Genomic DNA, 144179 nt, shown 5'->3' on the forward strand with positions numbered 1-144179 from the left:
TTTCAGCCAATCAGGGCACAGGTAACAAAGACCCGTGCACCTGATTGGCTGAGGGGCGGTACGATGTTAGCAAAACAAATTCCTTTGGTTTGCTAACATACGGCTGAGTGACAAGGAACGCACAGCGTTGCAACCGCTTCTCACTTTTTTGGACACCTTTTAGAGCCTCTGGCTCTAATCAGGTGCTTCCAAAAAACACCCCCACAGTTGTAATTCAGGTGCCCGTGACCAAAAAGGTCTGGAGACATGAATAGGGGGTGTCAGCAGCGACCATAGATAGATTCATGCAATGCATGAATCTATCTATGGTGATTAGAGAGTGACAGGAGAGGGGGGAGGGGGGGCGGCGCTCCTGCACCCTTTGTGGACGCACCGCCACTGCAGGGAAGGTTATTTACTAAAGGTAAATCCACTTTGCTCTACAAGTGCACTTGGAAGTGCAGTCGATGTAAATCTGAGGGGTAGATCTGAAATGAGGGCAAGCTCTGCTGATTTTATCATCCAATGATGTGCAAGCTAAAATGCTGTTTTTTTTTTAACTTCCTTGCATGTCCCCCTCAGATCTACAGCGACTGAACTTCCAAGTGCACTTGTAGTGCAAAGTGGATTTGCCTTAGTAAATCAACCCCATAGTCCCGGGGTTCAGTAGTAAGTGATGCAAAGGTTCATGAATAATTTCAACAAAGTTCCCAGAAGCTCAACAGTAATTCCACAAACTGTCACCTGATTGTGGTTTTCTCAATCACAGTGAAATCCCTTTTTTTTTTTAGATTAGTAGTGGCAACCAAGCGAGTCCTCTTCCTCCAGATGGTGGACAGGGCTAGCAGGACTGTGATTGGCTTTAGCAGTGGCCAATGACAGTCCTCCTCCTCTTGGAAACAGGGACCCCCCCCCCCCCAGCAGAACTGCAACCAATCTCTTCCCCATCACAAAAGCCGACGATCGCAGCTACAGCAAAGTTAGAGAACTGAACAATGTTTCCAATCTTTTACAATGTGTGGGGGCACCGTGCCTCGCCCTCAGTGCGGCGTGGGGAATTCTGATGGGGAGAGAGTTGAATGCCGGCAAAAGAGGCTTTGAGTGCCACTTGTGGCACCAGTGCCCAGGGTTGCCTACCCCTGTTTTAGGTTGTAACATTTGAAGCTGTTAAAAACCTAAAAGAAAAAACATCTTTCAAAACAAAATCTGACATTGGAAACTGACAGGTAACAAAGCACAGACCATACAGGTGTAAGTTTTCCACCAAGGTAAGATATTTCTAAATATTAACGGAGCTCAGCAAAAGGTGTGGGAAATCTCCACCCCATGCATAATCAAAGTGCAATAAACAATACTTTCCGGAGCCCAACTGCCATCAGGGAATATCTTGCTTATTTATTCATCAGATACTGATGGACCACAACCCATTATGTTTTAGTATGTTGTACTCAATTTGTATAAATAACTAGAATAGTCCCTGAAGAGTAAAGAGGTCTGGAAAGCACTAAGGCACCTTATTGTCACCGCGCAGTGACATGATGGAAGAAATATTAGAATGAATGAGGGAATTATGTATGTTGCTACTGCTGACCTATTTCTAAAAATACTTGTTGTCTGGATGTCTCTGGTTTTGATTCACTTACTCGGGATAAGCCTGCAGCAAGCGAGGTCCTACCTGATGTATATATCTGTTCCCAGTAAGTGCGGAACCCGGACACAGGCAGGTAGCTAGCCCTTTCACAAGAAGAAGTTAAAGCGACACCAAGCAGTATACTTATTCTCAGAAAAATAATTCATAATCATAAAGTGCTTAAAAGGATAGTTCACCTTTACAAAAAACCTGCCTATGCAGGTAAGGGGTGTTTGTACATTAAAACAAACTGTGCAGCTCTGACTAAGGATGAATAAAACCCTTGTTACAAGTGTAGGCCATTTACATACCCTATGAAGCCTGACAGGAATACTCCCAGGACATTGCTAAGTACTCCCAGGACATTGCTAAGTACTTCCAGGACATTACTAAGTACTCCCAGGACATTGCTAAGTACTTCCAGGACATTACTAAGTACTCCCAGGACATTGCTAAGTACTTCCAGGACATTACTAAGTACTCCCAGGACATTGCTAAGTACTTCCAGGACATTACTAAGTACTCCCAGGACATTGCTAAGTACTTCCAGGACAATACTAAGTACTCCCAGGACATTGCTAAGTACTTCCAGGACATTACTAAGTACTCCCAGGACATTGCTAAGTACTTCCAGGACATTACTAAGTACTCCCAGAACATTGCTTAGTACTTCCAGGACATTACTAAGTACTCCCAGAACATTGCTTAGTACTTCCAGGACATTACTAAGTACTCCCAGAACATTGCTTAGTACTTCCAGGACATTACTAAGTACTCCCAGAACATTGCTTAGTACTTCCAGGACATTACTAAGTACTCCCAGAACATTGCTAAGTACTCCCAGGACATTGCTAAGTACTCCCAGGACATTGCTAAGTACTTCCAGGACATTACTAAGTACTCCCAGAACATTACTAAGTACTCCCAGGACATTGCTAAGTACTTCCAGGACATTACTAAATACTCCCAGAACATTGCTTAGTACTTCCAGGACATTACTAAGTACTCCCAGAACATTGCTTAGTACTTCCAGGACATTACTAAGTACTCCCAGAACATTGCTAAGTACTCCCAGGACATTGCTAAGTACTTCCAGGACATTACTAAGTACTCCCAAGACATTGCTAAGTACTCCCAGGACATTACTAAGTACTCCCAGGACATTGCTAAGCGAGGCCTAGTGGTCACTGCTCTCCTCCACCATCACAGGAGAAAGCTCTTTCAAACCCCCTCACATACTCTCTCTCCCCTGATGTAGTGGCTCTGATCTCAGCATTTGGGAGCTCACTCCTCTGATGGTGGAGGTGAGCAGTGATGACTAGGCCTGACTTAGCAATGTCCTGGGAGTATTCCAGTCAGGCTTCATAAGTAGGGTTGCCACCTGTCCGGGATTCACCTGGACAATTCGGGTTTGGAATGATGCGTCCGGGTTTCAGACCACCTGAAACCCAGACACATTATTCAGAGCGGACTATGGCTACCCAGCAGGGATGCTGGCTGCAGATGCGTAAGACAAGTGCGTGTGTTATACTCTCTTTCACACTGCCCAAAGCCAGCACTAACAATCCCCCCCCCCCCCCACACACACACACAGATGGGAGAGTAGAGAGGGCGAGATCTGCACCTCTTCCACCTGCCCCTACCCCTTTGTGTCTGCCCACTCACCAATCCCTGCTGCTGTGGCTCAGAAAAGGAAAGTGGAGGTGGGAAATAGTAGCCTAAGCGACATCTGGATGAGAAGTGCTGACTGCCAAGGGGTGAATGAGCTCACCATCCATCCCTGTCTGTGACTGAAGTCTTCCCGCCACTCTCTCCTGTCTCTGAGTACACTAAAGTAAATCAGAGATCCCCTTTACACCAGAGGCCACATTGTTCCCCCTTACACAGAGTACTCTCCGTGTTCTCAGTGTTTCCCCTGAAATCAGGGTTCCCAGAGCATCCCTTATGTTACAGTCGAAAAACAAGCTCTGGACTGCCGCGCTCTTCAGAAGACCACTTTCTTTTATTGGAAAATCACATCACAGCTCAACAAACACAGCGAACAAGGAAAAATTTCTGACGTTTTGCACTAGCTGTAGTGCTTATTCATAGCAAACAATCACAGCACAAAAAGTTTATTAAGTACCATCTCTAATTGAATAATTGAAATGATTGGTTAAGTGATTAAAATAATCAAAGATTTGAAATAATTGAAACCCCCATGATAACAAAATGAAGATTAAGTGATTGAATAACCACTTAAGGACCGCCGTATTGCCAATGTACGTCAACACAATGGCACAGGCAGGCACAAGCACGTACATGTACGTGCCTGCCTTCCAGCGGGTGGGGGGTCCGATCGGACCCCCTCCCGCTGGATACGGCGGTCCGTTTCCCTCCGGGAGCGTTCCGTGATGAGGGGATGGCCGTTGGTTTTCGGCCACCCCCTCTGGATCGCTCCTGGCCAATGAGAAGCTTCCTCCCACTGTGTATTGTTTACACAGGAAGGAGGAAGTGATGTCATTCTCCTTGGGGCGGTCTTTTTGACCGGACTACGAGGAGAAGACACAAAGTAAGTGTGCACCAACACTACACTGACATGTAGGTACACACAGGCACACAAACCCCAGGTTTTTATAGCGCTAGGTACCCCGATATACTACCCAATTATGGTTTTAACCCCCTGATTGCCGCTAGTTAACCCTTTCACCCCCTTTTGCCAGTGTCACTAAGCGATCATTTTTCTGATCGCTGCATCAGTGTCGCTAGTGTCGCTAGGTAGCTAGTTATTTTTTTAGGTTCACCGCCAGGTTTTTATAGCACTAGGTACCCCGATATACTACCCAATAATGGTTTTAACCCCCTGATTGCTGCTAGTTAACCCTTTCACCCCCTTTTGCCAGTGTCACTAAGCGATCATTTTTCTGATCGCTGCATTAGTGTCGCTAGTGTCGCTAGGTAGCTAGTTATTTTTTTAGGTTCACCGCCAGGTTTTTATAGCGCTAGGTACCCCGATATACTACCCAATTATGGTTTTAACCCCCTGATTGCCGCTAGTTAACCCTTTCACCCCCCTTTTGCCAGTGTCACTAAGGCTGCTTTCACACTGGGGCGGGAGCGGCGTCGGCGGTAAAGTGCCGCTATTTTTAGCGGCGCTTTACCGTCGTTTTAGCGGCGGTCTGCGGGCGCTAGCGGGGTGGTTTTAACCCCCGCTAGTGGCCGAAAAAGGGTTAAACCCGCCCGCAAAGCGCCGCTGCAGCGGCGCTTTGCCGGCGGTGTTGCCGCGGTGTCCCATTGATTTCAATGGGTAGGAGCGGTATAGGAGCGGTGAATACACCGCTCCTTCACCGCTCCAAAGATGCGGCTAGCAGGACTTTTTTCACTGTCCTGCCAGCGCATCGCTCCAGTGTGAAAGCCCTCCGGCTTTCACACTGGAGGGAAAGGGGCCGTTTTTTTTCAGGCGCTATTTTTAGCGCTGTAACGCCTGAATACCGCCCCAGTGTGAAAGCAGCCTAAGCGATCATTTTTCTGATCGCTGCATTAGTGTCGCTACTGACGCTAGGTAGCTAGTTATTTTTTTAGGTTCACTGCCAGGTTTTTATAGCGCTAGGTACCCCCATATACTACCCAATTGCCCCTAGTTAACCCTTTCACCAGCGATCACAGTATAAGTGTCACTGGTGACGCTGGTTAGCCAGTTAGTTATTTAGGTTCCCCGTCAGGTTTTTATATAGCGCCAGGGACCCCCATATACTACCTAATAAAAATTTGAACCCCCTGATTGCCCCTAGTTAACCCTTTCACCACTGATCACCGTATAAGTGTTACGGGTGACTCTGGTTAGTTTGATTTTTATAGCATCAGGGCACCCACCATTTATTACCCAATAAAGGTTTAACCCCCTGATCACCCGGCGGGTGATATCAATTAGGTTTTAGGGTCAGGGTCTGCGTCGCCCCAGGCAGCGCTAGGTTAGTGCCAGTACCGCTAACACCCACGCGCAAAGCATAAACCTCCCGTAGTGGTATAGAATCTGAACAGATCAATATCTGATCTGATCAGATCTATACTAGTGTCCCCAGCAGTTTAGGGTTCCAAAAAAACGCATTGTTAGCGGGATCAGCCCAGATACCTGCTAGCACCTGCGTTTTGCCCCTCTGCCCAGCCCACCCAAGTGCAGTATCGATCGATCACTGTCACTTACAAAACACTAAACACATAACTGCAGCGATCGCAGAGTCAGGCCTGATCCCTGCGATCGCTAACAGTTTTTTTGGTAGCATTTTATATTTAAATCCGGAAGGCAGTGCTTGATTTTCGGGGGCCCGTACGTGGCTAGGCTCCCAAAAAGTCCCCCACATGTGGTATCCCCGTACTCGGGAGAAGCAGCAGAATTTATTTTGAGGTGTAATTTGACTTATGCCCATAGCATGTGTGAGCAATATATCATTTAGTGACAACTTTGTGCAAAAAAAAAAAAGTTTGTAATATTCCCGCAACTTGTGGCAAAATATAAAATATTCCATGGACTCAACATGCCTCTCAGTAAATAGCTTGGGGTGTCTACTTTCCAAAATGGGGTCATTTTGGGGGGTTTTGTGCTATTTTGGCATTTTATGGCCTTCGAAACTGTGATAGGTAGTGAGGAATAAAATCAAAAATTTACACCCTGAAATCCTGAAGGTGGTGATTGGTTTTCGGGGTGCCGTGCGCGACTAGACTCCCAAAAAGTCCCACACATGTGGTATCCCCATACTCGGGAGAAGTAGCGGAATATATTTTGGGGGTGCAATTCCACATATAACCATGGCATGTGTGAGCAATATATCATTTAGTGACAACTTTTTGTAAAAAAAAAATTTTTTTTTGTCATTATTCAATCCCTTGGGACAAAAAAAAAATATTCAATGGTCTCAACATTTGGGGGGGTTTTGTGCCATCTTGGCATTTTATGGCCTTCAAAACTGTGATAGGTAGTGAGGAGTAAAATAAAAAAATTTATGCCCTTTGAAATCCTGAAGGCGGTGCTTGGATTTCGGGGTCCCGTACGCGGCTAGGCTCCCAAAAAGTCCCACACATGTGGTATCCCTGTACTCAGGAGAAGCAGCAGAATGTATTTTGGGGTGTCATTTCACATATGCCCATGGAATGTGTGAGCAATATATCATTTAGTGACAACTTTTTGTAAAAAAAATTTTTTTTCGTATTTTTTGTCATTATTCAATCCCTTGGGACAAAAAAAAAAAATATTCAATGGTCTCAACATGGCCCTCAGCAAATAGCTCGGGGTGTCTACTTTCCAAAATGGGGTCATTTGGGGGGGTTTTGTGCCATCTTGGCATTTTATGGCCTTCAAAACTGTGATAGGTAGTGAGGAGTAAAATAAAAAAATTTATGCCCTTAGAAATCCTGAAGGCGGTGCTTGGATTTCGGGGTCCCGTACGCGGCTAGGCTCCCAAAAAGTCCCACACATGTGGTATCCCTGTACTCAGGAGAAGCAGCAGAATGTATTTTGGGGTGTCATTTCACATATGCCCATGGCATGTGTGAGCAATATATCATTTAGTGACAACTTTTTGTAAATTTTTTTTTTTTTTTTTTTGTCATTATTCAATCCCTTAGGACAAAAAAAAAAATATTCAATGGGCTCAACATACCCATCAGCAATTTCCTTGGGGTGTCTACTTTTCAAAATGGGGTCATTTGGGGGGGGTTTGTACTGCCCTGCCATTTTAGCACCTCAAGAAATGAGATAGGCAGTCATAAATTAAAAGCTGTGTAAATTCCAGAAAATGTACTCTAGTTTGTAGACGCTATAACTTTTGCGCAAACCAAAAAATATACGCTTATTGACATTTTTTTTTACTAAAGACATGTGGCTGAATAAATTTTGCCCTCAATGTATGACTAAAATTTAGTTTATTCGATTTTTCTTATAACAAAAAGAAGAAAATATCTTTTTTTTTCAAAATTTTCGCTCTTTTTCCATTTATATCGCAAAAAATAAAAATCGCAGAGGCAATCAAATACCATCAAAAGAAAGCTCTATTTGTGGGAAGAAAAGGACGCAAATTTCGCTTGGGTGCAATATTGCATGACCGCGCAATTACCAGTTAAAGCAGCGCAGTGCGAAATTGGAAAAAGACCTCTGGTCCTTAGAGTATTTATTGGTCCGGGGCTGAAGTGGATAAACAACGTTTATAAGCCATTGGTGAATATCATTTTGAAACAAAAATGAAGAAGGTAATACTTGATGTCGATGATAGAAAAAACAACAGAAAGACTACCGACGCAAAAAGGAACTATCAATCTAAATTTTCGTTTGCTGCAACCTAATTTAAAAATGTCACTCTGTGAGCAAATTAAATTTCAAAATGTGTATAAAACGTGGGTTGCGCTATTTAAATTCCACAGTGTTTTACAAAACCCACATAGGGCCGTGCATATATCAATACTTCCTACAAAAATACTTTAAATGACTTAATGTTGCCAAATTACAATATGACACTCCCCCAGTGTGTGTCAAAGCCCACAGAATAGCATGATTGAATTGGCACCACTATAGAACTGCCTTATTGGCCCACATTATGGGTATGCCACCTCTACAGTAGTGTCAAATAGTATAAAGTGCAATACATAACTGTAAACAATGCCTAAAATTATGGAACAATTAATTTCAGTGCACAATGAATGTCCTAAGTAAGTGATCACTCTAGTGTCAAACAATTAATTTCAGTGCACAATGCGTATCCTAAGTGAGCGATCACTCCAATGCCGATCAATTCCTCCTAGTTTAAGGTGCTTCTTTAAAATAAAGTGCTTCTAATGCCGCGTACACACGAGCGGACTGTATGGCGTACTTAGTCCGTCATACAATCCGACGGACAGTCCGTCATACTTTCCACTGAACGGACTTGACCACACACGGATAAACGAACAGTCCCTCGAAAGCTTGCGCGATGACGTGTACAGCACGTACGACGGGACTAGAAATAGGAAGTCCAATACACAGCAAAGCACCCTTCCGCCGTGTAAATCCTTTCTGGGCATGCGCCATTCTTAGTCCGTCCAACTAGCACACTGACGACCGTATTGTCCGCTGAAACCAAAGTATGATGGACAGAATTACGGAAATTCCGAAATACTTAGTACGCCAGACTGCACCCTGAAAAAGTCAGCTGAAGCCCACACACGAGCGGACTGTCCGCTGAAATGTGTTTCGACGGACTAAGTACGCCATACAGTCCGCCCGTGTGTACGCGGCATTATGTTCACCAAACAAAGTGACTTCACCACCAGCTGCAATGGCCACTCACCAGATCAAATCTGTATATGCGCCTTTAGTTCATTTAGGATAACCACTCCTTTAAGGGATTTCACCAACTGCCTCTCCAAGCAGAAAATAGAAACCTCTCGTGCTAGTTTTTCTCACAAAAATATATAAATGGCCATCATAGTGTAGTATATAAAAAAAAAATGTTTTTTTCAAATTCTAAAATGACAAAATATACACTCACATGTGCTTGTGCCTAGACCGGCACCAAGCATGTCCAGCTGTGTACGTGGGGATGTAGGTTAGGTCTTTCTATAGTCTCAATCCCCTCTGGGTAGTGGGGTGCATCCCACGGTTTTCGAGTGCGTTCCAATCCTCCTTTTCGTACACCGGAAGCAGTAAACAGAGTTCCCAGCAGCCTCTACGCGTTTCGCAAGGTATATTGCACCATCAGCGTCCTGATGACGCAAGATACCTTGCGAAACACGTAGAGGCTGCTGGGAACTCTGTAGAGGTGGCTTACCCATAATGTGGGCCAATTAGGCAATTCTTTAGTGGTGCCAATTCAATCACGCTATTCTGTGGGCTTTGACACACACTGGGGAGTGTCATATTGTAATTTGGTAACATTAAGTCATTTTAAGTATTTTTGTAGGAAGTATTGATATATGTACGGCACTATGTGGGTTTTGTAAAACACTGTGGAATTTAAATAGCGCAACCCACGCTTTATACACAATACTCGATGATAGATAATAATGTGTCACAAAAAATGATGTAAATGTGTGGAAATACACGTGACCAGATGTGATTGTGTGAGAAATGAAACATGTAAAGATATATCAAAATATATGAAAAAAAGTCAATAAAGATATAAACAAACAAATTCTATAATGTAATAAATTATTGAAAAAAGACCAAAAGGGTGAATTTGTTAGCTTGGCTGAGTATAAAGAAAAAATTACATATAGTGATCAAGTGTCCATAAATGAGTGAATAGATAAATGGTGTAAATAATTAAATAAAGAAATATTAATATTACATGCATAAAATGCATATATTAAAGTCCCCAGAGTTCTCCCATACATCAGAGTCTGCAGAGTCAGGGGGCGTGGCCGAGACCGGCATGTGAGAGGACGTGCATCACGGAGCTCCCGCACTGATCCTGTAAAGATCCTCTTCCCAGCCAGCTAATACACCCGAAATCGGGCTGATCTCAGCACAGGGGATCCCATTGGTGTGCCTGAAACCGCGACCACGGTCCGTGGAGAGTATGATGACCCGAAAACACGCGGAGACCGGGATGCCAGATTCCCAACATGGCGCCGCAGCTCCTCTCTCACAGCATGCTCGTGGCAAGGAGAAGCACAAGGATCCCGGTAAGGCTCCTAAGACCCCTACAAGCACAGCGAAAGACACCCCGAGGGACATGTTATACTATGCCCAGAAAATAGTGCCCCAGACGGCCCAGGGGAGTGGGGAGGACATGTCTGCCACCCCTGCGGTGTTTCATACTCAGCAGGAGGAGGGGAGCGACGCACAGGGCCCTGTGGCGTCCCCCAGCCAGAGCCTTCCTACTATGGAGGAGGAGGATGAGGGAGAGGAAGCAGCTCAGCCATCCTTAGCAGACATACTGAGGGCAGTACAGCGATGCACAGCTTCAGTTCATACTCTGCAGGATCAGTTTGGTGGTTTGAAGGAAGAACTGGGGTTTATTAGGCATGACCTACAGAAAACGAGGGAGCGCACTACCGCGGCGGAAGGTCGCATCAGTGAGATAGAGGACAAGCTGACACCCCTGCTGAGAGACACACAAATTACAGCCAGGATTGCTAGAGGGAATGAACTGAAATCTGACGAAATTGAGAATCGTTTGAGACGGAATAATATCCGTATTGTGGGGCTCCCCGAGAAGACGGAGGGTAGGGACCCCACAGACTTTGTTGAACAATGGCTACTGGAGGTGTTTGGGAAAGAAGTGTTCACACCATTGTACTCGGGTTGAACTCGCGCACAGGGTACCGCCCAGGCCCCTTCCACCAGGGCACCCGCCCCGTACTATGATAGCCAGGTTACTTAACTTTAAAGATAAAGAAATAGTACTGCGCCAGGCAAGAGAGCGACGCAATGTCCAATATAACGGAGCACGCATCTCATTCTATCCTGACTACTCAGCGGAGATACAGAAGCGCAGAGCAAGATTTACTGATGTCAAAAAACGATTGCAAAGGCTTAGAGCGTCATACGCCATGTTGTTCCCGGCGAAACTGCGGATTACGGCGGGGGGCCAATCCCACTTTTTTGAGGCGGCTGCCGAGGCGTCCGCGTGGCTGGATGCTAATGAACACATTATCAGACAAGCGGGAAGAAATGCGGCAGACGGAGACTGACCAGACCTCCATTTCAGCATGATTGTATAGCGATTGCCATTACACCATTGGGCTGGGAAGCCATTACCTACTGATTTTCCACAAGCGACGTGAGCAAGTGAAGTTACCTTTAACACAGTTAAGCAACACTTTGGTTTGGAACATTCAGTAGTTTAATTGAAGAGCCATTTGGAGTTTTTGGGTATGTTCAACCCAAGTTTTTTTGTACACTTTTTTTCTCGGTATTCCCCCTCCTATTGAAGGTTGTTTATCCCCTATTTTGCCGCATGGAGGGTCCGCTCTCATTTTTTGGAGAGGGTTACCCTCTCTGCCCCTGCGGGGTCCGGGAGAATTTTTGTCTTACAGTTGTGATTCTTAATTTTTTGTTTTTGTCCTGTTGTTACCGCAGCTTCAGCTCGAGTAGGAACCGGCAGGCGTACAGGAGGGACTGTGTTCTATGCTGTTTCGCCTTCCATGCCATGGCAGACTCAGTTTATTGGGACTCAGGTATCAAGATTTTGTCACACTTGGCGCTCCACACATATGCACGCCCTAAAGCGCCTAGGGCACACACGATGCCTTACCCTGTTATGGGAGACTCCTGATCAATGAGGTGGTGGAAATTAAATCCAAATCACATGCTATCAGGGAACAGACAGAACGACTGGTTAGCCGACTGGAGGCAGACTACATTGCTGACCCCTCTGAGACAGCAAGGGCGGCGTGGCTAGCCACGCAGGAGGTGGTTACCCGGATCTCCAAGGAGGCGGCTGACAGGAAAAGATTTTTCCACAAGCAGGCCTTCTATAAGGGGGGGGGGGAGAGCAAACGGGCCGTCTTTTGGCCAAAATTGTTAAGGTCTCCCAGATGTCCCCATCTATTGGAGCGTTGCGCACTGAGGGAGGGAGGCTGGTAAACACCCAAACTCAGGTTATGACAGAATTGGTGAGGTTTTACTCAGATTTGTACAAATCCAGGGTGTCTTATTCGACCACTGGCTTAGGAGAATACCTGCAGGGAATTGATCTGCCTAAACTTTCTGACTCTCACAGAGCACTCCTGGGCTCTCCAATTAGCTTGGAGGAACTGCAAGGGGCTCTTAGCCTCTTCCCGAACTCTAAGGCCCCGGGGGACGACGGTCTCCCAATGGAGGTCTTTAAACAATATGGGGAGGCAATTCTGCCTCGCCTATTGAGAGTTCTTAATTACGCAAGGGAATGCCAAAGTCTGCCTGACTCCATGACCAGGGCTAATATTGTTCTCCTTCTAAAACCAGGTAAAGACCCCTTAGACCTGGGCTCATATAGACCGATATCCCTTCTGCAGAGCGATATCAAACTCCTGGCCAAGGTTTTGGCCTTGAGATTGAATGGGGTCATCTCCTCCATTATACACGTGGACCAGGCAGGGTTTATGCCCCAAAAGTCTACAGCCATTAATCTCCGAAGGCTCTACCTGAATCTTCAAACACAAGGAGAGAATGTGGGTGATCGGGCCTTGCTCTCGCTGGACGCCCACAAGGCGTTTGATAGCGTGGAGTGGGAATACTTATGGGCTGTCATGGGTAAGTTTGGCTTCGGCGAAGGGTTTCTGTCATGGGTGAAGCTATTATATTGCTCACCTTGGGCGACTATCAGAGAGGCGGGACATGTTTCCGCCCCATTCTCCCTGCACAGGGGCACTCGCCAAGGGTGCCCACTGTCGCCCCTCCTTTTTGCCGTGGCCATCGAACCCATGGCATCCTTGATTAGAGCAAATCAGAGTATACGAGGCTTCCAGTATAGGAAATTCCAGGAAAAAATCATGCTATACGCAGATGATACCATGCTGCTTCTGGGAGACACATCTGATTCCCTGTGGGAGGCTATAGAGACGATAGGAAAGTTTGGTGTGTATTCAGGACTAACTATAAACTGGACCAAATCCTCCCTGCTGCTGCTGGATGCTAATCCGGATGGTGACGGTCGGATGATACACGGCGTGCCTGTGTCCACGGGTCTGAAGTACCTGGGTATACAGGTCACGTCGGAACCTCTTGATTATGTTTCCCTTAACCTGATCCCACTTTTAAATAGAATTCGGAATAAAACTAAAATTTTGGCCCGTCTTAAGATGTCACTTGTCGGTAGAGTCAATTTGATAAAGATGGTCTTTATGCCCCAACTTTTATATATTTTGCACAATACCCCTATAGTAATCCCTCTGAAATTCTTTTGCAATATTAACTCCATTTTTAGAGCTTTTATTTGGTTAGATAGACCCCCCCGGATTAAACTGAAACAATTACAACGGTCCAAGGAGGCGGGGGGCCTCGCCCTCCCTAATCCTTGGGCCTACTACCTGGCAGCACAGGCACAACATATAGCAAGGGCTATGCAGGGGGGGACAGGGGGAGAGGAGGAGACCCTATGCTTGGACCCAGTTAAGGCACTGATGTGCCTGACCTCTGGCCATGGTGATGTACCCTCGGGAATGGAGGCCTTGGCCTACGCAAAATCAAATAAACGACTGCCCACTTATGCCCTTATGCAGAAAATTTGGAATAAACTACGACAAATGCAGAGGGTGGAGGGCTTCACTAAGTACAGCCCTATATGGGAGAATAAGCATTACGAGGAGTTGCTATTGCTGGATTGTGGTGCTCGGTGGAGGAGACACGGGGTCACGTACTTGGCTCAAATTTTTACAGCAGGTAGGCTGACTCCCTTCCCCGATTTGAGGGAGAGGTTTCACTTGCCGCAGTCTATGCTTTTCTACTACTTGCAACTGCAACATGCAGTGAAGGCTCAGAAGGGGGGGGGACGGGGGGGGGCCCGTGGACTCTTTCACCGACCCCGATCTTCCGCTCTATGGTTAATGTAACAAAGTTTCAGGGTTTTATCTCCAGAACTTATTCCATGGTCCTCGCTGCCTGCCTCGGGGGATTCCCGCAGACGGCACTGAGTAAATGGGAGAGGGATTGTGGTACATTCGAGGAGGAGCAATGGGAGGAGGCCCTACAGGCAGTACAATACTGCTCACTAAATGTGGCCCAGCGGCTATCTCAATTGTATATTGTGCTCAGAGTACACTACATGCCGGATAGGCTGTTTAGGATGGGGGTGCGACAGGACTCAGATTGCCCCAGGTGTGCTAGGGATCACGGGGATTTGATCCACCTGCTGTGGAGATGCCCCAAACGACACCTATTCTGGACAGGGGTACTGGACACTATTAACAGAGTGTTTCAGATTACCATACCCTCAGACCCAAAACCATGTCTCCTTGGGAACCTGGATGACGTTTCCATGGGGAACACTAGTGGACAGTCCGTGGCCAGGGCCCTGTTCCAAGCACGGAAGATGATTCTTCGGCACTGGAAGGCGCCCGAGCCCCCTACATTGGGGGAATGGATCGCCCAAATGGGATATACTGTTAGGATGGAAAAGTACATTTTTCAACATAGAGGGCGACCGGAAAACTTTGAGAAACTCTGGTTGGATACTCCTGGCCTTTCACCGGTTGATTTAGTTCTGGACAGAATGCTGAGATAAGGGCTAGGGGAGTGAAATTAGACTGAGAGGGGCAGTGACTGTTAGACACCCACTGAAAATACATGACTCGGTATGGGTGAATCAGGGGACAAGTGAACTTTAATGCGTCAATTTCTGTGGAGGCTGGGGCGCTGAGGCATGTGAGGTGGTGAAATAATTGTCTGTATATTTATTTTGTAAGGATGAACAAGTTTGTACACTGTGCCAAAGATTTGAATTTGAGATGTAAGCTGCAAGTTGTACTAAAATGTTTTGTTGTTACTCAATAAACTTTCTCTGATTTAAAAAAAAAGAGTCTGCAGAGTCTCTCCTTACAGTGTAAGGAAACTCTGCGAGTTCAGATATAAAAGGGGAACTCTGTGGACTCTGATATAAAGGGGGATTCTTGTGATTCATTTCATATGATTAGAAATGTTATTTAATTGCAAAATATATGTATAGTTTATGCTATAAAAAAATAGAAAAATAAAATTGCTGTGCACCGCTAAAGTGTTTGGGTTCGACTTGAAGAAAAGGTGGCAACCTATTCATAAGGTATGTAAATGGCCTACGCCTATATCATGGGTATTATTCATCTTTAGTCAGAGCTGCACAGTTTGTTTTGATCTACAGATGCCCCTTATCTGCAAAAGCAGTTTTGTGATAAAGGTGAACTATCCCTTTAACCACTTCCTGCCTGGCCTATCGCAGAATGACCGCCGGGAAGTCGTTCAGTTATCCTGACTGGGCATCAGTCTGACACACTGCATCTCTGATCTAGGTAAGGAGCCTTTGACGGAGGCTCTTTACTACATGATCAGCTGTGTCCATTCACAGCTGACCACAGTGTAAGCAGGAAAAGCCATGTATCGGCTGTTCCTCTACTCATATCTGTCAGCGCGAGTAGAGGAAAAGCCGATGCTCTCCTGAAAGGGGGGTCTGCACTGATTATCAGTAAAGCCCCCTCGAGGATGTCCACCCAGGACCACCAGGGATGCTCACCGATGGCCAGCAAAGATGACCACCCGTGGCCACCAGCCCACCCATGACCACCAGGTAAGCCCACTAGAGCCCACCAAGGATGGCAATCATTGCCCATTAGGCATGGCACTCTGTTCCCATCATTGGTGCCTGCCAGCACCTCTGATCAGTGCTGCCTATCAGTGCCATATATCAGTGATGCCTATCAGTGCCGCCTATCGCACCCTCCAGTGACACCATCAGTGCCACCTATCCGTGCCCATCAGTGCCACCTATCCGTGCCCATCAGTGCCACCTATCTGTGCCCATAAGCGCTGCCTATTAGTGCTCATCAGTGCCACCTATCCGTGCCCATCAGTGCCACCTATCCGGGCCCATAAACACTGCCTATGAGTGCCCTCCAGTGACACCATCAGTGCCACCTATCCGAGCCCATCAGTGCCACCTATCCGTGCCCATAAGCGCTGCCTATGAGTGCCCATCAGTGCCTATCAGTGCTGCTTATCAGTGCCAACTCATCAGAGCCACCTCATTAGTGCCAATCAGTACTACTTCATCAGTGCCCATCAGTGTAGCCTTGTCAGTGCCCATCAGTGAAGGAGAAAACGTACCTATTTGCAAAGTTTTGTAACAGAAACAAAGAAAGATATTTTTTTTAATTTTTGCTATTTTTTTATTTGTAGAGCAAAAATTAAAAACCCCAGAGGTAATCAGATACGACCAAAAGAAAGCTCTGTTTGTGGGGGGGAGGGGTTGGGGAATTATAAACATTTTGTTTAGGTACAGCATTGCATGACTGCGCATTTGTCATTCAAAATGTAAGAGGGCTGAAAGCTGAAAATTGGTCTGGGCAGGAAGGTGTATAAGCGCTCTGTAATTGAAGTGGTTAAAGACCTTGTAAACTGTACAGTGCCTTGCAAAAGTATTCATACCCCTTGAAATGTTCCACATTTTGTCATGTTACAAAGAAAAACATGAATTTATTTTATTTGGATTTTATGTGATAGACCAGTGATGGCGAACCTTGGCACCCCAGATGTTTTGGAACTACATTTCCCATGATGCTCCACTACACTGCAGAGTGCATGAGCATCATGGGAAATGTAGTTTCAAAACATCTGGAGTGCCAAGGTTCGCCATCACTGTGATAGACCAACACAAAGTGGCTCATAATAATTGTGAAAATGTAGGGAAAATTATAAATGGTTTTCCAAACCATTTTTACCTATGTGTGCCACCTTCTGTGTCTGTACCAAGGCCAAACATTTCAGGATATGTAAACTTTTTATCAGGGCCATTTGGGTGATTTCTGTTATCATTATGATATAAAAAGAATCCAAAAAACTATGTGATAATAAATGGCTTCATGTGATTGCTATCCTTAAAACAAAGACAGTTTTTTGGCATGATCAGTCATATTTTCAATATTAATGCCAAAATTTCACAATATCTGCCAGGGTATGCAAACTTTTGAACACAACTGTATATAAAGTGCAATTGGTGCTTGGTATGAAACAATCCTCGGTGAACAATAAGTCCTTGTAAATATAGTTGATGACAATATTCAAATGTCGATGTAATCGATATCGATGGCACTTGTAGGTGGCACTAATAGGTGACAATGATGGGCACTGATAGGCACTGGTAGGCGGCACTGATATGTGACACTGATGGGCACTGGTAGGCAGCACTGATAGATGACAGTGATGGGCACTGATAGGTGACACTGATGGGCACTGGCAGGCGGCACTGATAGGTGACACTGATGTGCACTGATAAGCAGCACTGATGGACACTGATAGGCACTGGTAGGCAGCACTGATAGGTGACACTGATAGGCATTGGTAGGTGGCACTGATAGGTGACACTGATGGGCACTGATAGGCGGCACTGATAGGTGACACTGATGGGCACTGGTAGGCAACACTGACAGGCACTGGTAGGCAGCACTGGTAGGTGGCACTGATAGGTGACACTGATGAGGAGGCATTGGTGGGCACAGATGGGAAGTACTGATGGGCACTGTTGGGACTGCACTGATAATCATTGCCCTGATTCAGTGTACATGTCCCTTTTACACAAGCCGGTTCTAAACTCTCCTCTCCTCATGTTGTCAGCATGAGGAAAGGAGTGCTGATAACTGGCTTCTGTTTACATTGTGATCAGTTGTAATTGGACACAGTTGATCCCGTGGTAAAAGGCTGCTGATTGGCTCTTTACCTCAATCTGTGATCAGCATTGTCTGCAGGACACTGCGATCACAGGGTGCGCAGCCCATGTGCCACAGCCTGTTTACCATTATCACCACTAAGATTGAAAGAAAAACCCAAATTTTGGGCTGTCACCGGAAAAGGAATAGAGGGCAAATCTTTCAATGGGGACACAATTTCTGGTAGAAACGAAGACTTTGCTTACTTTGGAGGGATTTCCTCTCGCTTCCTGTTTTGGTTAAGGGACAGGAAGTAAAGGGAAATCTCCACCATACATCCCAACTTTTTGAGATGGGAATGAGGAGCATCTATTAGCAGAAGTATCTAGGCATAGGACACACCCATTGTCACGCCCCCTTAAAGGAGAATGGTACAAAAAAAAAAGATTAGTTAACTCTTTTTTTACCACTACTATGACTTTATATTGGCTTTTTACAAATACAGTAATGTAGAATTTGCATGAAAAGTTTAGAACTGGGAAACACTTAAAAAAGAAATTGTATTTTATATACAACTATATATATAGATCAGACCAAAATGAGGACAGATGGACATTGTTCCAAATCAGGGACAGTTGGGAGGTATGGGTCACAGATGACAAAACTAGTGGCAGGGGTTATAACCCTCCCTTACTCTGTCCAGAAGGAAAAGGAAACGTTTTGGCTTTGGACAGACTCTGCATGCTCCTCTGATGAGATCTCTGATCTGTGATCAGTCATCACTGTCCTCACACAAGTCTCCCCATTTCTCCCACTGACTACAATCATCTCTCTCCAGACAAGTCCATTCTCAATGCTTCTTTGGGGGGGTCGCTTTATTCATTATTTCTTGCTCATATTACCCCACCCACACCAAAGCCTGCCTTTGTCTCTGAACACAAAGAGATTTATTTCTCAGAACTCCCCGTGCAATCCTCATTGTCTTCAGCAGTGTGTTTCCAATGGTTGCTCCCCCCCCCCCCGTGTGTAGCAGACATGGTGTGGTCCGGAGCGGATGACGTCACCTTCAGCTGTTCAGAAGAGAAGGGGCTCGGGTGAGTTTGAATGTGATCAGTGATAGGAGAGGGATGCGGCGGGGACACGGCGTATGGAGGTGACATCTGCATGAGATAGGAGGAGGGGGCTTGTCATTAGCGGCCGTCCTGGGATGTGGACGACTCTCATCATCCTATCAAGGGATATTGAAAACTTCCAGCAACCAACCAACGGCTCCCCCAACCATCCCCCTTCACCATCCACCCCAGCCAGAGGAAGTGACAACGTGCTGCCTGGAGGTCTTCTATCATCCCCAGCTGGCCTGGTGAGATCCCCCGATCATCATATCCTACTCACCTACTGTACTGACCTGTCTACTTACTGCTCCATATACTCATCCATGTCCTCCTACTGACCTGTCTACCTACTCCTCCACATACTCACCCCTCTACCTACCGATTTGTGTACTTACTGGTCCATATACTGACCCTCAATGTCCACATACTCACCCCTCTACCTACTGGTCCATGCACTTTACTCATACATGTACTTGCTGACCCCCACTCATTTCCTGGTCCTGACCCAAGTACTTATCAATCCTAAACAATGTATTGCTACTGTTAAATATACAAATTGATTCATGTACCTATGGATCCATGCAATTACTGATCCTGACCCATGTACTTGATCATGATCAAGTACATGATCACTGATCCATGTACTAACCATATTCTAATCCTGATCTATACTTGCTGATCCTGGCCTATGTTCCGAGCCATACTCTGATCTATGCACTCACCTATCCTAGTCCTGATCCACTCTGCATATACATTCCCAGCTGTAACACTGTTACCTCCTATCTGACCTGCCCCCCCCCCCCCCTTTCCATGGTGGAGCTGTGTGCTTGTTTTTATTGCATTAGCACAATGTTCTGTAGTGCAGGGGCTTTTCTACTAAACCCTATTAGAATAATGAGATTATGCTATTCCCTCCAGTGTAGACTGGTTCATTGACTCCCTGCTGGAAATGTGTTTGTAAACCCAAAGAACTATTTAGAGTCTATCTGTACATGACCCCAGGATGACTGGGGTATAGAATAGACTTCACTGGCCATGCACATGACCCCGGGGCGTAGAATAGACTACACTGGCCATGCACATGACCCCGGGGCGTAGAATAGACTACACTGGCCATGCACATGACCCCGGGGCGTAGAATAGACTACACTGGCCATGCACATGACCCCGGGGCGTAGAATAGACTACACTGGCCATGCACATGACCCCGGGGCGTAGAATAGACTACACTGGCCATGCACATGACCCCGGGGCGTAGAATAGACTACACTGGCCATGCACATGACCCCGGGGCGTAGAATAGACTACACTGGCCATGCACATGACCCCGGGGCGTAGAATAGACTACACTGGCCATGCACATGACCCCGGGGCGTAGAATAGACTACACTGGCCATGCACATGACCCCGGGGCGTAGAATAGACTTCACTGGCCATGCACATGACCCCGGGGCGTAGAATAGACTTCACTGGCCATGCACATGACCCCGGGGCGTAGAATAGACTTCACTGGCCATGCACATGACCCCGGGGTGACCGGGCTGTAGAATAGACTTCACTGGCCATGCACATGACCCCGGGGTGTAGAATAGACTTCACTGGCCATGCACATGACCCCGGGGTGTAGAATAGACTTCACTGGGCACGCACATGACCCCGGGGTGACCGGGCGGTAGAATAGACTACACTGGACTTGTACATGACCCAGGGATGACCGGGGCGTAGAATAGACTTCACTGGACATGTACATGACCCGGGGACTGGAATTTTTTTCGGAAAACTGGAACTGCTGACTTTTTTTTTTTTTTTTTTTTTGTCTTCTTTCTCCTGGAATATAATGTTTACATGTTCCACAATGCTCCTTCAGTTTTGGTGTGTGTGGGGGTGTTTTTTTAAATTTTATTTATGCTTAAGCCCCGGTTCGCGCTGCGGCAGCTTCAAAGTCGCGTGACATTGAAGCTGGACCCCAGCACAACTTTCAGCACGATTTGCATGAAACTTCTTAAAGAGAAGTCAATGCAAGTCGGACCAAAAGTAGTGCAGGAACCTTTATTGAAGTCGGAGCGTCTCAAGCTGCACCAATTACAACGGCTCCATTGCACTGAATGGGGTGCGACTTCTGATACAACAAGTGCTCCAAAGTCTGAGTGCTTGTCACATCAGTGTGAACCGGGCCTTATGCTTGGCACACAGGTTGAGATTATCGGATGAATGATAGTCTGGGTGTTGTGTATTTTGTTTTGTGTTTTGCATGCTGGTATTCAACTTGAAAATGAAGAGGTCCCTAAAGTACAAAAATTAAAAAGTAAGCTATTGTATTTTTGGATGAAAAGTGTACTGATCAATGAAAACTGCATGGTCTGGTATCGTACCAGAAATTTTCCTACTTGTCCCATCACACATGAATTGTGATCGGCTCTCGAAAGCTATCAGATAATTGTATTTTATATATATGTGTGTGTGTGTGTGTGTGTGTGTGTGTATGTGTATATTATAAAAAAAAATTTTTTTTTATCGTGTGCATGGGACTTTAGGCAGCATTTGCACAGGCGACATTACCACAGGTAATCAATAGCTTGGCAGACTGCCACAGATAGCTGCCGCCACCGGAGACCTGCCCTTGAAGTGTACAGGGCCTGGCATCCTCAGCTCGCTGGTCACGGGTGGCAGGAATCGGCAGATTCCAATCGCTGTCATTAGGAGTGTCTTTGTAGTCTGACAGCAGGAGACTTCCCAGCCGGTATAATAACCCTAATCATCACTGCAGGCTATAGTCTGCAGCGCTGATTGAGAAGAGAAAATCCGACAGGATGGTTACAGAAGACAGTCAGTAGATCGACTTCTGTTCAACCAGTGCCCACACGTGGATCGAAATTCAGCTGGTCTTTGCTGAATTGGCTGACTTTTAAATTGTACTGAAGAGGAATATCTGCCTGTTTTGTTGTTCCTTGAAGCACTACGCAATTGTTTCATTCGTTTGCTGTTTGCATGTATTTGTTTTACAAATGATCCCGGATGTTGGGGCTTGGTCCTGTACATACACTTTGCATTGTGTGTAATGTTGAGGATGAAGTGACAGGTAGAATAGAAAGGAGGAGGGAGTACAGGTGTTTGTTTTGTGATGGCGGCCATTCTTCTTCTGATTGCTAATCTCTGCTGAACACTATCATGGCATTCTGGTTCCCTGCCTGACTTTCTCTGTAACCAAACACCCTGGAGCTTCAGCTGTACAATGATCATTATAAATGATAGCACCAGCCAAAATATTTTACAGACCTCCATAGATACAGCTGTGACCGAGCAATGTGATTCATGTTGTGTAGTGTGCTTTTCCTTTGACCATAGGGTCCTTTTACACAGGCAGACCAATCAGACCCTCTAGTCTCCTCCTATGGAGTGGTGCGTGTTGAAGGACGTGTGTTTGTTGACACCCGCTGACATCCGTTCCGATCTTGTCCATTTAAAACGAGATGGATGGGGATCTGTTTCCCATCATTCTGGCGGATTGGATGGCAGTTGGGTGTAAACGGACAGGCGGAGTTGACATGGACCAGCCATCCGCCTGCTCAGGGGAATGATTCCCAGCTGAGCAGGCGGACTCCAACAGAGCCCGACCCATGTGTAAGGGGCCTTAAAGTGACATTAAAGGCCGATTTAAGAAAAAAATAATACTTGCCTGCTCTGTGCGTAACCGCTGCACAGAGCAGGCAAGTATGATATATATATATTTTTTTTTCATTCTTAAATCAGCCTTTAATAGCAATTTAATGCCCCTTACACATGGGCCGGGCTCTGTTGGAGTCTGCCTCCTCAGCCTCAACCCTCTTGTCTGGTCCCCCCCCCCCCCCCCAGTGCTCCTGGCTCTTCCTTTCTGAGTGCCCCTATAGCAAGCAGTTTGCTATGGGGGCAACCGAGCAGGCTCTCTCCCTAGCTGCTGCTCTGTATTCATTCACACACACTGAGCATGGCTTAGCCCCGCTCCAACTGGTTGTGATTGACAGTAGTAGGAGCCAATGGCTCTTGCTGCTGTCTCGGCCAATGAGGAGAAAGACCAGGGAGAGCTGCTGCTCTCATACACATTGCTGGATCAAATGCATGAAAGTAAAACCTTTTGTCTTTACAACTACTTTAACCACTTGCCGCCTGCCTACCGTCAAATGATGGCTGGGCAGTGCAGCTCTCATTCTGGGTGGCCGTCATGACTGCCTCCCAGAACGACTGTTCTTGCCTTCCCCGGGGGCACCCAGCACAGCGATCAAGCCGTGTTGCTAGGACATTGTGCGAACCCTGATCTGTGTAAAGAGCTGTGGCTCTTTAACCATGTGATCGACTGTGTCCAATCACAGCCGGTCACATGTAAACACGGAGATGCCGATAATCGGCGCTCCTCGCCTCACACTTAGAGTGTGAGGAGAGCCGATCAGCGACATTGCCTCACGGAGGACATCCAGGGATATAATCGGGGCACTGATTACAATCGAGTCCCAGTAATCAGTGCCGCCTGTCAGTGCCCACCAGTGCCCATAAGTGTGGCATATTCATGCCTCCTTATTAGTGGCCATCAGTGGAGGAGAAAAAATAACTTTATTTACAAAATTTACTGCCAGAAGCTAAAACTTTTTTTCACGATTTTTGGTCTTTAATTTTTTCCAAAAAAAACCCCAAAAAGCCAGGAGTGATTTAAATACCACCAAAAAAATCTCTTTGTGTGAAGAAAATTATAAAATTTCACATGGTTACAGTGTAGCATGACCGTGCAATTGTCATTCAAAGTGTGACAGTGCTGAAAAAAGGGTTTGGGCAGGAAGGGGGTGTATGTGCCCTGTATTGAGGTGGTTAATCCTCATTCAGATGGGTGCTGAGACCTGTAGATTGTGAATGGACCAGAGGCCCGTCCCCCTTTGCTAGCCATGTGGGTGAGTGGCCCCAAACAGTCTACGTTTTAAATTGGGATGAACAACTTTATCTGTGGAGCTTCTGTGTTCCCCAAATCATTTACATGGGTTTTCTGCATGCAGTACCTGGCATCTTGTGCTGCACAACTACATGGCCCTATTCATGGTATACATGCATCTGTGGCAAAGTGAATCAGGCCTAAAAGATAACATTAACCCAACCAGTACCCACACACGCATCGAAATTCATATTTCAACTTGGAGTGATATTGTTTAATTTCATTCACCAGATTCTTCTGCTAAGCAAGGCAGAAGTAGTTGGCTTCCCCACAGTGCTCTGTGTTTCCACTATCTACCACAAGGATAACAAGCGGCCATTCTATCACAGCTAGATTCCCTAATCTACATGATGGAAAGTCAGTCTGGGCATAATGACTCCATCATTTTGGGTTTGCAGTGGCTGCTATAGTTTGGTGGAACCGTCAATTTTGGTAGGGGTATCTCCACAAAGTCCCCGATGGATAGAAGTAGTGACTTGGCTTGCCAAGGACCACTTGGAATTGTAATGTCAGTTTTGGTCAGAGATTGCCTCTACAAAGAGGAGTCTGATCCTTTAGAAATAAACCGTCAGGTTCTAATTCACCTGACTTGAACTTTCAGTGCCTGTTTGAGCATCCCATTTCTGCTTATTCAGACTTCAGATATCACTGGGTTATCACACTTCATCCTTGTTAAAGTACAAATATAAGGTCTCATGTACACTGCTGCTGGTAAACGGACGTTTAGGAGCAGTTGGGCTTTTTTTTTTTTTCTTCCCCCAACTGCTCCTGAACTCTCCTGTTATCTTATCAGTACATGTACACTGGGCCTTTTATAGTCCTTTGTAGGTGGTTGAATTTAGAGGCCCGTTTTTATTTTTTATTTTTTGGAATCCAATACATTCAGAGGCTGTTTAGAGGCATTTCAATTGCTAAACGTATCAGGCGTGTGTTTTTTGTCTAGAAGTATATTTAAAGAAACATTTTATTTATTACTTTTGAGCCTGAAAAATGCTAAAAACACACCAAAAAACTCAGTTATCACTGCCTACGAGCTTGATATGATATTCCCCCTCATCCGCTAATTATGATGTACAATACATGACTTGCATTACTTGACGCTGACGTTGAGTCGCCAACAGATGTTCCTCTGGTGGAATGATTTTCTTCATATTGGTGTCCATGTGAACTAGATGGGGTCTAACCTTTTCCAAGAGAACGTCAAAGATGGCAATTGACATGCGTGTAACATTTTAAAACAATTCTCTGGGTAACTATGCAGCTAATCATAGATATTAGAAAGTATCCTGTGGACATGTGTTGAGCCATCAATGGATGTGTCCAGTAGTGACAAACTCTGGTCCTCTCTGAAATTGAATTTCATTAGATTCATTGACAGCACTGCAGTCTTCAAATATAGTTGTTTTACACATGCGTGCTTAGTTGAGTGATGACACCTTGATATCTGTTTTATAAAGCCGTGAATGACTTTCACCAGATACTCCCTGATGGAGAATCAATCGGTCATTTTAAACACATCAACTTAGGAGATTCACCTGCCGAAAATGTTTGCTGCATGTCAGATTCACTGCTTTATAATGCTACGTATACATGGGAAGTTCTTCGTTCAGTCCAGTGGGCTGGGGGGGGGGGAGACAAAAAAAAAAAGATTGCTGTACTAATACATCAGATGTTGGTGTGGCGATCTCCCCTTTGAACTATTGTTACCCCCCCGCCCCCCCCCCGCCAGAATGATCAGCACTTGCAGCCATTGGCTAGTTTTTCAGCATGCTTTTTCAACAGAAGCCAGTTGAGGGGCTGTGCCGCCCAGCCGAATGTTGGCTGGTAACTGCCGAGCAGACTGATGGGGGTTTGTTTTTTGCCGTTTGTACCTAAATCTGCCCTCCAGTGAAGTAGGACTATACGTACCCAGCCTTGAGGATTTTGCCCAGACATGTTTTCAGATATCCCAGAACACAGCAAGTGCAAATAACAGCAAATGAGGTCAGTTTAGTGTTTGATCTTTGTGGGTTGGTCAAGGGAGCGTTCACTAAAGTAAGCGTGATCTCCTGTTCAAGTGTATGTGTACATAATTTACGATATGCAGTCTGTACTATTAATACACTGCAGAGAATGTAGCACCAAACTGTATCTTGACATGCTTGGTTAAAGAGGACCTAGCATTTTAATAATTGCGTCGCATCAGAAATTCAAATTTATTATTTTGATTGAAAAATGTTCGTTTCACATTCCACAAAGCAAAAAAAAAATGCTGGTCACGTTGCTCAGGTTAATGATCACATGGATTATGGCTACTGTAGCATTATGGGTGCTTCATGTCATTAGAGATTGTAGAGAAACAGTTCTAAATCATACAAACCTGATCAAGAAGACTAAAGATAAAGCCTGTCGGAGAGATAAGGGGATCAGCAAGGCAGTGGAGCCTGCATGTTTAATGGGCAAATAAGCCTGTGTCCACAAATAATTACTGTCTTTACACAATCTATAAAACATTTACATTCACTAACGTTATTTGAATTGGACTCATCCCTATCCATGTGTATAGTAAAAACCTAATCGGGCCTCTTCACACAGCTCAGTCCTCGGCAGTGCTCCAAACAAATTGGCTGCCTAAAGCAGCCCATACACTGGTTGTATGTCTGTGGGTTTTTTTGTTTTGCTTTGTTTTTCTCATCCACACGTTTGAACTGGATGGGGAAATCCTTCCCACTGTGATGGTGCTTTCTGTCAAACTACAATGGTCAGGGTTCCTGGCTCTAGTCGGCGGTACTGATTTTTGTCCTGGAAAAGCCTAACAGGTAATCAATAAATTGACTTGCATATATTTAACTTGCCCATACATGGATAGAAGTCCCTGCTGAGCTGGCCAATCTTCAATCCATTCATTGTGGTGTGCTACGACAGTAGAAATGCTACACATCCATTCTGGTACATTGGCATCCATTTGAAACAGCACAAGAAAGTGTGAATGGGTCATCGGGGGAACTGGAGGCTGCCATTACTCACCTGAAAAGTGCTGTTTCCCTCATTGTTTCTGAATTCAATATTTTCAAGGGACTCGTGTGAGAATCATGAAGGCTGCCATTGCTGAACTCTCCTTTGAAGAATGCTAGTTCTCTGGCTGTCATACTAAAGCTATGCTTTGTGTTTCTGACCCGAGAAGTGTATATAGGAATTTTGACAGCCATTTGCAGCGTTTGAGTCAAATACCCAGAAGAACTTAGAGGAAGTGAACTCTCCCACTCTGATGCTGATTTTCATTTAGTCCATTATAATAAGTAATTATCAGACTATAGCCACTGCAATCCAGCCCAAATTGCATATTACTTACCGTTTAAAGAAACTTTAAAAAAAAACTTGTTTCCAGGGGTTATTATTGTTTTCTGAGTCCACAGTAGAGTGTATTTCCGCTCTTACATTGAGCACTTCCTGTACTGTTAACCAAGCCTCCTTCTCAACCCAACGTTTCTATGGCGACTCTGCTTCCCTGTTCATAGCTGACTTGTTTTATTTCATAGTATTTACTTGTGCTGATTATCTATCTAGTGTTTGCCTGTGTGAGTCCTATCAGCTTCAACTGATAAGACTGTAGTAATGCTGTCCCATGCCCTGCTTTACACTGCATGCGATGTCACATGGTGTGTAGGAGGAAGCTCTGAGTGATTATGCAGTCTCCTGGGATTTCAGTGTTGTGCAGTAGGAAGTCCTGATAACGGATAGATAAGCACATAGAGTGTGCTGTAAATCAGGGGAGATCTGGGCATGCTCAGTCATTCTAAAGAACAAAAAGGATTACAACAATACTAAGCAAGTAAGGAGATATCTACAGGCAGTGTTCATTAGGGTTTGTTTTTATGCTTATTTACATGAGACAAAGTTGTGGGGGAGGGTTTACAACCACTTTAAAGCTAAATTTTGGGTTTTGTGTTGTGGTGTTTTTTTTCATAGTTGCTGTAGTTCAAGCTGGACCAGTGTAGGTGTACATATTCCATACCTTCTTTTTGCTAATCCCTGTGGAAGCAGGGAATTACTGGAGTAGTCATCGTTGCTACAGTGATCCTTGCTGTCTTCTGGATCCTGGGCTTAAAGTGGTCCTAAAGCCTTCAGTGTGTGTGTGTGTGTGTGGTGTTTTTTTTTTTTGTTTGTTTTTTGTTTTTCTCTTTCGTTCATAGATGGACACAGCATCTTCATCTTGACCTTATGGTTATATCGCCCCTTTAGGAGAGGACTAGGCAGAACATGTTAAAAACAGCAAAACTGCACAGTACCACCCAGGGAGCGGTCCTACTGGCTATAACCCCTCACACTGAATCCAGCGGCTCAGTTTATTTATTTATTTTCTGCCTAGTGTAGAAGGACCTGGCTCCCGGTGGGACCATTGGTCCTGGGGATCCTCCTCCCCCCCCCCCCCCCCCCCAGCCCCCCCACCTGCATTTTTGATTCCTGTGATCTACAATCAACAGCCGGGCTGGGTGACAGGCTTGATAATATAGATCCTGGTAGTCTCCCCAGCCTGGCCATTGAGCATGAGCAGACCTTAGCTATGTGCTGGGTCAGCCACGACAGGTCCTGTCTGATCCAGGGGCGGCCAGTGAGCTATATGTTCTGGAGGAAAAACATATGACTGGGCTACTGCTGTCTGTGTCAGTGTGCCATGGTCAACAGCCACCCCGTACTACTCGGGTGATGGGTCCGTCCGTGGAATGCATCCAGCAGTCTCTGCAGGAGGGGAAAGTACGGTTCCACCTGTTTTGGCAGGATGGAGCAGCTGGGCATTCCCTGGGAGGTCAACTAGGGGGTCTCTCGTGTTTTGGTGTGTATGCCACGTGGGGAGGCTGCCGTGTGGACCGTGGCCATTTTTCTGTAGCCACAGACAGTTTTTACCTTTCGGACATTTTCTGGAAATTCTCCGGCCATTTTCCCGGTGCCCTCAGACGGCTGACAACCATTTTCTAGTAGCCTCAGCCTCTAGCGCTGGGTGCTCGTTTCCTTCTAGAACAGTGCGCTTTTTACACAGAACACCTCGTGGCTGACATAGGGGAGAGCGGACAGCAGCAGCACAGCGTGGCACCTGGGTCAGGGTGGCAGGTTCTGCAGGGGGGGGGGGGGCCCTCAGTCTGTGGCAGCCAGGAGGGTGGACATTTTTGTGTGACTTGCCTTAGGTCCCTAAGTGGTGACAGGCGTGTGTGGGTCAGCATGGTGTCAGAAGCTGGCGCTCCTTCCCCAGACGTCCCTGTTATGGCAGCCGGTCCCCCTGCACCTGCGGTGCCTATGAACGCTCTGAAGTCCTTTGTTGCCAGGGTGGAAGTGGCGTGCAGATGCAAGGGGGGTAAACCCCTGCCCCTTACCCCCCCCCCCCCACCGTCTTATGGGGAAAGCTCTGATTCAGACTCGGGTTCTGCTGTGGCAGGCAGCCCCAGTTCTGACATGTCAGAGGATGCGGACCAGGACCGCTCAGACAGTGAGAATGACTCTGACTCTGTGTCCAGGTCAGCGCAGGAAAAAGCGCTTGTAGGAGCACTTATCACAGCAGTGGAGGATATGGAGGTGGCATCTACAGAGGTGTCGGTCCCTTTGGGGTGTTTCCTTACCTAACTTATTTTGATAAGTTTTTATTTACAAGGAGTGGGGAAGCCTGCAGCGAGCCTCCTCCGATTGTTGACACCCCCCCCCCCCCCCCAGTATCCAGGTTAAATAAGGTAACCACAATTCCAGTGGAAGGGACCCCTGCTTTAATGGACCCTGCCAACAGGAGACCTGAGGCGGTTGCTTGGTCCATGTTTACGGTGGTGGGGTTAGCCACAGCCCTGGTGTCCCAGACGCTTACTGAATGGACTAAATTGTTGCACCGTGAGTTGGTGGAGCAACAGGCTTCCCCGGTCTGCGTGGAGCTGATGGACCAGTTGGTGCTGGGCCTTAAGTATGTCTGTGATACGGCCCCCTTGCTCTCTAGAGCCTCAGTATCTGCACTAGTGCTGTGTCGCCTGATTTGGCTGAAATGCTGGTCTGCGGACCAGGCATCTAAAGCACTGATGGATTTGCACTTCCAGGGAGAGAGGCTATTTGGAGCCACTCTGAATGACATTAAGAATGTTACTGGGGGTAAGAGTACGTTGCTCCCACAATCCGGCAAAGGTAAGGAGCCACGCTGTAGGCAAGGGCCCTCCTTTTCCGCTCAGAAGCGGATTTTTTTGTCCGCCCGGGTTGGCAGGTAAGCATTCCCAGTCCGACAAGGTGCCCGCTGAGGGGCAAAAGTGCCCTTGGTTTCGCAAGCCAAACAAACCTCCAAGGAAATCTATAATAAATAAAAAAAAATTATGTAGCGCTACCTGTTTACATAACAATAAATAAATAAGTAAATATTGCCTAAATTGATCAAAATACAACATAAATGGGGGGGGGGGGGGGGGGGGAATTTGTATTTTGATCAATTTAGGTGATATTTATTTACTTATTTATTGTTATGTAAACAGGTAGTGCTACATAATTTTTTTTTATTCATTTAACAGTTAATGTTGAGATCATTATTTACGTTGGCAGCTTACCGATGGTGGTGGGGGGGGGTGTTGTTTTTTTTTTTTTTTTTTTTTTTTTTATTAGTTTAGCTTGAGAGGGATAGTAATTTGGGGTTGTGCGCATTAGTACTTTTACTCCAAGGAAATCTGTTGCCGCATGAAGGTTTGCCCCTGCCCGACTCTTGGGTGGGAGTCTCCTTCGGGAGGTTGCAGCTCGGTGGACCTCCCTACTTTCCGACCAGTGGGTCTGTGAACTGGTTTCATCGGGATACAAGATAGCGTTTTCTTTCTTGTCCGCCAAACAATTATTTATTTATTTTTTCCCCTCCAACCTCCCGTCTTCTTCCGGCTCATCGGGAAGCCTGTTCGGGGCAGTACAGGACCTGCTGCTGCACTGGGTAATAGTGCCTGTACCGACGCTGGAAAGGTTTCAGGGATTCTACTCCAATCTGTTTGTAGTCCCAAAGAAGGAAGAGGTCTGTTCGGTCCTGGATCTCAAGGCCCTCAACAGCTTTGTGAAAGTACAAAGGTTCAGGATGGAATCAGTTCGCTCAGTGGTCACTACACTCCGGGGGGGGGATTTCCTAGCGTCCATGCACATCAAGGACGCATGCTTGCATGTTCCCATATGCATCAGAGGTTTCTGCGATTTGCAGTTGGGGTCGAGCACTACAAAGTTGTAGCTCTCCCTTATGGCCTTCAAGGTGCTAGCCCCATTTCTGGCTTTGCTTACGCAGTGAGGGATCGCAATTGTGGGTTACCTGGACGACCTCCTCTTGAGAGCAGTTTCCGCCTCAGAATTAAGGAAGAATGTGGCAATCGCCATGCAAACTTTTCGGGAGTTTGGGTACTAAACCTCCAGAAGTCGGTGTTGGTGCCGACTCAATGTCTGGAGTACCTTGCTTGCTTCTGGACTCCTCAGGGGCGAGAGTCTTTTTCTCCCTTCGGACAAGCTAGACTCTTCAAGCTGCAGTGAAGTTGTTGGTGTCCCACAAGTGGTCATCGCTGCGTTTTTTGCATGTGAGTCTTGGGTCTCATAGTAGCCACTTTTGAGGAGGTACCATATGCTCAATTCCACACTCTAGTCTTGCAAAAGGAGATCCTGTCCAAATGGGACAAATCTCCATTGTTCCTGGATTGATTCGGGCGAACCAGCTAATCAGGGATTCCCTGCTCCGATGGCACCGACCCTTTGTTCTGGGAAGTCGTTCCTTCGTCTTCATTGGACGGTGATCACAACAGACGCAAGCCTGAGCGGTTGGGGGCATAGAGTTGGCCCAGGGTCCCTGGACGGAGAATCCCGCCTGCCGATCAATGTGCTGGAGCTTCGGGCGATCCGGCAGTGCCTCTCCACATGGTCAGAGGCTGCAGGGGCGTCCGGTCAGGATCCAGTCAGACAACGCCACGGTGGTGGCGTATGTCAATCAAGGTGCTCGGCTTCAGCACTGGAGGTTGCTCATATCCTGCGGTGGGCAGAGTGGCACGTGTTGGCCGTGTACATTCCGGGCGTAGAAAACTGGCAAGCGGACTATCTAAGTCGTCAGATGCTGGATCAAGGGGAATGGTCGCTGCATCCAGATGTATTTTGGCTCCTCTGCACACCAAATGTGGATCTCCTGGCCACTCTACTCAATTGGAAGGTACAGACATGTTGGTGGCTCCCTGGGGGCATTATCAGCTGATTCATTGGTGAGTATGTTTTGTTCAAGGGGTTCAACATGTGGCCCCTCCGGTTTGACTACCGCTGCCTCCATGGAATTTGAATCTGGTGCTCTCTGTGCTTCAGAAATTGCCATTTGAAAACATTAGGGAGATTCCCTTATTGACACTCTCTCAAAGTAGTCTTTGTAGTGGCTATTACTTCTGCCAGGAGGGTTTCTAAGTTGGCAGCCTTGTCATGCAAGTCTCCGTACTTGGTCCTCCACAAGGCTAAGGCGGTGCTGCACCCGCAGCCTTCGTTTCTTCCAAAGGTTGTTTCGGCTTTTCGTCTAAATGAGGACAGTGCTTCCGTCACACCCCAAAGAGATTGCTTTTGCAGTCCTTGGACGTGGTCCGGGCTCTCCGGGTGTATCTGTCTGCTACGGCTCCTTTTCGGAGGTCAGACTCGCTGTTTATATCAGTGGCTGGTCCGAAGAAGGACCTGGCACTCTCGTCAGCCACTGTTTCTCGGTGGATCAGACAGATTGTGGTTCAGGCTTATGCCATAAGGGGGCGGGCTCCTCCCTTTCCTGTCACTGTACATTCTACCAGGGCAATCGGTGCCTCTTGGGCTTTCTGACATCAGGTGTCTGTTGCTCAGGTGTGTAAGGCAGCGACCTGATCGTCCGTTCACACTTACACTCACATCAACCTTGTAAAATTCTGTGAATCTTTGGATGCTTGCTGTGGCTGTTTCTAAGGTTGCAACTCCTCCATTGGAGAGCTCTGGTTATGGGTGGAGTTATTTTCTTGCTGTCCCCACCCCTCTGTGTGTGTTGTAAACCCCTCTGCAACTTGTACCTATAGGCAGGCTTAATTGTAGGTACTGTAAACCTCTCCTAAACGTGCACCGTTAAGGAGATGGTTACATTGTAGTGCTCTGATGTCATCGGTACATGCGCTGTTAAATGGCCATCCATGCCATTTAATTCACTAGCAAGTGCCATGACTGACAGCTCCCATGCGACTCCGGCCAGTTACAGAGTCGGAGTCCGTAGCCCCAGAAGAAAGATGGATGCGGGGACGTTTACGGGCTTAGTTTGCAGGTAAGTGCCACATAATGGGCTAGTATGTGATACATACTAGCCCATTATGCTTTTAACTTGTGGGGGGGGGGGGGGGGTAAAACCCATCAGGGTTTACTTCCCCTTTAATGCATAATAATTAGACTTTTAAAAATAAAATGCATGGAAATCGGCTTTAGTGTTTCCAAACTTTAAAAACAAAAAATGTCGTCATCTATTGGCGCTTGCCACTCCTTTTTTTAGATTTTGTGTGTGTGTGTGTGTGTGTGTGTGTGTGTTTGTTTTTTCCGTCTGCTTTTAATTTTTACATCTGATAATTCTGCAAATGGCACACTTCCCTTCTCTGCGTCGCCCCTCTACCCCATCTTTAGAGGAAGCCATGGTTACCACACTGGTTGGCTTTTAAACTTTTTTTTTTTTTTTTTTTGTTAATCTCTGTTACATGGAGGATGGAGCAATTCATAGTTTAGGAAGATGACTTTGTTTTTTATGCTTCCACGTTTGTCTCAGTGACAAGGACACTGAATTTCAGAAATAAAGATCAGTTGATCTTGCCAGAAAGTGTTCTTGGCTTGGGAACAAAAAAAACAAATGCAACTATATCTAGGGGCTGATAAGCTGCCATACTTAAAATTTTGTTTGTAGGTTTAGTTACTTTAAATCAGACAGTGGTGTCCAGATTTCCTTTAAGGCTAGATTCACATGTACTGCATGCAAGTCTGGTTTTGGTGTAGTTCGGTTCGGTTTCCATTCAGGTGCAAATTTGACCCTGAAAAACGCACAGGACCCTTTTAAAATTTGCTCCGCAACCGGCCCGCATACGTGAACTGACTCTATTGAAACTTGGTGTTCCATCAAAATAGCCAATTCATCAAGCTCTCAAATGACGTCACTTCTGGTTACTTTACGCCGTACAGTAATTGGAAAATTCAACAACTTGCTGTTTTGAGACAACGCCGGCAATCTTGCACACTCCGGTACTCTGTAATATGAGCAAATATTCTTAGTCCACTCCGATACTAACCAACAAAATGGCCACCTCTGTGACGGCAACAACTTTTTTTCCTTGTTACCCGCTGTTGTCAAAACCACAAAGTCTTTGTACCTTAGTGTACACACATGCTGGTGTTGTGTTAGAACGGCAACTTGTCAATCTCCAATTAATTAAGGTTTACAGTAACCAGAAGTGACGTAATTGGAGATCTTGATTAATTGGCTATTTTGACGGCACATCGGTTTGGTTCACATGTTATGCGAATCCCACATATGAGCCAAGCCTGACAGTGTCCATTTAGTTTGCTGACATTGGGGGGAGGGGGGGGTAGAGAAGAGAGAGAAAAGCATGCAGCAAGTGGAGTCAGATCTCTAAATCTGCATAATTGGTCCAGGTCAGTGACTTGGGAAAACCCTAAAGCCAGTGTCAGTAAAAGTCTTGGAATGAAGGTGTGGGAGTGTTTTTTTTTTTTTTTTTTTTTTTTTTTAATGTATTTATTTTTTGATCTACGGTAAAGGCCCCCTCTATCGCTTTCATAATGGGTTTTATGATGTCCATATCTTATTATTTTTTTTTTTTTTTTTTCTCTAAGCATTGTGCAAAACCATTTCCCAAAACAACCGATCGGTGGTTGGATATTTCTCTCAATGTTTAGTATTGGTTGTGGTTTTCTCTAGGTCTTTTTGGAATAGTTTTGTTGGGTGATCCATTTCATTTAGTAAGATTTTAAGTAAAATAGATTCATATTGCTGTAAAGAGACCCCAGCTCTGGGTGTTGTGGGCCAAGCTTAGTGTTAAAAAGTTGGATTAGTTGACGTCAACATTACAAAGAAGGGGCTGTTGAACGTCCCATTAATAAAGGGAAAGCTGGGGTTACTGACCTTTTATGACTCTCTGACCTTTTGCAGTCAGCCATGGTTTCTGACCATTTATACTTGGGAGGCTTGAAAACGGCAGCAGAACACTGCATAGACTGGGAATGCTGAGGTTAGTACATGTCATCTGAAGCTGGGCTTTCCTTGGTTGGAATATTGCGGTTCTTCTGTTTTTAGTTTGGTGTGATGGCGTCAGACACAGGACTTTGTCCCACCTGGCACAGAAGTGCTCTTCCCATATCACACTGGTAATTGTCTGGCCGTGGAATGAAGAATTGATGCCAGACTTGGGTTTTGGCTTCTCTGATCCGCATGTTAGCGTGGGAATGGCAGCAGCTGGTGAAGAGGTTTGGCATGCGGTAGTTGGCGTTGACATTACTCTTTCCTATACATGTCCATTCCACCCTGGATAGCAGACAGTTGTGGCTCTGCCCCAGCATTACTGACATACTTTCCAGTCATGACCCTTACACCCCTGACAGTTTTCACTTACAATGTCATCCTTTTGCTATATCGTGTGTGTGTGTGTGTGTGTGTGTTTTGTATTCATTCATCATCTTTTCCTGTTGAAAACTATTTTGCTATCCCCGCTTGCAATATTATTGGGCTCCTACTGTTCCTGCTCTGAATTCCATGCAGGCTTCCTCCTGGACCTTTTTCGTATTCGACCCTACAATTTTATGCTACGCAGACTAGTCCTAGTCCTCCTAAAGCTTCTATTTCTAAAGTGGAATTGTACAGTTTCCTTGTCCACAAATTGGACATGGTTCACCTACCTAGGTGAACCAGTATTTTGGTTTCTGTGATCATATCTACAATGTTCATTGACAGCACCACTTAAAGGGTGAACAAATTGAATATATTGTAGGCCTGCCAGTCCTTAGATGTGGTGGCTGTATTGTCACCTGGTAATTCTGGCAGTAACACCCTTCAAGTGATATTAAAGTCTTATTTTTTTATTTGCTTAAAAATGTTACTTGCTCTGTGCAGTTGGTTTTGCACAGAGCAGCCCAGATCCTCAATTTTTCAGTCCCCCCCCCCCCACTGATACTCCTGGCCCTTTCCTCCTGCTGGGTGCACCCTACAGCAAGCAGCTTGTAGTGGGGCCACCAAAGCAGGCGCGCTCCTGAGCCAAGGCTCCGTGTGTCTATTCACACACGGAGCTGTGGCTCAGCCCTGCCCCTCTGCCTCCTGATTGGCTCCTGCTGCTGCCAAAAGCCAATCAAGATTGTGAGTTCCTTGAGAGCCAAAGCTTTCCTGGACATCGCTGGATCGAGAGGGGCTAAGATAAGTTTGTTTTTTATTTTTTAGTTTTTTTGGGGGGGGGGGGGGGGCTACTGCACACAGGTTTTCTTTACCTAAAAAACCTTGTGCCTTTACAACCACGTTCAGTCTTGGGTTGACAACACTCACCCTTCTCTATCAGAACAACAAACAATTAAAAAGATAGAACTACACCCTCTTTTATTGTCCATCATAGTGGTGTGTTTTGCTATAGAGCTCAGAACAGTGTAAAGCTGGCCATACACCAGTAGAAACGTTTGTACAAACGCTCATTCATTAGTATGAAAATTCTTAGTACGTTCCATGATGTGGCACGCGAGCTGGGCAGGGCATGGTTAAAAATGATATGGTAATAAAAAAAAAAAAGGCACTTTTATTACTATTACAAGGAATGTAAACATCCCTTGTAATAGAAAAAAGCATGACAGGACCTCTTAAAATAAGAGATCTGGGGTCAAAAAGACCTTGGATCTCATATTTACACTTAAATGCAATAAAAAACTTTAAGATCAGTGGGCAGAAGTGACGTTTTGACTTTGCTTCCGCCCTGCATCGTCACGGAGACAGGTTGGGGCCATCTTACACCCCCCCCCCCCCCCTCACTCATCCCAGTTACCTCCGCCGCTGCCAACCGGATCCGGTAAGATCCCCTCTCCCACCGCTAAGTGATCTCGCAGCGAATCTGCCACAGAGACCACTCTTATCAGAAACCGGACCACCGGCCGAACACGAGGATACTGGGGTTATGGCAGCTAGCTGCTGCCATAACTATCTCCCCCCGTCAAAGTTAGGACATATATCGGCCTGCGGTGGGTCTGGAAGTGGTTAATCTACTTTCACAAATGAAAACCATATAGGCTGTTAGAAATTTGTTTGAGAAAAATGTTGATCCTGTTTTGCATATTCTTGTCACTGCAGTCAAAAACAAAACAATTTTACTGCACTAATAATTAGAAAATCGAACAAACCTTCTTAAAACAAAAAAAATAAAAAATAGAATTTAAATTCTAGCTTCTGATGGTGATCAGGGACTGGAGTGCAGTGGGTGAACGGACATCACCAGTGACATTTAATACAGTTATAACACTAGTCACTGTACTAACGACAATGGCTAGGAAGGGGTTAAATGAGTGCCTAATGGCGGGCATACACGATAAGAAAATCCGGCGAAAATTTCCATTCTCTGAGCAATCGACTTATTTTTCAACCTGATGCCCAGCAAGTAATGCCCGATATCGCTCTTGGGAATGAAAGACTGATTTTGAGAAAATTGAAAAATTGTGTAGTAGTATTTGTATGAATGATATTCTTTTTGTTTGGTGTTGGAGGTCTTCCGTAAAACATCTCTTGACCGTTATCACGCATGAGCGGAGTTGGAAGACGACCCCACTTGTACACTACGTATGAAATCGATTTTGCTCTCTTTAAAGATTTATTTATTTTGATTGGTTAATGTTGGCGATGCTTTCGACCAACAAATGCTGCTAATTAAGGGGGGCAGAAAAACACAGGTTCTGATTTTTGTTTAATTCTTCAATTTGTCAGGAGCCGAGCAAAAGGATCTGACCTCTAGGCACCCAGCAAACCTCAATTCTTCAGTGTGTACTGAACCAACTTGCACTTTGCAATTGGTGGGCAGGGTGATACGAATGGTGAGCTGAATGCTGTCTGCTTTGTAGTTTTCTATGACTCCTGCAGGGTAATCGAGCCACAACCCAAAAACACATTGCAGTGAATATTTTTTTTTTTTTTCTCCCTCCAGCAGAGATTGCATCCGATCCCCCTTTACTAAGACCCCTTTCACACCAAGGGTGTTTTGCAGGCGCTATAGCATTAGAAATCGTGCCTGCAATCCGCCCTAAAACAGCTGCACCATTGTGTGTAGTGTGAAAGCCTGAGGGCTTTCACACTGCAGCGGTGCACTGGCAGGACGTCAGGAAAAGTCCTGCCAGCAGCTTCATTGGAGCGGTATGTTTACCGCTGCTCCTCATTGAAATCAATGGGGCAGTGCTGTAATACCGCTGGCAAAACTGCGCTATTGCGGCGTATTGCCGGCGGTTTTAACCCTTTCTCGGCTGCTAGCGGGGTTAAAAGCACCCGCTAGCGGCCGAAATGCGCCACAAATCTGATGGTAAAACGCTGCTAAAAATGGCGGCGTTTTACCGCCGACGCTATGGGCGGCGTGGTATGAAAGGGGTCTTATTTGGGTTGCATTAACGTGTTATGCTTTTAAGTACTGCAGTGCCATTCAAAACCAATGGCAATACATTAATGTATATTACCATGCTGCACTTGTTTAACTGGACCCTAAAAAAAATTGAGAAACCTGCAATTAGAAATGGAGTGTGTCTCCTTCTCTTTTTTTTTATTTTTTTTTTATTTTTATTTTTTTAGCATAATGTGGAAGATTTTGTGTTGGGAGAATTGTGATCTTTTTATTTTAAGCAGAATCGTGCAGCTCTAATGTATGAGCAGGAAGGTTGTGCAGACTTAAATCTACCGATCAGCTTCTTCTGTACAACTCATCCTGTTGGATTTCCCTAGCTCGACCAGCACTGCAGGCCATGGCCAGCAACCCTAATCGGTGTCTTCTGGTGGCAAGGAAGTCTCCCCGCCGCCGCTGTCAGAATACAATGGCTCAATGGGGAAGATTTCCATGTGGATGGAGGACTCAAATCTTTACTCTTTGCTCGCTCTCTCTCTCTGTGCTTTTAAAGGCTTGCCGTAATTTTATTCAATCACCAGATTGCTGTATGTGATGGGTAAAGCTTCTTTAGCCATTGCTCTATTCTCTCCACAGTGTATATGGAATCGCTTAGATGTTGACAGTTCTAGTAAAATAAGTTTTATGGGCCCTGCTATTCAATGGCTGCCTTGTCTTGGCACTTCATGTTGATTTTCTTTGAAGTTTCCAGCTCTTGTAAAGGCTGATTAGCATGTCATTGTAAATAGTAGTGTCAAGTGACTTGGAACGTAGCAGCACTCTATCCAGGAAAGCTAACGGGGCCGTGTAACATGTACGAAACCACAGATTGTGCGTCTAACACGTTGAGGGAAACAGATGCTTCCAGTGGCCGGTTAAAGTTTGAAAGATGCGGGTTTTCAAATCCAACGACCTCACACTGTACTACTGAGATAATCTGTGCCTTAACCCTTATTAGTCCATTGAGTCTGCCTCAGTGCATGACTGTCCCCCAGAGTGCGCTTATGGATGTGAGATAGTTAACCGCCATCCCTACCAAGAGTCTTTCTGTTGAATAGCTAATTGATCTGCTGCCTTTGTCTGCACTCAACTGATATTCAGCTGGGGGCAGCAGGGCAAGGTACACTTGTAGGCGGGCAGGAGTAAAGGGTTTGGGTTCTGCATGGTCTTCGTAGAAAGGAATTAATGATGGCCGAGACACACAATTGCCACTCTTTGTGGAATGCCAGGGGTGAGCATGACAAAAGTATGAATAAACATCCCAATCTTCTCTCACGCTTTCACATGCCAGTTGGGCACAGTTTCTTGTTTATAATATTCTCCCCAGTAACGGCAATGAACCAAGTGGCGTGCCTTGCCTGCTATTAATGCAGATTAGTTGGGTTCCCTGCCCTCTCCTGAGTCTAATAAGTTGGGGTATTATATGGCTGTGAGCAGAGACTGTCTGTAGGCTTTTCAGCAGGGAGTGTCGTCAGTCTCCAGCAGTACAAATAGGTTTTATGTCTCTGCTGATGTTTCAAGGCTCAAATGTCTGGGGTTTGAGGCCGTTAATGGTTTGTCAGTATAGCAATGCTGCCTGATCACTTCAATTCATCATATCATATTTTATAACAAACTATTAAATGTGTTATATTTTTTATTTATTTTTTGCTAAAAAACAAAACAAACAAGTCCCAGCTGTGATTAAATGCTACCAAAAAGAAAGCTCTATTTGTGGGGAAAAAATGCAAAAAATTTCATTTTGAGTACAGTGTTGTATGATCGCGCCATTGTCGTTCAAAGTGCGTCAGAGCTGAAAGCTGAAAATTGGTCTGGGCAGGAGAGGGTTTAAGTCAAGTGGTTAAGGAGATATATGATCGCAGCACTTTAATTTTATAACAGCATTGTAATATAATACAAACAATAGGTTGTTTTGACAATCCAATATAGGATTGCTTGAAAAATCTTTGTGTTTTTGTGTTTGCTGGCCATCTCTTTCCATAACTTCTTGGATTCCCTGCATGCTTTGCAGTGTCTCCTTCCTTGTTTATTTTCAATTTCTAAGGACTACATGTCCCATGGTACATTGCCTGCAAGCAGTGATTCCTTTACTGACTGCCTCCTGAAACTTCTCATTTCTGCATCTCTGTAGTTCAGAAGGCAGGCTCTGTGAAATGTGGCATGGCAGTACCTACTCACAGGGCATAGTTTAATACCTGTGTCATAAAATTCATGAAGGGAAATGTGTGGGGATCCTTGCAAAATAAATCTGGCCATAGATGGGGGGGGGGGGGGGGGGGAGGTTCCCCACTGTGAAGATGACAGAGCCCTAGGAAACCTGTGGGCAACCAGGGGGGAATAATGAGTCCTATTATGCTGGGCTGAATGGTGCCTATTTGCTTTAAATACAGGGCACATGCCACGGTCCTTTTTTACCCACAAAATATGCATTAAAGCAGTATTAAACCCAAAAGCAAACCTTTTATTATATTGCAGCTTGCCCATTCTTAGATGTGACGGCTGCATTCGTTTTTATTGTTGATTTCTTTCCTATATTTACCAGGTAATCCCAGCCAGTAGGTCTGTTTTGGTTTTTAACAAACTCTCCTACAAATGGGTCAGTTGCAAGGGTTGAAACAAACCATTTATCACTGATGTAAAAGCTTTTTTTTTTTTTTTTCCCCCAAAATCCTATTAAAACAAAAAAATTGCTGTAGCTGCTTGTGTAACCACAGTGTAGGGTGGCGTTTGGCTTCAGTTTGTTAGTGTATCTAAATCTGCTAGTACATTTAACATTCCCCTCCTAGATTAACAATGTGGCTGTCCAGATGCCTCCTGTACTCCAAGTATGTTACTGGCCAGATCACCAGGTGGAAATGAGTAAAAAAAAAAAAGCCTGAATAACTAATGCAGATATTGTAAGCTGTATTGTATTACACTTCTTCCCCTTTTATTTTTTTTATTTTTTTTTTGTTTTGGGTTTAATTACTTTGCCATAAAAAAGGGTTTAACCACTTCAATACTGGGCACTTTCCCGCCCAGGACAATTTTCAGCTTTCAGTGCTGTCGCTGTTTGAATGACAATTGCGCGGCCATGCTACACTGTACCCAAACAGAATGTTTAGAATTTTGTTCCCACAAATAGAGCTTGCTTTTGGTGGTATTTGATCACCTCTGCTGTGTGTAAAGGCATAATGTGTAATACCCGAGATCAAAGCCCTCACTGCAGTGCCCGTACACTGCTCCGGCGGCCAACATCACTTCCAGGGGTTACTTTCAGGTATCGCGGCTCCGGCGTTGTGACTGGCCAGAGCCACGATGATGTCACTCCCACGCGTGATAAAGGCACACTCACTGAAGCGACGGCACCTACGTGCCATTGCTTCAGTTTGTGCCAGTACGCATGTGGCGATGACGTCGGCACATGCAAATACAGGGGATATCTCCTAAACAAGTTTGGGAAATGTCCTGGGTAGCTACTGGTAAACCTTACCTGTAGAACAAAGTGGTCTGTAAGGGTTTACAACCACTTTAACCGCTTCCCGACCACCTCACTTAGATATACGTCGGCAGAATCGCGTACCTGTACATTGCCCTTTTAAGAGGCGGCGTGGGTGCGCGCCTGCGGGAAACTCTGGGAGTCGGGTTGCGGTTCCCACGGACTCTATCGCCGCGGCGATACCCAAGATCGCCTCACGGAGAAGAACGGGGGAGATGCTAAAGTAAAAAAGCATCTCCCTGTTCTGCCTAGCAACAGTGACGCTGATCTCTGCTCCCTGTGATTGGCGCAGAGATCAGTGATGTGTAAAACACAGCCATGCCCCTAGTACACACTTCACCCCTCTACACTGCCACCTAGTGGTTAACCCCTTCACTGCCAGTGTCATTTACACAGGAATCGGTGCAATTGTATAGCACAGATTGCTGTATAAATGACAATGGTCCCAAAAATGTCCGATGTGTCCACCATAATGTCGCAATAAAAATTGCTGATCGCTGCCATTTAAAAAAAGAGAGATTTATTAACCACTTTCAGACCGGACCATTTTGCTGGTCAATGACCAGAGGTCTTTTTACAATTTGGCACTGCGCTGCTTTAACTGGTAATTGCGCGGTCATGCAATGTTGTACCCAAACAAAATTTGCGTCCTTTTCTTCCCACAAATAGAGCTTTCTTTTGATGGTATTTGATTGCCTCTGCGATTTTTATTTTTTGCGATATAAACGTAAAAAGACCACAAATTTTGAAAAAAAATGATATTTTCTACTTTTTGTTATTAGAAAAATCCAATAAACTCAATTTTAGTCATACATTTAGGCCAAAATGTATTCAGCCACATGTCTTTGGTAAAAAAAAAGTCAATAACTGTATATTTATTGGTTTGCGCAAAAGTTGTCACATCTACAAACTAAGGTACGTTTTCTAGAATTTACGCAGCTTTTAGTTTACGACTGCCTCTCATTTCTTGAGGTGCTAAAATGGCAGGGCAGTACAAAGCCCCCCCAAATGACCCCATTTTGGAAAGTAGACCCCCTAAGGAAATTGATAAGTGGCATGTTGAGCCCATTGAATATTTTATTTTTTTGCCTCAAGCGATTGAATGACAAAAAAAATTTTTTTTACACAAAGTTGTCACTAAATGATATATTGCTCACACATGCTATGGGCATATGTGAAATGACACCCCAAAATAAATTCTGCTGCTTCTCCTGAGTACGGGGATACCACATATGTGGGACTTTTTGGGAGCCTAGCCGCGTACGGGGCCCCAAAACCCAAGCACCGCCTTCAGGCTTTCTAAGGGCGTTACAGTTTTGAAGGCCATAAAATGCCAAGATGGCACAAACCCCCCCCCCCCCCCCAAATGACCCCATTTTGGAAAGTAGACACCCCTAAATTTAGGGGTACACTAGTGAGACTAGGTAATAAATGGCGGGTGCCCTGAAACTATAAAAAAATAACTAACCAACCAGCGTCACCTGTAACAGTTATATGGTGATCACTGGTGAAAGGGTTAACTAGGGGGCAATCAGGGGGCTTTATGCGGTAGTATATGGGGGTCCCTGGCGCTATAAAAAGTTGCGGCGAACCTAAATACCTACCTGCCTAACTAGCGTCACCTGTGACACTAATACAGCGATCAGAAAAATGATCGCTTATTAGGCTGGGTTCACACTGGAGCGATGCGGGAACGCCACGAATCCGCGGCGGGTTCCCGCATCGCATGCCTCCCGGCGGCAGTTCACACTGCCCTATGCGAACTGCTGGGAGTGTCAGTGAAATGTTAATGACACCCCACAGATCAGTTCGCATATCGCAGTGCGATCTGCAAACTCGGATCGCATGGTGTGAACACCCATGCGATCCGATTCTGCTGCGGACCAAAAAAAGGGTCCCGTGCGAATTTGCGGCGGGTGCGGCGCGAATTCAGCCATACTATCTGTATGGCTGAACTCGAATCGCACAGAGATCGGATGTGATTTGCACTGCAGTGCGGTGCGAATCACATTCGTTCTCATAAACCGCTGCAATGTGAACCCAGCCTTAGTGACACTGGCGACGGGGGGTGATCACGGGGTTAAACCTTTATTGGGGGGGTTAGGGGGGTACATTAGAACTAAAGGGGGCTAACCCTAACTGCCCTAACAGTTATTACAGTCACAAATGACACCAATGCAAAAAAAAAAAAAAAAAAATGCAATTGGTGTCACTGTGACTGGGGGGGCAGGGTTAATTGGGGGGGGGGGGTGATCGGGGGGTGAAGGGGGGGTGTGAGTGTGCCTGGCATGTTCTACTGTGTAGTGTCGTGTTGGTGCAACTCACCGATCCTCTCTCCTCGGTGCCGGAACGAAAAATACCGACACGGAGGAGAGATTACATCACTTCCTCTCCTGTGTTTACATTACAGGAGAGGAAGTGATGTCACGGAGCATTTCTATTCGTCGGGAGCGATCGCGAGGGGGTGGCCATGAATGAATGATCGGGCCCCCCACCCGTGGGAAGGCAGGGACGTATATATACGCCCATATGCCTGCCCGTGCCATTCTGTCGACGTATATCGTCGTGCGGCGGTCGGCAAGTGGTTAATAAACATGCCATTAAACTATCCCCTAGTTTGGTTTGAGCAAAAGTGATATAGATCTATAGAATGTGGGGATATTTATTATAGTAAAACATTTTTATTTTTTTTGTGTGTGGTGTGTGTTTTTTTTTTTTTTTTTTTAAATTGCCGCGATTTTTCTTTTTTTTGTTTATAGCGCGATGTCCATTTTATTTGGGGGCCACATCGCACGACCGCATTTGTCATTAAAGAGACGCAGTGCGGAATCGCAAAATGTGCTCTGGTCAGGAAGGGGGTAAATTTCTTCCGGGGCAGAAGTGGTTAAGCTTTTCTGCTGGCAGAAGAATGTTGGGAGTGTGGGATGTTTTTTCACCTTAATGCATTGAGGTGAAAATTTTTTATTCTATTTTTTTTTTTTTTTTTTTTTTTACCTTTGCAACCTCTTTTAATTGCCATCTGTGTCTTTGGAACATTTTTCCACTTATTGTGGGAATGCCCACCGATTTAGAAAATTCTGGTCGGGGGTCACGACCCTTAGCAGCTCCCCCACTCAGTTGCCTAACATTTGTTTGTAATCCCCTGAGATACCTGCTAGGATACATAGACGATGAAACTATATCTAAGAATTATCCTGTTTTATGCAAAGAAAACAATAACTATGCATTGGAAATCTCAATCCTCACCTACTATAGCCTTCTGGCTCACTATAGTCAATCAAGCTATACCCTTTATACAAATTGACACCTATAAGGCCAGAGGATGCCAAAAAACGTTTTCTTAAGATCTGGAATCCATGGGTTATTTCAGATTGCACTATACCACCTGTTCCCTGAGTTCTCCAAGAATGTTATTTGACGTCTAGTCATTATAGTGGAATTTAGAAGGTAACAATGTAACTCCTCACACATAATCTGTACTCACTGACTGGATACCATGTACCTGTACCTCATTGCTGAGTGAGCACTGTTTGCGCCTTTAATGCCAAATATGCATTTGTTTTTTTGTATGTACACAATAAAAAAAAAAGAAAAAAAAAGATGCCTTTTAAAAAAAACAGTCTTTAGGGATAATTACATGAACTTCCTGTCCAAAGGACCCAACAGGCAGAGAGTGTGTGCAAATCTCCTATTGGGTCCCTTTCACACTGCCACAACTTAAAGTGTAAGTAAACCCTCATATCGGTTTCAGCCAAGGAAGCTGCCATCTTTGCCTCTGTTTAATCTACAACTGCCATGATGCTACACATGTGATCAGTTATAACACCAGCCATTGGATGGTTTCTCAGTTTGGTTGAGGGCACAACCAATTGGAGTGTTACATTTCTGGCACGCGCCGGAAATGAAACTGTTTTATGGATGGGTTTACTTTGGCTTTAAGTTGTGTGATGCCTGTCTATGGACCTCAGCTCTCATGAAAGTCGGACCAAAGTAGTACAAGGACTACTTTGAAGTCGCACATAATCATATATGGATGTTTATCATTGCATTAACGTTGCAGGACAAGTCACTCAAGTGTGAAAGGGGCCTTAGTTGTCACTAGAACAGGTTTCTGAATTGCAAGATTGGCCTCCATCTCCTGCTTGGTGATGGCTCTGAGTTTTCCCTGGTCAAAGTGACAGTAATCACGAGGACAAATGGGGTAAATCTACACCAATGCAAACCTAATCGGAGGGTTAAAGAGGAGGTCCACCCTAAAATGGACCTTCCGCTCATCGGAATCCTCCCCGCCCTCCGGCGCCACAATTGGCACCTTTCAGGGGGGTGCAGTTACCTGGATAATCCAGGTAACTGCACCCACTTCCGGGATAGCTCTCTGCCTTTCCGCAAGTGCCCGCCCCCTTCCGCAAGTGCCCCGCTGCCTGCTGGGAAACACACAGATCCCAGAGGCAGCGGGGACCGTCCTTATTGCGCAGCGCTACTCGCGCATGCGCAGTAGGGAACCGGGCAATTAAGCCAAAAGGCTCCATTTCCTGATTCCCATACCCAAGATGGCGGCGGCAGCACCCGAGTACCGATCTAGAGATCGGCTTCGGGTGCCGACATCGCGGGCGCGCTGGACAGGTAAGTGTCACTATTTTAAAAGTCAGCAGCTGCAGTATTTGTAGCTGCTGGCTTTTAAAAAAAAAAAAAAAAAAAACGCGGAGTCCCGGCGGACTCCCGCTTTAAGCCATTCCTTACTATCTCCAAGTTCTGGGGGAATAAAATTAAATCTTTTGGCTTTAGGTGCATTTTAAGTGTCATCATAGTATTACATGAACTATGAAATGTGGGGTCCAAGCGATGAGTGACCCTTTATAGAACAGACTCCCCTCTACATGAACTGTGTAGAGTGAAATTCTCTCAAGTTGTATTGAAGAGAAATCTCTAGAAATCTGTTGTCTATAAGTTTATGTGGTGGAAACAGCCCCCAGGATGTGTGTTCAGGGCAGGTTATGGAGTCCTTGCTACAAAGAAGTGTATGAGGGAAGTACACAGCTGTTTCCACATTCTGCTCATTTGCAGCCTTTGTTTGCACATCCAGCAGCAGAGGTTTTGGATGAGAAAAGGATAGTTTCCATACAGAGCCCAGATAGACTTGTCACTTTTTCCACCCTCCGTATAATCAGATTTTCTCGTTTCCCTTGCTAACCATTTAACTGCCACAAATGTTCGCTACATCAAATCATGCAATCTGTATGGCTAGAAGATCGCCAGGCATTGAGTGATTTCAATAATAGTGAATTTTATAGGGGCTTGGACAAAAATGGTGCTTTCATTGAGTGTATATATTTTGAAATAATACATTATTTTTTTTTATTATTATTATTATTATTATAGTATTTTTTTTTTTTTTTTTTTTTTTTTTTTCTTACCCCACCCTGAAACACGTGCTTTTTTTCCTCTGTTGCAGATTGCTGGTCTGAACAATCCCTCACTAACCTCTGTAACTATTGACATTGGTGAGAACTTTTATCTTCAACGCTCACAACAGAGGCACTGAATCGCAGCTTCTTTACCCTTACTTTCCCTGGCAGGGTCTTGGCAGCCTGCCAGCCTTCTAGTGTAAAAACAAACAGCTGGCATTGTAAGCTGGTAGATATTGACTGAAATCAACTTCAGTGTGTTGTGATTTTATATTTTTTCAGGATGAAATACTTCACAGTATATGCAGCTAGAAGGGTTGGTGAGTAAGGGTCGACCACTATCAAGTGCCAATATTCTGTATATCACCTACCGCCCAGATGCTGTATGTCACTTGCCACCAGATGCAGAGTGTCGTTTCCACTGATGTCCTCTCTCGGTAGGAGAGGGAGAGCGTTCAGTTTTAGGGTAAATGCATCTATTCTCTCATTAGATGTGAGAATCCAAACGGGGTTCCCTCAATTAGCTGCAGGAGGCAGCTCTGTTTAAAGCAATGGGAGGCTACTAGATCCTGCAGCTAATCGCGACCACTCACACGTAATCTCTTAGGCAGCCATTACATATTGATCGCCCCTGGACACAGACAGCCTTGGCCATTCATTTTGGCATGGTTTTTGGCTGGAGTTCTGCTTTTAAATGTAAATTTTCCAAAGAGAAATTATAGTATAGCCATAGTGGAAAACCTTCCTGAAAATGATGGTTGCTTTGCCTGACTGTAATGCTGATCATCTGGCTCCAATACCGAACTGTAATGGGTAGGGATAAGCACAGGTTTGGCTTGAACTTGGGTTCAGGCCAAACAAGAAGCAAGCTGTGTTTCCTGCAATGTTGATGCCCAATCAGCCGTGGCCAGGCATGTGTCACCCCACAGCTGCACACAACAAAGGGGGGCTGATCTTTGAAATAAGATATCATAAGGGATGCACTTTTTTTTTTTTTAAATGGGTTGTCAGAGCCCCTAGACCAGTGATGGTGAACCCCAGATGTTTTGGAACTACATTTCCCATAATGCCCATCTACACTGCAGAGTGCATGAGCATCATGGGAAATGTAGTTCCAAAACATCTGGGGTGCCCAGGTTCACTATCCCTGCCCTAGATGGACATAATGAGACTGAGGAATAAAATGCAGCCATTGGGCACTTTGAGAACCTAAATATGTAACTAGCAAATATGGCTGCCCTATGTGTATATAGAATTCCAAACGTGTGTGTATCTATCTATCCTTCCTCCCCCCCTTATTATTATTATTATTATTATTATTATTATTATTATTATTATTATTATTATTATTATTATTATTATTATTATTATTATTATTATTATTATTATTATTATTATTATTATTATTATTATTATTATTATTATTATTATTATTATTATTATTATTATTATTATTATTATTATTATTATTATTATTATTATTATTATTATTATTATTATTATTATTATTATTATTATTATTATTATTATTATTATTATTATTATTATTATTATTATTATTATATATTTTTTTTTTTTTTTTTTTATATTGAAACCCACAACGGCGAACATAGATCATTACATCTATTTCGTAGGCTGATTAAAAAACGGCAGATAAAGAATTGACATATATCCCGAGATCGCCCTTACTAATTTTCCATTTGCAACAATCTAAAAGTGGAAATAAGGGACGAAAGAATAAAAAGTGGGAGAAGATGAGAGAATAAAGGGAGGCCAGAGATGAGGTGTGTGTGTGTGTGTGGGGGGTGGGATCCGAGTGGCATTTGCTCAGGACATCCTGGGTGTCTAATAGAGTACATGCGTTTTTTATATCATGCTTCAAGAAGGGTCGTTTCCCTCTGCAGAAAAGACAAATTTATTCCAAAGTCCCCAAGTTTTAGAGGGGGTGTGTGTGTGTGTGTGTGTGTGTGTTTTTTTTTTTTTTTTTTTTTTTTCTTGTTGGTGTTGTGCAGTAAGTACTAGATCCTCCATTCTATTAATATCTTCGACCTTACGAAACGTGGAGAATTTTTTATTTATTTTTTATTTTTTCTCCTCCGCTGTGTATCTTTTGTGTTCTATCTTGGCTGCCCTAATTGCACCCTTACATTTCTTGTTGTATTCTTTGTAAAGTTTGAATGCTGATAGTGATCACAGGTCAACACAAGGCTGAGGGATCATCGTTTCTTAAATTGCCTCGTATTTCCAAATCCGTGATCAGGTCTGTATTGTTGGTAATCAATAGGTCTAGTAACTGTTTTTCTAGTTGGTGCATCTACCGTCTAATCAATGAAATTGTCTTGCAAGACATTTAGAAACTGGCGAGCCTTAGACTAATACGCGGTTCCTTCCGCCTAGTCTGTCTGGATAATTTAAAATCCCCCCCCATGGTGATGACACTTGCCATCCTTCCCGCTAATCCAAATTGTGCTAGGAGGTCTGTTTCCCCCTCCTCCCTCAAATTAGGGGGCCTAAAGCATACTCCTAGTATTACTTTTCCCCTTGGTTTCATCCCTTTTTTGGAGCTCTACCCATAAGGCTTTTACCTCCTCCCTAGCTCCCTAAGTGATGTCATCTCTCACATTCTCCTATACATTATTCTTGCTATACAGGCATACCTCTCCCCCTTTTTTACCCTCTATTCCTGCACTAAAGGGAATAACCTTGAATGGTTGCCACTTGCCAGCCAATCATGAGAGCTGTTGTACCAAGTCTCTGAAATTCCCACAAGATCTAAAGCCTCCTCATTCAACAGTATCTCTAGTTCTCCCATTGTCTGCCAGGCTCCTGGCATTGAACATGCCACCTAGTTTAGACCAGTCACATACTGTCTTCTTATTGGGTGTTCTGTGGTTGCAAATAGGACTTGTTGCTAAAAGTGGATACACTTACATTCTGCTATAAAATGTATATCCAATAAAAAAAAATTGAATTTTTCTTAAATGCAGCCCAATATGTATTCTGCTACATACTTTTGGTAACCGCCACCCCCCAACCCCCCCCCCCCGCCCCCCAATACCGGATTTTTTTTTTTCAATGGTAATGGCAGTGATCGGCAACTTTTAAAGCAGGACTGCGATATTGTGGCTGACAGTCTGATGCTTTTGTGGGAACCAGTGAGATATATACAGTGATCAGTGCTAGAAATATGCACTTTCACTGTACTAATGACACTGGCTGGGAAGGGGGTTAAACATCTAGGGCGTTCAGTTATTGGGATAACGTTGGATAACCTCTCAGGGACCCAAAAAAAAATGTTGGGATTGGGGAGGAAACTATCCCTTTAAGACTCCTAATGTATGGAAAACCGATCAGCTATACCATCGGGAAAGAAAAACTTGACCTTGAAAGTGTGTCCAGAGAGCAGAAAACGGACTCGGCAAACTGGCATCTGCTGGTAAACAATCAAAGAAATTGAAGAGAGAACAGGAGGGAGAGTAAAAAGAAGGAATTAAATGACAATGAAGAGTAGGGGAAAAATAAGCCCCACCCCACGGAATCCAAGACCACCGGTAGGCTTGACAATTTCCTATCAGTCCAGAAAGTGGAAAGGTGCGCCAATCGCTAGAAACTGATCCAACCAAGGCTGCAATGTCTTAGAAACGTGTCCTTGGTGCCCGCGAGTATCGCTGTAAGCTTCTCAAGAGAAGGTGTTTTCCACGCCTTCGTAATACTTTAAGTAGCTGTTACAATGTTTAGCTAAGATGTGTTTTTATTTTTTTTTTTTTTTTTTTTTTTTTTTTTTTAACTCCCAGGATGGGTTTATGACCTAAAGCTTCCCATGGGTCCTTGTGTATATTAGAATGAAATGGTATATAATCTGGTAACTTTCTCCATGGCAAAAAATTAAAACGTAAGTCTCGCCTAACAACATTGTTTTAAACCTTGTAAGACTATCAATGCTAAAAATACAGTATACTAATAACTGACTTATTAGAATATCGCTTATAAAACTGAAAATCTTTATTTTATTTTTTTTCTCTGTTTTGGACAACTTTTTAGCTTCTTTCTTTCTTCTGGGGAAGGCGTGATGGCAGAAATTCACATATGCTTGCTTTGGATCTCTGGATTTCCGCTGTCTCCAGGGCATGGATTGTGTTTCAGGGCTGTTGCTGGATCTCACGTTTCATGCTGGGGGGAAGCCCACTGGTCCTCTGTGTTGTACACCAGATGTTGTGCTGGGAAGGGCTCAGTAGTACACGCATACAAGCTCTCACACACTAGAATGGTTGGGATTCCCAGCTGTTACCTTGTTCTCCTGTTTCATGGCTGGAACTCATATGGACCTCTTGAGTGCCGCCAGGGTGTGTATTCTGCTAATGGAGACGCTGATGTGGCCTTTAAGTTTTCAATGTTCTATTGAAGCACTGAGTGCGCTCACTTCTGGGGCTATTCAATGTAAAGAATGTAGGATATGTCTATCATCCCTGTCTTAACTGTCACATTTCTTACTATTTCCTAAAGAACTGCAGAAATCAAGAGCCATTTGGATCATATATCTATGACTTAGAGGTGCACAGGAATGGAAAATTTGGTGCCGAAACCAAAAATTGAGGATGCACTTGTCCGAAAATGACTGATGGTGTGTGTGTGTGTATGTATGTGTGTATATATGTATGTGTATATATATATATATATATATATATATATATATATATATATATATATATATATATATATATATATATATATATATATATATATATATATATAAATAATTTTTTTTTTATTTTTTTTGTGCCTTTTTAGCTCCCTTTAAATTATGTGTATGTCTTCACTCTAGTCCATTGCCCTCTGCGTTTAAAAAATAAATCTTGCTGCATTTTTGGTCAGTTAAACTGCACCAAAAAACACACCTCCCCCGTAAAAATGCATCAGTAATGCACCCATGTTGCATGGTGGGGGTTTTTTTTTTTTTTTTTTTTTTTTTGAGTCCCATAACCTATGAAGAACACACCATAAGCGCGCTAAAATTGTGTGCATTTCCATTTATTGGCAAAATGCAATATTTTCCGGCCACCAAAGTTTCTGGGCATCTCTAGTATGACTGCTCACTCATATCTGTAGCTAGCTTTATTTAAACTGGAAATCAAATGTTGTATATCTTTTTAATGGATGGGCAATTTCAGTGACTGCAGAATCTGCTTAGTCACAGAAGGTCTACTTTAGCTGCAATTTGTGATCCGGAAATGCTCTTACCGTCCTCATACAGAGAGTGGGGAGGGTCAGATTTATTTGGATTGGGTGAGAATGTCTCTTAGTATATGGCCACTCTTACCACCATACAGGGTACATACTAGTGATGGGTCATATTTGAGCACCGCTTGTGATAATTTGAGTTTGTGTAGGAGTGATAATATTTACTTTGCCTAAACAGGGGTTGATTTACTAAAACTGAAGAGTGCAAAATCTAGTGTAGCTCTCCATAGAAATCAGTTTCTAACATCAGCTTTAGAGCTGCACAATAAATCGTTAAAAAAATCGCAATCTCGATTTCAACCTCCCTGACTATCTCTATTGCAGAGTTTGCTGATTTTGTCCAGTGGAGAGACTTATCTGCTCACTCAGCTGTCAAAAGAAAACCTCTGGGCAGTCTGCCAAGTTTTTAACATGAAACATTGTAACAAACTCTTCCTTCTTGGGCCCCTTTCACACGTGCGGACAGCATGTCCGTGTTTCAGTTTTTCGGATGAAATAAGGACATGCATCCCTATATACCCGATATCATTCGTCCCCCCGCTATGGTCCGATTCTGCAGAGGAAAATCCTATTTTTCTATCCATCTGCAGAGCGGTCTGTGTTCATCCCCCTTCCTTCTTCCTTTTTTTTTTTTTTTTTGGATGAACATGGATTTTTCAGCTCCCCCGCTGAGCAAGCGGATGTTCACGGGCGGATCATCGCGGATCCGTACCACGTGAAAGGACCCTTAGGCACATTTCACATGTCAGGTGGCTCTGTATGGGCGCTCCATGCAGGTCTATGGAGCATCTGATGTCAGCAGAGACATGTCCGCTGACATTCGATCCACTCCGCAAAATACAGATGGGTGCAAACCCTATCTTTTTATCCGTTTGGCAGACTGGATGAAAACGGACAGGCAGATCGTAATCATCCGATTTCAGAGTGCAGAGGTGGACTTGTCATGCACCGGATCAGCGGGGATCAACAGAGCGATCCCCGCTGAGCAAGCGGAGGAGTAAAAACTGATCCGTAGGTCTGAAAGGGGCCTTAAATGAAAGGGAGACAATCCAGCGTAAATGCAGGAAGTTTAACCACTTAAAGTCTAAATCTTTTTCTGATACTTGTTAAAATTAAAATCGTTATTTTCTGCTAGAAAATGACTTGGAACCCCCAAACGTTTATGTATATATTTTAGCAGAGACCCTGGGGACTAAAATTGCAGTTGCTGCAATATTTTATGCCGCTGTATTTGCCGAACAGTCTTTCAAATGCAATTATTATTATTTATTTTTTTGGGGGGGGGGGGGGAATGCACTTCAACAAACAAACAAATAAAAAAAAAAAAAAAGTAAAGTTAGCCCAATTTTTATTTTAATGTGAAAGATGTTACACCACGAGAATTGTGATCTATCTTCTAGGCAAAAAAATTGTGATTCTCATTTTAGCCAAAATCGTTTAGCTCTAATCAGCTTGTTCAATTTTTAAGCTTTGATAAACCTGAAAGCTGACTGTTTTCTGCACAAAGCTGCACCCAATTTTGTACACTCCTGTTTTAGTAAACCAAACGCTAAATGTCTTGCTGTTTGCCAGCCATTTTCAGGTACTTCCTTTCTACATGCATTCACCCCAGCATCAACTGAAGATCATTACTCAGGACTAGCATCCACCGCAATAAAAAAATATTTATATCTAATATACTTTTTTTTTATTTTTTTCCCCACTTATTCTTAGTATGGCCTCCCGTTGCCGTTCTTGTCTTCGCTCCCATAATTTCCTGGGATATCTCCGTCACACATCCCAGGAGACATGTCACTGAGGGCTGGCTGCAACAACCTAGGAGATGGGCAGGCTTCTGCTGACATCAGCGGGGAAAAAAATGGTGGCATGGGACTCTAGCTCCAGCATCTAAGTAGCGGATCACAGCAGAACAATGCTGGGTTCGCTGGACATGTGGGCAAAAAGGACAAAAAACATGGTGGGATTGGACATATTATGCAGTTAACATGCGCAAGTCAAGCTTTATTGTCAGTCTACTACAAGTGAGGACATATGGTAGAACAAAATGTCATATCTCACAAACATAATTTATAAATATACAAAGAATAAAACGCATGCTTTAGACGTGACATTCCATTCGGACCTCCTTCTTCCCCTTTTTTTTTTTATTTTTTTTTATTTTTTTAAGAATTGGCTTTGTTCTAGTTTATTGTTACTACAAAGAACTATTTATAATGTATTTTCTCCCACTTCTTCTTTTTTTTTTTAGGCTTATTAATGGATGCTTTCACCTAAACTCGTGGCCTACATAGAACTATGGCGTTGGATTCGTCATCTTTTGTAATACCAAGCGGTTTTCAGCACTTCAACAATCAAAATGTAGACACTGGGCAAGAAGACCCTTTTGAAGATTTATGTAGCCTGGAAAACAATCGGCATTATGATGTGGTTCCCACAGTGGTTAGCTCAATATGCTGCCTCTTTGGCCTTGTATATACCTTTTTTGGTAAGTGGCAAAAAAAAAAAATATATATAAATATATATAATCTCTTTAAAAAAAAATGGTGAAATGGTGTATTACGTGCTGTTCATATTCAGTCACTATGAGATTACTATTCTGCAAAATACCTGAATGATCCTGCTGTTCTCTGATTTCCCCTTTATGTCCAAGTCCCAAATTCAGCTAGGGATTTTGCAGAACATTGTTGGCAGCTCTGCACGTGTTCAGTTTTCAGTGAGCTTCTATGCTGAGTCATACATGTGGGCGTATACACAGTGGTAAATGACAGCCAACTCCCTCCCTTTTCCATTCCCACTCACCAGCTTAAAGATGGGGGGGGGGGGGGGGGGGGGGGCTGGATATCGCATGTAGATTGATGAAGGTTTCACCTCCCTTTTTATTCTAAGACACACCGGCTGGAGGAGCTTGACACAGCTCGTGGCTGGCAGAAATCCGGCCACACCATGTTGTTGCCAAAAACTAATAGATTTGACTTCAAAATATCTATTTGGATGACAATTGAAAACCGTTTTGATATTTATTTCTTCACTCTGTATTCCAAAGGCTATTTTTTATTTGAGTAAAATAATCAGTGGCATCTTCCATATAAAGAAGGGACAACGTAAATTTTTAATTTGTGTGTGTGTTTAGTATCACTTAAGTTGTATTAGTTGCTTTGCTGTTTACCAGCCGACGCTGGTTAGTTACCAGCTAACATTAGTTAGTGTGCATACCTTGGTTCCTCAGAAAACAATTTCTTCTTGGGTAGAACTTTGGCTATCTCCCTGGTCCCTCCGTAGGACTATGTGGGGAGCTTGCAGGTCATTGACATAAGTAGCTTATTTTATCTAGGTGTTCACAGATCATCTGTTGTCATTCCTACAGCATACGCTGCCCTACTGCCTGAAATATAGTACGTATGGTTATGGTTATTAGCCAATGAGTTTTTTTTATTTTTATTATTTAACTTTCACACTTTTTTTTTTTTTCTCCCCCACAGGTTATCGGTGCTTCAAAGCCATTATGTTTTTATCGGGACTGTTGGCTGGATCAGCAGTCATCTTTTTGCTTTGTTATAAAGAGAGAATCCTGGACACACAGCTGAGCCTGGAGCTAAGTGCAGGCATTGCCCTGGGCATCGGCCTTCTTTGTGGACTAGTCACCATGCTTGTGCACAGTGTTGGCCTGTTTATGACTGGTCTGCTTTTTGGACTTTTGCTGGCCATAGCCTGCCTGGTGGGCTTGGAGCAGTTCTATCATCCTCCCACAGCCTGGGTTCCAGTAGGAATAATGATGGGTTCTGCCATGCTGTTTGCTGTGTTGACTCTGCAGTGGCAGAAGCTCTTCACTGTGGTTTCCACTGCAACATTTGGAGCAGCTATCCTGGCTGTATGTACAGACTATTTCGTTGAGATGATGCTGCTGGTGCAGTATGTGTATGACAGACTCCGTTTAGAAGTCTCTTTCCCCCTCTGCTGGTTCAGCTGGGTGGTGCTGGGCATGTGGCCATTTTTAAGTGTACTGGGAATTGTAGTTCAGTGGAAGCTGACAGCTGAAGGCTTTTCTCATACTGATGGTAAGTACAGCTTTTTCATTAAATCCCTGTTAGTCTATGCACAACAACATCTTCTCATTTTCCTATTGACTCTTATATAGCCATGACTATATTTATGCTGCTATGCTGAGTTTGGAAACCCATTTCCCCCAAGCCTCCTAGAAAAATGTAGTAAAATTAGGATGTGTGTTTTTTTATTTTTATTTATTTTTTAAAATAAGGGAACACATTTTACATGTACCAATTAACCTGGCTATCAGACGCCAACATCCCAGGAATTGATAATTCTTGGAAGCAACAACAGAATGGATTTTAAAAGTGTCAGAACACATCAATTTTATTATAAAACAATATTAAAATGTACGTGTAAATGCATATTAAAGTCAAACGAAATATCATATACAGATTTTTAGGTTTTTGACAAGTGCTCTTCGCTCGACATGGTTTTTACTATCGGCTTCTTCAGGAGCAAGCAAAATGTTGTGTGTATTGTCACAACATGGATATTCCAAAGAGTGATTAGCAATTCAAATTTGAAATGATTGTTCAAAGTTTAAAAATGCAAGGAGCCAAACCCCGTTGGTATTAATAAGCCATAGGGGAACAAAATGAACACCAGAGGGATCCCACCAAGCATTTGAGGATCCCAAGAGGTATTTATAGTGCATCCAGAAAGTATTCACAGCACTTCACTACTTCCACATTTTTATGTTGCAGCCTTATTCCAAAATGGATTAAATACATTTTCATCAAATTCTACAAACCATACCCCATAATGACAATGTGAAAGAAGTTTGTTTTAATAAATTTTGAAAAAGATTTCAAATTAACGAAAAAAATCACATGTACCCAAGTATTCACAGCCTTTGGCATGACACTCAAAATTGAGCTTGGGTACATCATGTTTTCACTGATCATCCTCGATGTTTCTACAACTTAGAGTCCACCTGTGGTAAATTTGGTTGATTGGACATAATTTGGAAAAGCACACACCTGTCTACATGGGGTCCCACAGTTAACAGTTCATGTCAGAGCACAAACCAAGCCATGAAGTCCAAGGAATTGTCTGGAGACCACTGAGACTGTATTGTATTGAGGCTCAGATGTGGGCAGGGGGTACAGAAAATTTTCTGCAGCATTGAAGGTCCCAGTAAGCTCAGTGGCCTCCATAGTCTGTAAATGGAAGAAGTTTGGAACCACCAGGAGTCTTCCCAGAGCTGGCTGGCCAAACTGAGCCATTGGGGAAGAAGGGCCTTAGTCAGGGAGGTGACCAAGAACCCGATGGTCACTGACAAAGCTCCAGTGTTTGATCTCTTGTACAAAGACCCCAAATATACAATGGTAAAGCTTTATAGCTCTCTATAGCAGACTGTTGGACAATTTCAAAAGTTCAGAAAGCCTAGTTACATCCTTACAGATCTCTGTCCATCTACTACTATGTGAATGGCCTGGTGGATCTCAAAGATGTCTTTTCTCTATCCATATGCAAGCATCTGTTTGGCCCCCTTAGTGCATCAAGGAGATCATAGGTGTAGGAGTACTCTCCCCCCCCCCCCCCCCCCCCCCAAAGTAAAATGCTTGTGCCTCTTCCAGTAGGTCTTTTACTCCTGAGGTTGGGGAGGGTTTATAAAGATTATTTTGTTTATGATAATTTGGTTTTATATGGTGCCAACAGTTTTCACATCGATTTACATTATAAACAGACCGTACTATTATAATACCAGAGGGTTAAGGCTTCATGCACACGAGACGCAGATGCAAACGCTGCTGGACACATGTTGAAACCGGCGTTTAGAAACGCGCGTTTTGCCGCGATTTTTACCGCGATTTAGCGGCGTTTTACCGCGTTTGCGTCTAGAAGCGTTTAGTTAAGCTAACATCATAGACCCTGCCCAGCTCAAAAATTAACTATTTCAGCAATTTTGTGAGACCAGAGTGAGTAGCAGCAGCTGTGAGAGCTGCAGTGTACTTGTATTTAGCGTGTCACTTGCCACGGCACCTGCCACAAGTTGTGGATTGTCCACTTGCCACGTGACTTGCCACATCACCTGCCACGTCACTTGCCATGTCATCTGCCACAAGTTGTGGATTGTCCAACTGCCACGTCACCTGCCACAAGTTGTGGATTGTCCACTTGCCACGTGACTTGCCACATCACCTGCCACGTCACTTGCCACGTCACCTGCCACAAGTTTTGGATTGTCCACTTGCCACGTCACTTGCCACAAGTTGGGGATTGTCCACTTGCCACATCACCTGCCACAAGTTGTGGATTGTCCACTTGCCACGTGACTTGCCACATCACCTGCCACGTCACTTGCCACGAGATGTGGATTGTCCACTTTCCACGTCATCTGCCATGCCACCTGCCACAAGCTGTGGATTGTCCACTTGCCATGTCACCAGCCACATCACCTGCCACAAGTTGTGGATTGTTCACTTGCCACGTGACTTGCCACATCACCTGCCACGTCACTTGCCACATCACCTGCCACAAGTTGTGGATTGTCTACTTGCCACGTCACTTGCCACATCACCTGCCACGTCACTTGCCACGTCACCTGCCACAAGTTGTGGATTGTCCACTTGCCACGTGACTTGCCACATCACCTGCCACGTCACTTGCCACGTCACCTGCCACAAGTTTTGGATTGTCCACTTGCCACGTCACTTGCCACGTCACTTGCCACAAGTTGGGGATTGTCCACTTGCCACATCACCTGCCACAAGTTGTGGATTGCCCACTTGCCACGTCACTTGCCACGTCACCTGCCACGTCACTTGCCACGAGATGTGGATTGTCCACTTTCCACGTCATCTGCCATGCCACCTGCCACAAGCTGTGGATTGTCCACTTGCCACGTCACCAGCCACATCACCTGCCACAAGTTGTGGATTGTCCACTTGCCACGTGACTTGCCACATCACCTGCCACGTCACTTGCCACATCACCTGCCACAAGTTGTGGATTGTCTACTTGCCACGTCACTTGCCACATCACCTGCCACGTCACTTGCCACGTCACCTGCCACAAGTTGTGGATTGTCCACTTGCCACGTCACCTGCCACGTCACCTGCCACAAGTTGTGGATTTCCACTTGCCACGTCACTTGCCACGTCACCTGCCACAAGTTGGGGATTGTCCACATCACCTGCCACGTCACTTGCCACATCACCTGCCACAAGTTGTGGATTGTCCACTTGCCACGTCACTTGCCACATCACCTGCCACGTCACTTGCCACAAGATGTGGATTGTCCACTTTCCATGTCACCTGCCATGCCACCTGCCACAAGTTGTGGATTGTCCACTTGCCACGTGACTTGCCACATCACCTGCCACGTCACTTGCCACATCACCTGCCACAAGTTGTGGATTGTCTACTTGCCACGTTACTTGCCACATCACCTGCCACGTCACTTGCCACGTCACCTGCCACAAGTTGTGGATTGTCCACTTGCCACGTCACCTGCCACGTCACCTGCCACAAGTTGTGGATTGTCCACTTGCCACGTCACCTGCCACAAGTTGGGGATTGTCCACATCACCTGCCACGTCACTTGCCACATCACCTGCCACAAGTTGTGGATTGTCCACTTGCCACGTCACTTGCCACATCACCTGTCATGTCACCTGCCACAAGTTGTGGATTGTCCACTTGCCACGTCACCAGCCACATCACCTGCAACAAGTTGTGGATTTCCACTTGCCACGTGACTTGCCACATCACCTGCCACATCACTTGCCACGTCACCTGTCACAAGTTGTGGATTGTCCACTTTCCACATCACTTGCCACCTGCCATGTCACTTGCCACAAGCTGTGGATTGTCCACTTGCCACGTCACTTGCCACGTCACCTGTCACGTCACTTGCCACGTCACCTGCCACAAGTTTTGGATTGTCCACTTGCCACGTCACTTGCCACGTCAGCTGCCACGTAACTTGCCACAAGATGTGGATTGTCCACTTGTCACATCACCTGCCACATCCCTTGCCACATCACCTGCCACGTCACCTGCCACAAGTTGTGAATTGTCCACTTGCCACGTCACTTGCCACATCACCTGCCACGTCACTTGCCACGAGATGTGGATTGTCCACTTGCCACGTCACCTGCCACGTCACCTGCCACAAGTTGTGGATTGTCCACTTGCCACGTCCCTTGCCACGTCCCCTGCCACGTCACCTGCCACAAGTGGATTGTCCACTTGCCACATCACTTGCCACATCACCTGCCACAAGTTGTGGATTGTCCACTTGCCACGTCCCCTGCCACGTCACTTGCCACGTCACCTGCCACGTCACCTGCCACAAGTTGTGGATTGTCCACTTGCCACGTCACTTGCCACGTCACCTGCCACAAGTTAGGGATTGTCCACATCACCTGCCACGTCACTTGCCACATCACCTGCCACAAGTTGTGGATTGTCCACTTGCCACGTCACTTGCCACATTACTTGCCACAAGATGTGGATTGTCCACTTTCCATGTCACCAGCCACATCACCTGCCACAAGTTGTGGATTTCCACTTGCCACGTGACTTGCCACATCACCTGCCACATCACTTGCCACGTCACCTGTCACAAGTTGTGGATTGTCCACTTTCCACATCACTTGCCACCTGCCATGTCACTTGCCACAAGCTGTGGATTGTCCACTTGCCACGTCACCTGCCACAAGTTTTGGATTGTCCACTTGCCACGTCAGCTGCCACGTCACTTGCCACAAGATGTGAATTGTCCACTTGTCACATCACCTGCCACATCACTTGCCACATCACCTGCCACGTCACCTGCCACAAGTTGTGGATTGTCCACTTGCCACGTCACTTGCCACATCACCTGCCACATCACTTGCCACATCACCTGCCACGTCACCTGCCACAAGTTGTGGATTGTCCACTTGCCACGTCACTTGCCACATCACCTGCCACGTCACTTGCCACGAGATGTGGATTGTCCACTTGCCACGTCACTTGCCACGTCACCTGCCACGTCACTTGCCACGTCACCTGCCACAAGTTTTGGATTGTCCACTTGCCACGTCACTTGCCACGTCAGCTGCCACGTCACTTGCCACAAGATGTGAATTGTCCACTTGTCACATCACCTGCCACATCACTTGCCACATCACCTGCCACGTCACCTGCCACAAGTTGTGGATTGTCCACTTGCCACATCACCTGCCACGTCACTTGCCACGAGATGTGGATTGTCCACTTTCCACGTCACTTGCCTCGTCACCTGCCACGTCACTTGCCACGTCACCTGCCACAAGTTTTGGATTGTCCACTTGCCACATCACTTGTCACGTCAGCTGCCACGTCACTTGCCACAAGATGTGAATTGTCCACTTGTCACATCACCTGCCACATCACTTGCCACATCACCTGCCACGTCACCTGCCACAAGTTGTGGATTGTCCACTTGCCACGTCACTTGCCACGAGATGTGGATTGTCCACTTGCCACGTCACTTGCCACGTCACCTGACACAAGTTTTGGATTGTCCACTTGCCACGTCACTTGCCACGTCAGCTGCCACGTCACTTGCCACAAGATGTGAAATGTCCACTTGTCACATCACCTGCCACATCACTTGCCACATCACCTGCCACGTCACCTGCCACAAGTTGTGGATTGTCCACTTGCCACGTCACTTGCCACATCACCTGCCACGTCACTTGCCACGAGATGTGGATTGTCCACCTGCCACGTCACTTGCCTCGTCACCTGCCACGTCACTTGCCACGTCACCTGCCACAAGTTTTGGATTGTCCACTTGCCACATCACTTGCCACGTCAGCTGCCATGTCACTTGCCACAAGATGTGGATTGTCCACTTGTCACATCACCTGCCACATCACTTGCCACATCACCTGCCACGTCACCTGCCACAAGTTGTGGATTGTCCACTTGCCACGTCCCTTGCCACGTCCCCTGCCACGTCACCTGCCACAAGTGGATTGTCCACTTGCCACATCACTTGCCACATCACCTGCCACAAGTTGTGGATTGTCCACTTGCCACGTCCCTTGCCACGTCCCCTGCCACAAGTGGATTGTCCACTTGCCACATCACTTGCCACATCACCTGCCACAAGTTGTGGATTGTCCACTTGCCACGTCACCTGACACAAGTTGTGGATTGTCCACTCGCCACGTCACTTGCCACATCCCCTGCCACAAGTGGATTGTCCACTTGCCACGTCACTTGCCACGTCCCCTGCCACAAGTGGATTGTCCACTTGCCACGTCACTTGCCACGTCACCTGCCACAAGTTATGGATTGTCCACTTGCCACGTCACATGCCAGTCACCTGCCACAAGTTGTTGATTTTCCACTTGCCACGTCACCTGCCAGGTCACTTGCCGCGTCACCTGCCAGGTCACTTGCCACGTCACCTGCCACAAGTTGTGGATTGTCCACTTTCCACGTCACTTGCCACTTCACCTGCCACCTGCCATGTCACTTGCCACAAGTTGTGGATTGTCCACTTGCCACATCACTTGCCACCTGCCATGTCACTTGCCACAAGTTGTGGATTGTCCACTTGCAATTGCAATTGTTTAAAATATTTTTCTAATGGTTTTTCATCATTTGCAATCATTTTTGAGATTTTTAATGTAAAAAAAAAGGTCACCTTTAAAAACGCATATAAACGCAAACGCGGCTAAACGCGGTAGCGGCGTTTTGCCGCGTTTTGCGTCTGAAACGTGGAAATTTTTGTTTCTGAACGCATTTTTTTGCTTCTGGAAAAACGAGACTAAACGCAACTGCATAAAAACGGAAAAAAACGAGACTGTGTGCATGGACACATAGGATAACATTGAATGAGTTCAGGGGCAGTTGAAAAAACTGTCCAACTGCATCTGAACGCGCGTTTAACTGCGTCTCGTGTGCATGAGGCCTTAGAGTCCTGCTTTATAAGGGCTTACAATCTAATTATGCGTAGCAAGTGGTACAAAAGGTAATAACTGCGAGGGATGAGCTTAAAGAATTAAAGTTCAGTTATAGGTGGAGGTGGGATGGGCTTTTTTTATTTTTTTTTTATTCATTTCTTTTGACACGCGATTGGTAATGTAGCTTGGGGCAGAGTCGTGAATGGATTGCATATTGTAGTTAGTATTTTAAACTTTATTCATTGGACAATCAAAAGCCAGTGGAGATAATGGGGGGGGGCAGACTCTGAGCAGTTAGTAAGGTGGATAAGACCCCTTTTCGAATTGGGGCGGCGGTCCGTTAGCTGTAAAGTCCCTCTAGCTGTAACGGCGCTTTAACACTGTCATAGCGGTGCTTTGTGGCCAATAGTGGGGTGCTTTTAACCCCTGCTAGCGGGCCGAGGAAGGGGTTAATGGTGCCTGTTTTGCAGCGCTACCATAGCGCTTTGCAGCCACTTCTGCAGCACTGCCCATTCATTTCAATGGGCAGAGGTGGTGGAGGAGCAGTGTATACACTGCCTCAAAGATTCTGCTTGCAGGACTCTCCAAGATACTCATTCACTCCCTTGTTAAAGTGGCAAATTTTAGAGCTGTTATAAGAGGTGAATATGAATAAATGTATAAGTGGTGCACACGCGAAACTATGAGGTATCTCCAAAAACAAAATTTCAAGTATAAAGTGCAAAGTGTGTGCGCAATATACAAACAAGTCCAAAAACAATGAATACATTCAATAGTCCATATTCATTGGAAAAAGTGCAAAAAAAGAGCGATCTGCAGATAATGCATAATGACTTCAATGTCCAATGACGAATGTGCAAAAATAAAGTACAGTATTTCAAAAGTGGTAAAAGGTGAACTTCAATAAGTAATGTGTGGTTAACGCCACTAGCGTGCGTGATCCACCGCAGGGTTGCCCCAGCCTCTCGCCTCAAAGAAAGACCCAGATGGGTCTAATGACGCTTCAGGTCACTGTAGACCATTAAGAAATCCTCTCCTTGCATTATCTCGTAAGTTATAGGAAAATGGCAATGGATGAAGATGCAATATATTCCTTCTGGATAAATTCTCCTTGGGCTTCTCCAAACACTCATAAGAGAGGAAACAAGATTTCCTCCATAGTGGTAGTAATTCAAATAAAACGCATTTAATCATAAGTAGTCACTCGCACAAAATTTCAGTGGTCAGCATCAATCTATGCATGAACTTCCGGTCTAAGGCCACGACCAAAAATAGTACGTCGCCCAGCTCCTTTCCAAGGAAGGGAATGAGCCAGGAAAGAATATATTGTATCTCCTTCCATTGCCATTTTCCTTTACCGGCCACCTGCGGTGGATCACTGATGCTGGTGGAGATGTTAATTACACATTACTTATTGAAGTTCACCTTTTTTACTGCTTTTGAAATTCTGCACTTTATTTTTGCACGTTCGTCATTTGACATTGAAGTCATTTTGCATTATCTGCACAAAGCGCTTTTTTTTTTTTTTTTTTTTTTTCGTCTCTTCAGTGAATATGGACTATTTTTTAATGTTTTCATTTTTATTGGACTTGTTTGTATATTGCACATACTCTTTGCACTTTATACTTGAAATTTTTTGTTTTTGAAGTTTCCTCCATATTTGTTTTGAGTGTGTGTGCCCCTTATACACAATCAATATAGTGGGGACGCACATTTTTAAGTTGACTGCCACTTAATTGATTTGTTTATCGGGCTACTCCTATTCAGTTATAAGTGAATGTTATAAGCGTTTTGACAGTGATTTGATTTGTCAGGACAGGTTAGAATCTAGGATTGCAACTATTACAACTATTACCCTGACATGAGGGGAGGGATGATGGTTGTATTATTGATCTTGAAGGAAAAGTCAGGGAGGAGGACGTGGGGGGGAATATTACAAGCTCGCTTTTAGAGTTAGAGCAGAGCCTTGGAGGACCCATACAGAAAGAGGAAATGGAGAGGAGGAGACAGAATTGTAGGTAACGCTGAAGGTGTGTGGTGATAGGAGAACTAGGGAAGAGCATAATTATGGCAGCTAAGGCATAGAGTTTACTGAGGAGGAATGGGTGGTCAGCAGTATTTAAGGCCACGGCTCTCATATATGTATAGAGTAGTGGTAATTTTGGTTTTAGCAGTTGGTAAATCATTTGAGTTTATTTCAGTAGGGTAGTTTCTTGGTAGGGTTACATTTCTGTTTTCTATCCTGTTTCAGAAACCTCTCTTTCTCTCTCTTTCTCTCTCTTTCTCTCTCTTTCTCTCTCTTTCTCTCTCTTTCTCTCTCTTCTCTCTCTTTTCTCTCTCTTTCTCTCTCTTTCTCTCTCTTTCTCTCTCTTTCTCTCTCTTTCTCTCTCTTTCTCTCTCTTTCTCTCTCTTTCTCTCTCTTTCTCTCTCTTTCTCTCTCTTTCTCTCTCTTTCTCTCTCTTTCTCTCTCTTTCTCTCTCTCCAACCATGTGATGCTCATCTGTGCGCATTGAGGTTAACAAGGGTTAGAGGCTAATAACTGAGGTTGAGGATATAGTGACTTCCTGCTCTTGGGTTACTTTGGGCTGAAGACTGCACAAGCTCTAGACCTGTCTTGCTTTTAAATGACCTATGAAAAAGCAGGAGAATATGCTTTTAACAGTTGTCTGCTCACTGAAGCTTTGACCCTGCTTGTTGAAGATGTATGTTTTTTTTTTTATTTTTTTATTTTTTTTATTTTTTATTTAGTTTTTTCTCTGTGTAATTGTCTTACTGTTCAAATATCTGTGGCTTTTTATAACCAGATGTAGAATGGTTTCATGTACACCTGTGTATCTTCTAATAGACATATCAGATGTAAGCTGACGTGGTCACCTTGTTTGCAGTAGAAAAGATCCGAGTGGTGAAGCAAAATGTTGTCATGTTGTCTGAATGGTTTTCCATTCCCCCCCCCCCCCCCCCCTTTTTTTTTTTTTTTTTTTTTTTTTTTTTTTCTTGCCAAACCATTAAAGAAAAATTTTTATTTCTGCAAGTTTCTTCTCGGAATCCCATTATTTAGCTTCAAGCTTCTCTTGCATGTCGTTTTTGAGAAAAATTGGATTCATATTTGGTGTTTCTAGTAGTCCTCACTGGTTTGTTACTTGATTTTGACAGTGATCATAAGCAGACGCCAGAAACGCCTCCAGCTCTTACGAATTCGTCAGAAAGAGGCCAAGAAGAAACAGAATGTTGCTTCTCAAGATGGGACTTACAGGCGGAAGGCCAACCCTATTAAAAGATACACTGGGGACATCCTCGCACCAGTAAGAATATATGTATTTATTTATTTTTTTCAAATTTATTTATAATCCTTATATTCCAAAAAAGGGTGGGAATATGATAATACAGATAATGACAGTGACAGTAGTGCAATATTAATCCAAGATTAAAATGAGACGAGATAATTATAGGCAGTCCCCGAGTTACGAAAACACCCGCGTTGCGAACGATTCCTACTTGCGAATGGCCTCAATGCTGACTGCTTGTACCCCACACTGGTCCTGGATACCTCCAAGCAGCTATCTTGCAGCGACGGACACATCCCACATTGCAGTACTGCATGGCCATAAGAGCCTCAGATAACATAACTGCATGCCCAGAAGTGCCCTGCACAGGCGAAGTTGCACTTAAAAATGCACTGTTTCGACTTGCACACAAATTCCTACCTAAGAACAAACCTACAGTGCCAATTGTGTTCATAACTCAGGGACTGCCTGTACTTATTTCACTGCAATAGTTATACACTATGTGGACAAAAGTATGAGGATACCTTGCCAAAGTATTGAGTTTGGGACAGTGTTATTGCTATATTGTAACTATTGTACTCCTCCAACCTTGTGGCAACTTTTCTGTTCCCGCAGGGCTGTCCCCCCCCTATGCACAAAACCAGGTTGGCCTGTTTGGTGTAGATAAACTTTAGGCTAAACTCGGCCTTCTGAAACTTTTTTATTTATTTTTTTGGGATGAATTTGCAAGCTAGGTCTTATCCTACACCGATACTGGATTCCCCACAAATGCTCTTGGTGAAATGGGCACAAATTCTCGCAGGCACACATTGTAAAATCTTATGTAAAGCCTTACTTAAGAAGCTAAAGCTATTGTTGCAAAGGAAAGAGCCAACTCTATAATAATGGCCATGGCTTTATAGAGGAATGTCCTAAAAGCTCATATAGAAGTGAAGGCCTGTCATATAGATGCGATGCTCAGGTAACGTCAAACCTTTGACTATAAAGTGTACTGTATATAAAGCTTTCTAGAAAGATGTTTTCAGTGAAATATAGACATGTAATTCCCATGTGAGGGTTTACGCGTGCAGGATTGAAAAAAAAATCCTAAAATAAAACGCACAAACATAATTACAGCAATAGTCAAAAGGGTGCTATGGTAGCTTTACAAAAGCTATAGGACAATCCTAATACACATCTGTTCTTGCCTCCTAATTCTCTTTATTGGCAACTTATTTTGATGGGTGACCTTATTGGCCAATAAAAAGGCTCAAAACATTGAAAAACCCAGAGCAAGCTTAAATCATAACTATAAACTCCACATCTCAACTGTTTCTCGGAAAAAATGTTCAATGACAAAATTTAAAGTTACAAAAAACTTTGTTGCCACATATTGGCGATTTTCACTGATTTTGTTTGGTAGCACTACGAGTGACAGGTGACTTCCTATCTGCTGCTAGAACAAAATAGAGTCGCGCTGAGTACTTCTCAGCTATTCAGGAGAAGATTCACGTTTCATCAATGAATGCAAGGCTTCTTCTAATTGACTGAAGTGGATCGTAGCATCGTGCACCCGCCTCACCACCTCAGCCAGTCGGAGGAAACCTTGTATCAATCGATACTAAGGGCTCATAGAGATGAGTGATTTTATTTATTTTTTTTCTTGAATGCAAGAAAAAAATAACAGAAGCATGGACAGCAGTGGTAAGACGTACACAATTCCAAAGCACAAACATCCTGGTAGCACCTGGGTGGAAGATGCAGTAAACAATCCCAAGCTTAGGCCTAAACAAAACATGTAAACGCTCCTGGACAGGGGGGCTAGATTACACTCTAAGACCTCCAATACCAGTCAGACAATTTATACCAACCCAGATGAGCAGTAATTATCGCATGACCATACATTGCAGTGATGCACCCAATTTTTGTTTTAGAAAGGGGGAAAGGGAGGGAGATGAGCGATAGGCCGGGCCCCTGGCGATCAGGGCTTACATTATCAAGGACAAGTAATTTCCGGGGAGGCCCGCCACCCAACCACATCCTCCATAGACTAACCGGCAGTGTCTGATAGCGAAAGAACCACCAGAGAAAATGAAAAATAGGGGGGAAGGGGGGTATTTGAAAAGGGGATTACAAGGGTGGACAAGGGGAAGGGGGGCCGAGAAGAGAGGAGTGATTTTTAAAGTGGTTATAAAGCTTAAACATTTTTTACCTTCATGCATTCCTTGTTTTTTTTAATATAAAAAAAATGTGTATACACACACACACACACACACACACACACACACACACACACACACACTTACTTACCTGAGTCCTCATTTGATCCAGTGCTGTGCACATCTGCAGCTCTTCTCTCTCCCCACTTCTGGTCTCACTGATTTTGCTGAGTCCATTAGCTCCCGCTGCTGTCAGTGACCTGCGGGCTGGGTCAATGGGCGCAGCAGCAGGGCTCGGGAGCAAGCATGCAGTTGTGCCCTTATGGGAAGCTGCTTCCCCTGGGGGCACTGGACAGAGAATGGGCCTGAAGCATTGGGGGTGGTTTTGTGTCTCTTGTACCTGATCTGTGCAATGGAGCCTCTTAGGTGAGTATAGAGATTGTGTGTGTGCGTTTTATTTTTTTCCCTTTTTATAATCGCTTTAAGCCCATCCTCTGTGCAGAGCCGCTGGTGGATGCATGATGCAACAGCCCATAGAAGTGAATGCACACACAGCAGCTGCACGGAGACACTTGTATGTCAAGTTTGAAATGTGGGCAGGAGCGGGTGCTAGGATCCGACCACACACAATCACGTGCCAGTGGTTTTGCACAGACGGGGCTTAATCGCCTGCCTTTAATATGGCCTCTAAAGTGACAGGGGGTCTGGACTAGTTGAACAACCATGATTATTTTGTGGATTGGTCTTTCAGAGGCCATGAGCAGCCTGTCGTTTTTACTGTTCAATGATGTAAAATGTCAGCATCATCTGAATTACTTTTTATTTTTTTATTTTTATTTATTTATTTTTTAGAGTTACCTTCAAACCCTGAGAGAACGTCAGTCTGGTAGCGGCACATCCATGAGCAGCCTTAGCACAAATATGCAAACCGTTGTGGACATGGACTATGATTGTGGCTCCACTGTACCCCTTACAGCCACTACGCCTGTCACCCAAGCCTGAGGTGTTCCTGGTATCCAGCTGCACTTTCTATGTGGTCAGACATAGCAGCTTCTCGGTGCCTTACATGTTTCTTTTCATCACGTCTTGCCATTTTTCATTTGCCAGTGCCACGTGTCTTGCCTTCCAGAGTATGCAAATTTGTGGAAAAAGTATTCCAAGACCATTTGTAACGAATGGACCAGTATAATTGTTTTGTTACATACTGCTAGTTCCAGACAGGCTCGTATAGAAAGATGCTTTTTAAATGAACATGTATGCAATACTGTACATTTTTGATCAGGGTTTTATGCAACTATAAAAGGGAAGATGCACCTAAAATAAAACTGTGCGCTTTTAAAAATGTATTGTAACATGTACTGTATGTATGCACATATTGCTCAAACGTCTTTTGAACCAATCTCAAGTTCTCTCCACCAAATTGTTTAGTGATGCAATTAACACAGCACCTCTCTGTTTTCTGATTGGATGCAATTGCTTCTCAGATGAGAGAGACCACTAAAAAGGAGGAGCTCTGGGTGTAATGGAAACGGATAACAAGCAAAACGTGCATGTGTTTCAAAGGACAAATTCGCTATAAACAAAATCTCTGGGTAGGGAGATGAGTAGACATCAAGGCTGGAGACACGCATTTTTGCTTGATGTCTTTTCCTCCTAAAATCGATAGAAATGTATGTCAATACCGGTTTTGAGATGCATGCCAATGCGTTAGCAAATGTGTTGAGGTGTGTTTATGATGCATTGATTTAAAGGGCAACTAACCTAACATGTTCTATTAATTAAAATGAAAAATGCATCAAGGAGGAAAAACATTTTAGGTGTGGCTCTGCCTTTAACACTTCAGCAGGTTTTTTATTTTTTTATTTTTTTTTATTTTTTTTGTGCATAGGACTCATCAAGAACCCAAATCTTGTTCACAAAGTGCTTCATTTTGTAACCTCTCAAATACCACCTACTAGTAAGATTAAAAGGGCCAATATAGTTCATGCATTTTTTTTTTTTTTTTACCGTCTCGACAGCAAAAGTCTGCATAATGAATAACAAGTGGCCGGTGCTAATATTGTAATTTTTTGAGTCTTTATATTTGTATTTTTTGCAGACAGAATACAACCGTAAAGTGATAGAAGAAATTGGTAGAGGCTTATATATTTTTATTTTTTTCTTAGACTAGCTGAAAGTTGTCATGGATTTTATGAAGGACTATTTACCCCAGAGAAAAATAAAATTTTATATAAAGATGTGTGTGTATATATATTTTGGTTAGAGGAAAAATAGTTACAGTCCTGCATCATAATACAGCACGCTGATCTATAAAATACTGTCATTTTTGGATGCATAAAAATGACATTTATTGCACTTTAATAAATACCAATGTTCATTTATCTATAAGGGCAACAGCAAAGCAAATGGGGCTAGCATCTGGTCCTGCTTGGTCACCTACAAATCTCTCACTCTGCCGCACAAAACCTCTTCATGCTCTTCCTAGCTATGCCTTTCTATAACAAATAGGATTTATCTATGAAAAGCATTCTAGGACTGTCACGTAGGTATACCCCAAAACCACTATTTCAGTTTCTGCTGCCTACAGCCTAGTTAAAGGATTTTTTGGGATAGATGTAGTCTAGGTGCCATTTTTATCTTTTTTTGGTTTAATGAGCCAGTGACAAAACTATTTTTGAACCAGTTGAACAGGTTCGTTTAAAAAAAAAATCTGCATGTCTGATCACCGTCTTAATCTGTGAGGGATTATATGTTAAGATCCAAGCACAAGAACTCCCACCCCTGCCTTGCGGAGGGTTTTTGTTTTGTTTGTTGTTTTTTGTTACTTTTTTTTTTTTTTTTTTTTCCTTCTAAAAGAGAAAAAAAACTGTCCTCCAAACTGAGGTTGTAACTTCGGTTTTGTTTGCACCTAGAGCAGTGATTCTCAACCAGGGTTCCTCCAGAGGTTCCTTCAGCATTGGGCAATTTCAGCCTCTGAGATAAGTTCCCACTGACACCATTGATCTTTCTAACTATCTGTAAGGAGGTAATTCTACCCAATGACCACAAGTGTAAGGACCATTCTTCCCACTGACCATCACACTAATGTATCATGAGTTGTAGATTTCTCATTTTTAGCAGGGGTTCCCTGAGACTGGAGAACTATTTCAAGGGTTCCTCTGTGTTGAGATAGGCTGACCTAGAGCATAAACTGACTGTATCCTCCATTTGCTGTCAATGAATATTCATTTTAAACACACAGGAGGTTTTGCTAAAATGTAATTTGACAGCCAAATATAAATGGATCTAATGAGGCTTACTTATCAATTCCACCCCTTCCCCCAGAGTATTATTGCAATGCTCCTCTTCTGTTTCCTTTAGAGCAGTCTTTTGCAACCTTTTTAAAATAATAATGCCCCTTACATTGATGTCAGTTGGAAGAATATTCCCTTTTACAGTGGTGGCCTTACAGACAGGGGGTCATAGGCATCTAAACTGTGCAGGCACCATCAAAGGGAATTTAATTGGCCACTGCTCAAGGCAACACCTCAACTTCTAGAGGAACCCTGGTTAAAAATGTCTGGTTTAAATCGGATAATGCTTTTTAAGGAAAGAAACTTTCCGTGGCACTTTAAGGGCATCTGGCAGGCTGGAAAAATAAGCACTGTAATATAGTAAACACGTGTTGTAATTCCCTGAGGTGGTGAGTGGTTGGTGCCCTGGCTTGTAGTGTCCGAATAGGTAAAAGAATCTCAAACTTCTGCAATTAATGCCCTTATTAATCCTGGTGTAGTACAAAATACAGGGATAAAAATAAGAGCTGTCTTTGACTTTTTGTAAACTGTAAAATCTGGGGTTGTCATTCTAATTCATAAACCAATGGCTTGGCCCAAGCATGTAACCCAGTAGACCACTCATATGCACATACATGTTCTGAGCCAAGGGGGGGCATTTATCAATCCTGTCACAAGGCAAAGCAATTCTAAGCTGGAGTAGTGGGACAGATTTTATTACAAATCAAATTCCTCTTTTTTGGCTGCTCTAATGTCTACATGTGTGACTGCGTTTAAACCTGACCCTGACCACTACCTATTTACGTTATGTGTCTGTATAGAGGAGAAATCTTTCTTGTCTCTAGTAATCTTATTGAATTGTGCAAACTGTCACACTTGGCTGCCCAGGAATATACAGATACATGGGTCTATAAACCTGTAGCGGAGACACAGCCTGATTTGTAACTAATCCTTTTGCTAATTTGCTCGATAAAATGTCCCCCGTTGTATTGTAAGGTAGTGCAAGAAGGGTCAGGATGACAGTACACTTCAAAAAAAGTCAGCCCATAGCAGCTATATTTTAATTCTGACAGACTCCTTTCATTTAAATGTACAAGGTGATGGGCTGAGAGAAAGCACAGTGCTGATGGCCCTTTCTGTGTGTTCTATAATAACATTTACAAATGTAAGGAAATAGGACATACCATTTTATTGAATGGGTGTGTGTATTTAATGTTATGCAGAATTAAATTTAATAGTGCAAAATGTTTTACACCATTTTTGATACTCCTTGTATGGGTGGCTCTGATCAACAGCATTGTGAAAAATGTGTGCTGCTACCACCATAATCGGCTCACATGCTGCCACCTAGTGTTCAAGTAGGGAAAGAGCCATATATTTCTGGAAGGTCTAGGTTTGTGGAGGTAAATTGACATTTCTTTAATGTTAGGAGAAAAAAAAAAAAGGCAAAGAGGGACCCCAAGAGAAAAATGGCCAGGTACATGACAGCTGGAGCCTAACCTCTTCTGTTTTCATTGGGATCACATACTAGTTTGCTTTTTAAACATCCTTCTGGTTTCCAGGTCAGACTGACTGGCTCCTAATAGCAAATACTTAGTCTTTCATGCAATTAGAGATTTGAAACAATGTTTGCCAATCTTCTTTTTTTATTTTTATTTTTTTCATATATAAAAAGTCCTTTTTGTTTTAGGTTTATTAAAAGAGGCCAAGCCAAATTCTGGAGCCACATTGTTGGCCATCTGAGTATTGACACCTATTGCTAGGGTTAAATGCTTGTTTAGGTGTGGGGAACAAAAAACTATTTTTTACTTGCCTGATTCCCCCCTGCTTTCCCCAGGCTATAGGATCAGTTACTGAAGCCCCTTCTGTCCTACACTCAACAGTTGCAGATCCTCTGATGTCATCAAGTCCAATACAGAGCTCGTGGTCTGGAATGGGATATGAGGATGGCAAGGCACAGTAGGGGAGAGCACTGGCTGCTCAAGACCTAAATAAGCTCTTAACGTTTGCAGTTCAAGGACAGCCTTACTGCAACAGTATTTTTTCTGTTCTTTGGGGATGGGCTTTAAGTTATCCCATTTGGTATGCAGTATTCTACAGTCATAATATCCTGTTTTTTTTCCCCGGGATCTGCCTGCGCTCCTGTGACCTACATCACCAGTAATAGGAAGGCCTTGTTCTGTACAGAGTTTTTATATAAGTAGGGTATCCCTTTTTAAGGGGTCATGCACACAGGATGTTTTTACAGCTGCTGTTGGGGGCGTCTGACTCCCCCCCCGCCTCTAAACTCCCCTCCATGTTGGCCTATGTATCCATGCACACAAACTTTCAAAGGCATAAGCAAAAAGAGAAAAAAACAGCTTGTGTGTTCAAGAACAGAGGCTGTTGAGCTGTAAAACCAAAAAAAATGCAAAAAAACCCTGTAACAAGCTTTTAGTAAAGAAAAAGCCAACAAATACTAGAACGCTATTCAAAAACACGGCTAAAAGCGCGTCTCTAACGCAGCTTTTTCCTGGCAGCAGCGCTGGCATTTTTTTAAACGCCCGGTGTGCATGAGGCCTAAATACAGTTTGTTTTTTGCAGACATGTATTTATGTTAATAAAACAAATGCTTTTTGTTTAAAATGTATACTGGGCAATTACTATGCTTTGCTTCGTTTTGAACAACCTTTCTATTAACAGAATCCTGGATCCTCACCCTTTTTTGTATGTTTTACCCACAGGCACATCCTTGTAAGGACCACTTTTACTACAAATATTTATGTCAGTTGAACTGTTAGCAATGTTTTTTCTAAAAAAATAAAAATAAAGAATAAAATGGGGCCTTATTGCTCTATAGCCTGAATAATATTAGAAATGTCTCATGAAAGCTATTGTGAAATAAAATGTACAGAAGGTTTATTTGTGATTCTGGTCATTTTGCAGTTTCCATGTGTGGGTTAACTACATTTAGCCCAAGCCAATTCTGGAATTCTTCTCCTTCATGTAAAAATCATAATTTTTTTTTTTTTTGCTTACAAATTGCTCAGAACCCCCAAACATACACGTGTGTGGTTGTGTATATAAAAATATTTCTCTTTTTAGCAGAGACCCTAGGGAATAAAATGGAGGTTGTTGCAATTTTTTTATGCTATTTGTGCAGCAAATATTAATCAAACAAACAAAAAAAAAAGTTAATAAATTAATACAAAACACCTAAGTTAGCCCAATTATTTATTTTTTTGGATAATGTAAAAGATGATGTTGTGCCAGGTAAATGGATACCTAACATTGTGAGTACCGGTGGAATGGTACCAAACTTGGGTACTTTAAAAATCTCCATAATGCTTTTAAAAATGCTTATAGGTTACCAGTTTAGAGTTACAGAGGAGATCTTGCAGTAGAATTATTGCTCTCGCTCTAACGTTCATGTTGATACCTCAAGTGTGGTTTGAGCGCTGTTTACATATGTGGGAGCAACGTCCGGGGCTGGCGGCACTTTAAAAAAAAAATATATATAAATATATATTCAGGTCTTCTTTACAGAGAGTTTAGTTTGCACAGCAGCTAAATAATTGCATGCACAGCAATTTGTTTCCACAGTGGCATTTTGCACAGCAGCTAAATAATTGCATGGACAGTGAATAATTTATTTATGTAGTTTGCACAGCAGCTAAATAAATGCATGCACAGCAGCAATTTGCATTATGATTCACCAATAGTATTGATATAATTATTGATTTATTGCACTTTATCTATGAAGTAAAATACATATCAAACAAGGATTTTCCATCTTTGTAGTAATATTTGGTATATAGTTTGCGCTGGTATACACTTTAGGTCTAGCAGCAATCTAACAGACATGCCACATTCAGATATTTTTCACTCTGATAGCGCGAGGGAACCCCATTTTTCTATAAGTAAAAATGACTGCCCAAACAAACCTGAAACCTTAAAATAAGTGAATAAATTGTATCATACTGTATGTATCAAATCTATATTGATTTTTATTTTTTGTAAGATCGAAACCATCTGGTACAGAACGTTGGAACAGTTTGCTTGGTTGTTGTGGGCGCATTGGTTGGTTCACAAGATTGGATGCTTTGATTATCACAAGATTTAGTTCTCAAGTGGGACTTGCACCACTGTTTGCATTTTGTGCCTAGATATATTTATTAAAAGTACTTGTATAGTGTTGTCAGTTTGCATATATATTATACATTCACATCAGTCCATGCCCTCAAGGAGCTTTTGAAACAAATGTACCTAACTCCCATTCATACATTCACATACTAGGGCCAATTTAGACAGGAGCCTAATAACCTACCAGCATGTCTTTGGTGGGAAACCAGAGTGCCTGGAGGAAACCCAAGCAGGGACAAGGAGAATATGCAAATGCAGTCCAAGTAGTGCTGTGGATTTATGTCTGGACTTTGGCCCTTTCCAAAATGGGGTCATTTGGGGGGGGGGGGGGGGGTTTGTGTTATTTTGGCATTTTATGGCCTTCGAAACTGTGATGGGTAGTGAGGAGTGAAATGAAAAATTTGCACCCTTAGAAACCCTGAAGGCAGTGATTGGTTTTCGGGGTGCCGTACCACATATGTGGTATCCTCGTACTCAGGAGAAGCAGCAGAATATATTTTGGGGTGCAATTCCACATATTACTATGGCATGTGTGAGCAATATATCATTTAGTGACAACTTTTTGTAAACTTTTTTTTTTTTTTTTTTTTTTGTGTCATTATTCAATCACTTGGGACAAAAAAAAAAAAATTCAATGGGCTCAACATGCCTCTCCACAACTTCCTTGGGGTGTCTACTTTCCAAAATGGGGTCATTTGGGGGGGGGGGTTTGTACTGCCCTGCCATTTTGGCACCTCAAGAAATGAGATAGGCAGTCGTAAATTAAAAGCTGTGTAAATTCCAGAAAATGTACTCTAGTTTGTAGACGCTATAACTTTTGCGCAAACCAATAAATATACGCTTATTGACATATTTTTTTTTTTACTAAAGACATGTGGCTGAATAAATTTTGCCCTAAATGTTTGACTAAAATTGAGTTTATTCGATTTTTCTTATAACAAAAAGTAGAAAATATAATCTTTTTTTTTCTCCAAATTTTCGGTCTTTTTCCATTTATATTGCAAAAAATAAAAATCGCAGAGGCAATCAAATACCATCAAAAGAAAGCTCTATTTGTGGGAAGAAAAGGACGCAAATTTCGTTTGGGTACAACATTGCATGACCGCGCAATTACCAGTTAAAGCAGTGCAGTGCGAAATTGTAAAAATACCTCTGGTCCTTAGGGTGTTTATTGGTCCGGGGCTGAAGTAGTTAATAGTAACCAATCGGGTTCTGTTCAACTTTTTTTTTATTAAGCTGTGATAACAAAAAAAAAAAAAACCACATATAAGCAGGCTGGTTGCTATGCACAGCTGCCCTGAATTCTGTGTGCATAATTTTTATTAAATCGTGCCCATAATCCCCTGTATTTGCAACCTATGATGCACCTACACCATACATAGAGATTGCGGTTCAGGGCAAGTAATTAGGGGGGTGCTGGGGCGGCTGCTACACACAGAAGGTTTTATTATCTTAATGCATACAATGCATTAAGATAAAAAATAAATAAAACCTTTTTGCTTTTACAACTCCTTTCAGTAGCCCTATCTCTGTTAAATGCTATTATTGCCAGCATAGCAATTCCTATCTTCCCAAAATCCATGACAATGCCAACAGAATATAACAGCACCCCCAATGACAGATGTGTCGTGCATGGCAACGATATATGATGGGTTTCAGTTGGAGGATTCCCAAAGGTCGAAAATTTGTTACATCATTTCCGCTGATCGTATAATCAATCGAATACAAATGTACTGTTTATGTTGTTATCGATCGATAATATGTAGAATATTGGGTGGCATCTATTGATACAATGATGACGTTCTCGCATGCACGTTCGACAGATTTTTCAAATTACAAATGTTTTTTTCGAACGATTTTCTAACTGTGTATGGCCAGCATTATACGGAGATGAAATTACACACAGGTGGACTCTGTTTACTAATTAGGTGACTTCTGAAGGCAAACGGTTCCACTAGATTTTAGCTAGGGGTATTAGGCTGGGTTCACACAAATGCAAATTGGATGTGGGTTTCTTCGCATGAAAGGAGAGCGTGTGACTGGCTCTCAATGGAGCCGGTTCACACATTTCTGGGGCGGCCATGGAGCGCACAGCATAAGGGTCCTGTGTGTCTTTGGCTCTGTTTCAGGTCCTAATTCAGACAATTTTTTTTTACTTAATTTGGACCCGAAACGGCAAATGGGGGGGGATGCACCGGACACCCTGCTGTGCCCTGTGCCACCAGGGCCGCTGATAAGCCAGTACAATTGGCCCTGTTGTACCGGGCCCAGCCAGCAGGGGGGGCCCGGGCAATCTGAGCAGAGAATGATAGAAAAAAAAATATATATATTTCTCCAGCCAGCACGAGATGAGTCTGACCACCGGAGAGGTGAGGAGGGGCAGGCACCACTCAGAGGCTGGAGAGGAGGAGGAGAACACTTTCCAGACAGTAAGTAAACTGAAAGCAGGGGTTGCCTTCAGTTTAACAGCATCGACGGCAGGTAGCCTGCATGTGTGACTTGCTCACATTCCACTCACATCTCTGCTCATGTCCCTTGTGTCAGTGAGGAGAACAGCACCATGGAAGCCTCTCCTACACTGCTATCTACAGATTTCTGCCTCCCAGCAGGATGTCAAACCAATTGGTCTGCTGCTCTGTCACTCAGAGCTGCACCGCCTCCTCCTAACCTCCAGACTGTGCAGGAAATACAATGTGCAGCCTGGAGATTTAAATGTCTGCTGAAGCAAGAGTGGTAAGAGCCAGTGGTCTCACTTGTTACAGCTGTACACTCAACCCTGTTTACCATCAATGGTGTACTGTGATGGAACATGTGAGCAGAGGGGTGCACTGAGGGAAAACGTGTGTAGCGATGACACATATGTACATAAGGAGAAAGCAATGGAACATGTGTACAGTGATAGAACATGTGTGCAGAGGTGTACAGTGATAGAACATGTGTGCAGAGGTGTACAGTGACAGCACATGTGTGAAGAGGTGTACAGTGACAGCACATGTGTGAAGAGGTGTACAGTGACAGCACATGTATGAAGAGGTGTACAGTGACAGCACATGTGTGAAGAGGTGTACAGTGATAGAACATGTGTGCAGAGGTGTACAGTGACAGCACATGTGTGCAGAGGTGTACAGTGATAGAACATGTGTGAAGAGGTGTACAGTGACAGCACATGTGTGAAGAGGTGTACAGTGACAGCACATGTGTGAAGAGGTGTACAGTGACAGCACATGTGTGAAGAGGTGTACAGTGACAGAACATGTGTGCAGAGGTGTACAGTGACAGAACATGTGTGCAGAGGTGTACAGTGATAGAACATGTGTGCAGAGGTGTACAGTGACAGCACATGTGTGCAGAGGTGTACAGTGATAGAACATGTGTGAAGAGGTGTACAGTGACAGCACATGTGTGAAGAGGTGTACAGTGACAGCACATGTGTGAAGAGGTGTACAGTGACAGCACATGTGTGAAGAGGTGTACAGTGACAGAACATGTGTGCAGAGGTGTACAGTGATAGAACATGTGTGCAGAGGTGTACAGTGATAGAACATGTGTGAAGAGGTGTACAGTGACAGCACATGTGTGAAGAGGTGTACAGTGACAGCACATGTGTGAAGAGGTGTACAGTGACAGCACATGTGTGAAGAGGTGTACAGTGACAGCACATGTATGAAGAGGTGTACAGTGACAGCACATGTGTGAAGAGGTGTACTGTACTTCATATAATGGGGGCCCCCTGTGTGTCCTGAGAACAGTGTACTCATAATGGGCGACCCCCTGTCATGTCATGTGGATGGGGGAGATTTAAAGCGGGAGTCCGCCGGGACTCCGCATTTTTGTTTTTTTTTTAAAAGCCAGCAGCTACAAATACTGCAGCTGCTGACTTTTAAAATAGTGACACTTACCTGTCCAGCGCGCCCGCGATGTCGGCAACCGAAGCCGATCTCTCGATCGTCTCTCGGGTGCTGCCGCCGCCATCTTGGGTATGGGAATCAGGAAGTGGAGCCTTTCGGCTTCACTTCCCGGTTCCCTATTGCGCATGCGCGAGTCGCGCTGCGCAATGAAGATGGACCCGCTGTCTCTGGGGTCTGTGTGTTTCCCAGCAGGCAACGGGGGACTTTTGGAAAGGGGCGTAATCTACGCCCCTTTCCGCAGAGAGCTATCCCAGATGTGGGTGCAGATACCTGTACTGTACAGGTACCTGCACCCCCCTCCCCCCTGAAAGGTGCCAATTGTGGCGCCGGAGGGGGGGGGGTTCCAATGAGCGGAAGGTCCACTTTAGGGTGGACCTCCGCTTTAACTCTTTATATTGAGAGACCCCTGTGTGTCTTAACTCACTGGGAAGCAGCCAGGGTTGGGGCTGAAGGAGGGACCAGGGGCAGGACCAGGGGTGGGGCTGAAGGAGGGACCAGGGGTGGGGCTGAAGGAGGGACCAGTGATGGGGCTGAAGGGGGCCCCGTCAGGTGGGCTGTAGGGGGCCCAATGATTTCTATCAGCGGCCCTGTGTGCCACACATAGTGTGAACCCAACCTCAGAGTAAAGGGGCCTGTATACAAATGCACCCCAGAATTTTCAGATATTTATTTGTAAAAAAATTTAAAAGCATTTATCATTTTTCCTCCACTTCACAATTACGTGCCACTTTGTGTTGGTCCATCACATAAAATCCCAATACGTTTTTGGTTGTAACATGACAAAATGTGGAAAATTTAAAGGGGTATGAATACTTTTTTCAAGGCACTGTATCTGTTACTCATGACCACAACCCAGGGCCCGAATTCAGAATGGAGTTGTTTCCTGCAGGACCAAAACACAAGCAATAGTGTATCCTGATTGCACACCTTACAGTAAACGCATCCTTGGACTGTAGCACGTGCTTAAGTGACTTGACAGATGGTGCTGTCATTGAGCCGGAGAAATAACATGCATGCAAGCAGAAAACCTTCATTCTTCCTTAAAGGAAACTACGTTGGTTTTGGGTCACTTTAAAGAAATCACTTTTAATTAAAAAAAATTAGCCAGATGTTTTACATCTGTTTTTAATTACATGTTCACATTATTTATTTTACAAATAAAAATTACATGATAAAGGATTCCTAGAGTATTATGGGTAATCTAAACTACACAGAAGTACTTGCCTGCCTTGAGGCTGTCTCTCTCTGAATTAAACCTTTTACTGAGTCGTCCAATAAGAGGAGAGTCATTCCACTGACTCCTTCCCTTGTGTAAAAATGTTTCAGCTTGAGCTATTGAGATCTGTAAGAAACCGGCTATTTTTAAGAACTGATGCTAAGGAACAACTTACAAATGTGAATAGGATGTTTGTGAAGAATATACAGATTCAGCAGAAAGCTTACAATTGTACTATGTCTTCTAATGATGGGTTCATATGGAGGAATTATAGGAAAATAAGTATAGCTTATTCATCTCTTTAGCTATCCAATAAAAATGCTGCAGTGCAGGCTTATCTCTCACTGCAGTGTCATAAAGGAGGTGGGGGGGGGGGGGGAGTCTAAAAGACAAATGCTTCCTTCCAGCCCAGCCCTCTTAACTAGAAGGAAAACAATAGGTTTATGGGTATAAGATATACCCACAATCCCATGTTTTTCTCACACAGTTAGGAGGGGGATTGAGAATATGCTGCCTGCTGAAAAGGTAAATTAGTAAATGACCCTAAAAACAATATAGAATAATTATTTGTATATTACTTACTTATCGTAATTAACCACTTGCCACCCAGGCCAATTCTGGCATGTCTCATATTTTTTTTTTTTTTGCTAGAAAAGTACTCAGAACTCCCAAACATTATATATATATATATATATATATATATATATATATATATATATATTATTTTAGCAGACACCCTAGGGCAGTGATGGCGAACCTTGGCACCCCTGATGTTTTGGAACTACATTTCCCATGATGCTCATGCACTCTGCAGTGTAGTTGAGCATCATGGGAAATGTAGTTCCAAAACATCTGGGGTGCCAAGGTTCGCCATCACTGCCCTAGGGAATAAAATGGTGGTCATTGAAACTTTTTATGTTATGCCGCGTACACACGGGCGGACTGTATGGCGTACTTAGTTCGTCATACAATCCGACGGACAGTCCGTCATACTTTCGACTGAACGGACTTGACCACACACGGATGCACAAACAGTCCGTCGAAAGCTTGCGCGATGATGTGTACAGCACGTACGACGGGACTAGAAATAGGAAGTCCAATACACAGCAAAGCACCCTTCCGCCGTGTAAATCCTTTCTGGGCATGCGCCATTCTTAGTCTGTCGAACTAGCATACTGACGAGCGGATTGTCCGCTGAAACCAAAGTACGACGGACAGAATTTCGAAAAATCCGAAATTCTTAGTACGCCGGACTGCACGCTGAAAAAGTCCGCTGAAGCCCACACACGAGCGGACTGTCCGCTGAAATGTGTTTCGACGGACTAAGTACGCCATACAGTCTGCCCGTGTGTACGCGGCATTAGACAGTATTTGTGCAGCAGTTTTTCAAATGGATTTTTTGGAAAGAAACTGTTTCATGAATAAAAATATCAAAAAAAAAAACACTAAAGTTAGTCTGATTTTTTTTTTTTTGTATAATGTGAAAGATGATGTTACAGCAAGTAAATAGATACCTAACATGTCACGCTTTAAAATTGAGCACACTTGTGGAATGGCGCCAAACTTCAGTACTTAACAATCTCCATAGGTGACGTTTTAACATTTTTTACAGGTTACATGTTTAGAGTTACAGAGGAGATCTAATGCTTAGAATTATTGCTCTCGCTCTAGCGTCTGCGGAGTATGTAACCTGTGTGTATCTGGCTCTGATACTAGGCAGCGCCTCACCAGCCACTGACCTCACCACCCATCCCTGCTATACATGGCAGAACAGCAATCAGCACCAAGGCATGTCTTGCATGGCACATTTTTTTTCAGCACTTTGAAATTTGCCTCCACCATGAAAAATCCTTTTGGTTGTATTTGCCACCTCCGAGGTCAATATTCTCAGTCCTTCCCTGATGCTATATACAAATATGTATATTTGATTTTTGATTATTGATTATATAAGATTTTTTTCTTATAGGCTGCAAAATACTGTACATTTGCTCTTATTTTCATGGGAAATCATAGTTACATAGTAAGGTTGAATAAAGACACCAGTCCATCCTGAGTGAGTGTCTACAATTGTCCCTATCCCTGTACATTGCACACTCACATCAGTCTCTACCCTCAATGAGCCCACAATCCAAGGTCCCCACTCATACCAGGGTAAATTTTGGACAGAAGCCAATTAACCTACCTGTGTGTCTTTGGAGTGTGGCAGGAAACTGGGGTGAACCCATGCAGGCACAGGGAGAACATGCAAGCTCCAGGCGGGTAGTGTTGTGGTGTGGTTGGGATTTGAACCAGTGACCCTTTTTACTGCTAGGTGAGGGTGCTACCCACTACACCACTGTGCTGCCAAATTGTGGTGATCCTTCCAGCTACTAGGACTTTCTCAATCCCGATGGCAACATTTTTTTTGACTGATCCTTCCTCTCCGATGCTGCCACCTATCTGCACAGACAAATGATGCAAGACAAATGATGCTCGGTGCCTTATGCCCGCTCATGGGTTGAACTGTACAGGGAGTCTAGCAGGAAGCATCCAGCTGGGTGATTGATGGCCCAGGGCAGAATATAGTGGTACATACGGAGCTTGAATTACTAATACTGGTGAGTGCAAAACATGGTGCAGCTCTGCATAGAAACCAATCAGCTTCTGGTTTTTTTTGGTTGTTTTTTTGGAAAAGTTTAATTGAGCAAGCTGAAGTTAGAAGCTGGTTGGCTACCATGCAAAGCTGCACCAGATTTTGAACTCTCCAGTTATAGTAAATCGACCCCAGTACCAATGTCAGTAAAGGCACATGATACGCTGTGCTTTTAGCCCCTCCCACAGATTGGGCTTGCTTTGCAGTGCAGAGAACAAGGAGAGATCACGTGACCAGACTAAAATAGATGTAAAAATTATATTTCAAATAATTGGATTGCTGCAATATATGGATGAGTTGTTCAGTGTGATTTTTCCATAACCCATATGAGTAAAGCGGAAGGGTTTATATACAAATCAGTATTTTTTTTTTTCATTTCTTGATGGACACTGAACTAAATGATGCGTATGGAAAACATATTTTTCTTGTAAAAATGAATTAGGGGAAAATTAAATTATATACTTGATACAGAAACACATTTAAAAAAGAAAAACCAAAAATTGTACAAAACGTTTTATTGCTTGGAGTTAAAATTCATCACCTGCCAGCAGGTGGCACTGCAGAGTCTTAAATTTTCATAGCAGGTTCATGAATTAGCCTTTTAAATCCAGATGCATACAGTTTATATATAATCCACTGCTATTATCCCACATACATGCTGCATGGCTACATCATATGTCACAACAGAATGCAGTCCAAAAATATTGGATGTAAAGTTCATATTTATCTTGATGTATGACTAATCTAGGTTACCTTATTATACCCACTAGTATAGAAGTACTCTTAGCTTTATCAGGTCTTTTTAAGTGCTAAATTATATAAAGATCATATTTTTGGTCCCTGTTTTAGATTTTTTTTTTTTTTTTTTTAACAAAGCCTATATAAGAAATAGATTTTACTGTGTTATTTGCTATCTTAATAACAATATAGTGAACATGAGTACAGCAATACCCCAGATCTAGCTTTATAAACATGCAGAACTGTTGGAATCGATATTTCATAGGCAAAAAGAGCAGTAGGTTAATTTAACTCTTCTATAAAAAAATGCCCCTGTCTTTGGATCATTACAAAAGAGGAAGAATGATTTTTTTTTTGGGGGGTGGCATAGTGCAGTACATATATTCAGCTGTAGGTGGTGCTGTTTGGGTAGAAATATCTGTAGTTTTGTAGGCCAGGATTGTGCAAATTTTATTATATAAAAAATGCTATCAAGGCATGGCAGTTGAACTTTATATATATATATATATATATATATATATATATATATAATTTTTTTTTTTTTTTTTTGGGCATGAAGTACACATATTGAGACAGCAGTTGCACAGAGCAATACTGAAATATGCGAATCTGTCATTGCCTTCCTTTTCAGATTTTGTGCATCCATCCAAAGATATCAGCAATAAATAATGGCAAAGTAGTTCTGCTGAATGTTGTTCCTGGCAGGTGAGCACACCTCAGAATGCAGCAGTGGTCAGTCTACAGAGAAAGTTTGTACCAAGTGATCTTCAGTCCATTATTGGTATATCTACCAGTGCTCCAGTAGGGTAAATGTAAAACAGTGTCATCAGTCTAGATGGATGCACTGCATCCAGCGTTCTGCCTTGCTCAGCGGGTATCCGCGATCCACACGTAACTGCTTGTTCACCCGCCAGTACTTGTCTCCTTTAAAGAAATAGATCTTGCCGTTCTTCCAGGTAAGAGCTGCATCCAGTTTTCCAGGAAGTCCAGTGAACAGACTGGATATTTTCTTGGGCTGTAACATACTCCAGGCCAGCTCATCCCATTGCCAGTAATCGTCACCCTGAAAAATAACATCACCATAAGGCCAGACCATTCATTTCAACAAAAATCTTCTCATAAAATGATATGTGAATTTAACATATTTTATATGCGTTATATACCTGTAAAAGCTTGCGTTGTGTAGACATCCAAAAGCCCTGAGGCTGCTGCTGGGGACCGGCATCTTGGATGTGATGTCAGCAGCCCCCGCAGACTCAGAACTAAACTACTATACCAATACTCTATAGCGGGAGTCCCCAAACTTTCTAAACAAAGGGCCACTTTACTGTCATTCAGACCTTAAGGGGGCCAGACTGTGGCCAGTGGGAGTAGAAAATGTCCCAGCACCAGTGGGAGGAATAGTGCCCCATGGTTAATATTAGGGGAGGAGTAGTGTCCCATCATTTGTATCATTGGGAGGGATAGTGCCCCATGTTTGATATTAGGGGAGTAGTGTCTCTTTATTGGGAGACATTCAGACCTTAGGGGGGCCAGACTGTGGCCAGTGGGAGTAGAAAATGTCCCAGCACCAGTGAGAGGAATAGTGCCCCATGTTTAGTATTAGGGAAGGAACAGTGTCCCATCATTGATATCAGTGGGAGGAACAGTGCCCCATTATTGTATCAGTGGGAGGAATAGTGCCCCATTATTGTATCGGTGGGAGGAATAGTGCCCCATTATTGGTATCAGTAGGAGGAATTATGTCCCATTATTGATATCAGTGGGAGGAGTAGTGCCCATTATTGGTATCAGTGAGAAGAACCATGCCCCATTATTGGTATCAGTGGGAGGAACAGTGCCCCATTATTGGTATCAGTGGGGGGAACAGTGCCCCATTATTGGTATCAGTGGGGGGAACAGTGCCCCATTATTGGTATCAGTGGGAGGAATATTGCCCCAAGGGCTGGATAAAGGGAAGCAAAGGACCACATCTGGCCTCTGGGCCGCAGCTTGGAGATCACTGCTCTATAGTATTCCCCTTCACTTCCTCCCCTGCAACATAAAATGGGAGGAGTGGAGGCAATTCCATTTGGTCGGAACTCTGTCGGGAAGACCGTCTGACCTTTTCTGCCAGAAAGTCCGGTCGTGTGTACGCGGCATTAAAGTAAGCAAAACTTTTTTTAGTTTTAAATAAAGTGGAGGGGGTTATAATATCTGTCATGGTTTCATTGATGTTTGTGTCCCTGAGGTTCACCCTCTCTATTTGAAGAGAAGATTAGTTCTGGTGACCTTAGTGACTACCAAGGATTTCCTAACTTTGGTTAGTTGCAGAACAAAAAAAAAAAAGCTTGATTCCCTCATCAACACAGTCAGTGTTGATGGAGGAATCCCTCCGGCAGAGCTATTGTGTTCTCCTGGTGGGGGACCACGGGGAGCCATCCCTGCAGGGAGAACACAGTGATTACTGCTAGTAGTTATAGCCACTGGTAATAATCCCATTCTAGAAATCCAACAAGCTGGTTGTACCCAAGTCTATCGATGGATTGATATGGGTACTATCAGCCTGCTCATAGATGGATTGAGTCTCATCCGGTCATTGCTGAACCAGCCAAGATTCGAACCATCTATGGCCGGCTTAAAAAAAAAAAAAAAAAAGATTTGCATTTAGTTCTACTTAAAGTGGAGTTCCACCCAATTTTGAGAGGTGGTCTTGAACGAAAGACCACCTCTCCACCCCACGCTTTTGGATATTTCATTTTTTTTTTTTTTACTTTCTAACTTACCTTTTTTGGAAGTACTAAGAGTAGTTCCAATCCAGCTGGGCCGCGGCCGAGGAAGTCACATCCTCTTCTGCAGTGAGCCCTCCATTTTCTTCTGGGACTAGTGTGTGTCCCAGAAGACAAGCTGCCCATTCACAAAGCACCGCGGAACTCATGAATGCGCAGTTGGAAAGCGGCAGTGAAGCTGCAAGGCTCCACTGCCGGTTTCCCTTAGTTGGAATGGCGGTGCCTGCACCCGATCCGATGGACGGATCAACTTCGGGGGGACAACATCGTGGGCTCCCTGGACAGGTAAATGTCCTTATTAAAAGTTAGCAGCTATAGTGTTTGCAGTTGCTGACTTTTAAAAAAAAATAATTTTGGCTGGAACACCGCTTTAATGACAAACTATGTTGCTATTACACAACGACTTCTTGTTTAGTTCACTTCACAGAAATGTCCCCGTAGCAGTGCTACGTATAGTGCGTATATTTCCCATAAAGTCAACATGTGTCATGTCTTTCTTCTGCAGGACTTGGCCAGCTTTAGACAGCAACCCATTGCTTTAGAACACCAACATAAAACTTAAAGCAGGTTTGGCTGAACTATTCTGACGTTACACTGAATTATCTTCCTCACTTGTGTGCCATGTGCCAATGGTTCTCATAGGTAATGAGCCACGTGTTGGCAATATGGTGTTTGTTATTCTGACATGTCCCAGAGAAGAGACTATAGCAGTGGTATTAATCCAGCTCATTCATATACAGGGGGCAATGAGCCACACTCATTGTGAGAATATAGCACTCTCCCATCTTTGTGATTACTAATGATAAACATTTAAAAGAAACTATTTAAAAAACAAGCTCTGCTGAAGCCCCATACACACTATCAGATTTTCTGCTGAGTTTTTCCTTCAGCTTTACCAAAACCATATAATATGAGGTCAAACCTTAGGAGTTTCAATTTGTATGCAATCAGGCAGGCCCTTCCACTACATGGTTTTGGTAAACCCGAAGGAAAAACTCAGCAGAAAAACCGATAGTGTGTATGGGTTTACTTCCTCTTTGATTCCCTGCAAAGGTAAAGCATAATGGACTACTCTGCATCGCATAGTAGTCCATTATGTGTCACTTACCTGACACAGGAGCCAGCGATGTCATCGCTGTCCCCTGTAGTCCGGCGCATCCATCTTCTCGGTGGGTCTCGCTGCTCCGCCGCTGTCATTCGACAAAGCCGCGATGATGTCACTCCCGTGCATGCGCACGGGAGCCGCCACTCGCGGCATATCGCCGTTGACAGCGGCGCGCTCACTGCACCTGCACGCCGCTGTCTACAGCGCATGTACCGTAGACAGCGGTGCCTGTGTTTTGGCAAATATCTCCTAAACCGTGTAGGTTTAGGAGATATTTCTTGGACCTACAGGTAAGCCTTAATCTAGGCTTACCTGTAGGTCAAACTGGTTTATAAGGGTTTACAACCACTTTAAGTGTCATGATTCTGGGAATGCAGCAAGTTCTGAGACAGAAAGAGACCAGCCAGCAGCCAGAGCAAAATGAGAGGGAAATGAGAACCTCTTGGAGCTTCAAAGACGTTGGATTTTCTTGAATGGTGTATTAACCATTTGCCTACTGTGCACTTTCACCACCTTCCTACCCAGGCCAATTTTTCAGCTTTCAGCACTATCTCAATTAGAATGATAATTGCGCGGTCATGCTACACTGTACCCAAACAAAATGTTATCATATTTTTAAGACAGATAGTGGTGGTATTTATTCACTTTTTTTTGCTAAACAGATGGAAAATGACTGAAAATTTTGAAATAAAAAAGGTTTTCTTAGTTTCTGTTATAAAACTAAATAAGTAATTTTTCTCCTTCGTGGTTGTACGCTGATGATGCTGCTCTGATAGCCTGCAGTGATGGGCACTGATTGGGTGGCACTGATGGGAACTGATAGGCCGCACTCATACAGTAGGTGGCATTAATAGGCATCACTAATGGACACTGACAGGCAGCACTGATTGGCAGCACTGATGATCACAGATTGGCAGCAATTGTAGGCACTGTTAGAGCTGCACTGATGATAAGTGTCCTGATAATCAGTGTAAATGTCCCCTGTGTGGATTTGACGGTTATTGGCTCTCCTCTTCTCCCACGCTGAGAGTGAGGAGAGGATTGCCAATAACCGGCAAATACTGTTTACACTGTGATCAGCTGTGATTTCCTATAGAGCGCTGCTTGTATTTTTGTATATCTTGTTTTCCATTTTCCAGTGGTTGGCAGCTGCACTGGGTGTCAATTTTATTCCTATACACACCCCATTCATGTTCAATTTGAGCACTTCAGGAACTTGTTGTTTGAGCTATGATTGGACACACAGATGGTCACATGGTAAAGAGCTGCTGTGATTGGCTCTTTACCCCGATCTGTGATCAGCTGCATCCCAAGGACACAGCAATCACAGATCCATGCCGATGCTTGCTGCAGGGGGCGTGCGGGAAGCATGATCAAGGGAGGCCATCCATTGACGCTCTCCTGGCAATGTAAGCCCGGGCTATAGCTGTCTTTCGGCTATAACGTGGAGGGAAAGTGGTTAAAGGCTAAGTTCACCTCTATGAAAAAAATTGTACATGCACATATTTTTGCAGGAAAAAAATGTGCATTTGTTTTTTTTCCACAATAGCCTGGGGGAGAGAAAAACCCCCACACGCTGTCACGGAGGATGGGAGGGATGAGGCGAGTGCTTAGTAATATGTTACACCCTATAAACAATTTATATATACCCTATATAAAGGTGAATTTAGAGGGAGATTTACTAAAGCTGGATCATGCAAAATCTGGTGCAGCTCTAACTTTTGCACAAACTAAATAATATACACTTAATGTTTTTTTTGTTTTGTTTTTTTGTTTTTACCAAAGACATGTAGCAGAATACATTTGGGCCTAAATGTTTGAAGAAATTAAATTTTTCTCTTTTTACTTTTTATTGGATATGTTTTATTACATAAAGTAGAAAATATTGTTTTTTCCTTCAAATTTTCAGTCTTTTTTGTTTAATTAATATATATATATATATATATATATATATATATATATATATATATATATATATATATATATATAAGTGGTGATCAAATACTGCCAAAAGAAAGCTCTATTTGTTTGAAAAAAAAATTATATAAATGTCATTTGTATACAGTGTTGTATGACTGCGCAATTGCCAGTTAAAGTAGCACACTGCTGAATAGCAAAAAATGGTCTGTTCATGAAGGAGGAAATAACCTCCTGGAGGTCAAGTGATTAAGTACCCCTCTATAATGTCAAAAGCTCCTGTAAATGAAAAATCATTACAAGCTGGGTTTCAGTGAATAGCTTGGAACCATTGTTTACCTTAAGCAGGAATATCTTCTGGTTTCCTTCCCAGAATAAGGCTGCACTAATATTCGGGGGTATCCGAGTTAACACTTTAGGGTATCCATAGTTCAGTTTAAAATCTGTGTATCTCCAAAATTTGTCACCTGAAAAAGATCATATACAACCGAGTGTTAAGTCCTGACATGAACTAGTATTAAAGGTGAATCATTTCTAAACTATCACAGAAGAAAAGCGTAGCATACTATTCAGATTTTTACTGAGGTAATACCACTCATGGTACCACTCGTGGTATGGCCTGTACTCTGTGGACTCCTGAAGACAGCAGGGTGCCTTGAGGTTTCTTTAGGGGTGCCTTGGCAAAATGCCTACAAACTGCCCTAGCATTCTATACAAGCTGGTGTGTGGATGAAACCTGCCTTTTTGTTACACAAAGCCACAAGGTTTTATTGTACACCATTACAACCTTCTAGCTGCCAAACTCCTAACGATCAATAACATCATCAGTTGATAAGGAGGATGTCAGTTGCCTGTATATCCTCCTTGTTTGACTCTCCCTTGTCTCTCTCCACCCTGGTTCACATTGATGCTACTTTGAAATCACGCCGTGCAGGAACTACTTTTTGCAAATCGTCACGAAGTCAGCGTCGTACCAATTGTAACAATGCCCTTGCCGGCAATAGGCTGTGACTTGTCATGCAATTTGATCTCTCAAATTGCATTACAAATCGCTCGAATGTGAACCTAGGCTAAATCAGCTTTGGGGTCTCATTAGCTAAGTGATGGAGAAAAACTGAGGGAGAAGAGAAACGTGGGAATACTAGCCACTGCCAGTACCTGTCTGCAAAAGTGTATTTGCTTTGGAAGAATATATTACCTTTAACATTGGGTGTCCTACCTTTATTGATGTTGCTGCATTATGTAAAACTATTAGAATAGTTTTTATTTTATTTTAGAATGAGGCGCCTCGAGACTGTCCATAATTTTAAAGGGTGCCTTGACTAAAAAAAGGTTGAGAAACACTGCACTGTGGCCTGCATTTTATTTAATAATTGGCCATAAAATGCACGCTACAAGGTGGACCAACACTAGCATAGTGTAAATCGCATTATCTGTTCTCCATTATTACGTTTACTCTACTTACTAAGCATGCGGTTTGATAAGTGACTGTATATATTACACTAGCAGCTATGTCTTACCAGAGCTGCAAGGGAATAAACCTTCTATCATATTGTTAAATGTATCTGTATTCATCTAAATCTAAAAAAAATTCTCTAGGAACAGAGAGCAGAAGGTTAAGAGTTTTTCCAGCGTGTTGGTTAGGCTTTAACTATTCTAAATAGGAGGCCTCATTAGCAAACTGACAGCAGACAGGGAAAATATATAATACCTTATAGTGTCTGGTTTTAAACTGGCCAAAGGTAATTTGTTTTTTTTCATTCAGCCAGCCGGTTGAACAAAAAAGTCTGAGTGCTTACAAATCCGTAGATCCAAGGCACTAGAGCAGGGGTAGGGAACCTTGGCTCTTTAACTGTTTTGAAACTACAAATCCCATCATGCCTCTGCCTCTAGGAGTCATGCCTGTGATTGTTAGGGTTTGGAATGTCTCATGAGACTTGTAGTTTCAAAACAACTGGAGAGCCAGGCCAGGTGAAAGGTGGATAACACTCTCAGCCTCTAATCTGCATTGGCTGAAAGAAGAGGAGGCAGCAAGGGTCATTTTAGACCCCCGCTCCCTCTATGAAGAGCACATCACTGCCAGTGTCAGTCTTATATATAGGCATATCAGTTCCCCTATAAAACAAATAAAGTTCACTTAAAGCGTTTGTTAACCCCCCAAAAAAATAGAGTGCTTGTGCTGTGTCATCTGGCCCCCTGTATACCCTAATAAACCTAGCTGATTCTGCATGGCTATTACATCCAAAGGAGCCAAGCCCTTGGCTCTATGATCCTGTTGAATGGCATACACAATCAATGCCACAATCTTCCTAGATGAGGCACGCTTTCTCTGTACTTTTTGGCAAAAGAATGAACAGGCATTCTGAAGCCTGAAGGAAGCTGTAGCTTGTAGATTTGGCTTCACAATATCTGGGGGATTCCTAAAACTGAAGGAGGGCCCTGCTGGGAGTCAACTCAGGATTCCCTGTTTACTAGACATGTACTGTAACCAACTAAGCCACAGCGCACCCTCTCCCACGTCTAAAGGACGCAAGTTAGAATTCTAAAGGTTGGCAGAACAATTTGTTGGCTCCCATGAAAGACTGATGCACCCTTGGGAATTGAGTCAAGCATAGGTAACAGCACCGCTCGACTGGAAAGAACATAAGAAAAGTTCTCTACAACCACTGAATCAATCTCTGAGGCTTTTTATGCCGACTAGATAGCCAGGAAAAAGGCAAACTTGATAGAGAGGCCTTTAACCGAGACAGCCCTAGAACAGTCTGCTCCGATTCCCAAGAGGGAGTTGAGAACAAGATGGAAAATCCATTTTGAAAACCTCTGTTTACTCTGAGGTCTGAGCCTAGCTGCTTCCTTGAAGAATTGTTAGACAGAAAAGGATGCCTAGACCGGAATACACCAGTGAAGGCTGAAAAGCTGACACTTGAACTCTGAGGGTGCTTACCGATAGAGCCAGATCTAAATTCGACTGGAGAAAGCCTAGAATATTTAGAACTTCTAGATCACAACATGATCTATTAGCAGCAGACATGTATTGAACACACTTTGAACAGATTCTCCAGTAAACTTTGTTTACGTACATTCTAGTATTTAAGAGAGCAGAGATGACTCTGGAGGAGCAGCCGAGGCGCTCCAGTCTCGAGAACCAGACCTTCAGGCGCAACCGTGCTGGACAAGGATGTAGAATTGCAACCAGTGACAGAAGGTCTGGCCTGGGGAACAGGTGCACTGAGTTCCGAACGCTGAACTGCGCTAGCAAGGGGAACCATGGCCTAATTGGCCAATAAAGGCAACACCATGGGCGTCCGCAGGTAGGGGCAAGGGGGGTCAAGTGCCCCCCCCCTGGAATCAGGGATGAGATCTTAAATTCAACACAGTTCCATCCCTATCGGGGTGCGGGCAGCCCACACCCATGTGCAACCCGCCAGTGGGGTGACACCATCAAGGTTCTGCCAAGCCCCCCTATCAGTGTAGCGTGACTGCGGGCTCTTTTCTGTGCTCAGTCCAGCAGAGAACTCGGCAGCGGTGCTATCAGGTTTCCCCCGGTCACCCCCCCCCCCTTTCTCCTGTCAGGGAGAAGAGACGATGGCTCTCACCAGGTTCCTCGCCCAGCTTCCTGCCCGCTCCGTTCCTTCCCTATTGGCCGTAACTGTTCCTGCCCACTCTGTTCCTTCCCTATTTGCCATAACTGAGGGCCAATCAAAAGAGACTAGGAGAGGAGAGAATCATAGGACATGTAGTCCCAAAGATTGGTGGCCCCATTTTCCACAGGGAGGAGGATACAGCTCGATCGAGAGATTGAGAGACTGTAGCCTGGGAAAACAGCTGAGGGAGAGAGTGCTACAGGAAAAAGAACAAGGATTGTGCTGGGCAGAAGCCAGAGAGAGAGAGCCACGCTGCCCAATGCCACCAGAGAGAGAACTACACTGCCCCACGCCACCAGAGAAAGCCATGCTGTCCAGCACCACCAGAGAGAGCCATGCTGCCCAGCACCACCAGAGAGAGAAAGTCTGAGTCACTGCCAGGGTACATACATGCTACCCTACTGACCAGAGTCGCCCCCGGCGCGCGTGAGCGATCGTCCAGCCGGAGGGATCACTGGTGTTGTTTTACTGGGTCTGGTAAGAGGGCCTGTTGGCCATTATCCATTACCTATTCTAGGGATTGTACTAAGTCTGCAGTCTCTGACCATGATAATCTGATAATGACATTGTTGAAAAGGGGCAGCGCATGGGTGACCCTAAAATTATGCCCCCCCTTGAAAAAAGTTCTGCGGACGCCCATGGGCAACACTGCACATCCTCCACAACCTCTGTTTGGAGTCTTCATAGAAAACTCTTGGTTGACCAGGACCTGAAGAAATACACTGCATTTCCAATGATCCATCAGGGCATCTGCGCCTGAAAACCGTCACATGTAGAGACCATTTGTTGTTGTCCAACTGATCTCAGGAGGCATAAGCTGCTAAGATGTAGGCTTGATTCTTCTGAGCCCAAGACTGCTTCCTGTATTAGAGAACAGGCTGTGAGTCCCCCTTTGTCTTTTAACTTAGGAGAACACCATAGTGTTGACTAACCATGTTGACTAACCTAGCACTGATGCTCCCTTTGTTATATGGTGAAAGGCCTGTAGGGTGCAAAAGGCTTATAATAGCCTCAGAATATTCAACACAATCTTGTGAAATTGACAGCCCCGCCTAGCTTGAGCTATCCCCGACAGGCAGCAAGTCCCCTCATTCCATATTGGGCTCCAGCAGCTGCCCTCTGTTTTGGGACAGTAGGAGAAGGACATCCATGAAACATATATGCAGGCGTATGCTCCTTGTTTTGATAAAGATCATAACAACTAATAAGACCCTAAAAACACACAGGATGATGTTGAAAGCCCAAATTGTCTCAGGTGCACAAGGTCTAAAACCGGCCACTGCAAGCTGTTTCTCTTCATGACCTTAAAGAGGCGCAAATACCTGCCCTGAAATCTCTCGCATTCAGAGACTGGCACGACAGCTATTTGCAACACCAGTGACTTTACGTATAGAGTATATGCAAAGTCCATTGAAATCTGAGATGAGGAGAACTACTGATGGGCCATGCATGTCCCGAAAGACCACTTTGATGTCCCAATAGTCTGAGGCCCAAACTCAGTAGCTTTTTGGATACCCTAGTTCAAGCCTTTTAGCATACTTCTGAGGGGATATCTGGTCTCCTCGCCAGTTCTTCCTAAAGACCTGACCTAGTCCGCAAAAACCTGGGACCCTCGCACGCTCTGAACTTTGTTCTCTAGACTGTCATGTTCCGACCCATCTTGCCAACTCCAGTTGGGGGTTGGCCCCAGGACCCCAACTTTCCAACTGTGGCCCGGATTATGGTGCTATCCAGCTGCCAAAAGATGAAGCTCCCTCAAAAGGAATGCTATATTACGCCCGTTAGAGGTGGGATCAGCAAGCCCAGGCCCCAGCCATAGTACTCACTTGCCGTAACTGACGAGAGCATAACCCGCGACACTATGCGGATGATGTCAACTGGAGCCTCACCATGGAAACCGACACCAGCTCCGGCTCCTTAACTACAGAGTTTCTAAAAATGCTCTTGAATACTGCGTACACATTCTCCACCCACATTTTCATCCTTTTCAGCATGACCACAAGAGCCCAGGCTGACTATTGGGCTATTGAAATCAATGGGCTGTGACTCGTCCTGCGACCCTATGCACACTAGAGGAAAACAGAGAAAAAGGTGCTTACAGAACTTCCTCTTGCTTTGCAGGAGACTCTACAGATTCTATTCACAAGGGTAAAGAGACTCATCTTCCTCTGCCTCATTGTCTGAGGTCTTCATAGATGGATGGCTTGGATGGGACAGTTCCAGTTCTTCCTGTTCATCCTAGTGGGAGAACACTCCGCAGTGTCTTGTTGAACTTTCCGTGTGGCTTGTATCCCACTCTTTAAGTGATTCTTGCAGCACGTGCCTCACCAGAGATTCCATTTGCTGGAAATCACCATCCCCTTTTCCAACCGCATGGGCTTAGCATAGTTCATACTGAGACTTGCCCTCTGGGACCGGAGTCCCCCATCCCCAGCAGGCTACTTTCTTGGAGCAGCTGACATAGCAGTGGGTGTGTAAAGGAGGATTCAGAGCTTCTGCTATGAAGGCTGGACCTTGAAGGTGACCTATGACAAATACATCTGGAAGAAGAGTGTTGCTGTGACCCAATGAGGTCTTTACCATCCCGTGCCCTGTATTGTCAATCTGACCTAGGAGGACTCACAAAAGCAAAATAGGATAGAAAGGAAATGGTGCACATACATACACAGCCACTGATTATGTTACTCATATTTTTCTTTTCCATGCACATCAGAGGTGAAAGAATTGAGATATACATAAAAATTCAGGGGTCCTTAGTAAAGAGGTGCTTCACCCTGTTTGAAAAACATTAAAAGTCAGCAGCTATGAATACCCTAGCTAATGACTTTTAATTCAAGGACACTTAACTGTCCACGGATCCAGCGGCGTCCTCATCTGAGCCATTTTTTTGCCAGTCTTCAGATCCCCAGCTGTGACTCCTTGTGACTTTACAGCCAGCCTCCCACTGTACATGCGCAAGCTGTGCTGCGCTTTATAAATGGTCCCGCAGCCTTTTGGGACCTATTCCCAGTGGAATTGCTTAAGTAAAATAAATTTTAAAATTGGTCCAACAGACAACAGGTTAATGAATCAACCTCAAGGATTATTGGACAGAAATATATCCCTCTATCGGCCCTGATCTGTGCTGTCAGTTAAACTTTAACATTGGGACGATCATTAGCTGAATTAATTGGCTCAGATCCTTCTAGCTGGCAGAGAGCATGCTTTATCTTAGAGCCACTAGGGACTAGGATGTATGTTTAAAAAAAGAGCAATCTAGAATGAAGCTATATATTTAAGATTTCAAGAGAAATCCAATAACAAGAAAACTTTAGCTAAAGCCTTTACATCTTACCTTTAAAGAAATATGTCCGTTTGGTACGTTTGGAGTGCACAGCGGCATCCAGATTTCCTGGAAGTCCTTTCCACATGGACTGGATCCTGGTAAGAGGCCCAATGCCGTAGTCTGTGATAGTCCACACGTAATCTCCTTTAAAAGCATACGTTTTCCCATAGGGTCCTGTAGGGATAAAAGGATCAGAGGATTGGCCTTATAGGATAAGGCTTTTGAATTGTTGAATAACCATTTTATGTTTCAGAGTGATTGATCACCATTTAGAAGTTGTATGCTTTGGGTAGCCATTGTGTTGAGCTGGACCTGCCTGTAAGCCAGGAATCTCATCCCTTGATATAAAACTTTACCTCTTAACGAAAAGGTATGTGTGATGTTATTTACTTGTATTCTCTTCCAGACTAAGGCAGATAACTGGCACTTTGTCTGGGTAGCTAAGGAGGGTAAACAAAGTCATGCTATCTTCATAGCAGGTTATATTGAGTAACAGTTACAAGCACTTATATCAGGCAGGAGAAAGGATGACCTTGCAACCTGATGCTCCGCCTGACTGCTGACAGGTTCTCTCTAAGCAGTAGCAGGTTGCTCTTTCAGCTATCAAGAAATTTTTCAAGCAATCTTTTACTGGTAAACATGTTAAATGCTGAATCACAAGAAAATAGAATCCCTCAAAGAATTATTGCAATATAAACTCTCAAGCCTCCTTGGTAAGCCTGCGTGGCCCACTATGGACATATCTAAAGTTCTAAGGTTATATTCATTTTAAGATACTTGCAATTCAATCACCTCTGCATCTACAGTAGGTACAAGAAATGTGCTGGTTTATTGTGCAAGATTATTTGATTATTTTAAGGTGGACAAAGTTCACGTGCAAAAAAGATATTTAGTCTAATGGAAAAGAGGCACAAAATGCCAGACTTCACAGATTTTCTGGTGAGGATTGCCTAACAAAAACTTCTCATATGAGTATTCTTAGAAACTTTACTAGAGAAATAAAGTATATATATACTGTGTTGGTCTCATGCACAAAATTAACCCCCTTAAATGCAAAGAACAATCAGGCAATTGATGCCCAAAGGACATTTGCTATGAAACGTAACAATTACTTTTGTATAGAAGAATGTTCTCAATATAAGTCTGTGAATGGGACCATACTAGAAAGAGGGCACAGTGACTACCACCGAAACAGACTATATGTATGTCATGTGTGGTCTCATGCACAAAATTTACATTTCTTAGCAAAAGTCCCTTGGGCAGCAATTGTCTGGTTGTGACTCAAAATCTTTACACCACTGTCTAATGTCTATGGGTATTATTTTTAAGATTCTCTTGGAGGCACATCAACGGGAAGGCTTTATGGTTGAAAATAAAGTCTCACATTGTGTAGTGTTGGCTACTTACCTAATATTATGGCATCAAGGTTATCATGGCATGGATCAGGCACTGGGCTTGTAGGGGTTGGAACAGCCGGTGCTAATGTTGTGACAGGCTTTTTCTCTTCTTCATATTTTTCATTTTTACCTTAAAAAAAATAACTATGAGTCTTCTATCACTGTTAGTGTAAAAGATACAATCCATCAAAAATAAACAGTTTACAAACTTTGTGCACTTTGTGCTAATGCCATGTACACACGACCAGACTTTTCGTCAGCAAAGGTCAGACGGAACGAATCCGCTGGACAATTTGACCATGTGTGGTCCTGGACCTTTGCTGTCTAAAAATCAGACGGACTTAAGATTTAAAACATGCTTCAAATCTTTCCGACAGACTCGAGTCCGGTCAAAAAATCCGTTCATCTGTATGCTAGTCCGACGGACGAAAACCGATGCTAGGGCAGCTATGGGCTACTGGATTTGAACTTCCTTATTCTAGTTCGGTCGTACGTCATCACGTTCTAATCCGTCGGACTTTGGTGTGATTGTGTGTGGCCAAGTCCGTTCGTTCGGAAAGTCTGTTGGAACTCCGCTGAAAAGTCCACCAGAAGACCGTCGGACCTAGTCTGCTGGAAAGTCTGTCGTGTGTATGCGGCATAAGACATCAGGAGTGAAGACATCTCCTTGCCAGAATATGCTTTAAGGTATAAAGAGGAGAGAGTGGAAGGCTTGTTGATTTTACCGTTTGTCAGAATCAGGTGCTACTGAGAACAGTGTGATCAACTGAACAGCACAAGTCACTTGCTACATGGCAGAATCGGGATGATTACCACAGTACAATAATTAAACTTAAAAAAAAGCCATGAATAGTGATCACTTTACTTTGATACTTTACATACACATGCCTTTACTTTGTAATGCATGGTTTGGACACAGAGGCCCTTTGACAGGAACACGATAAAAACACATTGATTCTAACCCCCCATGGTCTATCCACATCTCCATAAGCCCTTGTACACACGGTCAGAAATTCCGACCAAAAAAATCTGTCTGATTTTTTCCGACGGATTTTGTCCGAAACTGGTGTTGCATACACACGGTCGGACAAAGTTGTCCGAAAATCCGATTGTTCGGAACGTGATGGCGTTCGTTACGACTGGACTACATGGTGGCTAGTAGCCAATAGCTTTGGTCTCATAATTTGATCTGAGCATGAGTGGCACTTTGTCCGATCGGAATTCTCTACAAATGATTGGACAAAGTCTGATCGGATCATGTTGTTGGAAAATTTTATCTCAAACTTTGTTGGTCGGACATTCCGACGGAAAAAGTCAGATGGAGCCCACACACGGTCGGATTTTCCGACAAAATGGTCCGATCGGACATTTTCCATTCCCTGTTTAATGCTATGGTTTTTGTTTTTTTTAAATTAGTTTACGGTTAATACCTCATTTTCTGTAATTAGGATTTCTATGCTGGTATCTTTTTTTTCCACAGCAACCTTAAAGTGTATTTCCACTTTTGCAGCCAAATTGGAATAAAACCTACCTTATATTTCTTACATGGTTTCATTGACATAGTACAACATTTTTTAAAAATAAGCCGGTTACCCTTTTAAGGGTTTTTTTACGTGCTTAAAATCTCTGCATGCTCTCCTTGCTTTGTAATATTTAAGGGCCCTGTGGCGTAATATTTAACATAATCAAACTTCTCTGTACTGTGTTAGCAATTCTTCATTATTCTTCATTATCAGCTGTAGACTAGAACACTACGGGGGTTATTTACTAAAGGAAAATCCTATTTGCACTGCAAGTGCACATGGAAGTAAAGTCGCTGTAGATCCGAGGGGGACACACAAGGAAAATAAAAAACAGCATTTTATCTTGCACATGATCGGATGATAAAATCAGCAGATCTTCCCCTCATTTCAGATCTACTCCTTAGATTTGCAGTGCAAAGTGTATTTGCCTTTCGTAAATAACCCCCTATCTCTCCTAAAAACAGGGTTAAACATTTAGAAACCACTGTCCTGCATTGAATGTTAATTAGGTCTGTGTATGGAAAATGGCCCTATGAAAGTCTCCAGAAATTCATAGAATCAGCCGTTTCTCCTTAGAAATATCTAAAAGACAATTCATGTTTTAAAATTGTATTAGGTATGCTGTGTGAATGGGAATGCATAAACCTATAGTGGGTGTATTCATTCTGAGGGGCATCCCTAACCAATGAACCTGTGTTGCAGTGCACTGACACACAAAGCAATGCAACTCTAAGCCCTTGTACACACGGCCAGACATTCTGACGGAAAATGTCTGATCGGACTGTGTTATCGGATAATCCGACCGTGTGTGGGCTCCATCGGACTGTTTCCGTTGGAATATCTGACCGACAAAGTTTTAGAGCTGGGCTATAAACTTTTCCGACAACATGATCCGATCGGACAAAGTCCTAGACCAAAGCTATTGGCTACTAGTCTGAACGTAGTCCTGTTGTAACAAAATAACGCAATCGCGTTTCGAACGATCTGATTTTCCGACAACTTTGTCTGACCAGTTTCAGACAAAATCGCGGACAAATTTTGTTGTCGGAAGTCCGACTGTGTGTACAAGGGCTAATGCAATGATCTGCATTTGTCTGCATAAGAACAATGCAGACCACAACTAGGGCACAGCGAAAACAATTGTCTACTATGTGCTATCTTTACATTACAACAAAGCACAAAAGTGTAGAACATCTAGGTGTGAAAAAATCGGGCATTTCAGAGCTCACCTTAAAAAAAACGATTCTTACCATACAAAGCTTGCATCCCCTTCACATCGTCATCATGGAGACGGAAATTGGGTCTATATCCAGAATAGACAGGAGCCATCAGGGCATTTCTATAGTGAGAGTGACCCAGACCCAGTGCATGCCCCAGCTCATGTGCTGCAATGATTTGCAGGTTGACACCAAAAAACGATCCCTCAGTCCACTCTTCATCCTCATCAAAATGCACTGTGCCCAACTCAGGAATATCAGCATGCGCCAGAACTTTCCCTGCAATTGAAACAGTGAAATCAAGTGAAACCTTGAGAATTTGGTGACATGATTCTTATCAAACACACTGACACAATGCAGAGTAAGGAAATGGTCTTATACTATACATAGACATGATGATCTGCACTAAGACCCCTTTCACACTGAGCTAACCCTCCGCTAGTGGCCGAAAAGGGGTTAAATGCGCCAGCAAAATGCCACTGCAGCGGCGCTTTGCCGATGGTATCACGACGCTGCCCCATTGTTTTCAATGGGCAGGAGCGGTGGAGGAATGGTGTATTCACCGCTCCTCCACCACTGTAAAGAAGCTGCTGACAGGACTTTTTGTGATGCCTCGCCAAGGCAGCACCCCAGTGTGAAAGCACTCTGGCTTTCACACTGGGTTTGCAGCTGAGGCTTTTTTCAGGTGCTTTACAGGCATTATTTTTGGCGCTGTAGCACCTGAAAAACGCCTCAGTGTGAAAGGGATCTTAGTATAACAGACAAGTTACAATTAAACTACCCTCTAGTTTTCATAGTGATCCACCCATAAGATCTTGACCTACTTTGCCCTGGAAACCATTCGTTTAGATTATTTTAAAGCATAATCACCCTGGAAATCTCCTGCAATCAAACAGTAAAGAAGTTCGGGGTCAAAATAATGTTGCCTAAAGCCTAGTACACACAGGTCAGATGTCGGGCGACATCGGCTGGGTTCAATAGAAACTGGCTGGCATTTGGCCCGTGTACAACAGCAGGCTTCTGTCAATGGGACGTGACCAAAAAAGGTCTGCTGATCGTCTCCCGATCAGTGCTCTTAGCCAATGGCTGAGAGCGCTGACCGGAGTGTTCTGGCGGGGGCCATCCCCCTGTCAGAACACAATAGCACAGAAGGGGAGATCGTTTTACTAACATTGGATAGTTAGTACAGAAGCTCCTCCTGAGCTGTCAATTTTTTTTCATTCAGCCCTGCTGGGTTGAACAAACAAATAAACTACTAATGTGTACTAGGCTTAGTTGGGTCTTGAAAGGGGAAATTGAGTTTATTTGCATTGGATTATACACCAATCAGCCATAACTTTTTTGACAACTGATAGGTTAAGTGAATAACATTCATTATCTTGTTACAATGGCCTCTGAAAGTTGGTGGGATATATTAGGCAGCATGTAAACATGTTCTCCATAAACTTGTATTAAAGGTCTGCAATTCACAAAAAGCCTGGTGGGAAGGGACCCGGCCAGGAACACTCACAGGCTGTAACAGCGATGTATAGTAGAGCAGGTCTCGAATATCCTGTCTTGGGGAGCAGAATGCTGCCTGGCTGGTCTGTACCCAAATAGGGAGGTCTCCAGGAAGGATGGAGTGTCCCTATCCTTTCCCTCCTCATCTGGGAACTCTCCCTACCACTAATCACTGTCCCTGACAGACGGATGCCTGTCCCTACACTACCCGCACGTGAAATGAGTGCCAAGCCCGGGAGCCAGGGTCTTAAATAGACTCTGCCTGACCCAAGATGGCTGCAATCAAACAGCTTCCCCAGTGACCCAGGAAACCACAGAGGATCCATGTTCCACTTGACTTCCTCTAGCTCTGCAATGCTACTGCAGTTGAGTGCCACCTGCAGTGGAGAAAGTAGACTGCACCTGCCAACAAGCAGGTCATTATAAGTCATTATGTTAACCCATGTCCACAGACAAAATGTATGTAGCGCTTTACATATACTGTATGTTTACATCAGTCTCTGCCCTCAAGAAGCTTATAATCTAAGGTCCCTAAAACAAACACTAGGAACAGTTTAAAAAGGTGCCAATTAACCTACCGGCATGTCTTTGGACTGTGGGAAGAATCTGGAGTACCCGGTGGAAACCCAGGCAGAACATACAAGCTCTAGGCAGGTAATGTCATGGTTGGGATTCGAACCAACAACCCTAGTGCTGCTAGGCGAAAGTGCTAACTTTAGCCGCTGTAAAACTTGTCTGAACTTCCAGTAAGCTGGGGGGGGGGGGGGCTAAATTTACACTCAGTGAGGAGAGCAGAGAGCTGATTGGAGGGAAGGGATACACCCCCCTCACACAGCAAACAGGAACAAAGCTAAGGCTGTCAATCAGGAGTGAGTCAAAGTGACTCAGGCAGATAGCACAGAAATGGGGCAGCAGAGAAAAATTGCACTTTGTGCTCTTTAAATGAGACAAGTATACACTGTTGACGGATATGCCTTCTTCATATTTGAGGTCAGAGGTTTACAATCACTTTAAGAGCTAATTCACACCAACTGGTGTGTTACAATGCAGCAGCCGGTGTGCAGTGTGGTTTGGCGAGATCGCCACAGTGCCAATCTTGGCACATTACACTGTTCACTTTTTTTTTAATGAACTTAATTGAAATGTCACAGAGACATTTCATTCGGTCTAATTGCCAGCTGGTGGTGCTGGTATTGGATTGCCTCACACAGTGCTGTGTCAGAGAAGGGTATTGCATGCAGTGGTGTGAAATGGGCACACATGGGACAAGGAATTTTGCCTTGTCATGTGACAGGACTGTGCTGGAATAGCTGCCCAACACAGTCTTACCGCATCTCGTGAGAATGATAAGGTAGAAATTGTTTTTAATAAAGTAATGCCTACCAGGCCCATCAAATGGTCGTGAACAGCCGACTCCGCGCTGATGGAAAGATATCCGTATGTCTGCTCTTCCATAGTCGATCTCCCTGAATTTTAGTGGGGTAATGTCACTCCAGTATTTAAAAGCTGCTTTAATGGCCTCCCTCACTTTTTCTTTTGGCATGTCTGGTGTGTAATTGTATATACGATAGGTCAGGTTCTTCTTTCTCCATCGACCTGTTCAACAAAAAGACAAGGAAACATCCTGAAAACCATCATTACACTTTAGCTTACAGAAATACTGTCGGCAGTGTTACCTAGCTACTTATGTATCAATTATCTATCTATCTATCTATCTATCTATCTATCTATCTATCTATCTATCTATCTATCTAATCTTCCAATATCCTATATTTGAATCTCTTATCTATAATCAAGTCTGTCTATCTATCTATTTATCTATCTATCTATCTATCTATCTTCTATAATCGTATATTTTATTCATCTATAATCCTTCATTATTACCTAATGGTCATTTGAAACCCCCCCAATCTTGGTTGGCAGTACTGGATGACAACAAGGATTTAACACTTTAAAAAAAAATGAGTGTAGATTACTGATATAGAATTATAAATGGCATGCCTTTCTGAAAACATAGAATGCAAAGTGTAACACCAGCCAAAGGTAGAACATCTGATGCGTGTAAAGTAAAAATGGGAAGGGGTTAGAACCTCTTTCAGGGTTTTCTTGTTTGGGAGATTTCTATTCAATTCCTGTCACAGTGCTAACATTGTCAATGGGATGCAATAACTTTCCCACTCTGCTAACCAATAAAAATATTGGCAACATTTACACTTTAAATGTGTGCATATAAAGAATAATCCATGCTCTTGTGAGCCTAATCATGTTTTAATGGATATTGCTAAGATACAATTAATTATTAATCATCAGTGTTGAGTTTAGTGGGGACCCAGTAAACACAATTGCTGGCTGACTATTCCTTGATTTTCCTGGCAGGACAGTTTGAACTTATGGTTTCATTTAATAAAGATCTGGATTATTTCCAGGGACAGCTTGAAAAGACAGAGAAACAAAAATTCTGCAGTTGTTATGTGGTCTATATAATACTGGAGAGTTCCAGGGAATTTTGTTTGGAATGTCTGCGTGGTCAAGCTTGTTCTACACCCTCTGCCTGCAAAGACCAATAAACATATTTATTCCCTTATGTCCAGGCCTGCATTTAGGGGACTGTATTTAAGGGCTGAGGTTCAGAAGAAGGTGCAGGATGCACTTGAGACCCATTTCACACTGGGGCGGTTTTCAGGCGTTTTAGCGCTGGAAATATCCTCTGCTAAGCTCCTAAAAACCGCTTCCCATTCATTCAAGTGTGACTTTTCACACTGGGGCGGTGTGCTTGTAGGATGTTCCGAAAAGCCCTGCAAGTAGCATCTTTGAGGCGGTTTGGGAGCGCTGTTTTTAGCACACCCAAAACGCCCTGCCCTTTGGAATGAATGGGCAGCACTTTCAAAGTGCCTTAGGCATTCAGGAGGCTATACAGTCAATGTTTTTTTTGTGGCAGCTAAACGCCCTTTTTCAATTTGAGTACTGTGCTGAAACTGTAAAGCCTAATGCTTGCCTAACTTCAATGAGTTACATTTGGCGGCAATACATTTTAGGATGGGGTGGGGTGCAAAAACAACCACGTAGTTTATCTGCCCACCCAACTGCAAGTGTAAACTAATGCCCCGTACACATGTTCGGGTTTTTCGACAACAAAACCGTGGATTTTTTTCCAAAGGATGTTGGCTCAAACTTGTCTTGCATACGCAAGGTCACACAAATGTTGTCGGAAATTCCGAACGTCAAGAACACGGTGACGTACAATGCGTACGATGAGCCGAGAAAAAGGAAGTTCAATAACCAGTGCAGCTTTTCTGCTTGATTCCGAGCATGCGTGAACTTTTGTGTGACAGACTTATGTACACACGATTGGAGTTTCCGACAACAAGTTTTGTTGTCGGAAAATTTGAGAGCCTGCTCTCAAACATTTGGTTGCAGAAATTCAGACAGCAAATGTTCGATGGAGCATACACACAGTCGAACTTTCCGACAGCAAGCTCACATCGAACATTTCCCGTCAGAAATTCCAATCGTGTGTACGTGGCATAAGCCTTATCCTGTGGTGGTTAGTTTTATAATCCAAAACCTAACAGCAAACGTGATGACTTGTATGACTCCAACAAACTAAACAAGCCAATAGTGTGAATCAATGTCTAAAGATCTGTCTTACCTAAGAGGAGATAACGGAGGGTAACTTGATTAAATGGGTCTTCTAACCCACATCGTGGCTGCCTCATCCTCTCCAGAGTGGCATTGTCCAGTAACCCTGTTTCAGGCAGCTGAGAAGCAAGCTGGAAAGCTCTATATGGAATAAAAATAATAAAATATGCAACATGCTTAAAGCCCGGCTCAAGGCATAGCTATTTTTATTTTCTATATATATTAATTAATATTTTTCACATTATCACTCTTACCTGGGAACTACTTTTTTACATTCTTCTGAAAACTGATTTGTACAGCAAGAGCTGCACTTTCAACTCCCAACTCAGTTCTGGGGTTGTGCTACAGCCCCCTTACTTACGTATTACTTCAGTAGCTCTCTTAGCTCCACTGAGAGCTGCTAATACGTACAGCACTTCCGCATTGAATGAGGTTGTGGCCATTTAGTAGCCTGCCGAGCACCACAGTGGGGATAAATTTTGTCACACCATGATGCATAGCATCCTTAGTGGTGTACATATGCCATGCCACATGACATTAAGGGAGTGTAGATGGTGGGCAATAAAAAAACACTGCCCCCCCCCATAATCGCTAGTGGAAGGCCTGTTTCACGTGGACTTCAGCTAGCTTTTATGAAACTTTCAGCAAACATTTGCAAAGTTTTTGACAAGCTTTGAGCAGCTTTCTCTAAGCCTTGGAAGCGCCCTTCAGCTGCTGTTTGGAAGTGTTGAACACAGATCCTAATGGGAGTGCTGATTGTCACTTTAAACCACGGGTTGAAGTCAGTGTGATAAAGACCTAAGAGCAGGAAAGTGCCATAGACCCTTCACACCCCACCGGATCATCACTCTAAACGACAACTTACTGTATAGCTTTTTGCACCTCTTCTGAACTGAAGTCTTCACTGTCACTTTCAAGTGGTTTTTGTAAATATCCAAACTGCTTGAGATATGCCTATTAATAAAAAAAACACACTGAAATTAGAGGTAGACATTTTTATGTTGAATAAAATTACCTAAAAGACTAGTTAGATATGATCATAGCTACCTCTGATTATATACAGATTTTAAAGGTTTAGTTTACTCTTACCAAAAAAAACTGCCCATGCAGGTATGGGGTGCCTGTAGATAAAAGCAAACTGTTTAGCTGTGACCAAAGTTAAATAACACCCCTGCCTAAAGGTGTAGGCCATTTATGTACCTCCCAATGCCTGGCTGAAAAATTAGATGAACTCATCCCATTCTGCCTTGTTGCTTGGGTGATTCTGGGATTTACCCCGTAACAGTAGATTGAGGAGATGGTGGACCAAAATGTACGGGGGTTCTCCTGTGATGGTGGAGCTGAACAGTAATGGCTGGGAGTGTCTTAGCAACACCCTAGCAGCAAGGCAGGACAGAATGATGCCGTCTCAGAGATTTTCAGCCAGGCCTCAAGAGGTTTGTAAATGGCCTACATCTATTGTAAGAACATTATGCAACCTTGTTGAAAGCTGCACATTTTGTTTTTTATATACACCTTTACCTGCATAGGCAGTTTTTTGGTAAAGGTGAATTAACCCTTTAAAAATATACTTTTTCTTTTACTTTTCTGTCTTCAAAGGAATCACACAAACTTGTGATTAACAAGGAAAATTCCTAGGCAATTTTAATTACAGGTTCATAAGAGGAAATTATCAGTAATGGCAGACTTATTTTATTACACCCTGAAGCACAACATTTCTTCCACAGATTAGGCAGTGAGACATTTATTGCTGCTTTACCAGCATCCATGGGAAGTTTGTTGGTTTGCACTGGGACTATCTGTAGTGGTGTTCTACAAAGGTCATATTCCTACAAACATTCCAAAATATGTCATATTTAATAGTAACCACAAACATTAGCTAGTGGGGATGAGATAATCTAATGGCTATCAATTATCAGTCACATGACTGAATGCAGTAATGGCTGCCATCAATTATGGGTCACATATGCTGTTCTATAAATAAAATGTACTGGTAAACAGCTTTTGCAATAGAAAAAGTGATTATATACATACATCAGATTATGTGCATTTTCTGGAAAGAAGAAAAATCAAGGAAATTCCTAAGGCTCCGTTCACGCTGCCTCCACTTAGGATCCAACTTGTGAGACCCCCAAGTCACGTGACATGTGAAATCCCATTTTAGTCAATGACAGCTGTCTTAATTAGCACTACTAAAGTTGCTCCAACCTTAGAAAAGGTTCCTGTACTAGTTCAGCGTGACTTCTACCGACTTGTGCCCATAGACTTTAATGGAAGTTGCCTCCAAGTTGGATCCTTATCTTAATTGATGTGATTTGGATCCAACATTACAGGAAGATTACACAGGCATTCCCTAAAGTTGCTTCAAAGCCACGCCGAAGTCTTGTCAAGTCACCTGGCAAAGTCGCACTGTAAGTCGCATGACTTTCAATTTTTTGGGGGCGCAAACAAGTTCTAAAAAAAAAAACCATCAATCGCAGCCACTGTGCCCATCAAACACAGCCACTGTGCCCATAAAATGCAGCCACTGTGCCCATCATTTGCCGCCACTGTGCCCATGAAACGCAGCCACTGTGCCCATGAAACGCAGCCACTCTGCCATATCAAATGCTTCCACTGTGCCATCAAATGCTGTCACTGTGCCATCAAATACAGCTGCTGTGCCAATCTTATGCAGCCACTGTGCCCATCTTATGCAGCCACTGTGCCCATCAAATGCAGTCTCACTGTGCCCCATCAAATGCAGTCTCACTGTGCCCCATCAAATGCAGCCTGTGTCCCATCAAATGCAGCTTGTGTCCCATCAAATGCAGCTTGTGTCCCATCAAATGCAGCTTGTGTCCCATCAAATGCAGCCTCACTGTTCCATCAAATGCAGCCTGTGTCCCATCAAATGCAGCCTGTGTCCCATCAATGCAGCCTGTGCCCCATCAAATGCAGCCTGTGCCCCATCAAATGCAGCCTGTGCCCCATCAAATGCAGCCTGTGCCCCATCAAATGCAGCCTGTGTCCCATCAAATGCAGCTTGTGTCCCATCAAATGCAGCTTGTGTCCCATCAAATGCAGCTTGTGTCCCATCAAATGCAGCTTCTGTCCCATCAAATGCAGCCTCACTGTTCCATCAAATGCAGCCTGTGTCCCATCAAATGCAGCCTGTGCCCCATCAATGCAGCCTGTGCCCCATCAATGCAGCCTGTGCCCCATCAAATGCAGCCTGTGCCCCATCAAATGCAGCCTGTGCCCCATCAAATGCAATCTTTGTCCCATCAAATGCAACCTGTGTCCCATCAAATGCAGCTTGTGTCCCATCAAAACCCCCTCCCTTCTCCACGGGAGGTCCGGACCAGCACAGCGGCACTTACCTTGCTGTGGTGTCCTCTCCTGCAGTGTCTCCTTCAGACCAGCACTGGCAATTGCAATAGAGGATTCCGCTCCTCATACTTCCGGTTTTCTCTCTGGGAGAGAGAAAACAGGAAGTGACATCTACCTTGGATGTCAATCAAACCAAACGTAGATACTACGGGCACCGAGCGCACACGTGCGCACATTGGCGCCAGTCCGCCTATTTAAACCTGCCAGTGACATGCACACTTTGCTGAGTGGTCTTTTCTGCTAGTGCCTGTTTACCTGCTCTGTACCAGTTTCCTGTATCCCAACCCAGCTTGCCTGAACCTTCCCTTTGACCTCTGCCTGCCTACTTGTGACCCCGGCTTGTGCTTGACTCTGCTTCTGCCTGATGTTCCTGCGTTTCATTGCCCGACTGTGTACCGAAACTGGCCTATGTCCCGTCTCTGCCTCTGTCTCACGTCTTGGTACCTGCTCTGTCAGTCTGTTGATGACCCCCTGCCTTACGTCCCGGCTACGATTCCAGCTGCAGATTCAGCAACACGGAGCTCCTGTTCCCAGTTCCGGCCCAGCACTCTCCAGCCACCTGGTTCCTGTCAAGACCCAGCCTGAGCCATCTGCTACATCGGCCCTCGTGCCACTCTGTGTCCTCCACTCCCTGTCATTACTACCAAGGGTATTGGACAGGAGGTGCAAGAGATGCCCCTTCTGCAGCTCGATCTCCACCAGGTATGTGACAGGTAAGGACGTGGAATTCCACAAACAGTGGTATCAGCAGGGAGTGTCGAAAGTAAAAAAAAACTGTTAGACGGGCACCTCAATGACCACAACATACAGGGGTATACGATGTACTAGACTGATGCCCTTTTTCAACCTGACCTAACTATGTAAAGATCTGCTTTCTTCTCATTAGTTGAATACTGGATGTACTATATCAATCTGTTGTGTTCATCTATATTAGTGCTCACCAAAATGGTCAATACTGCCTCCTAGAGGTGGATGGAACTATACAAGGTGTCAATAAAACCATCAAAAGAGGGTCAGTAAGTGCTGGGTCAATACTTGGTTGAGGTTTTTGTAGCGCTCCATGAGTGTTAGAGCACGGTAAATACACTTGGTAAATCCCCCTGACTTCATGTAATGGTAGAGCCATTTTTACTTGCTTTCTTAGTTTCTACTTAGCCGGAGGAACAGACTAAACCTCAAAGAGTCTGGTGACTTATGAATAAAACACACCAATCTACAACCAAATATCAGCGCCTTTGTTGACACTCTTTAGTTACATCTGCCCCATTAATGGTAGCAACAGTTTCAGTAAATAAAAAAATAAAAAAATGTTAAATATTATATGTATATGTTTGAAATATTACCTATTTTTATGAAGTCATTGTTATCAATTATTAGTGTTATTATTTGTTGTATTAATATTTAAAAGAGTATTTACTAATTAAATTTCATATAACAGATGTTTGTGAGTTTATGAACAATCTAAAAATTCACAAAGCAATCAATGAGCTGAAGAGTTTGGGAACCCTTGGTCTACGTGGTAACATTTCAACATGTTATTTATCTTATTCATTGAAAAATTGTTTAAAAAATTTGCAAAAAGTTAAATGGGATGAAGAAAAGTTGTGTTTTGTTTTTCAATGGAGCATTATTTTCCTTTTGACTTATATTAACGGCATTATTTAATTACTGCTTCAGCCACAAATACCTTCCCAATACAATGGAGAACAATGAAATATTCTCTCACAGGTAGCAAGCCATGTAAGTACAGCAATTTTTGCTTTACAGGGTTAGATAGATTAGGCTTAGAATGTGGCAGAGAGCAGGTTTAGAGTTAGTTAGTTCTTACCTGAATTTACACATTAAGCAAGCACTTTACATAAGTTTACCAGGCTAATCTTATTTAAACTTCTCCCCCCCCAAAAAAAAAAAATAATAATTATTATATATATTGGTGTCACTTACAAGGCTGTGTGGTGTGGCAGGACTGTATAATTCACTTACCTGGTTAAATTACAAGTATTGCAGAAGTGTAAAAAAATGTTGTATTCATATTTGAGTTCTGCTTTACATAGTCCTTTACAAATGACTTGTGTCACCATGGTAGGTATTTAGACAGCAGACCCCACAAAACTAGGGATTGATTTAAATAGTTACATGCCTAAGTGGTTATAAGAATGCCTTCAAAAATAAACATTCCCAGGAACAAATCTTCAAAAAGATGTCCTTAGGAAGGTGAGACACAAATATGGGTCAGCTTTCATTGAAAATACAGTATCTGCTCTTACTATTTTTCCATCTGCAATGCTATTAAAATCAAGGAAAACACTTCTATTTGCACAGAAGGGTTAAACAATTACTCACTTGGTGGTATAAAACAGCAACAGTATTTAGGATTCATCCACTTCTGATTGACTATTTTACCCTACTAAACACTGAGAGTGATTGATTGACTAAAGTAGGCCATACTTTTTTCAGCCTACTAGCTGAATCTAGCTAAACAGCGCTAATGGAGGAATCTCTTCTGCCGGCTTATGTATTCTAATAGTCAGCTCCAGCGGTTGCCAGAATACCTGAACAGTGCCTCCAACTGATTTGATGCAGGCACTATTCATTTGACAATTTTCCACCTGGCTTATTCAACAAAAGTCAATTGTTCAATTGACTTTTGCTGAGCTGTCTGGTGTCGACAGGGGCGCCCACGGCTTGAATTTCAGCATGAATTGGCAAAAATTTGAGTCATGTATTGCAGCCTTAAAGCACTGAAGTGTATGAAAAACACTAAATCAGTTTTCAGTATGTTTGGCATCATGTCCCACCATATAGAGTTTTCATAAGCAAATGTTTTTTTCTGGATCTGTTGCTCAGTGTCTTACCTGAAGATCATGCCAGTAAATGCACTTCCCGCTTCAGGCTGACAACACTAATTGCCTTGTAATTACCAGTAGCTCCCTAAGTTGGCCATTGGGCTACCTGTCTAATAGACCAAATATGGCAGCCCAACACCCAACTGGAAGGTGCATACACATCAGGCTGACATCGATGCTCGCCTCCAGGACTTTTCCAGAGTCTCTCCAATCCTATGTAACTCCTTACCCCAATCTGTCCAATTATCTCCTACTCTATTAGCTTTTAGACGATCCCTGAAAACCCTTCTCTTCAGAGAAGCCTATCCTACCCACACCTAACAACTGTATTTTCCTGCCAGTAAATGCACTTCCCGCTTCAGGCTGACAACACTAATTGCCTTGTAATTACCAGTAGTTCCCTAAGTTGGCCATTGGGCTGTCTAATAGACCAAATATGGCAGCCCAACACCCACTGTAAGGTGCATACACATCAGGCTGACATCGATGCTTGCCTCCAGGACTTTTCCAGAGTCTCTCCAATCCTATGTAACTCCTTACCCCAATCTGTCCATTTATCTCCTACTCTATTAGCTTTTAGACGATCCCTGAAAACCCTTCTCTTCAGAGAAGCCTATCCTACCCACACCTAACAACTGTATTTTAATTTTCTCCATCTGATCATCCCCCACAGTTATTACCTTTTGTTCCACTTGACCCTCCCTTCTTGATTGTAAGCTCTAATGAACAGGGCCCTCTAATCCCTCTTGTATTGATTTGCATTGTAACTGTACTGTCTGCCCCCATGTTGTAAAGCACTGCGCAAACAGTTATCTCAATATCTCTCTCTATAAATCCTGTATAATATTAAGAATTGCAAGGTAGTAGCTTAGCGCTGTCAGCCTGCAACAGGACCTGCATCTTCTAGAGGGTCTTCAGGTCAGAAATTTTGCAACAAATAAAAGTGTTTAAAAAACAGTATACAGTGTGCAAATATGAGAATTCGATTTTGAGTTGACATACACTTTAGTCTTCTCAATATTATTCAATAGAATTTGTTGGTCTAAAGGTTGCGTTATAAATATTTTGTCCATTAGATCACAGCAAAACGAGATGCAGAAGATACTTTTGCAGAAATAAAATATATAAACAGGAAATGTGCTAAAAGAAGAGCAAACCTACCAGCATTTTATTCGTGATTTTCATCAATCTGGGCTACCTTTTAATGAGACTGTTCACTATTAAATATGTATCATATATACAGATGTTCTGCTCACATTCCTGTTGTTTGCTACAGTTTCTGCAGTCCATCATATAAGATTATTTGGTAAGAAGCAGCGAGACTCACCATGGCCTCCTCTTCAGCGTTGGGGTCCATTAAGGTTTTTGCATAAACGGAAAGGGCAAGAGCCCCCAGGAGAGGAAAAAGCAGCATCCTAAAGTTTAGCTCTTGTCAGATGTGTCACTGGCGTTGTTTCTTGGCTCTGTGTTGTGGGTTCCCCTTGTAAGACTTTAAGAAGACTGCCAGTATGACTCAAACTCTCCCCTCTCCCTCCTCCTCCCTCTTGAGAAATGACCATGGAATGCTGTTAACCCATGCCTGCAGACTCAGCAGGGTTTTTTTTTTGTTTTTTTTTTAATAAAAATTTCAGCTTGTATTCATTGAAGATGTTCCTCTATTCTCTAGTTACTAATTGTTGACAGCTTGTATACGAGTATGGAATGAGTCACTGTACAAGACACGCATCCGGAGGGCATCTGATCAACGGACATCTCTACAGTCATAACATTGAAATCTCAAGTGACTTTAGGATTTGGGTTTCTCCGTAAAATTTCAATATATTTTATTTAAAAGTAGGTGAGTATTACATATCAAGGCAGTTTGGGGAGAGACGTGTGTGACTAAGGCACAAAATATATAACAGAAAAACAAAAGAAAGAAAAAACTTTTAAAGTCCGATTAACCACTTGCTTGCTGGGCACTTAAACCCCCCTCCTGCCCAGACCAATTTTCAGCTTTCAGCGCTGGCGCACTTTGAATGACAGTTGCACGGTCATACAACACCCGGTCATACCCAAATTAAATTTTTATCATCTTTTTCACACAAATAGAGCTTTCTTTTGGTGGTATTTAATCACAGCTGGGGTTTTTATTTTTTGCAAAACAAAATAAAAAAAATTTAAAATCATGTTTCATAGTTTGTTATAAAGGTAATTTTTCTCCTTCTTTTATATATGCGCTGATGAGGCGACACTGGTGGGCACTGATAGGCTGCACTGATGGGCACTGATAGGCACAAATAAGGCGGCACTGATGGGGACAGATAAGGTGGTACTGATGGACACAGATAAGGCGGCACTGATGGCCACTGAAAAGATGGCACTAATGGTCCCTGATGGGGGGCACTGATAGGTACCACTGATAGATGGCACTGATAGGTAGGTGACACTGATGTGCAGCACTGTTGATGAGGCACTGTGGGCACTGATGGGTGGCACTGTGGGCACTGGTAGGTGGCGCTGGTGGGCACTGGTAGGAGGCACTGTTTTACACTGCTAGGTGGCACTGGCAGGTGGCACAGGTGGGTCTTTGATCAGGACCGATGTCCCTCTGAGAGCCGCCAGTGATGGGCTTTTTTTTTTTCTCCTCACGCTGTCAGCGCAAGGAGAAAAAAATTGCCGATTACCAGCTCTGTTTAATCACATGATCAGCTGTCATTGGCTGACAACTGATTGCGTGATAAGGGGTCGGGATCAACCCCTTACTCCGATCTGTGATCAGCGACATCTCATAGACTTGCTGAACACAGAATGCACCACGCGCGCTCTGCAAGGCATGAGGGAACGTTTATTGATGCCCTCCTGGCAAAGTAGGTCCGCACTGTAGCCGTCATTCAGCTATTTCAATTGCCAACCATGCCTGCCCTTTCCACTCCCCTCCTCCATTCATAGAAGCTGTACTATCCCACAATAAAAAGAACTCTGTGAATGGAGGACAGGCAGGTAAATGCAATGTCCATCTCCTCCATTCATAGAGCACTTTCTGTTGTTAAAATACATGGTATCACGGAGAATTCTCAATAAAAGTCATACGTTTATCTCATAAGGATCAGGGGAGATGCAAACATCTGACATTCTTTAATAACTTACTCATATGGAGATTGGGCCTCAATGTACAGTGCTGTGTAAAAGTGTTAAGCAGGTGTAATGAAAATCTGTAAATTAAGAATGCTTTCAGAAAATATATATTTTAATTATTTATTTTTATCAATTTACAAGATGAAAAGTGAGTGAACAGGAAAAAAATCTGAATCAGATCAAAATTTGGTGTGATTACCCTTTGGCTTCAAACCAGCGTCAATTATTCTAGGTACACACAGTGCTTGTGCACACACTTTTTGAAGAAACTCGGCAGGTAGGTCGTGGAACCAACCACAGATCTTCTGTGGATGTAGGCTGCCTTAAATCCCTTTGTCTCTTCATGTAATCCCAGACAGACTCAATGATGTTGAGATTAGGGCTCTGTGGTGGCAAAGCCCTCACTTTCAGGACTCCTTGTTCTTATTTACACTGAAGATAGTTCTTAATGGCATTAGCTGTATGTTTGGAGTCATTGCCATGCTATTGAATAATTTTGGGGCCAATCACACGCCTCCCTAATGGTATGGCATGATGGATAAGTATCTGCCTGTATTTGTCAGAATTGAGGACACCATTGATCGGGCAATGTTGAGGATAGTAGACGCACTGGTCGGCCAAGGAAACAATGCAGCAGATGAAAAACACATCATGCTTACTTCCCTGCAACATCGGAAGATGTCCAGCAGTGCCATCAGCACAGAACTGGCGGAAACCAGTAGGACCCAGGTACTCCTATCTACTGTCTGAAAGAAAAGCGGCCAAAAAGCGATACCTCTGACATAGGAACATAGAAACTGGGGTGCAGAAAAATGGCAGCAGGTGCTCTGGAATGATGAGTCAACATTTGAAATATTTGGCTGTAGCAGGAGGCAGTTTGTTCACCAAAGGTCTGGAGAGCGGTACAATAATGAGTGTCTACAGGCAACAGTGAAGCATGGTGGAGGTTCCTTAAAAGTTTGGGGCTGTATTTCTGCAAATGGAGCTGAGATTTGGTCAGAATCAATGGTGTCCTCAATGCCATCTGGGAGGCTTATGTTTGGCCCCAAATGTTTTCTTCAGCAGGACAATGACCCCAAACATACAGCCAATGTCATTAAGAACTATCTTCAGTGTAAAGAAGAACAAGGAGTCCTGGAAATGATGGTTTGCCCCTATACAGAGCTCTCTTCTCAACTTAATTGAGTCTGTCTGGGATTACATGAAGAGACAGAAGGATATGAGGCAGCCTACATCCACAACAGATCTATAGCTAGTTCTCCAAGGTCTTTGGAACAACCTACCTGCTGAGTTCATTCAAAAACGGTGTGCACAAGCACTCACTGTCTGTACTTAGAAGAATTGATGCTGTTTTGAAGGCAAAGGGTGGTCACACCAATTATTGATTTGATTTGGATTTCGCTTCTGTTAATATACTTTCCATTTTTACACTTCTATTTCTAAATTATTCTTAATTCACTGGATTTTTTCACACCTGACTAAAACTTCTCTACCGTATATTATAATGCACTTGTTGTTATTTTTATAGGTACTTACTCTCATTCACTTAGAAATGAATGAAAACTGCCAATTTTAAGCACTTCACAGTGTTAGTTATTTTTTCTCAACCCTCGAACAGACATTTTTGCTGGGGAGCTTGGTCTGTTAAAAGTAGTTACGAAATAACAGACTTATGCCCTGTACACATGGTCGGAAATTCAGACAGAAAAGGTCTGATCGGATTATATTGTCGGAAATTCCGACTGAAAAAATTTGAGAGCAGGATCTAAAATTTTCCGATGAATTTTTCGTTTGTAGAGAAATTTTGACGGACAAAGTGCCACACATGCTCAGATCAAATTACGAGACCAAAGCTTTTGGCTACTAGCCTCTATGTAATCCCGTCATACTCAAGGAACTTCACCACGTTACGAACGATCGGATTTTCCTATAACTTTGTCCGACCGTGTATATGCAACACCAATTTCGGACAAAATCCGTCTGAAAAAATCAGACGGATTTTGTGGTCGGAATGTCCGGCCGGGTGTACAAGGCATAACTGTTCAGATCAACAGGTATTACAATTATGTTATGGGGGGGAAACAAGACTGCATCATATATGTAATTTTTATTTGATCTACTGAATTATAGATAACGTGAATGAATTGTTAAAGCGCCAAACAAAGTTTATTCTTTTTAGTATTGAATAGAGAGAGCAGGTGTTAAAAAAAAATCTGTCAGGCTTCTATTTCTGTCTATGACCCCATTAACAAGATCTTCTCTCATTTCCTCTCCCTATGACAACAGGACAAGAAATGGGGAGAGCATCCGTCACCAGGACAGGAAGTCAAGAACAGTAATAAAAACACTGTCAGAACTACAATAATAGTTTTTTTTTCTGTGCCTCATTGAAATTGTTTACCACCTATTCCTGTCCGGACTATTGAGACATAAAGAAGAAATGGGTACTTATATTTCTTAAAGCATAACTAAACCCAATAAAAAGGTAATATATTAAAGTTTACCAGTCCTTAGATTTGGTGTCTGTGTTACTTCTGTCAGGTTAAGAACATTTTAGCAAGTATACAAAATACCTGTTAATCCTGACAGAAAATACTGTGTCCTTGTCACTTTCTGTGAGCTGCACTGAGCACAGAAATTGTTTTTTTTATTAAGTATGTACCCCCGCTTGGGGGGGGGGGGGCTATGACAAATGACCCTCCCTATAGGCATGCGCAGGGGCACACGGAAGCATACCAAGGCACACCCTAATCACCACCTGTGGCACAGATTCCTCCTGCTGATATTTCACCAAAGCCCCCCAACAGGGCTCCTAAAATATTTTTTTTAAATATAATAAAATAATAAAAATAAAAAACTACTGACACCATCCACTGCCCTACTGACACCAACCTCTGCCCTACTAACAAGTCCACTGCTCTACTGACATCTTCCACAGCTCTACTAACACCATCCATGTTTTAATACATTTGGGGTGCACACCCTAATACAATAGGCTATGCAAACCTTTGACCCTCCCCAAACAGGATGTTGTACTAAATCTGTAGGTAAATAAGAAAACCAGAACCTTCATTGATAACAAAGTTGACAGTGCCTCCACCCAGGACAGGACCTCTGTGAACACCTGAAAAATTAATTAGCATTCTAATCAAAGTAATTGGAAACAGGACTACTGCAACCAGTATATAACATTAACCCTAAGTATATAAAATCACACCAGTGTGTAAATAATACAAGCTTTATATAAGAAAACATTAATAATCCTGTGCCCATATACCTGGGTATATATGGTTATTAATAATAGAGATATTTCCAGAATAATGTTGCAATAAAGTCCACTTGCATCCCTGAGGACAATCGTGCTGCAGCATTTATCTTGGTGTCAGGGACTTGAAGACAAGACCTGTGGTGATAGGGAGCCCCGCTAGTTGTTGTCCAACCAGCCAGGAAGGTAGCTTATCATACGCAAAAAACACGGTGTATCACTGGAACTTAGAGTCTGCCAATCAACTCTGCACTGTAGTCCCTAATCTGAAATGGAAATGCACCTCCAGTTACCAGAAGTGGCAGTCAAATGTCTAACCAGACTTTAGCCTATGCTGTTTTTTTGAGTCCTGAGCTAAAGCTTGCCAGACCAGAAGAATCCCAGACCAGAAGAGACAGGATTAACTAAAATAACAGGTGCTGCATATAAACTCTATTGCAATAAACAGGTTCACCTTTTAATCCACTGGAAGGTGACCACTGCACACATACAGTAGCACAGACCTAGCTATCTAGCACTGTGCATGTGAGATAATAACAATGGGACAGAGAAAAGTCTGTCACAAAGATATAGACACATAACTATTAAACTTTTAAAACATAGGAATACTTACCTAATAGTCTGTGCTTCTGGTCTGGGTGAAGATACAGCAGTAGTAGCAGCTTCTGTATATATAAGGCCATGTGGCTCAGTTCTCTGTCTCCACTTTCTCCTTCTGGGGTTTCTGATCCAGACCCCAAAGACAGGAAGTGATGTACATAAAGAGGAGGAGGGAGAAGAGACGAAAGAAGACTGAGGTTTTCCAACCTGCATCACCTCTGACTAGGGATTTACTGACGAAGAGGGCCCTCGACCCACAATGTCAATTAAAGAGGTACTTGTCACTTTAAATACAACTACATTTTGGAAGATGTACATGAACCCTGTTTTATTTCTGCCTCCATGTGTTGATGTTGATCACCTTGACCCCCTCCCTTTTGAATGTTTGTATGTATGTTTGTACCTATTGTCTTAGCCCATGTTGGGCATTAATAAAAACGTATATTTGAAAAAAACAAAACAAATGCAACCACCTCAGCAAAGGACTGGGAAGCTGCAATTTATTACATTTACACAGCAACCAAAATCTGAAATAGATGGATACCCTTATGCTGTGTACACACAATCGGAATTTCGGCCAGCAGAAGACCAATATGAGCTTTTCATCGGAAAATGCGACCATGTGTATTCTCTATCAGAATTTAGCTGGCCAAATTCCCGCCAGCAAAAATTTGAGAGCATGTTCTCAATTTTTCAGACGGAAAAACTTTCTATTGTGAATTCCATTCATGTGTATGCAATTCCGACGTGCAAAAACTTACAAATGTTTAGATTCAACTACGAGATGGAAGCTATTGGCTTATTGAACTTCCTTTTTCTAGTCCCGTCGTACGTGTTGTACGTCACCGCATTCTTGACGGTTGGAATTTAGTGTGACCGTGTGTATGCAAGACAGCTTGAACGAAATCCCGTCGGAAATCCTTCGAGAAAACCATCAGAGCTTTTTCCGACCAAAATTCCGATTGTGTGTACGCTGCATAAGTATAGAGTAGAAATAATTACAGTGCCGTTAAGTTTTTACATGATTTCATTACCTGGGCTGCTTTGTTTTATAGCTGGAACAAATGAAAAATTAGTAGAATGTCCTTAAAACATAATCAGGTTTTACGCTTCATGTTCAACTTTTGCATTATAGCAGTAAAGTAACATTTCAGAACATGATTAAAGTCTGCTAGGCAGATGGAGCAATTACATAAATATATGTAATCCCATTCACAGCTTACAGTGCTGTAAGCCAGGGCCAGAATGTGCTATATATAACAGTTTGATTAAAGTTTATTTAGCCAGCATACATTTAAAGTGGAAGTTTAGGCAAAACCTACAATAAACCTACTCTCAGCCACATTCTAAACCTAATTTTCTCTAACTCTGTAAAGAAAAAATCACTATACTTACCTTTTCTGAAGCGGATATGGTCAGGTCTCCAGCGACGTGTGCAGGACAAAAAGCCGACAACAGCTGTGAAATGGCTGGGAAGTGACATCTCCCATAGAGTTACTATGGGGCTTCCGTTGTCAGATGTCTCTCCTACACACGCCTACACTCAGGCGCCACTGCTGACAGTTTAGCGTGGGACTGGAGTGGCAGCAGTACTTCATATTCCCTTCACACACATTCCTGGATGAGCTCTCAAATTTGGGTGCTGCAGCAACACAACCAGCTGGAAACTGGGTCAAGCCACAGTGAAGATATTTACCAGCACACCATGGAACAACATAAATAGTGTCCAAATGGGTAATTTATTGCATTATCACAACACAAGGAGAGTGCAACATTTCGGAGTCACGCAGGACCCCTTAGTCAGGCATGTGATGATCACATGCCTAACAAAGGGGTCCTGCGTGACTTTGAAACGTTGCACTCTCCTTGTGTTGTGATCATGCAATAAATTACCTGTTTGGGTGCTATTTATGTCGTTCCATGGTGTGCTGGCAAATATCTTCACAGAGTGGCAGCAGAACACATAAGTATAGCGACCTCTACTTTACAGGGCTAGATAGATTAGGTTTAGAATTTGGCTGAGGGTAGGTTTAGTGTTTAGGTTTTGGCTGAACTTCCACTTTAAAGCTGAATTGGGTCCAAAAAAATCTCCCTCTCTCTGCACCTCCTCTATTCAAAAAACATTATTTTTTAAGAATTTAGGGAGTTCTGTGATTGAAGGAGGGGAGGGTGTGACATTTATCTGCACCTCCTCTGTTCACAGAACACCTTGCATGTTGTGAAATAAATACAAGACGTTTTCTGAATGGGGTGAAAAGCAACCTGCCATCATCTGTTTACTGTGGGTCAGACATTTAGTACTTACTGTATGGACAAGTTTTTCCGAACTCAGAAGCAGCCACACATGGCACACACAGAGGCATTTTATTTTGATTGTGCCATTGTCCAAAAATAGTTTTTGCTCAGAGTTTAGAATAATAGGAAACCTGTACTGAGATAAACACATAGGCTATGCTGGCCTTTTTTCGAATATAAAGGTTGCTAGGCTATCTATGGCTTCAGTACAGTAATGCTGACCTGGAACTGCTATTCTCTCTACTCGTGCTGAGTAAGGCCGCGTACACACGCGGGGACTGTTCGCTCAACTTTGTCCGCTGAACAGTGTTTCGGCGGACAGTCCGCTCGTGTGTGGGCTTCAGCGGACAGTTTCAGCGGACAGTCTGACGAACAAAGTTTTTCGGAAATTCCGTAAAACTGTCCGCTGAAACTTGGTTTGAGCGGACAGTCCGCCCGTGTGTAGGCTTGTTCGTCAAACTAAGTTCCGCGCATGCTCAGAAAGGATTTACACGCCGAAGGTTGCATTGCAGTGTATAGGACGTCGTATTTCTAGTCCCGTCATACGTGCCGTTCACGTCATCGCGCAAGTTTCAGCGGACTGTTCGTTCGTCGTGTGTGGCCAAGTCCGTCCATGCTAATTTTGAGCGGACTGTCCGCTCAAACTGTTTGACGAACAAAGTTGGGCGAACAGTCCCCGCGTGTGTACGCGGCCTAAGAGACTCAGAAAGTACTGAAGTTGCTGGATTAACATGACAGCCAGAGAGCTTTTATATTCAGAAGGAGAGGTCCGCATTGGCAGCCTTCATATTTCCAACTACAGGATTTATTCAACACAAATGCAACTGTATTTAGAAACAGCAACTGTTGGGAGAGTTACTATTTAAATGATTTCTATTAATTGCTACCCTGTTTCCCCCAAAAATAAGACCTAGCGTGATTGTCGGTGATGGCTGCAATATAAGCCCTACCCCCCCAAATAAACCCTACTCTGTTTCCCCAAAAATAAGCCCTACCTTGAAAATAAGACCTACAAGGACTTTAACTAGGGCTTATTTGGGGCGTAGGGCTTATATTGCAGCAATCACCGACAATTACGCTACGTCTTATTTTCGGGGAAACAGGGTATACTAAACTGTCCAAGGAGAAGGTCCCTATCATATTTAATAAGTATGTAACTGTGATCAGAGGGGTGTGTATGTGGTTCGCATCAAAGTCACCATTTCCTTTATGTGTCAAGCTGATATCCTTCCCTTGGAACCAGACTCATTTTTCTGCTTATTATCTTCTTGGACACTGGTCCTATCACCATCCCTCTGAGTTGTTCTTCCTCAGGAGTCTATGAGAGGTGACTCTGGAAGTGTTGCCTCCACCAATAGGAGGATGTGGTAGTGATATGGACAAACAAAGAAGGACCCAAGGAATAAAACAGAAGAGAGAATGATCATGTGACCGTATTATGTGATCCTGCGATTGGATAATGAAAGAGCAGTAGCAGGCAAATTAGGGGAACTCTTTCTTCTCTCCTACAGTTAGCATATTTCTTGTCACCGCTAGAGATGAGAAGGCCTGAAAAAATAACAGAAACGGGAAAAAAATATTTTGTTGTGCCATTTTGTGTTTTTTTCTGAAAAAATGTGGAAAAAACAAAAGAAGTGTGGAATATGTTATTTTACAGTGGGACACAATATATCTATTACATGGTATTCAAACTATATAACATGAAGACCTTAAGATTTCTGAGACTTTATATAAAATCTTAAATTATTGCAAGTTCACTCAGCTGAAGACAAGTAAATCCTGGAATACACTTCAAGTAACACTGTACTTCTCACTGCAGTTCTCAAACAATAAAAATATGCATATCTTCCACTAGGGGGCACTGTAGGGACAAAGGCTCCATTTAAGTTTGCTTGTGGGCTCCATCTTGTACCTCCTACAGTTGGGTGATTGTTGGGATACAGTAGATGATAATTTCTATCCTCTCAGGCCTTAATTGACAGGTCAGAGGGTACATTTTTATCTTTATAACCTTTAAATGATTCCTAATAAGGTTCTCCACCATAATGTTTCCCTATAGTCTGGTCAGTAAATTGGTATTAGTATTTCTTTACTAGCAGCATCTTCAAGTAAGGAAGTGTTACAAACCATGGCCTCCCAAAAATACACATTTCCTTCATTTATAGATAAAATGACACCTGAAAATCAGGAGAACATTCATCAAGCTCTTCATAGAGAAATACTGTATACGCTTCTGGATCGTCAATAAATGAAAATGCATATTGGCTGGAAGTTTTTACATTGTTATAATGTTCTTAGCATATATAGTCCTTGTTCTTCTATTTGTAATACAAAATACAGTTTTAAAAAGCAAGTCTAGTTTATTTACTGAATAAGCTTTTATTTCAAGCATAATACTTGTATATACACTGCAATTTCTAAAACTACGCCACATTGATTTTTTACAAATGTTTTCCAAAATTGTATTTTTTTTTACGGAAAAAACTGAAAAAAAAATAGTTTTTTTTCCCATGGCTTCTAAATTTCTGGCAATTTTACATCTCTAGCCACCATATGTGTAAGTAGTGCAGTTGATTGGCCCCTGTTCCTCCTTTTTTATGGCCCCTTTCACACTGGTGGGTGCGTCGGCGGTAAAGCACTGATACTTTTAGCAGCACTTTACCGTCAATTTTGCGGTGCTATTCGGCAGATAGCGTGGCACTTTTACCCCCACTAGCATCCGAGAAAGAGTTAAAACCAGCCGAGAAAGGGTTAAAACCAGCCGCAAAGCGCTTTGCCAGTGGTATAGCCATGCTGCCCATTGATTTCAATGGGCAGGAGCAGTATACACGCCGCTCCTTCACCGCTCCAAAGATGCTGCTAGCAGGACTTGTTTTAGCGTTCTGCCAGCGTACCGCTCTTTCAGGGCGCTTTGCAGACGCTATTTTTAGCGATGTAGCGCCTGCAAAGCGCCCCAGTGCGAAAGGGGTCTTAGTTTTACTGTACCGATGATTACAGGAGGTTAAAAACAAACTGAATTTAGGTAACTATACTGGTTACATTTAAAAATAAAATACATAATTGCGTTAATTGGTGCTTTTAAATTAGTCTGGATTTCAGCTGTAAGTATTTTGTCACTCAATATCATTTTGATATTTTATGTGTATTTTATATGTTATTTTATTCTGTGGCAACACAGGAAGAAGGCAAATATCTGGTGGACCTGCCAGTGGCCATGGATTTACCTGACAATACTGATGGCATGACCTAATTATTACTAGTAAACTCCTGCAGTATGTAATCTAAAGGCTGCTTTCACACTGGGGCGGGTGGGCATTGACAATAAAACGCTGCTAGTTTTAGCGGCGTTTTAGTAGCGCTATTCGGCCACTAGTGGGCCGCTTTTAACCCCCACTAGCGGGCGAATAAAGGGTTAAATGTGCCTGTATATAGCCGCTGCCGAACCGATGGCATGGCACTTCGGCAGCGGTGCTCATTCATTTCAATGGGCAGGGGTGGTGGAGGAGCGGCCCAGTGTGAAAGCCCTGCGGTTTTTCTGCGCAATTTAAGTTTTTTTATACAAATATAATAATGATATTAACCACTTCAGCTGCAGAAGGTTTTACCCCCTTCTTGACCATCCTATTTATTGCAATACCGCACTGCATTACTGTAACTGACAATTGCGCGGTAATGCGACACATTGGTAAAAAAAAAATCCCAAAAAGCATATATTGGTTGGTTCGCACAAAAGTTATAGCGGCTACAAACTATAGGATAGATTTATAGACTTTTCATTTTTTTTTATTGTTTTTACTAGAGGATGGAGGCGATCAGCGATTTTTAGCAGGACTACGACATTGTGGCAGACAAATCTGACACTAAGTGACACTTTTTGGGGACCAGTGACACCAATACAGTGATCAGTGCTAAAAAAATGCACTGACACTGTATAAATGACACTGGCAGGGAAGGGGTTAACATCAGGGGCGATCAAAGGGTTAACTGTGTTCCCTGGGAGTGTTGTCTTACTGTATGGAGAATGGATGGACTCGAGGAATAGAGACACCTGTGCTTCTAATTAGCAGGAATCACAGATGTGTCTCTTCCTGTCTGACAGAAGAACGGTTGTTTACATAGGCAGACCACCATTCTATCTCTCCAGAGAGCAATCATGGGTGACTGGCATCCATTGTGGCCACCAGACCAGCTGATTGGCTTTCACTGTGTCCAATCACAGAGGGAGCACGCGCATGCCCCAGAGCCGTGCACGAGAATCATGTACAGGTACGCGATTTTGCGCTTAAGGGTCGCCCTGCCGCAGTAAATGTACGTGGGGTGATCCTTAAGTGGTTAATAGTATATACTTGCTTACGTAGGTATCACGCTCATTTTACAGTTGTACTTTTATGGTAACAAGGTGAGTAACATAGGCAGGCTAATTCTAATCAGGACTCAAAAGAATGCAAACATGTAATGAAAACATTATTGGTGCCGTGTGCACAATGAGTGCAGTGTGCAATACATAGGCAAACATACAAAAATAGAATACAATTATGTACAGATTTTACAATTTCATTAACATTACTGAGAAATTCTCACCCTTCAGAACATTGAAATGCATGTTTTTGATCCTCAAGGTTTGGTTCTTTCTGCCACACTTTTTCATTTTTTTTTTCTTACTGCCATGATAAAGGAATGGTGCCAACTAAATAAAAAATCTGGAAAGGCTTTCCCACACATTCATCTTCTCAATAAGCCAGGCTACTGAATACAGCTCCTCATGGATTAACTGGGTCAGACAATTATTCAGAAGCAAGGAAATTGACCCTCATGCACTTTTTACTGCAGCCTCCTTTCAGCAACAGGCGAAACCAGGACTCGGGGAAGACCTGCGGAGACAAGAAAATATAAATAACAGCTCAGGCTGGTTACAGCTTAGCATTAACACACATTAATTTATAAAGTCCAATAGTGCAGTGCTATACAAAAGTTTTAAATGTTATTGTCCATAACTCCAAATGTGAACAAACAAAAAAAACTTTAAACGTGATTGTCCACAGATAGGTAATGTAAATCTTCCACCAAAATTCAATGTGCATATAAGAAGCACACCACACCCACGTGCTCTCAATCTGCTTACCAGAATGAAAAGAAAACAGGCATATAATCATATGATGCAGATAGTGGATAATAGCCTTGGATGGCACACTCCAAACTTGATAGAAGAATCGTAGGGTTAACCAGGTACATCAGTATCAGATGGAACATCAGAGCTCCCACCAGGGTATGGATTTAAACAATCATCGCCAGAAACGGAAGAAAAGGAGCAACAATAGTGAAGCCCGTAAAGGTAAAATGCTTAAAAATGTATTATAGTCTACTTACAGAGCAACGGTACACAATATGCTTGCATCAGCCAGCCTGACATGTTTCACCCTATGTGGATATCATCAGAGGCCTGTGTCAGGCTGGCTGATGCAAGCACGTTGTGTACCGCAGATTTTTATATGTTCTGATGTTGCTGTTGCTCTGTAAGTAGACTACAATACATTTTTAAGTATTTTACCTTTTTAGGCTTCACTATTGTTGCTACTTTTCTTCCGTTTCTGGCGATGATTGTTTAAATCCATAACCGGGTATGAGCTCTGATGTTCCATCTGATACTGATGTACCTGGTTAACCCTATGATTCATCTATCAAGTTTGGAGTGTGCCATCCAAGTCTATTATTCACAATCTGCATCATATGTTGAATGTTTTCTTTTCATTCTGGTAAGCAGATTGAGAGCACGTGGGTGTGGTGTGCTTCTTATATGCACATTGAATTTTGGTTGAAGATTTACCTTACCTATCTATGGACAATCACGTTTAAAGTTTTTTTTGTTCTTTTGTTTGTTCACATTTGGAGTTATAGACAATCACATTTAAAACTTGCCTTTTTCACTTCTGTTTTTTATGTACAATCACATTTAAAACTTTTGTGTAGCGCTGCACTATTGGACTTTATACTACTGTTTGATGAATCAGCAAACTGTGCTAGCTGCTGTGTGTGTTTTTTTTGGTTTAGCGCATTTATTTGTTCATCTTGATTTATATAATACACTAAATTTAGCAAGGGATACATGGGCTTAGGGCAGGGTCCCTACCTGCATCTTGCAATATATGTAAATCTATTAATAGTTTGCCCACTGAGTACATCTTCTTTTTCTTCTCACTGATATACTATATAAGAAGGTGACAAGACCTCCATGGATGAGTAAATTACTGTCACTCTGTGTCCATAAAGGGTGCATAGAGAAGTAAAAGGCAGGCAAAAGAGAACAATGTCAAGGGAGGACATGGATATGTGTGTGGTCAGCCACGGAAGCAGAGGTACAACATGAGGTAGCTGGAAAAAACTGCTATTCAGTAGGTACCCTGTTTCCCCGAAAATAAGAGGGTTAGGGCTTATATTGCAGCCATCGATGACAATCATGCTAGGTCTTATTTTCAGGGAAACAGGGTATTGGAGGTGCACCCTTTGAAAATCCAAGTACCCGAACAATGGGAAAGCGAGCATTTACAAAATGAACTATGTTTACTTGCACAAACCACACAGCTGGTGATTTTTCCTCAGTTTCATGCCTCACTAACATAATTATCTTACTACTTCTTGCATTGCATGGGTAATGGGGCAGTTAAGGACAGAGTGAAATCAATGAAAATGTGTTATATTTTTATATGAATTTGCTGGCACTAGTTGTACTCAGTTTAGAAACATCCTCTTTTTTGGACTTGTTACTTCAATTCACTTTTTACTTATTTGCTCTAAAGATCGTAGATGAAGCGGTTCGCTTAGTCTGTGGTTTTAGTAATGAGGCGTGAGAACGGCTGTGGGTATTCATGGGAAACAGACTGTACGGGCCACATTCTTCTCAGAGTTGTTGTCTCTCTATATTTCCAAACAAACTCCATGTCCTTAATTTGTGACAGGAAATGATTAAGTTGGGGTCAATAAGGGTTACTTCCTAGGGTATCTTCTTAAGATTTCTAATATAACTGGATGTGTTCAAAATGTTTGTTCCCAGGACTTTTCAACATCCACAGCATATAGTAACGTGGCAGTTAATATGGAGCCATGGATATATTTTTATTATGCTCTTCTTTTGAAAGATACATTTAAACTGGCTGCAAAAAGCTGAAATGTCAGGTTATCTTTTGGATTATAAAACTAGTCGTATATAACTTAAAACGAAGGTCATGTCATTTCCTTTGGCTCCTCTGAAGTCAAGTGACTTTAAGAAATATGCATAAGGTCATAGCACAGGATGATAGGGGTGTGAAGAGGCTGAAGTCATTCCACCCAAAATAAATCAGCTGGGGGAAGACAGAGCAGTAGGGGGTAAGAAGGAGGAGTACAGGGTAGGTAGGATTGGGGAAACAAAAAGCACATTCTGCCAATGCATAGTTTAGGTAATGTTTTTTTTCACAAGAAGGTAGTTTACGAAATGTTAATAAGAACCCTGTTATGTGTCGCATCTTGGTAGCACTTTGTTCTGGCACCATATATAGTATCTCACAAAAGTGAGTACACCCCTCACATTTTTGTAAATATTTTATTATATATTTTCATGTGACGACACCGAAGAAATTAAAGTTTGCTACAATGTAAAGTAGTGAGTGTACAGCTTGTATAACAGTGTAAATTTGCTGTCCCCTCAAAATAACTCAACACACAGCCATTAATGTCTGAACTGCTGCAGTACACCCCTAAGTGAAAATGTCCAAATTGGGTCCAAAGTGTCAATATTTTGTGTGGCCACTATTATTTTCCAGCACTGTCTTAACCCTCTTGGGCATGGAGTTCACCAGAGCTTCACAGGTTGCCACTGGAGTCCTCTTCCACTCCATGACGACATCACGGAGCTGGTGGATGTTAGAGACCTTACTCTTCTCCACCTTTCGTTTGAGGATGCCCCACAGATGCTCAATAGGGTTTAGGTCTGGAGACATGCTTGGCCAGTCCATCACCTTTACCCTCAGCTTCTTTACCAAGGCAGTGATCGTCTTGGAGGTGTGTTATTGGGGTTGTTATCATGTTGGAATACTGCCCTGAGGCCCAGTCTCCAAAGGGAGGGGATCATGCTCTGCTTTAGCATGTCACAGTACATGTTGGCATTCATGGTTCCCTCAATGAACTGTATCTCCCCAGTGTACAGAACATTCAGGTAGCCATATTGCATTGCATTTTGCAGAAAATGACAGGGCTGCAGATTAAAAAGGAAAGGACATTTTTAATAACATTCAATTACAAGTTGACTTGTGTCACAATTGTATACCCTATTACCCCATTGTATACCTTTTAAGTTCATGGGCCAAGTAAACCTGATGTTATTGTGAAATCAGATTTTGGTAGGTACATATCTTTTTCCTTTTAATGTACTAAACTGAATAAACAAGTCAGGACATGGTGATCTTTTCCCAAAATGAGGTTTCATGTATTAATAGGTCCTTAAAGCGGAGGGCAGTTTAAAAAAAAAAAAAAAAGTCAGCAGCTGCAAACACTGCAGCTGCTGACTTAATCAGCCCACTTACCTGTCCAGGGCGCCCGCGATGTTGGCCGCCCGAGGCTCTCGGGTCCCGGCGCCGCCATTCCTTGTAAGGGAAACAGGCAGTGGAGCCTTACGGCTTCACTGCCCGTTTCCTACTGCGCATGCGCGAGTCACGCAGCGCTTTGTGAATGGGACACGCTGTGTTCTGAAACACACAGTTCCCAGAACACAGCGTGACCCATTACCCAGAAGACGCCGCGACGAGGAGAGAAGACCAGAAGATCTCCGCGGAGGAGGAAGAGGAAGATTAGGATTATGTGCCTAGCAACAGGCACTTCTGGTAAGTAAAAAAAAAAATTTTTTTCATTTTTTTTTTTTAGATTTTTTTGTAATTTTTAATATTTTTTTTTTTTCAGGGTGGCCCTCCACTTTAAGAAGAGTAGAACATTTATGTTTGGAGACATTTGTACGACAATTGTTTTTTGCAGAGGTGCCTGAGAATTTTGTACAATCAGAGCACTTTTGACTGCCATTTGTAATTTAATATATATATCATTAAAGGAAAGTAAGCTGTGCCTTTTAAGCATTCTTAGTTTAGGTTCATGACAAATATAATAGTGGGTGATACTCTCTGAAATTATTCTTTAGACCCCTTTCACACTGGGTCATTTTGCAGGCACTATTGCGCTAAAAAATAGCGCCTGCAAACCGACCTGAAACAGCCGCTGCTGTGTCTCCAATGTAAAAGCCCCGAGGGCTTTCATACTGGAGTGGTGTGCTGGCAGGACGGTAAAAAAAGTCCTGCTAGCAGTATCTTTAGAGTGGTGAAATCAATGGAGCAGCATGGCTATACCGCCAGCAAATCGCCTCTGCAGAGGCACTTTGCAGTGGTTTTTAACTCTTTCTCGGCCGCTAGTGGGGGGTAAAACCACCCCTGCTATCGACCGAATAGCGCCGCAAATCCGACAGTAAAGCGGCACTAAAAATAGCGCCACTTTACCGCCGACGCACCTCCCGCCCCAGTGTGAAAGGGGCCTTAATGAGAACAAACTAAATTCTGTTTCAGGCTGAAGCTAGTAATAAACCTAACAAGAAAATTGTAATCTGTTGCAGATTTCCAGTCTCTAAATGTAATAGTTACATAGTTACATAGTTAGTCAGGTTGAAAAAAGACACATGTCCATCCAGTTCAACCACAAAAAAAAGAAAAAAAAATTAATAATAATATCATACAATCCCATATACCCAATTCTATACCCACAGTTGATCCAGAGGAAGGCAGGCAAAAAACCCCAGCAGAGCATGATCCAATTTGCTAAAGCAGGGGAAAAAATTCCTTCCTGATCCCCTGAGAGGCAATCGGATTTTCCCCGGATCAACTTTACCTATAAATGTTAGTACCCAGTTATATTATGTACACTTAGGAAATAATCCAGACCCTTCTTAAAGCAATCCACTGAGCTGGCCAGAACCACCTCTGCTGGGAGTCTATTCCACATTTTCACAGCTCTCGCTGTGAAGAAACCTTTCCGTATTTGGAGATGAAATCTCTTTTCCTCTAGACATAAAGAGTGCCCCCTTGTCTTCTTTGTTGACTGTAAAGTGAATAATTCAACACCAAGTTCACTATATGGACCCCTTATATATATGTACATGTTGATCATATCCCCCCTTAATCTCCTCTTATCAAGAGAGAATAAATTCAGCTCCTCTAATCTTTCATCATAGCTGAGTTCCTCCATGCCTCTTATCAGTTTGGTTGCCCTTCTCTGTACTTTCTCCAGTTCCCCAATATCCTTTTTGAGAACTGGTGCCCAAAACTGAACTGCAAATTCCAGATGAGGTCTTACTAATGATTTGAACAGGGACAAAATGATATCTCTCTCTCTGGAGTCCATACCTCTCTTAATACAGGAAAGTACTTTGCTCGCTTTGGAAACTGCAGCTTGGCATTACATGCTATTATTGAGCTTATGATCTACTAAAACCCCCAGATCCTTCTCCACTATGGATTCCCCCAGTTGTACTCCCCCTAGCATGTATGATGCATGCATATTCTTAGCCCCCAAGTGCATAACTTTACATTTCTCAACATTAAACCTCACACATGTGTGAAATGACAGGGGAGCTGCCATGTGGTGCTACTAAATCATGCTAAATCTGTAGGACATTTAATTTTGCATGTTTCATATGTTTATGAAAGTTCTAAGGTTTCTGTAAATCTAATGCCCTGTACACGCGATTGGAAATTCCGCCAGCAAAAGTCCAATGTGAGCTTTTGGTCGGAAATTCCGACCGTCTGTATACTCCATCGGACTTTTGCTGGTGGAATTCCCACCAGCAAAAGATTGAGAGCAAGTTCCGATCCAAAATTCTGATCGTCTATACCAATTCTGACGGGCAAAATTCCTACACATGCTCGGAAACTATTCTATGCATGCTCTGAAGCATTGAACTTCATTTTCTCGGCTCATCGTAGTGTTGTACGTCACCGCATTCTTGAAAGTTCAGAGAACTTTTGTGTGACCGTGTGTATGCAAGCCAGGCTTGTGCAGAATTCCATCAGAAAAACCATCCAAGTTTTTTCCGACTGAAAATCCACTCGTGTGTATGGGGCATTAGTCATGCTATATCTAGTAGTATTAGGTCACATTCAATTAACCTTGTTTTGTAACATTGAAGATGTTTTTTAGCTTACCAAGCTGCAAACACATGACCCAGTTGGACCTAGATCAGCTATTGGGAACTGTGTAATTGGGGGCTCTTTGAAAGGGAGGAGGCTGTAGGACTAGGGGGCTCTTTGAAAGGGAGAGTATTTGGTGGGCTCTGTGGTGATGGGGGGATCTTGATGTGATGGGGAAGCGTTGATGTGATGGTGGGACTCATGCATAGGAACCTTTGATGTATTGGGGCACTTCTGATTTGATAAGGGGCTCCCATGTATGGGAGGTGTAATATGATGGGGTTTCTGCTGACATGATGGAATATCTCTGATGTGATGAGAGGCCTTTGATATGATAAGGGGATTTGATGTGATTGAGGGACCTCTAAAATTAAGTTAATATCATCAAAGTGGTTGTGTGCATTATCCTAGGCTCCGGTTTCCCATTTATAAGTAGCATTTACATTTTTTTTCATTTTAGGCTGTGGTACATCAAGTTTATACTTACTTTTAAAGGGTGCCACAACAACAACAAAAAAAGGCTGAGAAGCACTGTCCAAGACTGTTGGGAAGATCCCCTAGCATTTTATATTCACAGCTTAGGACACCTTAATCCAATCACGATGGAAGGTATAAATGTTACCTGTCCAAGAGCATCATTGAAGGTGTTTGAAGTAAATCTAAATGCATTTTTTTATTTTAATTTTATTTTGGCTAGAGTAAGGGAGGATATGAATGCCACTGCCAGACTGATCTACCTGACCAACCGTTCACTGTCTGCTACCCCTCTCTGCCAATCCCTCCATTGGCTTCCCCTCACTCAACAAAGAAAATTCAAAATACTAACAACTTACAAAGCCATCCACAACTCTGCTCCCATCTACAGGCAGTCCCTGAGTTAACACAATGAGGACTGTAGGTTTGTATGTAAGTCGAAGTTGTTCGTAAGTCGCAACACTGCATTTGTAAGTAACTTCTGGGCGGAACGCTGCATTCATAAGTGTAACTTCCGCCTGTGCTTGGATGTGGGATGTTCTGGGCGCTTGTTATGTTATCTGGGGCTCTTCTGGCCATGCAGTACATGTCGTACTGAAGTGTGGAATGTGCCCGGAGGTGCTCGGAGGTATCTAGGACCAACGTGGAGCACAAGTGGCTGGCATTTGAGGCCGTTCGTAAGTAGGAGTCATTTGTAACTCGGGTGTTTGTAACTCGGGGACTGCCTGTACATCACTAATCTTGTCTCAAACTAACTAAATCATTCCTCCTAAGACCTCCTGCTGACTCCCTAATCACTGCCATCCATATAAGTCCCTCCAGGACTTATTTCAAGCCTCTCCCATCTTCTGGAACTCTCTACCCCAATCTGTCGGACTATCTCCTACTCTTTAGAGAAGTCTATCCTGGCTCCATCTAAAAACTGTACTTTTATTTTCTCCATCCCGATCACTATTACCTTTATGTATACCCTGGCTCTCCCTTTTAGAGTGTACGTTTTTAAGTGCAGGGCCATCTAATTCCTCTTGTATTAAATTGTATGGCAAATGTACTGTCTGCCCTCATGTTGTAATGCGCTGTGTAAACTGTTGGCACTATATAAATCCTGTAAAATAATAATAATGATAATAATAATAAACCCTATCAGATTTATATTTGCCATCTGTGTCCCACCGGGGAGATTTCTCTTCACTTCCCATAGCCAAAAGAGGAAAAAATATGAAATCCCACCAAAGTGAGGGAATCCCTGGTTGTCACCAGAACTAGAGTCCCCAATTGGAAGATTTCCCCTCTATTACTGTTCTGGGCACAATGGAAAATAGGACAAATAGAGAGAGTGAATCTCCCTAACGGTGGCACAGACAACAATATAAACCTGCTAAATATTTGAATCCCTTTCCAGTCTATTCAAAACTAAAAAAAAGTTTTGCTTTTAAGCTCACACTAACAGCAAGTTAAAAGGGCAACAACCCCAATCGTGTGGTCATACCGTATGTTCCTTTACCCCGTGGTCATATTTTATGGCTCTTCAGAGTCTCCACAAATACACAAAAAAAAATCCAAACAAATGATTCTGAGTTCATTAAACCAGTATATAATTTTGATTTTAAGCTTAGGTTCAGGGTAATGACACAAGATAAATGTTATCAAAATTTATGCAATCACAAATTCTGACAAAAAGAAGCTGTTTGGCTTTAGTACACTCAAAGTACATTTCATTTTTTAAAACACTGAATGTATGAAGTCTTTAAAGCTGAACTCCAATATGTGGAAAAAGTTACCCTTGCAGAGGACTCCCCTGCACACTGCAAGGGTTAAATGCTTGACCTGAGAATGGGGGGGGGGGGGAATAAAAATGAGGTGAAATACTTGTCTTTCTCCTCTCTTCAACCTCTTTGTAAGACCAGTGCTCCAAAACTAAGCAAAGGGGCAAAAAATGGACATGGGGTGGTACACCCATTATATACCATGTATTAATGGTAGGGGAGGGGCACAATTCTGGGTTCTTGCCTTGGCCACTGGACAACCCTGTCCCGACACTGAGTGGCTGAATTTGTTTTCTTTTTTTCTGGCTTTTCCCGCAATATTTTTGACTGGTGATCTGGCCAGCAACACACCTCCTGTATTAGTAAGACACAACTTTGGACTGCAGCATTGCCATTCTGGGGGGGGGGGGGTAGTTTTAGTGAATCTAAATCTGCTAGTACATCCAATAAATTGAAGTCAACCTCCACACTTTATAATCAGTTACAGCAAACAGTTCTTACGGGGATAAAGCATTTACATACATAAATAAAAACTGATCATTCTAAGCACCCCTGTCAGTGTTACATGGTTTGTCTCATCACTGAAACTGATACAATCTGCAGGAGAGCTTGTTCTTTTGTAAAACAGACTTACAGGCTGGATCACCAAATGAAATGGAAGAAAGTAGGACTAAAAAAGGAAACAAATGCAGCAATCACATCTAAGAATTGGTAAGCTGCGATATAATAAAAGTTTGCTTTTGGGTTTAACACTACTTTAAAGTAACAATTCCCCCCCTCCAAAAAAAACAACAACCTACAAGATAAAGGCATAATGAGCTAGTATGCATAGCATACTAGCTCATTATGATTTATTTACCTGAGATCAAAGCCCCCTACAGCCGTCCTAATCTCCCCCTCCGGCCCGAGACATCTCTCCCAGGGGTTACTTTCGTGTATCGTGGCTCCGGCGCTGTGATTGGCCAGAGCCGACGTCACTCGTGCGGGAGCCACCGGGAATGGCACAGCACAACTGAAGCAACGGCACGAACGTGCCGTTGCTTCAGTTTGCTTTAGTGCGCATGTGCTGATGACGTCTGCACATGCAAATACAGTGATATCTCCTAAACCGTGCATTTTTAGGATATATCCAGTGTAACTACAGGCAAGCCTAATTATAGGCTTGCCTGTAGTGGTTGTAAAGGGTTTACAACCACTTAAAGTGGGAGTAAACCCGCAGATGTTTTTTATTTTTTTTCTACCTGCAAAGGAAAAGGCATAATTAGCTAGTATGCACCGCATACTAGCTCATTATGAAATACTTACCTTAGAACGAGGCCCCGACATCTGGTTCGATCCACGCCGAGGGAGCTGACATGCTCCCTTGGCGTTTCTTCCGGGTATCGCGGCTCCGGTGCTGTGAGTGGCTGGAGCCGCGATATCGTCACTCTCGCGCATGCGTGCGGGAGATTTCATCCCGGCTGGGTCCGGCCCCTGCCGGGCTTTCAGCCGAGAATCCCCTGTGCGCATGCGCCGCTGCAGTCAGCGGCGCATACCAAGGGGAATATCTCCTAAACCGTACAGGTTTTGGAGATATTTTTTTTACCTACAGGTAAGCCTTATTATAGGCTTTTCTGTAGGTAAAAGTAAAAAAAAAATTTGTATACAACCACTTTAAAAAGAGACAGGGTTGTTGTATGTGAAAAGTAAAGGGTTGTTTTTAAAGCGTACATGGAAAAGCTGCCACACTGGGCTGCCTGAAAGACCTGCTTGTCTTGGAATCCCTTCTGGCTGGTGAGCCCTGTGACCTGATCTCTAAAATCTGTGCTGAAGCAAAGCATGTCCTGCTGTGTTTAGAGACTGTTAAGCACTGAAAAGAAGCTGCTATGTGTTTTGCTTGCACTGCTGCAGAAGGAAACAACAATTTTTGCTCTGGCTGACATAAAAACTGACTTTTGTTTTTTTTTAAATGTGTTGCTGCCCATTTTCCCCTTTGATACTAACCCAAATCCATATTGGGTATGTCCACCCTTAGCCTTTAAAAAAGGTATTAACTCTTTTATGTATAATTGTACACTCAGCAGGTAGGTTGTTCCAAACATTTAACCACTAGAGATCCACGCTATAGCCGAATGACGGCTACAGAGCGGACCTGCTTTACCGGGACTACGTCTATTGACGTCGTCCCGTGCACGAGCGGCCTGCGTGCCCCCTGAGGAGCGCGCGCAGCGTGCTCTTTGATCGGCGAGTCTATGAGACTCGCCTGATCACGGATCCGAGCAAGGGGTCGGTCCCGACCCCTTACCATGTGATCAGCTGTCAGCCAATGACAGCTGATCATGTGACAAAACAGAGCCGGTAATTGGCTATTTTTCCTCCTCGTGCTAATAGCGCGAGGAGAAAAAAAAGAGCTGATCACTGGCGGCCGTGATCGGGACATCAGTCCCAATCACGGCCAGCTTACCAGTGCCCACCTGCCCCCTGCCAGTGCCACCTATAGAATAAAAAAGTGCCCCCCCATCAGTGCCACCCATTAGTGCCCACAGTGCCATCTATCAGTGCCCACAGTGCCACCTATCAGTGCCCATAATCTGCCACAAAAACAGTGCTGCACCTCAGTGCCACATATCCGTGCCCATCAGTGTCATCTACCAGTGCCCATCAGTGCCCAGCAGTGCCGCCCATCAGTGCCCAGCAGTGCTGCCCATCAGTGCCCAGCAGTGTCACCTATCAGTGCCACCTATCAGTGCCCATCAGTCCCATCTATCAAAGGTACCCATCAGTGCCCATCCATGCCACCCATCCGTGCCACTTATCCGTGCCACCCATCCGTGCCGCCCATCTGTGCCGCCCATCTGTGCCCATCAGTGCGCCTTATCTGTGCCCATCAGTACTGCCTTATCTGTGCCCATCGGGGGCCACCTTATCTGTGCCTATTAGTGCCAACTTAACTGTGCCTATCAGTGCCCAACAGTGCAGCCTATCAGTGCCCACCAGCGCCGCCTCATCAGCGCATTTCAATGAAGGAGAAAAATGACCTGTTTGCAAAATTTTATAACAAACTATTAAACATGATTTTTTTATTTTTTTTATTTTGCATCTTTTTTGTTTGTTTAGCAAAAAATAAAACTCCCAGCTGGAATTAAATACCACCAAAAGAAAGCTCTATTTGTGGGAAAAAAATGATAAAAATTTAATTTGGGTACGGTGTTGTAGGACCGCGCAATTGTCAGTCAAAGTGCATAAGCGCTGAAAGCTGAAAATTGGTCTGGGCAGGAGGGGGGTGTGCCCAGTAAGCAAGTGGTTAAGAGAACTAACTGTCTGAGACAGCCAAATACTGTCCTCTTTTTGGCTGTCTCAGTTGTTTTATCTCTTCATATTAATCCCAGACAGACTTAGTAATGTTGGGATCAGGGCTCTGTGAGGTTATACAAACTCTTCCAGGACTCCTTGTTTGTTCTTTCTTTTTTTTTTTCTTTTTTTATTGCAGATAGTTCTCTGTGACTTTAGCTGTATGTTTTGGGTCATTGTTCTGCTGCAGAATGAATTTGGGACTAATCATGCACTCCCCAGTATTGCACAAAGAATAAATACTTGCCTGTACATTTACACCCCATGCACACTGAAGCTCAAAAAAGCTTTTTCTGGACGCCAGATTGCTGGCAGAAAACGCTGGTTGAAAAACCTGCTTTTAACAGCGTTTTGTACTAGTGTTTATGAGCGTTTGTGAGCGTTAGCGTTTATGGGCGTTTTTTAATAAAAATACAGAGGACACTCCAAAAATCCCACAGTGCATTCCAAACTCCCACAATGCATTGAAAAATTAGAACGGCGAACACTAATTAACTCGCGTTTATGAGCGTTTATCGGTGTTTGTCATTTTTTGGCGGTGAAAAACGGCACTTTGAACGCGAATTTCTGGCGTTCAGAAAAAAGCCCATAAACTCCACTGCTCATTAAAGCTAAAAAACATACAGGTGTGCATGGACACATAGGCTAACATAGAGTGGACTTTATGGGCTTTTGAGAAAAATGCGCAAACTCCAATAAACTGCAGTTTATGAGCTCCAGTGTGTATGGAGCCTTAAGCCCCATACACACTATCAGATTATCTGTTGAGTTTATCCTTCAGATTTACCAAAACCATATAATATGAGGACAAACCTTAGGAGTTTCAATGTATATGCAATCAGGCAGGCCCTTGTACTAGATGGTTTTGGTAAATCTGAAGGAAAAACTCAGCAGATAATCTGATTGTGTGTATGGGGCTTAGGCTTTGAGGAGACCATTAATTCTGGCCAAATCCCAAACTCCATCTGCATAAAAGTAATCTCATACCTGCAGAGAACTTCCATAATGTTGCCTGCAGACACTAGTCTTTGTACTGGCCTCTGGGCTTTTAGTTAGGGTGACCAGATGTCCCCGGTTTCAGGGGACAGTCCCCGGATTGAGGACGCTGTCCCCGGACCAAGTCTGTCCCCGGTTTTGTCCCCGGATTTGACTTCAACAGGCGCTGGGGCAATTTTCAAAGACAGTGCAGAATAAAAAAAAAATCTGAATTACAACTCCTGCTCCTACTAGCTTAGGGGGTATATCTTTTCCATTATCTGTGTCCCTTTCTGATGTTGATGTGCTGGTCAGAGTGGATGGACTATTTCTTCAGTTTCCGGCACATGCCCATTCAGCTCCGCTCACATATTCTTCTGCTTTGACTCAAATCCCGGCCATCTGCCTGCCTGCTTATCTCCTTGTCTTCCCCGGCAGAGTCATTTTCCTCCGCTGCCCACCCAGTAGTAGCCGGGGCCCGGAGAGTGAGACCTGAGAGGATGTGAGGCAGGTGGCGGAGGTGGCGACAGATAGGGAGAAGCAGCTGAGCTCTGCTGACGATGTCCAGCAGCAGGAATAGAGGGGAAGCAGATCCAATCGTGGGGCTGCCAGTGCCTTCAAGGCTTCAACACAGGTGTGCTTTGGGGGTGTCTGTAAATAGACTACATTGCACTGTGTCTGTCTCTCTGGCATAATCGGAACTCACATACACTTATTGGTCAGAAGTTAACAAAATCAGCACCCAGCAGCCATGTTAAGTGACACACTGTGACAGAGCCAGCTAGAGTCAGGATAGAGCGCCTGCTGAATGTGAGTTATCATAATGCTGATAATCTTCACCAGTTGCAGATCGCCTGATAGCAGATTTACTGCTACAGGGTGATCGCGCTGCGCAGGATCACTTATATATGTGATCCTGCATTTCTGGGTATCAGAGCCAATCAGCGGATCCGGCGGACTCATCTAGTGGTCTGCCTATGTAAACAAGGCAGTTCGCCATTCTGTCAGTGTGGAAGACATTGATCCTGCGTTCCTGCAAAGCCAGTACAGGGATCTATGTCTTCCCTTAGTAAAATCACCTGCCCCACAGTGAGAAAACACTTGTTAGGCACACATTTAACCCATTGATTGCCCTAGATGTTATCTCCTTCCCAGCTAGTGTCATTAGTACAGTGACAGTTCATATTTTTAGCACTGATCACTGTATTAGTGTCATTGGTTCCCACAAAGTGTCAAAAGTGTCAATGCCGCGAGCGCATTGTCTGACAGAAAATGTATTTTCATCGGATATTCCAATCGTGTGTGGGCCTCATCTGACTTTTTTTTCCTGAAAATTCTGACGGACCTAGAAATAGAACATGCTTTAAATATTTCCGACGGAACCATTTCCTATCGGGAAAACCGCTTGTCTATATGCTGTTCCGACAGACCAAAAATGACGCATGCACTGAAGAAAATACGAGACGGCAGATATTGGCTACTGGCTATTGCACTTCCATTTTCTAGTCCTGTCATATGTGTTGTACGTCACCGCTCGTGTGTAGGCAAGACAGTTTCAGTGGAACTCCGTCGGAAAAACCTTCTGAGTTTATTCCGACAGGAAAACCGGTCGTGTGTATGCGGCATTAATGTCCAATTTGTCCATCGCAATATCGCAGCCTTGCTATGAGTCACTGATTGTTGCCATTAGTAAAAGAAAAAATATGTTAGTGGATTTCATTTAAAAAATCTGGTCACTTTAATTTTAGTGAACAAACTGACAAATATTTCAAATTTAAACTCATCAGTCCAGAGCACCTGCTGCCCTTTTTCTGTACACCTGTTCCTTGTTTTTGTGCATACGTGAGTTGCTTGGCCTTGTTTCTACATCAGAGGTCTGGCTATTTAGCCACAAGACCACTTCTGATCAGACTTCTCTGGACTGTAGATGGATTGATCAGAGTGCCTCTGGCTTCTGTCAAGACTGAGCTGATGATACCACTGGACATCTTTTATTTGCTAAGGGAAGTCAGGATGATGTGTCATGATGTTTTCCATCTGCTGCAATAACTTTCCTTGGTCAATAACTGCGGTCTTCAACATTACCTGTTTCGGTTTTCAACATTACCTGTTTCGGTTTTCAACATTACCTGTTTCGGTTTTCAACATTACCTGTTTCTTCTTGTCCATTTATAGCAAAAAAGGATATTTTTGTATAAGTATATTAAAGCCCCAATTGCAACTGAATGCAATAGATTGGCTAGCATTGCAAAATAGGAAGATATGTCTGCTCTGCCAAAAATTCTAAGATGGCACCGGCAATCGGGAATGACTATGAAAATAAAGTGGGGAAAAACACAACAACTACATTTACATCTAGATAACAAAGTTTCATCAAGACAACAATCATGACATGGCATGAAAAGCTTACATGGAACCTATGACTCTTTTTCTGAGCAAGTTTTCATCTGAAGCAATACAGAACTATAACATATGTATTAAATCAGACTTCTGATTCTGGGAATATTTCAGTATTTCCTCAGTTTCCCAGAAAAGTCTAGATTTTATGTGTTGTATCTGAACAATTGGTGGGAAAGATCCCAACAAAGATGCTAACCTACCAATTTCACAGCATAAACTTAAAAGTACAATTTTTAAAGGAGGCAAACACAGAAAAAATTAAATCATAAGAACTGCTGCTTACCAGTGCCCATATCTTGTTGTACAAAGGGTTTTCCTGCCGCATAATGGCAGCATACACTCTGGGTTGTGACTCCGCCTCCACAACCTGATAGGACCACATAGCTAAGATGGCGAGATGGCCCCCGCCCCAGTATTCTCTTACTTTTCCTCACCTGTTGGGACCGCACGGATCATCACCCCCTTACCGTTTTGCCCCAGCCAGGTTCTAGCCTCTCCTAGATGGAAGTCCTTACTGGTACAGCCTCTAAACAAAGCTAAATGGAAGGAACCCCACTCTGGTGATCTCAGGGGTATGTTGCACTCTCTCTGTGACCTTGAATAAGCCGTAAGCAGGCTTGCATTTTTATCTGCCTATGGTTGGAGCTTTAAACAGGCTCTGGTCAGTTTATTGCTAAAATCACAGTACATATATGGGCATATCTTTTCTGAAGTGGTTACTGGGCTGCTTTCAAACTGATCTGCAGGTGCACTGAGCCATAGACTTCTATTATTACCTGCGAGCTTGGTGAACTTTCTGACAGTGCACCAAACCTGCAGAATATAATAGAAGTCTATTGCAAACTGCAGGAAAGCCAAAGGTACACTGCGTTGAACAAGTGTAAACTGCAGTGCATCAGTGTGAAAGCAGCCTTGGACCACTTTCACGCGGTCAGTCCGGCAGTCCGACCAACTGGACCCTCCATTCACCTCTAAGTAGTGGCAGATATAAACTGACTTGTGTTCTACCTCCAATACAATCCGCTAAAACGTATTGTGGGCTGCGTCCATGTCCGCTCTGCAAATGCAGAGCGCACACGGACATGCCATCCACCCGCTCCGCTCATTGTGGCCAGTTACCAAGTCGCTCAAGTGGCCCTCGCTCTTCAAAAGGTTGGGCACCCCTGCTCTAGGTCATATATGGTACATATAGCAGGATGACATTATAACCTTTAACAGTACAAACTAAACAGATTACATAAAAGAGGGTAACCTTCCCCAATATGCAAGATAAGCTGCATCACATCAAGTGCCCAATCCCAGCAGGACCAAGCCTGTGGGCTAGAGTAACAAAAAGAAGGATGAGAGAAGAAATAGAGAGTCGGTGGGGAGAAAGAGGACCAGAAAAGAAAAAGAAAAAAAAGTAGCGTAAGCATATAATGCATAAGAAAAGAGGGAAATTAAGAGGGGCCCCCGGGGTGGGGGGAACAGAGGCCCGTTAAAGGGAAAGGAGCACTGGGTTAAATGGTGAAGGGTGGTTATGAGCCACCCAGGGTTGCCATATCCGGAGGAACTTAGCATGAGTGTCCGATCCAGTGCCCATATCTTATTAGATGTTCTGACAGTCCAC

At 43.4% G+C, this 144179-nt stretch overlaps 2 protein-coding genes across 4 annotated transcripts; one reads left to right on the forward strand and one right to left on the reverse strand.

Moving 5' to 3' along the window:
* The first annotated feature begins 18951 nt into the window (after positions 1-18951).
* Positions 18952-75183, forward strand: LOC143983596 (transmembrane protein 198). Of its 3 annotated transcripts, none has more exons than XM_077483446.1 (6): positions 18952-19232; positions 47463-47511; positions 54902-55138; positions 56133-56708; positions 66744-66892; positions 69865-75183. In XM_077483446.1, the coding sequence occupies exons 3-6, from the start codon at positions 54949-54951 to the stop codon at positions 70012-70014; spliced, it is 1065 nt and encodes a 354-aa protein (XP_077339572.1). In that variant the 5' UTR covers positions 18952-19232; positions 47463-47511; positions 54902-54948; the 3' UTR covers positions 70015-75183. The 3 variants fall into 3 exon arrangements, with proteins under 3 accessions (XP_077339572.1, XP_077339570.1, XP_077339569.1); XM_077483444.1 differs by lacking the exon at positions 47463-47511 and adding an exon at positions 51919-52036 and having other exon boundaries at positions 18953-19232; XM_077483443.1 differs by lacking the exon at positions 47463-47511 and having other exon boundaries at positions 18953-19232.
* Positions 75184-84660: 9477 nt separating this feature from the next.
* MMP19 (matrix metallopeptidase 19) lies at positions 84661-114667 on the reverse strand. The gene is made up of 9 exons (XM_077483447.1): positions 114481-114667; positions 107801-107889; positions 106946-107076; positions 104680-104892; positions 101830-102075; positions 99067-99186; positions 97669-97833; positions 91030-91157; positions 84661-85963 (listed from the first exon to the last, which is right to left on the reverse strand). Exons 1-9 carry the CDS (start codon positions 114565-114567, stop codon positions 85727-85729), a joined length of 1416 nt encoding a protein of 471 aa, XP_077339573.1. The 5' UTR covers positions 114568-114667; the 3' UTR covers positions 84661-85726.
* Positions 114668-144179: the final 29512 nt, after the last annotated feature.

The sequence above is a fragment of the Lithobates pipiens genome, unplaced genomic scaffold (genome assembly GCF_037356315.1).
Source record: "Lithobates pipiens isolate NorthernLeopardFrog02 unplaced genomic scaffold, aLitPip1_a1.2 Scaffold_16, whole genome shotgun sequence".
Classification (NCBI taxonomy): Eukaryota; Metazoa; Chordata; class Amphibia; order Anura; family Ranidae; genus Lithobates; species Lithobates pipiens.

Excerpts from the sequence above, each read along its gene's own strand:
- MMP19 (XM_077483447.1), bottom strand. The coding sequence starts at position 114,567 with ATGCTGCTTTTTCCTCTCCTGGGGGCTCTTGCCCTTTCCGTTTATGCA. Across the intron at positions 99,187-101,829 it reads GGGGATGCAAGCTTTGTATG|GTAAAAATGAAAAATATGAA; the intron begins GTAAGAATCGTT and ends ATTTTTTTTAAG. Across the intron at positions 97,834-99,066 it reads CCTTGATGCCATAATATTAG|GACCCTATGGGAAAACGTAT; the intron begins GTAAGTAGCCAA and ends TTATCCCTACAG.
- LOC143983596 (XM_077483446.1), top strand. The coding sequence starts at position 54,949 with ATGGCGTTGGATTCGTCATCTTTTGTAATACCAAGCGGTTTTCAGCAC. Across the intron at positions 55,139-56,132 it reads CCTTGTATATACCTTTTTTG|GTTATCGGTGCTTCAAAGCC; the intron begins GTAAGTGGCAAA and ends TCTCCCCCACAG. Across the intron at positions 56,709-66,743 it reads AGGCTTTTCTCATACTGATG|TGATCATAAGCAGACGCCAG; the intron begins GTAAGTACAGCT and ends TGATTTTGACAG.